Source organism: Periplaneta americana, chromosome 14 (genome assembly GCF_040183065.1).
Source record: "Periplaneta americana isolate PAMFEO1 chromosome 14, P.americana_PAMFEO1_priV1, whole genome shotgun sequence".
NCBI classification, from domain to species: Eukaryota; Metazoa; Arthropoda; class Insecta; order Blattodea; family Blattidae; genus Periplaneta; species Periplaneta americana.
The window spans coordinates 66,964,639-67,090,000 of record NC_091130.1 but is presented as its reverse complement, the minus strand read 5'-3'; the positions used below and the strand labels follow the sequence as shown (position 1 = coordinate 67,090,000).

Below are 125,362 nucleotides of genomic sequence, written 5' to 3'. Positions count from 1 at the left end.
CAAGAGCTAAGTAGGCGTAATATTTATTTTAGAAATTATTTGAAAGCTACAGAATATGAAGAATAGACCTGTAACCATAGAAATCAACTGCGAATGGTGAGTGGCCAGGTTTCATTAATAATTGAAAGCAAGTAAAAATTATTTTCTTCTTATCATCCTGTTTTCAATATTTAAATTTAAGCACCTTTCTCTTCCTTGTTATTTCGTGAGAGATTACTTCATACTATCACGTAAGTTAAATTTTTTTCTGTACAGATAATAAAAATTACATACATAAGTAGGCTACTTGAATACTGACGATACAAACTTCATATACATACCTCATCAGGTATATTCAAGAAGACATCTAATGTACTGTAACCAGCACATGATTAAAATACTGATAAGATGTCCAAAAGTTTGGCACATAGTTAATGAAAATCTTGATCAGGAAATCATTCATAAAAAAGTTAAATGTACACGTTTAAAACTTTCCTATAACATAGTGCATCCTCATTGTTACTTTTAAATTTTAGGAATGTACGCTTATAACTGTATCACAATCTGAAATAATCATAATATTTATAACACGAGGGTCCTTGTAGATAGTCAGTTCCAGTGTTCTATATGTAATTAAGAAATGGCCCAGTTTATTGCACTTTCAGCACTTTTCTATTTAGGGGCTTCTGATTAAGTTTCCTAATCACTTCGTATTTACTGGAAATATCTTTGGCAATATTGTCCAGTAGTGGCTTCACAAGTTTTCCCAAAAGAAAGAGGGACATTTCCTCATCTTTACATGTGTCGCACTTCAGTTCTTGCGAAAATCTTGGCTTCAGAAAAGAATACTACAGCGTTTACTATTACTATGCTCAATAGATTAATCAATAGGCCTATAGAAATGTTTTCACCACTGCAAGAAAAAATCGCGTAATAATTATACTTCTCAATTATTGTGACGTTCGTATTTTTTTAAAGAGAGGGAAAAGTTACGCCTTCTTGCAAATGCTTAATTATGAATTCAAGGAAATTAAAGATAATGCAGTACCTTAATTAGTTGCAATGTCTTATTTAATAACAATATTAATAATATTAGGTGAAAAGGGTAGGCTATAGTGCGTATATGTAAGATGTTAAGTTAATTTATTTCCGGAAATGTTTGGTGTATGAACTGAAGTACAGAGCAGACAGTCCCTCAGTTTATATGTAATATGTTTTAATATCAAGAATGACAGCCTTTTATTGTAATATAATTGAGGAGTAGAAGTTTGCAAATTACGTCTATTGTCCATAAAATATTGTACGAAGCATTTAATAAGCAATGGTGAGTCCTTTAAATGTCCCAAATGTCAATGTCTTTTAAGTGTTCTGCTATGAATATATAGAGCAGAACAGCGCTCCGAGCGGCGGAATTGGCATTACGAGGGAACCACTTCAGACTCGTTTTTCAAGCTCTATGCGCCAGCTTGTGTAATCTCGTAAGCAACGGTGTGTACGCACCTTAACTCGAACATCGATTGAGAGAAGGTTTCATCCTGCATAAGCTCACGAATTTGGGGTCCGTCGAAAATACCTTCTGCTATCTTAGCTTCAGTTTTCTGAGGGAACTTTGTAAGAAGAAAGTTGAAACAATCACTGTCCTTATTTAGAGCACTTACAAATTGCTTCACGACACGTTTGCCATAAACCCACTCATTTTTTCCGGCACACGAAGAACATAAGTAATGGGGAGCCCGCTGTTTATCCATATCACCAACTGCCATGCCAAAGTAAGCTTTATATGCATTTTTGTAAAAGTCTGTTATATTTCTTCTCTACTTTTTGGAGTATATGACTATCACACGTATAGCAAAACGAATCAGTTATTTATACACCGACGGCAATGGGACATTTCACGCGCAAATTCGAACTCACTGGAATTCAAAAATCAAAGCTCGACTGACTGTAGCCAGGTATGTCATTGACAAAACTAAAGCCTCATGTACACATTGTACACGGTATCACTTAGTGACGCGTAGTCTGTGAGAAATCACTGCACCGTGCAAGTCATCACTACTTGCAGATCACTAGAACAGTTTGGTTGTCTTCCGAAATCAGTGAGCAGTAATGCATCGTTTTTCCCATGATTTCATGTGTTTAATGGCTGATTGGCGCGTAAAATAATTGTGTTTTGCAGTGCTTAGAACTTGTTAAAGATGGATAGGTGGAATGGAGAAAGTACTCTGCGTTTTGTTGTGTAGTATGGAAGACAACCATGTTTGTGGGAAGTAAATAATGAAGAATATAAGAATAAATAAACCCGCGATGCTGCTCTGCAAGCAATGGTTGAAGCTGTAAATGTGAAAGGTTTCGACATCAGTGCAGCAAGGAAAAAAATCAGGACTTTTCGAAGTACGTATTGGAACGGATGTGCGAAGATACAGAAAAGTGTGAAATCTGGTAGTGGGGCTGAAAATGTTTATAAACCAAAACTAGCATGGTTTGCTGTCTTTGTATAAAGTCTACAATTATCTCGAGCAGAAAGAAAACTGATCACTCGTTATTCTTAAGTGATTATTATAACTGCAACTGTCTTCCACAATTAACTCTGTCATGAGAGTATTGGAGGCTCCCAGTACTTCTCTCCTGTTTATCCATTAGTGCACCCAACAATCTTTCTTACACTTTCTCTTTTCTCTCAATTTTATTATTTCCAAAATTACATTTGCTGCTGCCACCAGTTGAACAGACGCCATTTCTAGTTTTCGTGGATGTCACCGCTTCTGGACATGTACACACTCAATGATGCATCACTTCCAGATTGCCGTCACTCAGCTTGATGTTGCTCACTAATGACACGTCACATAGTGATGGCATGGATGAATATAAAATAGGATGCGAAACTGCGGTCAGTACCATCTGACGGAAGGGGGTTCAAATAAGATGATCAGCGGCCGACGTCGTGGGTGGTGAATATTAGAACTACGTGTTGGATAGTTTACCCAGAGTTCTCTATTTATCCATTCGTTTGAGACTGACAGACGATGGTCGAGAAGACAAGATGGCAGCCAGAAACTTGCTAATGGGAGAACATAAAGTGATAGTAAGTGTGTGTATAAGCAGTGTATATTAAACAGTGATGTTTATGGACTTTGTAAAAATAGTATTGTTGAATGTATTGTAAAGTAATATTAATATAATAAATTGCACTATCTAAGTAGTTTTTGCAGACTTTTCCATTGCGCTGTACACTAAATACCCAAAGAATACAATCCAAATTATCTAACCTTTTGCTTTATTTTCTGTCTCTGTTTGGTTTATTTTAATTGGGTAGTGTAAAATAGATCGTCTCTTTTATCTTCTTGTTGGCTCCGATAAGAATTTTCATTGGAAGATGCTATGAGGAATAAAAATGTAAATGTTTTATTTTACATTGGGTTGGGAATATCGATGAGAGTGGGAGGGAATAAATATTTTCTGCATAATTTAACATTTACGTAGACATATTTGGGCACTAGGCCTAGTATGAATCATGAGAGAATGTGATTGTTTGTTATGCTCATCTAGAACATTTAGATGGCAGTGACAAAAAAGTAGCCTGTTGTCATTTCAAAAATAATGTAAGAAAAATATTGTTTGGTACTGGCCATTAGGATGTATGACCAGGAAACTTCGATGACTGCCGCCTGATAAAATTATATGTTCATCCTTTGGTGAGTTAATTTCTTTTTCATTAAAATATCTATGGGATAATGGTTATATTTCCTTCCTCCTATTCTTTTGCCATTACAAGGATAAGGATTGGTCCAAAGAATCGTTTAGCGATTAAATATTAGGCATATACTAGTCAGTCTAATAAAAGAACTCACGGAAAATTTCTGAGTTTGTTTATGCGGATATACAATTAAATTTGCTTCTTTAGTATTTTCCGGAAGAAACTCAAAACAATAAAATTATGACTGTCACAGATGGATACTGAATCCTTTTTTTAGGACATTTGCATTCAACTGACTGAAATAAAAAAATAAATAAAGCAAATTAAGAAATGATTCATTGAAATATATACAGATACGGAATTAAAATTTGCAGCGAGTCTTGATGGGAGTCCACTTGTATGTAGGCAACAATTTCACACGACTGTTCACAAGTAGTATTATACAGTAGCTCTTGTTTACTGCACATGCTCAGTGTGTTGTAAGCGAAACTTATACAATGAGGGAGCTTCAAATTTTATTTCCGTGTCTGTACGAACTGATGGAATGTTGAATCTATAGACCAGCGATGTCAAGGTTAAGAGCACGTAGATGGATCTGTGTGCGATCAAGTGCTCACTGCTTGCAATGAATCTATTCTGCAGGCAGCAGCAGAGAATAAGAAGGGGTGAGCAAAGTGAACTCTATTGGCCTGTCACTGCAAGATAAATTACACTGTTTTTAAATAATAGATAACGTGTTACATTCATACAAGACAACAAGAAATCAGAACATGTTTTGTAGACTATACCTCTCTAATAAATGCAATGAATTAAAATATAGGATACAATGAATAATAAACATTGCTTCTCCTTAATTTATATAATTTCAGATAATAGCTAGAATATAATTAATTTTTATGTAATTATATAATAATCCAACTAGTATAAAAACACTGCTTTCCTGTTTTAAACTTACCAATACAAAAGTGAAAGAAATTACAGTACATTGTGCATACGGAAAAATGAAATAATAGGATTGCAACAAATAATAAACTTAGTATATTTTTTTATCTTAAAGGTTTTAGATAATGATGTCTACCTAATTAATTGCTCTGTAACTGTTACACACTTAATAATGTACTTATTATATGAACAGCACATTTCTAGAAACAAATTTAAATGTTACCCGACACAAACCTTCTTATGTCCGGCGAAATTATGTTTCCTGCAGCATGACGTAGCATAGCACGCTTATTATCTTCTGATAATCTTGGTATTAGTCTTGGTTTTGTGAGGTTCGTAAGTGAGGAAAATTTCTCACATACGTGCTTACTGTCAAATATAGAAATAATTTGCGCCGCAAATATTCATACTCAGCCGGCAAAGCGAACTTCCAACTTGACTCTGTTCACGCAATTCAAAGAACCTGGAGAGACCTTTTCCTCGGCTTAACCAAAGGACATCACAATGGTAAGGATCATTGTCAAACTGAAAATCTATGGACGACATATGTTCACAATTTTTTAGACAGAATTCATAACGAGTCTACGCTATTAGCATCCATACTTTTTGTACTTTATTCTGTAAACTTAAATGCAATGCAGCGAGGAAGAACCTCTACAGTACATCTAAACATATATTTATTATTATTTAATGTCAATAAAACAACAACATTTCTTAACATCATTATGTACCTCAATTAATAATTTCAGGCGTTTCACATTGCTCGTCTTCGTAACTAAATGCTTTCCATATATCAAAGAACATTTTTGCCTCTTTCACTCATAAGAAGTCAGGAGTCCAGTAGCCTAAAACTTATTGAACGACTTCTTCCTCAATGTCTATGTACAACCCATCAGTTCATCAGTGACTTTTACTTGCGTGTCGTACGTGCTCTGTACAGCGCATACGGGCGATGAGGCACGCTTTCGCTCTCGTTGACATCACTGCTATAGACTATTTTTTTGCAGAGCGTAAACCAGCTTTGAATGAAAATAATGCAAGAATACTTGGAGCTTGCAGAAGAAGCTCTTAAATTGTTATAACATTTGCAACGTCGTATTTATGCAAAATAACATCTCATCTAGGATTACCATGGCAGCGAGAAACAATTTTGAAATTGAAAGTGATCTCAGTGCGCTCGCGTGTGTATCGAATACGAAGTCGAGATTTGAGGAGCTGTTTCTGAATAACAAGCACATTTACCGCATTAATTATAATATTATTTTTTTGTAACTACTAAACATATATATATTTTTTTCATTTTCATGTTTATGTTTCTAAGTACAACATAATTGTATGTTAATATGACTTTTTTGTTTTATTTTGTAAATCATCTCGATCCGCTCAGCTCTTTACAGCTAGAGAGAAACAGGTCCAGAGATCAGGTCGTTCAGAAACTGGAAAAGATCTTACACTAGCCAACAAAGACAATTTTTTCATGCCTCCGCGATAAAAACAGGTGATTCTTAAAGAAAAAAATGCTCTGATTTTGAAAATCACCATTAAGATCCACCATAACTGTCAGGTTAAAAATATGCAAGCACATTTAGAATTTTAAGTGAACTGAAATTTACATGTACGGTTGCAGATATAATGTATGTTAAACTAGCAGTATCCGTGCATTTCGCTGCACTGTTACAAATAAAATAATATAATTGACTTACATCTATTAACTTATATATTCGAATACAGATTTGTTATTGTTTAGTGAATAATTTAGCTTATAACAAATTGTAAGTCATTTGCTTCTGAAATATTTGCAAACTTGTGTCTAAAAGCATGAATATAATTATTACTATCATGCAATACTGTATGGAGTTGTTCAATTCTAATTTTAAGCTTGGTATTATATTACACCTAACAGGCAATTGGCCAGCATCTGGAACAAAACGTATTTGTAAGATATGAGAGCTGTAAGGAGGCTTGCAATTAAATAGTAAGCCTGTCCTTGCACTTCAAATATTGGCATAAAATTGCCTTCTTGTATTTCTTTTGCATCAAACGATGCTATTTGGAATAATGTGTTAAATACTGTCTTATGTTATTTAAAATATATGTTGATAACGGAAAAGTTTGCCATTATTGTTAAATAAGATGGAAAACACGCTGCTATGTTATTTTACTTAGCATCATGTTATGAATCATTTTATAACAGTCATAGTCATGCAGGTTATTCTCTGAATCTTGCACAGCTGTGTTGTAGTGATAGTTTTGAGAATCTTGGGCTACCAAACCAGACCTCTATACATAATCGTATGTATTTTTAAAGGAAAGATTATTCTTCTTAGGCAGTTCTGTTATTCGGTAATAATTTTGTATCTACATTGTAAAGAAATAAGCATTTTAACAATGTTCCACAATCTCTTAAGATCCCACAATAATCAATAATAAGCGAGATTTTTTTTATTTGTACACAGACAAAATTTTATTATTCGTTGTTTCTTATATTTCATTCCTTTCATATATGTGGAGTGTCGTTTCAAATCGTATTAAATACATCCTTGATCGAAATTTAGTTTGAAGCGATTTCGCATAGCTGAGACGGTATTCTTTAAGACCCTGATCTCATATCGGAGCAATTCGTATTCTTTCCTGCCTTTTTTCTATGATGAAAATTCTGTGTTGAATCAAATCGTATTATGTACAACTCTCATGATATGTCGAATCAAATCGTATTATATACAAGTTCCATTAGTTAAAATCTTAAATGGACAGCGTTTGCCAGCGTGTTCTATCTTCCCGCCATTATTGAGTTTCCCGCTGTTTTACATCATTGTGATTATCAGGCTATGTGCAATAGCAAAATCTATTAAGAATGGTAAGGGAATCAGAGAGAGGAGAGGTGATGGTCGAAGGAGAGCACATTATGTAGCTAAGAAGAGGGCAGTAGTGCAATTTATCTCTAAATTAAGAGAAAGGGAATCACATTACAACAGAAGTAAAAGTCAGAGACTTTATTTGACTTCCGACTTTGCAAAGCTCTTGAAAATGCACAATGAAAGTATAATACCTGACTTAAGAGTAAAACGATGGTTTTTTCAAAACATCTTTCAGACAGAATTCAATATAGGATTTGGTACACCAGCCAATGATGAATGCACTTATTGTGCACGCATACTGTTCCAAATAAACTGCGATGATGCAGTGAAAGACTAGGCTCCTGGCCGATATAGGCGCACATAGGCTTCGTGACAAAACGTTCCATAAAATTATGAGAACAGAACCTAATGAGACGCAGCCATTTTGTTTCGACTTACAGCAAATGCAACCGCTCCCGAAACTCAGCATAGATGAAGCATATTATTCAAGACAATTAGCTTTCAATGCTCTCTGTGTAACTGATAAAGCTTTACAGAAGCCAAATTTCTTTACATGGAATGAAGCACAGGCTGGGCGGGGCGCTTTGAAGTGGCATCTTGTGTCACTACATTTCTCAGTGAATTTAATTTCGACAGTTCCACCAAATGCATTAGGCTGTTCGCCGATGGATGTGGTGGACAAAATAAGAACATGCATGTTGTACATGCTCTTGGTCTATGGCTCCAAAGAAAAGCACCTCCTCAGGTTTCTGAAATTCTGTTAGTTTTTCAGGTAAGAGGCCATTCTTTTCTACCAGCTGACAGAGTCTTTGGGGTAGTAGAAAAGTTCTCCGTAAGAAGAATGAAATTCTTAATCCTGAGGAGTATAAGGCAATAGGCTATATGAAACAATAGGGACAGTAAAATCTTTAGGCACAGATTGGCATGTCAGGGATTTCAAGCTCTTGGCTAATCAATTTCATAAGCTCAGTGGCATAAAAGAAATGAAAAGAATAATGCTAAAGAAATGTGAGAAGAATGGGAAAGTGTATATCACTTTCAAAATGGAACCTACATACCGATGTCACGATCCATCTAAATCATGTGCCCCTCTGATGAAACGTGGCATGTTTATGGACCATGTCAAAGTACCTCCGAATGTCACTACCTTGAGATCAATCAGTGATGCCAAAAAATCTGATTTGCGAAACCTACTCAGTAGTAGATTCGGAGACAATTGGAAAGAGGTTGATTCACTGAAATTGTATGATTTTGTTATTAATACAAATCATATTACTGAAAATGAAAACAATGAGAATGAAAAATGTGATTGTATGCATGAAGAACCAGGTATGGGTAAAATTTAAAATATTAATGAAATTATGTGTGCAATCTAAACCAATGATTAATACATTTTTTCAGTGTTCACACCACATTTCATAAATTTGTTACAAAGCTTACTTAAATATTGTAATACTGTATTTTAATACAAATCTTTACGACACATTTTTCATAATTTTGTTATTAAACTTACAAAAATATTGTAATACAAGTGTTCACACATTTCTTAATTTTGTTATTAAAACTTACTTAAATATTGTAGTAATTAATACAAGTGTTCACACCATATTTAATAATTTTGTTATAGAGCATAATAAAATATTGATATACAAGGATTCAAGAATAAAGTATACAGGGTGGGCACAAAGTCCCATTACTCCCTATTATTGTGTGTCATGAGAATAATGGGGACAGACTGATTCTTTAGACACTTAGGTATACATAGATAGTGTACAGTGGTTATTTTGTTTCTAGGTTTGAATTATGACCGGAATTACATCAATAGTGTGCATATTTGAGGTATTTAAGATATTTAAGGGAGCAACGGGACTTTTTACCCACTCTGTAGATGTCATAATTACTTAAAATTTATATTCAATGTGAGTTAGAGATCGACCCTAGTGGCTGCACGATCTAAAGTATGCCTCTTTAGGCAGCACGGTCAGAAGGGTTGCAGGTACGAAACTCGCCGTTCTTTATCATTATTTTCCAGCAGAAAACAATAAAAACTATTGATGTATCATCCTATCTAGTATGCTGCTGTAAAAACCACAGAAAAACTGTCTAATGACAGGGCACAATTCAACATGGTTTATAGATGCAAATCGTATTATGTGACAAAATCGCTTCAAAACGTATTAAATACACTGTGTCGGTGCAAAACGTATTAAGTGCAAACTTCAATTGACAATATCTCGCATTAGATTAAACAATCAGTGTCAGTGTTTATTACATTTGGTGTCATTTCACAATGCCTAAAAGGTGACATTGAGATATTTAAAATTTTTCCATTATCTTAGCCGTGAAATGTTTTTCACGTTTCCTGTAAAATTTGTTTTTCTGCATTTAATACGATTTGAAACGACACTCCACATATGATGTTTTGACTCGGGATTTATTTGAACGCGCGGGTAAATTGAGATGTTAGCTTCCTATAGTACCTGCTTGTGACCATGGGTTGCTGGGGGGGGGGGGAAGGAAACGGATAGATATATAAAAATAATTGAAAAATTGTTTGGGATCAAAATGGTCTTTTTATGAGTGCATAAAATAATATCTTCGGTGCATTGCTTTCCATAGTATTGTACGAGGCATGTCACAATTCCCAGCCTTGCCGGGAGATGACGTCACGAGCAGTGGGAGGTGTTTCTGGTGGCCAGTAATTCTACTCTACTTTCCTTACTCAGTACTACCTTCACTGGAGAATTGAATACGAAGCTTTTAGGAATCCTTAAAGTCAACGTCTACTTGGGCCATATTCATAGACATTCTTAGCGCGGGCTTCCGGTGGATGATCAGCGAATTAATGTCTTTCATATTCATAAACCAGTGTTAGCGATATGATGTACAAATAAATAATCAGTCGATAGTCGTGGCTAGTTTAGCACGCTCGTAGCGCGGGCTAGCGAAATGTCTATGAATAGCACCCCTTGTCTTTAAAATTCCAAAGCTTTCAGATGTTGTTAAAATTGTGAATTACAGATTTTGTCAATTAGTAATATGACAGCACAAGTAATTCCGCATTTTGTATTGATATTTGAATTAAATTTATTATGTAATATTGATATTTCTATTCAGTTGATGTATCTTTTCTCTTTAATAAAAACAGTGAAATTAATCTTCCATTTTGGAGTTAATAAACTTTTAATAATAGTGCCTGCAGTACATATAATTACAGGATACATGGTATTTGAAGTTAGTGCCAATTCTCAAGAAAAATTGTGTTATTTTCATATTGCTCCTTTATTTAAATTTGAGATGTCAGACATGCAATTATGTGCCTCTTCATTTTATTTAATGCTAGCTGAAAGCACCCGGCGTTGCCCGGGTTGTTCTTTTTCCTTCTTTTTTTAAATTAAACTGATTGTCAGACTTTTCGGAAATCTCAGAAACTCAACTATAGACAACCAAAACGAATTGTCTTTACTAAGATTTCCTCGTTCATAAATACGAATTTTTACATAGCGCCACTTACACGAATTAATGAACTCCTTAGCCAAATGCCTGCCAGGGCTTTCAAAATTTAAAACAGCTGTATTTATTTATTCTGGTATAATTAAGGCCATTATTTCTTTTCTTCCACACCGTCAGAAATACAAATGAAGTAATAGAAAATCAAACTATAAATAAAGTAAAACCGAATGAAAATATATGCAGCCTATAGTCTCACAAACTTTAAAATTCAGTTATAAAACACAGCCTGCTTACTATCTACAAGTGCATCGAAAAATTCATAATATGGTCCTGGACAGTGTAAAGATACTTGTGTTCCAGAGGGGTCTCTTCCCGCATCACGCTCGTTTGTTTTGCTGTCCGGCAGATTGCTGAGTGACGTCATGTGGTATGAAGAGCAGCGCGGAATGAATTAGATAGCCTACCCTTGCTAGCTTAGCCAAATACTCTCTAACATTAATACTGGAAAGCTTTCCTGTAGCATTGCAAGCGGCGGCGAAAAGTAACAGTGCTCCCATCTAGCGGCTTGAAACGTTCGCACACTCCGTGCGTCGTGCTGGGCTACGTGAGGAAAAGAGGAGAGGTGTGCATTTGATTTCAATAAGAAGCTGCAAAGCAATAAATAGTATACTTTAGAGTCACTTTGTTCATAACAATTTTTAATTAATAACAAATTACATTAGTTATTAGAATATAAATGAATTGATAAATTCTCATATTTTCAAATTTGATGAAATTTAGTTGTGCATGACTTTAGCAGCTTTCATACATCGCTTGTTTTATTTTTTAGCTGTATGGTTGTCCATTTTATTTTTGATGTAACAATTTGTTAACACATTGAAATATTTATCAATGAAGACATTGGCACAGTCACTGCAAATGGACATATTAACAGGGAGCACTACCATTTTAACTAGTTCTTTTTTACACCAATTCTAGTTTTACAAATAACATGATCAATTTCTTTGAAAACATCAGAACACAATTGGCTGAGCATTAGAGAAACATCATTAGGGAAAACAATTTTTGAATCTTTACAGTATTTTTTATTTGCGATGTGCGTTGTTACGTCATCGTTGGGGTTTTCTTTACAAGATAAATTTCTTCGACAAATTTCGTGATTCATTCTGCTACACACCCAACCTGCAACATAAGCCCTTGCATTTTCTTGCAACACGGTTTCTTCATTTGTATGCTGTACATTTTTGTTATCAAACAATTTAGCTGCCTCGATATCTCCTTTCTTGAGTAAGAAAGAACAAACGTCAGCTTCACAGTTGCTTGTTTCAGGAGGACTTAGGAATTGATTCGTCATGGTTGCCCGAATTGTAGCTCTAAACTTCGAGCAGTCTGGAGTTACGTTGTTTCCACCTTTAGATCGAATAATAGAAAAGAGATTTTCTATGCAGTCTTGTGTTAATCTTCTTGTTATTAAAAATTTAAATCCATAATTATAATGCAATTCTTTCCATAGCAGTTTTAAAGATTGTAAATTTTCTAGCCAGCCATTTATACATTTTGGGTTCATTTTCCTATTGTTTATTACCTGAATATTTCTAAATGTTTTTTTTTCTATTTCATTTAAAAAATTCCAATGTGTGGAATTTTCACTTAGTGGCCTATTTAAGGCTTTATTAGTTTGGAAACTAGAAGAGTTAAAACAATCAAAAGCTTTATCCATGAACAGGATGAAGTCTGCAGTAGGTTGAGCCTCCTCTGGTAACTGTTTGAATTTTATGAGTGTTGTCATAGCTTTTCCTACAGAATGACTTAATAACTGTGTAGCAAGGCACACTCGCATCGGTGTGAATGGTGGTAGATTCAAGTGATTAAGTTTGACTTTAGGGCAAAGTCGGGGATTCATATCTTTATCTATAAAATAAAGTTTTTCTAGGTATTCCCACTTAATTAATTTATCAAATAGCTTAAAATTATGTTTTAAATTGAGGAGCGTTTTTGCAAAAGTCGATAGATGCAGAAATTTTCGAAAACGAGTTATACATGGATATCGTATGTTTTTTAGCTCCAGTATCGATCTATGAACTCAGATTTAGCAAAACTTGATTCATACCGTGTGTAGAGACTACCAAAGCTTCCAGGTTTTTTCAAAACTCGATAGATGCTGTCGCTTAGTTAAAGCAAAACTCGATAGATGCTCGAGTTCTTAATTGAAATATGTGCAGGGTTAAAAAATAAAATAGTTTTCAGCATACTATTTCAGATAATTTAATTTTATTAGGTTTGCCGGCAGATTTGGAATGTTATTATTTTGTCGCCTAGCAGTAAATCGCTAAGACGGAAGCTATTTGATCTCCCTCCCTCCCCAGACTAAAGCTTCGCTGTTTAGGATTTCTCGCATAACTGTAAATTACTTAGGCGAAAACTATTTATCTATTTCTCCCACTTAACTTGACAGAGAAGTGGCGAATATGGAGTGAAATACTTTTCAAAACAGTATTCATTCACGAGTGACTTCAGACAAGCTTTAAGTAACAGCGTTTTCCAATGTTGTGATATTCTAGATAGTTTCTGTGTGTGAATAATGGATCCAGGAGATGAAATGATTATGATTCAAAAAGAAGTGGGTGGTAGGAAATCCAGAACTAAAGAGTCCTCGTACAGGGAAGCGTAAAACAAAGGAGCATGAACCGAATATAAAATGCTCTCATGGACTTGCAAACTCTTCCTCCAATCCAAAAACTAAAGGAAGTAAGCAGTGTAAAGTGGCAGAGTTAACCTTTGATGACATTAGTGCATTTCACAATAAATTTAAGATTTAATGCAAAATAAATCAAGACAAATTACTTGTTAAGTTCATGACCATCACATCACCGAAGCGTAGGGTGGTGAATACCGAGTCTTCGAAAAGAAAACAAAGTGTGTCAATTAAATACAGTATCAGGAAAACAGATGGACAGATAATCTCTGTTTGTGCGTCAAGTTTCCAAGGCATAACTAGTTTCTCGAAGGACCGATTGTCCCTTCTGGCAAAATAGATTCTACTCTACAGGACAGTGACCAAGGGAAAATAGAGGAGGAAATATTGCAGCCAAGAAGCATGAGAATCTTACAATAATAGTTAAAATGACACAAAGATGTATAAATCCAGAGAGAGCCACTATACTGTGGGAAAATCTAGTAGGAGATATCTGCCTCCAGATCTCTCTATTAAAAAAATGTGGACAAATTTCTGTGAAAAAAAAAAAAGAAAAAAAAAAACTTGGGACTACTTGAGACTTACTCACTCTCGAAGTATAAACATATATTTTACAATTATTTCAACCTGTCATTTCAAACTCCCCGTACTGATTCCTGCTCGACCTGCAAGTTAGGCCTATTCCAAATAAAGGCAGGGACAGACTTGGTAAAAAAATAAAATCAGGACCCAATATAGATTACAAAAACTCCGTGAAGACAAGTTTTACAAATTTATGAAAGATGATAATCCTGAAGTAATAAAGATAATATGTTTCGTCTTACAACAAAATCAACCCCTACCGAAATTATCGGTGGGCGAAGTGTTCTATTCAAGACAAGTATGGCTCTACAACCTCTGTGTTGTGATACATTCAAAAACACAAGAAATTAAGGATAGTTCATTCTATACTTGGTTGGAGTCCCAGTCATCAAGGGATGTACTATGTCGCATCTGCATTGCTAGAATTTTTATTTAATCTAGAAAAAAAATCCGCAACTAATGCCACGTCCACCATTCATCTGTTTTCTTATTCTTGTGCCAGTCAGAACAAGAATAGCATTGTGATGGCAACTCTCATGGCTTTTTTGAGCAAAACAATATTTTTACTCGCATTCTTCTTTCTTTCCGATACGCCATCATAGCTATATGGCTCCAGATCGTGTTTTCGGAAGAATAGAAAAAGACTATAGCAGAATGGAAAACATATTGACGCCAATGACTACCACAAGATGCTAGAAAATCATAGCACAGTCAAGAATCTCAACAAGGACTGTAAAATCATGGACTTAAAATCGAGTGCTCAAAAGGTGTTAAGATTGACACTGACATTTAAGATGGCTCTGCAGCGAGTGATCACTTACAGTAAAACTTTGGTAAAACATCGCAATATTTCTGTTACAATGCAGAACACATATACAGCGTGTCCAGTGGCAGTGTGGTTGCTAAAACCAAGAATTAAAAGATGTGGTAGTGTGTTAAACTCCCCTGCTCTTCCAGAAGTCAACATGGTGTCAAAAGTAAAAAAGAATGACGTTAAGAAACTCATGCAGTATTTCGAAGTAACAGGGGAGGCAAAGAACTTGTACACAACAGTTCTGGCAGACGTGTCCCATCAGACTTTTGTGATAAAATTGTAATTTTGTGTTGATACCAATAATTTTCTTCAATTTTATTGTGTTGTAATGAGATTCATATGAAGATAGATTGCATCTATCGACTTTTGCAAAACTTCTTATTTTTTTTTTTTTGCGCCTAAAACTGACAGGTAATAAAAAAAGTGCTTATATTTTTCAAACCTACATTCATTGTCTCAGAACAAAGAATGCTTCCTGTGAAAATTGTTGTTATAAAATAAATATTTGTATGTTTAAATTAAAAAATGTAATTTCTGTAAAATCTTGATTTCTGCATCTATCGACTTTTGCAAAAACGCTCCTCAATTATTCCTTACGCTCTTAATCAAATGTGGTGTATCATGAAACAAATACATTTTTTCACAATCGTGTTCAAAATAAGGCTGTACTTCATTACATCCAAGCAGTCTTCTCAATTTAGTGTTGTTTGATCCTTGGTCTGAAACAATCGCTTTAGGGATAAATCCCGTATCTTTTATTTTATTTATTACATCAAGCAGATGTGATTTTAAAATCTCTGCAGGCATGGCATCTTTCGATAGAAAATAACCAATGGTTTGCTTAAAATGTTTACACATTCCTCGAATCATAAAAACCATTGCTTGGTTTGGAATTGGTACCTCTGAATCTTTTACGTTAGTTGGAGATTGTTGGTTAGGGCTGTGTATACCCAATTCAATGAATCCCTCAAAAACGTCCACTTTAGCATTGTACGTTATATTTTCCTTCAAAGACATTTTATCTACAACAATTGTTACTACCTTTTCGTTTAGTGGCAGCATTCCAGACTTTACTTTTAATAATTGTAAAATGGTGGGATTTATACCGGGGCCTATACCAAATCCATGAAGCCAATTTCGGAGAGATCTGACTGTTGGCAAACACAATTTTCTCCTTAAAAATCTGTAGCCCTGAGGTGAGCAATAATGGAGTGCCAATGCAAAACTTCTATCGTAACTGGAATACCGCCTTCCCATTTTTTTTCTTTCTTTTTAAGCGCACTTGCGACATAATGAATTCATCATTAGAAACAATTTTGATTAAATCAGTATTTGAACTGGTTGTCTTCAGAGCTCTCACTTCCGCCCGAAGAGATGAAATAATTTTTTTGTGTTTAGATACCAACTTTTAAGCTGCAATCAATTTCTTAGAAAGTGTCTTTATCTGAAGATCTTGAGCCATCTCTGACCTTTTAGGATTTCTTGCATCTTAAAAAATAAACAGGGACTTAATTTAGTGAAATATTAATAACGTCTTGAAAGTCTAGGGCTAGGTAAATAATATTTTGCGAATAACTAACTGAATCAGTTTTTATGAGAAAACATGAGTTCACACACTTTCTTCACAAAATCAATAATTCGTATTTTTATGTTACGTATCACAATATGCGTCTATTTAGTTTGAAAAAGTCATGACTTTCAGTATTTTACATATATGGAGAAACTATAAAGAAATTGTGTTTGGTATGATGGAAGTAAAGTAGTTTTATGCAGTTTAATAACTGATTCACTTAGCACAGAGAACATGTTATTGCTAATGTACTATCTGATTATGAGGTACCTGGTAGAGGACTATCGTCGTTTCTGTCTGGAATCGGAGAACCTGTCGCCTCCTCGATGGAAGGTCTAATGCGTTTCTTTGGAGACCTTCGCGGTTCTTTCATCGTACTTTGACCCATATTTTCGGAAGAAGGAGCTGTTGAATTCAGTGATGAAATAGCTGTTCTCTTCAGTCTGTTATTAAAAAAAATATATTAAAAATTAACAGGTCTATGACTCATTTGAAACTTCGGTACTTTTCCAATTACTGTACACCTTATTTTTACTTACCCCTGACTTTTCGAATTAGGGTTATTGAAGTCCGATAATCTAAAGTGATCTGAACATATTCTGTGATTTTTGTACAGATACTCTGTTCCTCTAGTTTTAAACGTTTCGTCTAGGTCCTGTCTTTTACATTTATTTACTCATATGGCACATCTATAAGACAAAAACAAATAATAATAATAATAATAATAATAATAATAATAATAATAATAATAATAATAATAATAATAATATGATGATGATGATGATGATGATGATGATGATGATGATGATGATGGTGAGGACACGAGACCTGTCATGTGAATCGTGCGAGTGGGGAAAGAATGAGCTAACAGAAAGAGAGTTTGTTTCATGATTAAAATTATACGAATCTACTGACACGAAAGTTCATCTCAGACTAATTATCTTCCTTCTCCATACCCATTGGTGATAGCCACAACACATGATAAGGTCACAGAACAAGTTATCTACTGTCTCCTCTACTGTAATAATAATAATAATAATAATAATAATCATCATCATCATCATCATCCTGTGGCAGAAAAGTAATAGACTACTCGTATTTACATGACTACTCACTCACCTATCTGTATCTTTCGGAAATCTGAAGAACGATCTAGCATCTTTTTGCCAAGCTTAGTTTTTACAGAAGAACACAGAACAAACAATTCCACTTTTCCCTGACATTTTGTGGAACAACCATGAGAATAATCCTTACGACTTACACTACGTGTTGAAGTACAAAACTCTTGTTAGATGCAGTTTACCGCGCTACGTGTCACTTTATCCTCACTGTCAACATTCCCTGCCGCTAGATAACACTGAGTCATTCGCCTCTCGTGAACTTTCCACAATTATTGTTAAAGAGTATTTGGCTTAGCTTTCCTCTCTCTTCCTAATCCGCTGTTTTATCTCCCATCTGTTGACATCTTTCTCCATTCCTTTAGAATATAAACAATGGACATACACATAAACATTATTAGATTTTGGTTCCAGACGAAATATAGCTTCAATTTTCTGTGATTTTCTCAAATGTTTAGATGTCTTACTAGTTGAGAATGAGGAGTTAAAAGCCGTATTTATTGTGCTGTAGCACAGTGCCGTAATTATATCTTTAAAAGTGCCAATGTTTTGTATCACAGGTTTCCAGAAGGATTTCTCGTTGTAAGCACACTGATATGTTTCATCCAGACAATTCTCGCGTATGTTCCTAGCATTTCCTTTCTGGGGATTATGGAAGAGATTTGAAAAATGAACTTTTAGGTTTGTCTAGCAAGAAAACACTGCACCCAAATCCGGTGTCTTCGCAGGATATTAAGAACTGACACGGATACACGTTTACTGAGGGTCCTAGTACAAGCACAAGTGAAACCACACTACAGGTATTCAACCCATACTTTCATATTAATTCTCCGATAAATTATAAATGACGCTTTAAGTAATTAATATTCTCTAGAGTTTAGGCAGGGCCTAAAAGTATTTGAATATATTAGAAAACTATTAACGTTCTGGCTCGTTCTACATGTCTCTACTTAACTAGATGTATACCTAAGACATGAAGCCAGAAACGTGAGAAAATAAGCAATATCTACTCTGACTAGATTATTACCCAAGAAAAGTAAACTCTGTCAGTCAACTAGTACGGATTCAAATGTAGATAACAAAAAATAATAATAATAAAATCTAAAAAATCAAATTAAAGTATTACAAAATAAAAATGCAGTTACTTTGGCAGCAGTAAAAGAAAAATGCAGCTCTTAAACAAATTAGGGGTCCACGGTATGTCATGTCTATAAAAAAGACGACCGTCGCACAGTGATCTGGATCGCTAAAAAGCCGGATAAAGTCATTTTTCGAACTTTATATTAAAAACACAAAATTACCTCAACAATAATCCTCAATAGTCATTCTAATAAGACCAAGTGTTTTTCGAAGAATACTTCAAAGGTTCTGGTCAATACTTACGGGCAAAGTGACACAAATCTTTCCTGATTAATTCTGCATTTTTATAAGTGATTTCTGAACATTGTGTCTGCCTTAATTATGCAAAGTAAAATGTCAAGTATATTTTTTGTGAATGTGTTATGGTCTTATGTGTTAGGAACAATTACAGTTTTCAGTATTTTTTGTTTCTAAGTACTGATAATAAATCAAGTTTCTAATGCTCTTGTTTTGGGCAAAAAACAAAATTGTTTTAGTGTTTTAAAAAAATGTTCACCAGTGTACACCATGAAACTTACATAATGTATATTGATAGGCATTTATAAGTTTGTCACTGAAGGTTTCATCTGCAAAACCCTGCAACTCTGCGAATTATGACCTCTGAATCATATCTGTGCGCCTGGTCCGTCAACACGTGTCGAGCCATACGCACTTAACCGAGATTTATGTTTGATTACTTAAAAGACTGATGAGTGATTTGTTGGAAGTAAACAACAAAGGCCCTTAATTTTTTACATATTCAGAGGACCTTTGTTGATTTCAGGTCATTGTATAATGTGTGCATAATATAGTGTGTAAAATGAATTTACGTGTTAGTTGCGAAGAAATTTACGAGAAAATTAAAGAAAAGGGTAATAAGATTCTTGTGCAACATAAAGAATATGTTGTGTAATATATAAAGAATAAATTTGAATTAAATTTGGACAGTCATAGCACAAAGTCACTAGAAAGTGTAATAAGAATGTGGTTTTTTCTTCAATATTTTCAGCGTTAGAACAAAAGTAGTCACCGTAACGAAACCACGTATCTTCGTAAAAATTCAGACTGATTATAACAAGAAATTTAGTTACCATTTACAGACATTTCTTCTACTTCTTATTCTTCTGAAAAGTGTTATCAATGATAGCAAGTATAGATATTTTTCAAAATGTCAATAGGCCTACTGTATGCCACCCAAGTAGGCCTGTAATTGTGCCGGCAGCTCAGTTATTTTATCGGTTGCAGAATTATTAGAAGATGCCACTGAGTCTAGAAACTAAGACGTGACAACATTTCGAGAAAGTTTTATTCGAAGAATTTCAAAACGAGGCGACAATTTAGACCTCTTTAGCAGATTAATGTTGACTTCTGACCCATTAATTTCCAGTTTGAATAAACCACCAAACGAAAATAAAAATTAAATATATCTTCGGAAGTGCTTGGTCTTTTGGTAATATCCAAAGAAGAGAAGGGGGAAGAAGACGACGAATTTGAAACATCAGCTTGCGGGGACGAGTGACAGGCTGGAGATCTAAGTTCCTCTTGAAATTCTTTACTTTATCACGTAAGAATATTTTGTCTTTTTTTTTTTTCAAATTCGAATCACCCTTGGTGTAATAATCATGATGAAGATCTGGAACACATTCTTCTATACTGTCCATCCATAAACCACAAAAGAAATAAATTAAAATCATCAGTACCAGTTGCAGAAGACACAGTCCTGCAGTATATATTGACTACACCCCAACTTTGGCTACTAGCAACAGAAATCTACAATGAACAACGATCAAATACCCCTCATTTCTCATGAAAACAAAAACTGAAAAGACTACAGTGGACTATAGTGGACTTTATGTTGTCAGCAAACAGATGGATACATTAAGAAGATTGATTGATTGGTGTTTGAATTGCGACCTTCAAATAGTTCTGTATTTCAACTTGTCTGCATTTACAACAATGAAACTACTCAGTGCATCCAAGGCACACTTCTCAGATGCAAATGCTCAACGCCTTTGTAAGTATCAAAATGCATACTTTATTTCTGCTTAACCATAAACTTCATAACAAAATGTATAAAAATGTAGATATTCTAATATAATTTAGCACAATAATGTAATGGAATTTACAAGTGGTTATATTACCAGTAGTATTAAATGGTACGTAACATTTTGGATACACCTACAAAACTACGAAAATATTAACGGATTATTTATGTTACTAAATGTAAGAATGTACTCACCCACAAAAATACAATCCTTAATTGAATTTCGATTATAACTTATACAGGTTATATATAATTTTAAACTTGTGTATTACATAACTTATGTAACTTTTAAACCCTTATATTAGGGGTTGCTGATGAAATCGTGTACATAAAATGACTATAATTACTACATTTATCGAGTTTTGCAATAAAACAACAGCAGCGTGATAAAAATATCTAATTTGGCCCTTATTAATGAACGCATAATTATCTCACCCCTCAAGAGGGGTAGTTAATTAATTTCCAAATTACATTAAAATTTGCACACGTTAGATACATGTTATTAGTAATAAGTGTACCAAATTTCAAGTTAATATGGCCACTAGAAAAGAAGTTATTACTTTTGTCCGGGTTTTAAGCGATTCGGACCATTGTGCGTCGCCGCCTAAGGTAAAAAGAGATGATGTTAGGAAAGAAATTGATAAAGTCCTTTCGAAATGTTTCACGTCGGAGCAGTTTCGTTGTCATTTAAATGAAAATAAAAGATTCAAATGTCCTCAGAAGACAGTGCAAATGCCCTTGCATTAAGAGCGCTTTCCAAGAGGGCTTATGAATGTCTTAGAAACAGAAACTCCCCTTTGCTATTAATTTCCGCGGGAAGAGATCAGTGACTGGATCTCAATTATTATCAAAGGCGGTCTTACATGTCCCAGCGAAGGCTGGTTGGAAAAGTATGTGCAATTTGGAATAGTGGTTGGTGCATTTCATGTAGCACCTTTTCAAAAAGAAATATATATATTAAAAGTCTATTCATTAATTAAATCAAAATTCCCATAAGTTCATAACAAAATAATTTCCTTTTATGTAAGAACCAAACCAGGATATTTATTACAATAAGAAGTCTGAGTGCAAGGAGTAAGCAACAAATAGTCTAATTAAAAAAATATACAGTTAAGTAAGTTTTGGATTGATTCATCTTCAAAGACATCGTAATCAAGTTACTAGACAGATAATTTTCATGCCATACTTTTGATATAAATCCATAAGCATGTCAATTTAACATTTCTTATATTTCCCTTAGAGTAAATACTAATATTCTATTATTTGATTAGTGTTTTCCTTCATCACTAAACAAACTGCACGTCACAGCTACTCGTACATACTCTAGGGCTATATTTTTGTCCTAATGCACCAATATTGGATGAAACTCAATAGTTTATTTTGCCGTAAAATATACTTCCAAATATAACGCAATTTATACTCGCATAACTTTTGAATCTCTTTCAAGTGTTTATCGAATCAGTGTTTATTATGATGTGATTCAAAATTATGTTTTTTGTGTACCATTGTGTACTTCGAATAGAAAAAAGAGTGGAGGAACAATATCATTCCACGAATTTCCGACTGACAGGGAAAGATAATTATGTCTCGTGACCAGAATAATATACGAAATGGAAATATAAAAATTGGAGATTTATCCTTCGAACAGGTGGAAAAATTCAAATATCTTGGAGCAACAATAACAAATATAAATGATACTCGGGAAGAAATTGAACGCAGAATAAATATGGGAAATGCCTCTTATTATTCGGTTGAGAAGCTTTTGTCATCTGGTCTGCTGTCAAAAAATCGGAAATTATTATATAATTTATAAAGCAGTTATATTACCGGTTGTTCTGTATGGTTGTGAGACTTGGACTCTCACTTTGAGAGAGGAACAGAGATTAAAGGCGTTTGAGAATAAGGTTCTTACGAAAATATTTGGGGCTAAAAGAGATGAAGTTACAGGATAAAGGAGAAAGTTACACAACGCAGAACTGCACGCATTGTATTCTTCACCTGACATAATTAGGAACGTTAAATCCAGACGTTTGAGATGGGCAGGGCATGTAGCATGTATGAGCGAATCCAGAAAAGCATATAGAGTATTAGTTGGGAGGCCGGAGGGAACAAGACCTTTGGGAAGGCCGAGACGTAGATGGGAGGATAATATTAAAATGGATTTGAGGGAGGTGGGATATGACGGTAAGGACTGGATTAATCTTGCTCAGATACGGACCGATGGCGGGCTTGTGTGAGAGCGGCAATGAACCTCCGGGTTGCTTAAATACCATAAGTAAGTTAGTAAGTAAGGGAAAGATGCGAAAATGGCTTAAAGTGATTTCACGCCAAGACTTTGTTCCAAAAGCAACTCCCCATCTTCAGTCGTTTATAGTTTACAATTCAGGGAAGAAGATTATTCTAATAATGGGAAATTAAGACGATTAAAACCAAATGCTGTGCCAACAATATTCCCTCATTATTCTAGGTATAAAGTGACAGATATCAAAAGAGCATGACGAACAGTTACTAAAACTAATCTCCCTCCACCCAAGAAACGCAAATCTTTTAGTAATATTGGTTTTTCACTATTTCAACAAAATGTTCCGAGTGTCTAAGGATAAGTAGTTAATGACATTCCCTTTTTGCCAGTTGAAAATGACCATAAAGCGACGCAAACAGACGTTGTCAACTTTGACGAGCTAAAAAGAAATATTAACAGATTGCATGTGAAAATTACACAATTTGATCAGATGTTACAAGAGAAGCAAGATGAGATAACGAAAACAACCGAAAAGTAGGTACCATAAGTCGGCCGTGATACAACAGACAATAATAAAAAACAATTAACTATAGAAGATTGCATTTTAATATTATACATGAATGTTTGATTATATTTATTGCAATTTTTAAATTTTTTTATTAATTTATCGTCCATTTGCACAATTTTAATGTAGCCTATGTTTTTATCCTTGTTATGAAGGTTAAATGTGCAAACTTTGGCACATATCGGTCAAAGCCTGTAGATTTGTATAGAGAATATACACAAACATACATACATACATACATACATACATACATACATACATACATACATACATACATACATACATACATACATACATACATACATACATACATACATACATACATACATACATACATACATACATACATACATACATACATACATACATACATACATACATACATACATACATGCATACATACCCACATTCACTTTTATATATTAAGATTACATGTTTTATAATATATTTATTTATTTTACAAAGTTAACAGATATGGTGAGCATATAATTACGGTTATTCGCCACCAGAGGCGCTAGTGATGCTCAGCATGTTGTCATAGCACTATTAACACATCGTTTCCTAGCTGTATTAATACTTACACTATGCTATTTGTAGTGTATCATATCATAAAAAAAATCTCAAGGTCATTATTGATTCTGAATTTTCGAAAATAAAGTTCCGAACCTACCCGAGAATTCTCTGAGCTGATTCACGGACGGGTCAAAGGATGACGTAAGACGAGGGGAGAATTTGAGTTTCCCTTTGAGTAAATATGTCATCGTTGTTATATATGGAAATATGAAATGCTTCAGCTGTGAACAGAGTGATGTTCATTATTTGTTGAGAACGACACTTTATTTGTAAAATAACAGCTGACAAACATAACGAAAAAGTAACAGCCTGTTGGTGCTGAATATTTGTTGCTTCTTCAAAACCGTGAAATAGGAATGTTCTTTTTCAACTGAAATATGCGCGTCACCATATGATGTTATCGATGTGTATAAATTAGTCATCTGAAAGAAAAAAAAAAGAGTTTATTTATCTCGAAATATTACCCTAGTTACGAACGACATCTGATTTTAGGAGAAGTTCTTTCAGTTACTCCTTAGCAAGCCATAGTAACATCCCAGGCAATAGTCACCATCAGATAAGACATTTTATTACATGAGTAGAAAATTGTTTTGGTATAAATTCCAGAAAGTTCTAACACACAACATAAAGTGACAGACAAATGATTACCGTCAAGCGTTGTGCCTAGTGTGGAACCCTTTGGCGATCAGTTCGCCCGTCTGCTTCTTCCTTATCTCGACTTCAAAAAATGCGAGTGTTTTTCCAGCCTTCAGAGTGTTGCAGTCTATTACGACTGTATCTCCCTCCTTAGCTGGTTTCAAGTAACTGTTAAACAGAGACGATATTACGATAGTTTAGAATATATTTAAAACAATAAGCCATTAGACAATACTCCACCAATATCTCATGTAAGCTGTTAAGCATATTGTCAAGTCCAAAAGAAGAAATGACGAAGTACAATGTTCAAGAAAACTTCTAATTGTAGAAGGTTACCATTATTATTATTATTATTATTATTATTATTATTATTATTATTATTATTATTATTATTGTATTTTACGACGCAGTATCAACATTTGAGATTATTTAGCGTCTAAATGAAACGAAAGTGATAACGCTGGTGAAATGAGTCCGAGCTCCAGCACCGATAGTTACCCAGCATTTGTTCGTATTGGGTTGAGGGAAAACCCGGAAAAAACCTCAACCAGATAACTTTCCCCAACTGGAATTCGAACCCGGGCCACCTGGTTTCGCGGTCAGACGCGCTAACCGTTACTCCACAGATGTGGACGGGGTTTATTAAAGAAAACATACAGGATCTTTCTAAATTACTTACTCCAAAGAAACTGAAGTATTTCTGGAAATATTGCCTACCACAAATTCTTTTGAAAAGTTTAAAATGTAGCATAATATACCTACATTATATGTATGTATGTATGTATGTATGTATGTATGTATGTATGTATGTATGTATGTATGTATGTATGTATGTATGTATGTATGTATGTATGTATGTATGTATGTATGTATGTATGTTCAGCTGTAAAAAAAAGTGGCCGCACTCGTGAACAGCGAATATAATTTCTAAGTCCAGTTCGGGTCACGGCGATGTTACAAGATGCATGTGCTTGTAGAAGCAGTTCCGAAACAATGGAACTATTCCGTATCTGCGTCTCGTAGACCAGTGGTAGATTGCTCGCTTAATGATTCGAAGGTTGTGAGTTTGGGTCGTGTTCAAGTTCTCATTTTATTTTTTTAATCGTTCTTTAGGGATATAAATAATATTCAAATTATCATTTGTATTCTGTTGTCTTCTTTAACGACACATATAATATTCACGTTATTTATGTTCTGTTATCGTTCTTTAGCGATATAAATAATATTCAAATTATTATTTATATTCTGTTATCGTTCTTCAGCGATATAAATAACATAAATTTAATATTAGGTTTGGAACAATACAGTTGCATAACATTGGTGTTAGTTTTATCTTTTTATATTATTGCATTATACAATCTTGAAACACAATAAAATGAAAAGGAGTGATGTGGAATTGAACCTGAGACGTTGACATCTAAATTCAGACCTTCTTCCGATTGAGTGACGAGGGCACAAGTATAGACACTTGTGTGAAAAATTGGCCTTATCCCCCTCCAAGGTTTTCTGATGATTTGTAGAAGCTCGTCCAGGATGCGGGGGAAAGGCTAATTTGGATTTCCTGGTCTCTGATCGGGTCAAAAATCCTCATAGAACTAATATTTAATCCTTGCGGTGAATTTCGGTGAAGTCCGGAGGGCCCAATTAGTCAAATCCACTCTCCTCACCTCCACGTTTAGGCCCCCTGGGATCTATTAAGATGCGAAAGAGACAGTGGTGTGCGGAAAACAACGAGAAGTTACCTCATTTGTCCTTCCAAGAAAAACTGCAAACATGAGCAAAGGAATCTTTTAATAGAAAAAGGAGCATCTTCTGCGGACCTCTGGAAAAATAACTAAGGAAGAGACTAGTGAAGTGCTTTGTGTGGAATGTGGCATTGCATGGGGAAGAAACATGGACATTACGACGAAATGAAGAGAAACGAATAGAAGCATTTGAAATGTGGATGTGGAGAAGAATGGAGTGTGTGAAGTGGACAGGCAGAATAAGAAATGAAGTTGTGTTGGAAAAAGTGGGTGAAGAAAGAATGATGCAGAAACTGATTAGAAAGAGAGAAAAATAAGGAATTGCTTGGGTCACTGGTTGAGAAGAAACTGCCTACTGGAGGATGCACTGGAAGGAATGGTGAACGGGAGAAGAGTTCGGAGCAGAAGAAGATATCAAATAATAGATGACATTAAGATACGTGGATCATATGCGGAGACTAAGAGGAAGGCAGAAAATAGGAAAGATTGGAGAATGCTGGGTTTGCAGTGAAAGACCTGCCCATGGGCAGAACACTTATGTTTGTATATTCAGGATGCCTGGAATATCATGGCTGAGAACAGTTGCTATTTGAAAAGACTAGCCGATTCCATGCCCACTCGACTGAATGATGTGATGGCGATGTGAGGAAGATAGACTAAATATTGAACCGTGGCTTTTTGTTTTGTTTTTTGAAAGCTTAATTGTTTGAATATTCTAAGGAAGACGTCAGTAAGCTTGTTTTGCTTATGCCACGAAAGATATTTTTGTTGAGAAAAAATTCTCTTTCTCTTTCCATTTGCAGCCATAATGTCATAATAAATAATTATAAAGTCATAGCATAATACATTCATGAACCTGAAGTTAATTACTAAAATAATCATAAAAGGGACAGGAGCAATTATGTATATTCTCTCTCTCTCTCTTTCTTAAAAACAAAACGCAGAACCTCACGAATACCAGGCCGGAACGCTACCATTACGCTATAAGATAATAGACAAAATACTTCATTATAACTGTAGATATCAAACAACGTGGTCCAACAACATGTAACATCGCCTGTCTCCGAATTGTAGCGAAGATACCCGAAGGGAACTTTGCTTCTAGAGAGCGGCCACTTTTCTTTTGACAACTGTACAGTATGTACGTATAGTAAGGGGCGCAAGATCTGTTCTGTGACCTTATCATGTGCAGTAGCTAATGGTATGGAGGGGGAATATCTATATAATTTGAACTGTGGTGGAAAATGTATTGAAAAACTATGAATCCTGTGAGATTGCGTGATGTCTCAATCGAAAGCTAATGATATTAATATTGCGGGAAAATCTAATTTGACACTACCAGTATCGTCGTCACCATCACCAATACTATCACCAACACAATTACCATCACCATCATTATTATTATCATTATCATTATCATTATCATCATCATCATCGCCAATGTCGTCATCACCACCATCACTGTATCCGTATCGGAACGCAAACATTACAGAACGTGGTAAATGACTTACGATATATCAAGGTTGACAGTGGTCCCGATCACACCATCCTTGCGTGTCATGAATGCCGCGATAGGTAGAATATCGACCAGTGTGGCTGTTAGTCCACCGTGCAGCGTGCCTATCGGGTTGTGGTGCTCGGGCCCCAACACTAACTCAGCTTGGAGACGTCCTTCCCCCGCATTCAGTATCTTCACCTGAAACATTATCCAGAAAGTTACATCTGGCATGAAGCTAGTAGACCCAGATTTGATTCCTGGCAGGCAAGTGGAAGTTCCTCTCTACGTCACAGAAACTGCGTGAGTCCCTTGTCCCTTGTCCTGCTGACCAATTGGCCAGGGAATTTGTACATAATGTTCACGGGAATGACGACTGAACAGTCCAAAGGATGAAGCTCTTGAAAGATACGACTTTAATACATCTCTATTCTGAAATGAAATAAATAAACTTCCAACAGAGTGCTTGTAAAATTTTAAACGTGTATTTCGATATGGAAATTGTAATTCATACTTGTTATTTAGTTAGCTGTCCGAAGATAGATGGGAACCATATAAGTGAAACCAATAAGGCATCACTCATGAGGCAACTAAGTAGGAGATAATGGGGTAGGTTGGTCAGTTTCTTTCCCCCTTCATTGCATACATCGCTGACTAGTTGCATATTACATTAATCAGACTTGAGGTGTGTACAAACAATTTGTTCTTCCTCTGACACATACAGGGTTGTTTCCGACCTCTGATAACGAATTTGAATGACATCATGTGCGTCAGGAGTCACACGACAGCTGAACTGTGGCGCGAGGTAACAGACCAGTAGTGAGTGATGTCATATCAGAGTACACGGCGACTCACAGCAGAAATTCCCGAGAAATTCGAGTACATAACAAGGGAAGGGTACATAACAACTCTTTCCGATGCCAATTAAAGTTAAGTGAAAATAAAAGAATCCTGCAATCAACGAGGTTTTGTTATTTCTAAGGAAGGCATTTTCTGTGTACTTAATAAGCTTGGTAAAGCTCGAATGGAATTAATTTGTATCATTTCGTGGGGTGCGGCTACTTGTGTCTAGGGGTGGATTTGCTTGCTTTTTCTACTCTGGAATTAATCCCATCCGAGCTTTGCCAGTTTTATTAGGTTCACACAAGATGCCTTTCTTGGAAATAACGAAACCACGTTTTTTGCAGGCTCCTATGATTTTCACGTAACTGTACTTGGCATCGGAAAGAGTTGTTATTTTCCCCTCCCAAAAAGACTCGATTTTCTTGGGCATTGCTACTGTGATACACCGTGCACTCTGACTATGAAATCACTCACTACTGGTCTGTCACCTCTCGCCTCTCGTGTGATTCCTGACGCACATGGCGTCATTCAAATTCAAGTGTTATGTACTGCCTGATAACTAGATGTGAGCAGGAAATTTGCAAAACTGCCCTTTTCCACAAATTAAAAAGAAATAGTTTTCATATGATTATGTTAATGTTGGTACACATGCACCTAGAAACGGTGATAGGTATTTTGTTTCAAAAGCAACTTTACTCTTTCTTATAATATTTTTGCTGTGTAATACGATCACAGCTGCGTAAGACTCCCTCTCCAGCTCCCTGAGCACAGCAGGACCACCTTTTTCATTTACCTCTGTAATTTTGTAACCAAACTCTTCTTTTCTTGTACTTGTTATGTGCTGTTCATGTATCATTGTGTTAAACTGCCCTTTTTGTTTCCTAATAATGATTAAATTACTGTCATTATCAAAGATACAGGAGTGAATCGTTCTTCGAAATAACTACCGAGAATGCGGAAGTGCTGACACAAAACAAAGGTATTCACGTATGGAACTCTAGTGATTCAGGGTATTCGCGGCTTCTATCATACTATTATGCGAATTCGAACAAAATGGATCAAGAATGGTATAATTTCAAGCGCATTGCTCACAGCGTTTCACAGGGAACATCCCGAGCAAAAGTACTAAACAGATCCCATAAAACATCAGTAAACGAGTACTACTTACTTTAATATTAGATAAGTGCCAATACAGGTCTGTGCTAAAACCTTGTTCTTTATTTTAGGATATCCAGATGGGGTGTTCAAAACTTAATGCAACGAAAATTTAAGCACTGGAATTTTCTCCTAAAGAAAACAGGGATGGTGATAGATCCTCTAAAAATATTGAGACAAATAGAAATACAGTTAAAGAGTTCATTAAAAAACTGCACTCCGCTGAAGATCTATCATGCTAGGGATAAAACAAACCTCTGTACCTTGATTGTGGCCGAAACACTGACAAATTCTGGCGAATTTATAACGAGTCCCATGATATTGAACATGAAATAAAATATAACTCGTTCAGGCACATTTTTAATTGAATCTGTTATTTCGAAAACATAACATGTACAGTTTTGTACAAATTACTTCAGTAGCATTTATTACATTAATCAAACTAAAAGTCAGTTTCTTATTCATTTCTTTAGATGAAATATGTGACTTATTTTATGATTTTTAATAATAATATGTTATAGGAAAGAATAAAAAACATTCTGGTTGAAAAACGTAGCATGCGCAAAAATGTAACATGTTACATTTTGGAAACAACGGATTCAATTACAATTTCAATGTAAGTTGTGTCTTGCAACTTAGAATCGATGCACGTTCTACGTGCCTCCAAATTCAAAATCAGATAAGGTTGTAGTCTAAGGAACTCAAGATGGAAGCAAATTCGTTGAAAGAAGGTGAAAATGTCAAAGAAATAATATGTTAGTGCAAAGTTGTTAAATAGGTTCCATTCTTATTTACATGTTTTCTGTTCAACACTGTTAAAATCAAAGCAAATATAATTTGAAACTAATTTTTCTATTTAAAAAATATTCAAATCCGACAAATTTATTATCGAAATTGTTTTTTTTTTCCATCCGTTTCCTACAGAAATGAAATTTTCCAAAATTTAATTTCAAATAACTGTACAGTACTTCTTTTAAGAGAATATTTATGAAACGTGTAAAAACATCTCATTTCTTTGTAATCTTAAACCAGAAAAAGGTTCCTTCATTAAACATTTATTTTTCTCGTGTTACAAAATTTCCATGTTTAGTGGAAAATTATCTAAGCTGGGTAAGGATAGTGTTGCAAATCACTTTCTCATATACCTATCAGCTAGAACCTCAATCAGAGGTATATCCATACTTGTACTAACATTAAACACGTACACAGAAAGATGAACACATTTGATAAGATAAAGATGCTACTATATTGTAACACTTAAGGTTGTTTGTACGTCATAGAATATAAATCAAGCTACACTGACACTCCGCACCAAGATAGCAACACCATAAGTCACAACGCTCTTGATGAAGTCCAGACTTGAATAATGAATGAACATTAATTATTAACTATAATGGGTTTCCCCCCGGCGGCACTTACAGATAGCAATACATGACAAACAAATGTAAGAACAAAAGTGGACTACAAATCTAAAACTTTTGAGCACCGTACATGTCTACATAGTTATGTTCAATGCGTTCGAAACTGAATACTGAGAAGTCTAAATACTTATGAGGAGTGAAATTTCAGACAATGTCTCCCTATATAAATGCAAAAAAATGGTGCAATGAAAAATTAGAAAACTTTGTTATTGTGGTGTACATTTTAAGGAACAGTAATCCCAGCATTCGCCTTGTGTGACTGAGGTAGACCACGAAAATCCTTAGTGAACTGTCGGACTCGGGATTTCAAAGCCCTGACTTTCTGATTTCAAGGCACTCAGTCTCTAAGGCTATCACGCTCGATAGATTTTAATTAATATATTTATATGTTTATTCATTTATTTATTCATTATTTTATTATTTGACTTATTTTATTTACATACTCATTTATTCTATTTAATTACTCATTTATTCTATTTACTCATTTATTTGTTATTTATTTACTTATTTATTTATTTTATTTGTCTATCTGCCTGCCTGCCTGCCTGTGTGTCTGGTTGCCTATCTGTTTATTTACCAGGACATTCGAAAAGTAATGGCAGCATACAAGAGTTACTGTCTCACATTATATTTAAGTTACTTTTGGTATTATATACTTAAAATATAGTCCCCTAACATGTCAACAATACGTTGCCAATCTCTGGGAGATGACGGACTGGCGGACTCTATCTGCAGCATCATTTTTGCATGTTTCTGTCACTGATTGATCTGAAGCTCTTCGGTTGTCAGCTCTTGATTGAAAGTGAATGCCTCGTTTCCACCCATCTTGCAATAGTTCGTTGTGGCAGGACTTCTGTCCCACAAACTTCTTTTAATACCCTAAAGCACCGAGTTCCATTTTTTCCTCTTGCAACTTGGATTTTTATGGAGCATCTACTGAACATTTGTTAGGATTGTATTATGTGCTACAAATCAGAAACAGTCACTGTATTTACAAAATGTGGTTACCTCGAGACTTTCAATATTGCATATTTATGAAATAATTGCTGCTGTATTAGTTACGTACTACAAGATTTCAAAGGTCACTGCTAGAAGCATTGATTTACAGCATTGTTGCCATTATTTATCCAATATCCTAGTATTTATCAGATTTACTGTATAATATAGAGGCCGATCAGCTTATTGCCAAACCTGTACAAACTGTTCACGAAGATCATAACTAAAAGAATGACAAAGATCTTGGATGAGAATCAGCCAATGGAACAAGCAAGTTTTAGATCGGGATTCAGTACTATTGACCACCTCGAAACAACTAACCAACTCTTTGAAAAGTACAGGAATTTAATCTTAAAGTATTCATAGCGTTTGTAGACTACAGCAAGGCTTTCGATTCTGTAGAACACAAATATATCTCGCAAGCTCTCGCAAACCAGGGGATTCCAAGCATATACATCAGGCTCCTAGCAAAGCTGTACGAGGGGTGTAAAGCAAGAATAATGACGGAGAGGGAGGGCGAAAACTTTGAACTAGGCAGAGGAGTGAAACAGGGAGACCCGCTCTCTCCGAAGCTCTTCACATGCTTGCTTGAAAATCAATTCAGGAAACTGAATTGGGAAAGTAAATAAGGTATCACCATAGATGGACTGAGAATGAACCACCTCCGGTTCGCAGACGATATAATATTGATAGCGAAATCAGCAGCAGATCTAAAACAGATGCTTGAAGAATTGGACAGGACCAGCAAAGAGGCAGGCTTATCCATGAACCCAGAAAAGACGAAACTAATGACCAACACGTCTGAAGACCGGATCCACTTAAATGGCCAGCCACTAGAATATGTGGAAGATTATACCTACCTGGGCCAGAACCTGTTCTTCTCCAGCAATTCAGAGAAAGAAATAAAGAGACGAATCAGCATGGCATGGAAGAAGTTCTGGTCTCTAAAGTTCATACTTACAGACAAATTCCAGAAGCTAAGCTTAAAGTTTGAGACCCTGGAAAAATGTGTATTACCTGTACTACTGTATGGATGCCAAACCTGGACCCTAACATCAAAACAGAGGCGTATGCTTCAAACCTGCCAACGCAGTATGGAAAGAAAAATCCTGCAACTTTCTCTGAGGAATAAAGTCAGGAACGAGGAGCTACGCAACCGTACCGGCATGAAAGACGTCCTAAACACCGCAGAAAGCCTGAAGTGGAAATGGGGAGGGCACGTGGTAAGGATGGACCACAGACGATGGACGCACAGACTGACATTGTGGGATCCCAGGATCGGCAGAAGAAGAGTGGGACGCCAGACAACCACCAGATGGGCCGATTTCTTTAAGAAGAAGGGAGGACCACATTGGACGAGCAGTGCAAGAGACAGACAGCTGTGGAGAAATCTAGAAGCCACCGTCCTCAGTGTATAGTGTGGTGCGAATCTTACAAGTGCATATAGTGTTTGTGTACATAGAACACTCCTTAGGATCGGCTCACCTAACGAATGAAGTCTACTGAGCCCAAGCCCTGTCAATCAGGAGGCCCTTGCCCTTACGGGATCTAGCAGGCTAAATTTATTATTATTATTATTATTATTATTATTATTATTATTATTATTATTATTATATCCTCTATACATGCACATGTATATTTTAGCGCAGATAACCGTGCAGCATGATTTTGTATGAATTGAAACTAAATAGCGGTTCTTATCAACTTTTGTGTGCTGATTAAGAATATGTTCTTAGTTTTCCCCATCACATCAGAATATTCCACAATTCGCAATTTTATTTTTAGTTAAGGGACGCGGGGACTGAATTTTCAAACTTCCAAATTTCTTGACAGTTTTTCTTAAAATTTTTGTTGTCAATTAACAGTATTAACAGTAATATTATTAACAAATTTGAATTTAATCGGACTAATAGTTATTAAGTTATTTTTTAAATATTTATATGGAAATAATGCCACTTAATTAAACGTTCCTCACGGGTTTCTAGATATAACATTAAATATAATAATATTTCTTTTGAGTATGAATTACAGTCATAGAAATATTTTTACAGTGAGATATTTAGTGCAATTGATATTATTTAATTGTAATATTTTAGGGAGGATTGTAGACTCTATCCCCGCCATGTTAATGTTACCTTACTTACTTACTTACTTACAAATGGCTTTTAAGGAACCCGAAGGTTCATTGCCGCCCTCACATAAGACCGCCATCGGTCCCTATCCTGTGCAAGATTAATCCAGTCTCTATCATCCTACCCCACCTCCCTTAAATCCATTTTAATATTATCCTCCCATCTACGTCTCGGCCTCCCTAAAGGTCTTTTTCCCTCCGGTCTCCCAACTAACACTCTATATGCATTTCTGGATTCGCCCATACGTGATACATGCCCTGCCCATCTCAAACGTCTGGATTTTAGGTTCCTAATTATGTCAGGTGAAGAATACAATGCGTGCAGTTCTGTGTTGTGTAACTTTCTCCATTCTCCTGTAACATCATCCCGCTTAGCCCCAAATATTTTCCTAAGTACCTTATTCTCAAACACCCTTAATCTATGTTCCTCTCAGAGTGAGAGTCCAAGTTTCACAACCATACAGAAGAACCGGTAATATAACTGTTTTATAAATTCTAACTTTCAGATTTTTGGACAGCAGACTGGATGATAAGAGCTTCTCAACCGAATAATAACACGCATTTCCCATATTTATTCTGCGTTTAATTTCCTCCCGAGTGTCATTTATATTTGTTACTGTTGCTCCAAGATATTTGAATTTTTCCACCTCTTCGAAGGATAAATCTCCAATTTTTATATTTCCATTTCGTAGAATATTCTGGTCACGAGACATAATCATATACTTTGTCTTTTCGGGATTTACTTCCAAACCGATCGCTTTACTTGCTTCAAGTAAAATTTCCGTTTTCCCTAACCGTTTGTGTATTTTCTCCTAACATATTCACGTCATCCGCATAGACAAGAAGCTGATGTAACCCGTTCAATTCCAAACCCTCTGTGTTATCCTGAACTTTCCTAATTGCATATTCTAGACCGAAGTTAAAAAGTAAAGGTGATAGTGCATCTCCCTGCTTTAGCCCGCAGTGAATTGGAAAAGGATCAGATAGAAACTGACCTATACGGACTCTGCTGTATGTTTCACTGAGACACATTTTAATTAATCGAACTAGTTTCTTGGGAATACCAAATTCAATAAGAATATCATATAATACTTCCTTCTTAACCGAGTCATATGCCTTTTTGAAATCTATGAATAACTGATGTACTGTAACTACCTTATACTCCCATTTTTTCTCCACTATCTGTCGAATACAAAAAATCTGATCAATAGTCGATCTGTTACGCCGAAAACCGCACTGATGATCCCCAATAATTTCATCTACGTACGGAGTTAATCTTCTCAAAAGAATATTGGACAAAATTTTGTACGACGTCAACAAAAGTGATATTCCTCGAAAGTTACCACAGTTGATCTTGTCCCCCTTTTTAAAAATAGGTACAATTATGGACTCCTTCCATTGTTCTGGTACAATTTCCTTTTCCCAAATAGCAAGTACAAGTTTATAAATTTCGCTATATAATGCACGTCCACCCTCTTGTATTAATTCTGCTGGAATTTGATCGATACCTGGAGACTTGTACTTTTTCAGATTTTCTATCGCAATTTCGATTTCTGAGAGCGTGGGTTCGGGTATAAATGGCTCAGCAGTTTGTATTTCAATTTCGTCCCGATCATTTCTATTTTGCCTATGTACACTTAGTAGTTGCGCAAAATAGTTTTTCCATCTGTTTAGGATTGATGGAGAGTCTGCAAGCAAGTCACCATTCTCATCCTTGATCACGTTTACCCTTGGCTGATATCCGTTCTTAAATTCCTTTATACCCTTATATAAATCTCGAATGTTTTTATTCTATTTGTTTCTACCCCATTCAGTTTTTCCTTCAAGTAACCACTCTTTTTATTCCTAAGTGTACGACGTGCTTCCCGTCTTTCATTGAAATAATTATCTCTCTTCTCCTCAACTGGATCCTGTAAGAATTTCAATTTTGCCTGTTTCCTTCTTTCTACTACCATGCAACAGTCTTCATCAAACCACGGTTTCTTTAGGTAACTTACACTTTTGTCAGAAACTATCGCACAGTTATGAAACTTTGCACATTTATAGTTTCGATCTTTCTGAATCTTTGTGTATTTTAAAGTGTGTTCGTACAAAAGTACGAGGAGGTCTTGACATTAGTTTGATGGAATACGTTTATAAGCATATAATTTTGTGATATAATTAACATTCTCGGAACTAATATATTTCTATAATGGCTTCAAGAGTTAGAAAAAACGTTTATCTACCTGTGTTAGTGTTGGTATAAGGAAATTTAACATCTTCATCGGAATTTACAACAGGAATAATAGTTCTTATCAGGACTAGTTGTTTGTTTACATAGTTATCACATATTCAATTATATAAATCAAGATTTGCGTACTTATCAAGATTCTGAAAGTGAAATTTTGTAGTGTGACATGCTTTATTAATAACTTAGTTCATTAATGATATCTTAAATATATTTGTGAGCAATTTACGTTTGTTTATTACCAGCCATGTAACTTATAATAGTCAAAATACCCAACGGTGTGAATATTGTGGTAAACTCTTCAAAAGTGTAACCATTCATATAAGTAAATCGCACTCTGATGTTCATCGCAAGGTCATTATATCTAAAATATATGATATGAACAAAGCACCTAACCAGTTGAAGGGACATTCCTATGCATCTAGTCCTGGGAGAGAGGAAAATGGAAATGATCTTAGGGATACTGAGTTACAGTCTTCACACACAAGCCCACCAAATGGTAAATCTCAAGGTATTGTAGATTTTGAAAATAAGTTTACGGCTGTTAATAATAATAATAATAATAATAATAATAATAATAATAATAATAATAATAATAATAATAATAATAATGATAATAATAATTTATTTTAGCTGGAAAAGTTAAGGCCAATTTGACTTAGATGAGAGCTACATGTATACAAGAGTTATTTACGAATTAAACAACAAAATACTATGAACTATTAATTAAACACTGAAATACAAACTATGTAGCAGAATTAAGCTAAAATACATAGAGTGTTAATATATTTCAAATAATGTTATATAATAGAAAGAGATTATTATGAGACAATTTTGAAAATACAGCACTATCAGGATGCATGTCTAAAGGAAGGAGTAACAATGTAGACAGTGATAGTTTAAGTCAGTATGATTGGAGTGAAATGCTAAGAAGGTTATCTTTTAAGCTGTTTTTAAAAGTTTTTATTGTCTTGCAGCCCCTAATACTTTGTGACGTGGAAGAGTTTGAGAAAATCGTCGTTGATTTCAGTCAATATTTGGCAAATGCTATTAAGAACTTGCCAGGTCCTAGACATCCTGCAGTACGTTATTATAACAAACGTAAAGCCCATAAAGAAATAAGGCATATTTCCCACTTATCCACGAAAAATCCTGGCAGATCAGCTGCAAGAAAACGAAAACAACATAAAGAACGATATCAATATGAAGTGGCTCAGTATCAGTATTTTAATCAACGGCGTAAAGTAGTGACAAACATAATGAATAGTCAAAATAATAAAATGTGTAAAATACCTATTAGTAATATTCATGAATGTTTTACAAATAGGTTTGGTAAAACAAATAACTTAACACCACTAGAGCTTATTGATCCTATATCTTCAGAAGAGGATATTCAGATATCTGAACATGATATAAATATGGCAATCTCAAAAATTAAAGTTGACACATCTTCTGGTCCGGATCGTGTAATTATGAGAACAATCAAGGAACTAAAGACGAGTAAAGTACTTTGTTTACTTGCTAATGCTATGTTGAAGTTTAAAAGATGTCCTCATGCTCTTAAGACAGCTAGGACAATTTTACTATTTAGAGGTGGTGAAGAAGACCAGTTGACGAACTGGAGGCCGATATCAATATTTTCAGTAGTGAGAAGAATAATAGAGAAGGTTCTTGATAAATTTCTCCGTAATTTTGTTAACTTGACAAATCAGCAACGGGGGTTTGTATCTATAACTGACACTCATATAAATTCATCAGTTATCAACGGGTGTCTTCAGGATGCAAAATTGGAGAAGAAGAACTGTTGCGTAGCTTTCCTTGATATAAGTAAAGCCTGCGATAATGTAGGACATGAGCATTTAGAACGATCTCTCTACCATGTGGATACGCCAAACAATCTCAGAGACTTAATTATTAATTTAATGGAAGATAACATTATTAAAATAGAAACAGGCTTAAATAAAAGTGGTGACATACACCTTAATAAAGGAGTAGCTCAGGGTTCTCCGTTATCCCCGGTTCTCTTAAACTTGGCTATTGATAATATTCTTAATGTATTAACTGAACTTGAAATAGCCCAAGAATTCGGTTACCAGTTATCTCCTACTGTTAGCCCTGTCTCAATTCTTGCCTTCGCCGATGATTTGGCCCTCATTAGTAAGGACCTCGAGTCAGTTTCTATATTAACGGATTTGACGATTCAAAATTTATCAAAAATTGGTTTGAATATTAACCCCCAAAAATGTAGTCTCATTAACATTTAAAATGGTAATCTCAGCCAAGACACTATCACTTTGAATTGTGGAAATATAATTAATTCTATTGGACCGGGTGAAATCGTCAAATATTTGGGAATTACATTTTCTGCAGAAATTGTATTTGATCAACCAAGTATTATTCGAACTTTTGGTAAAGATATTGACAAGTTAACCACCACTAATTTACTAAAACCTGATCGAAAACTGAATATTATGAATCAGTATATATGGCCTAAGATCATTTATTCGCTCCAAAGTACACCACTGAATAAGATTCCAAAATCTTTCTTACACGATATTGATAAAATTGTCCGGACAGATGCTAAGGAAATTGTGGGTTTACCGCATGATTGTCCGAATGACATAGTATATGCTTCGAAGAATCTTCGTGGCCTTGGTTTATTTAATGCTGAATGGGAAGTACACCTCCAACACTGTAACATTGCCAGAAGTCTTTTAAAAATAAATGACGAACATCTCCATTTCTGCAGGAATCTTGAAACTGAAAAACAAGAAGCTCTTTCACAATTAAACATTCCCAACAACGCAGAAGCATATTCGATATCAGGACGAAGTTTATGATCTGAGTTACGGCGGAGGTCGTTTAATAATTGGTGTCGTCTTCCACAAAGAGGCAAAGGAGTGGTAACTTACAGTAAAGATCCAAAAAATAACTCTTGGATTAGTAACAGAAGAAGGATATCATCCTCAGAGTGGACCAATGCCATAAAGATGTCCACAAACATCGCAGCAGTACGATCGGTGCCAGGTCGTTCCTTTAAAGATCAAAACTGTCGTCATCCAGGATGCAGCGAAGTAGAAACCCTTGGGCGTATTTTGGGTTATTGCCCTAAACGAGAACTACTGAGGAACAATCGCCACCATAAAGTGAGAAGCTCCATCGCAAGCACTCTTCGGAAGGCAAAGTGGGAGGTTTACGAAGAAGTGCACTGCTTGGCTGAGAATGGGTCAACGAGAAGAGCCTTGGCTGAGAATGGGTCAACGAGAAGAGCTGACATTACAGCCATCGATCGCCGGAATCAAAGAAGTCTCATTCTTGACCCCACTGTCCGTTTTGAGAAGGATGATCAACAAGCCAATAACGTTAACGATGAAAAGAAGTCTATTTACAACCCATGTATTTCTCACTTCAGTGAGAGATACAAAATGAATATTAATTCATGGGAAGTGAAAGGACTTATTTTTGGCGCTAGGGGAACTTCATTTAAGTTAACCAAAACCATTCTCCTTTATCTTACATTTTTTATGAGGACATTAACAAAATTTGTCTAATGGTATTGAGAGATTCATTATCCATTTTACACAATCACTTGTATAATACTATGTAATTTTTTTCACTTCATTTCATTAATCTTCAATGTATTTGCATCTCATGTTTCTCCGAAATCAAATTGTACTTTATTTTTAAATTTATCACTGTTCCGTATTCTCTCCGCAATCATATTGTATTTTTCATTTAACCTCTGCTTTGTATTCTGGATCCTAGTGGTCAGCCGTAGATGTCGGCCAGATGTCCCAAATTGTGGAATTTGTTGTTTTAATTATCTTTTTGGCGATTTTAAAGTAATATCTCTGTAAGTTGTTAGGTTAATGTGGATATGAATTAAATATTCATGTTCTCACCTCTGCCGCATGCTTCGCCTGAGTTTGAGTCATATGACAATATAAAGATGATACTGCAGAAAGTGGAATATGAAAATCATATATGATCTGTTTGTAGTGATTTTAAAATTATTGGTTTATTAATGGGTCAACAAAATGGTTTTACAAAATATCCCTATTTTTTGTGTGAATGGGAACAGCAGAGATAGGACTTCCCTTTGGGAAAGGAAAGAATGGTTTAGGAGACAAACATTTACAAGAACATTATTCTGGAGCCATTATTTGACCCCACCAAAGTTTTGTTGCCACCATTACATATTAAATTAGGTATTATGAAGCAGTTTGTGAGAGCTTTTGACAAACATAGACCGTGTTTTAAATACCTGTGTGATAAATTTCCCCTGTGTGATACATTTCCCCCAGATACGTAAATTAATGTCAGACAGTTGTTTTGGCGCTTTATGTGTGATTCAGAAAAGAATACTTGGGATAGCTTGAAAATGGTTGTAAATAATTTCTTAGGCAACTATAAAGTCCCCGATTACAAAGAAATGGTTGAAAATATGTTAGATAACTTCAGAACCTTGGTCTGTAATATGAGTGTTAAAAGTTAATTTTCTACATTGGCACTCTAATTATTTTCCTGAGAACTTAGGCGCTTTTAGTGAGGAACATGGTGAAAGGTTTCATCAGGACATCAAAGACATAGAAACTAGATACCAAGGAAAGTGGAGTGTGAGTATGATAGCTGATTACTGCTGGATGCTTAAGAGAGATAATTTTTCAGAAACGCCTTCCAGGAAGTCAAGAAAACGGAAATTTCAAATGGAGCGAGATGCACTTATGTTCAAGGTAAGGTAACATGAGTGTAAATATTATGTTACTAGCTTTGTTATTCATTAATAGTCCTAATTTTGTCACAAACTCTGATTTACATGTATTTAACAAAAATGAACGCGATATATTGGCCTGTAAAAATATTGTTTTTAGATTTTTTTTTGCGATTTGTGAAATATTCTGATGTGATGGGGCTATTTGGAGGAGGCCAGTTTCGAATTCAGCACAAAGAAATTGTCAAGAATCAGTTATCATTTCAAAATCATCGGGAAAAAAGTCTTCAAATGCAGCACGGTAATCTTTCGCCACACTAATTTTACTCTCTCACCTCACTCATTGCAGTGTGGCAGAGTGCTTATGGTATTGTTCAACATGTTCAATGTTTTTCGGTATGAAAACTATCTATCATTCATACTCGTACTAACATTAAAAATGTGCATGAAAGACGAGCATATTTACAATAAGAAAGCAACGAATAATAATAATTATGAAGTTGATGATATTAATAATAATAATAATAATAATAATAATAATAATAATAATATATTGATTTATTTTATAAAATCATATGGTGCCCAATGAGGATGACTCCTAGGATCCAGAAGATTATATATACCGACAAATAGAAGTTAATTTTACACAAAAATTTAGATTCATAATATAAATATAATTAAAAGAACAAAATATTAGTTATTATTAAAATAAAGATGAAAATGCAGAATCTGCAGAGTCCTTCAAGATGTGATTTGTGATCTTCATAGTGAAGACCTTGCATCCTAGAAGTTAGATAATGATTCCTTGGCCCCAAAAAGAATTCGTTAAACTGACCAGTTATTGAGAGGGCTGATATACTTGTTGCTGAAATAAGGTAAGTAAAGTTCTTAAATTCCTCGTTTTTCCGCGTCAGTTTGGCGAGACTGCATTGCATCCCTTTCAATTCTGTTGGTTGGATCATTACTATTCTTTCATTATTTTTCTTGTTTATGGCGACGATGTCAGCCGCCAAGTAGCATCATCCTGACAGATACGGTATATTATTTTCCACATGTATTTCCCACTCCTATTGCTTTAGAACAGGGCTGGGCATCGGGAGCGGAACCAGTCTCTAAACGGGGACGCTTAATATTCATCCGTTACTGAATCAACGCTGGCGCTGTTCGGCGGGGAAGAAAGGGGATGAAGAGAAAACATATAACTCCCCGTGAGAGAGTAGAATCCGCTCTTGCTGCCCAGCCCTACTTTATAACATCGTCGAGTACAGTCCTGACCCTGTGGTGACGATTACTGCACAGTAGTTCACTCTTTCTGCAGAACACTAACACGTGTCCTAAGGTTTCAATCTCGTTGCATCCGGGTTCTCATATAATCAACATAGAAATATTTATACGGAAGATAAACACTCTGAAATATACTCGTAATTGGAATCGGGTAGCAATGATTTTGTTGTACGTAAAAGAATATTAAAAGAACTGAAAATAAAGCCAATTGGGTTACTAAGCTTTAATTTCCCTAATCTTAAATACTAACTTATTACGTTATGTATATATTATTTAGTCAAGTAGTGTTATGCAAATTAAATGTAAAATACTTGTCCAACTCTGGTACCAAGCCGTAAAGCTCAGGTCTGGCACGAACAAGTTCAGTCAATTGCTCATTCATCCTATCTATTGGTGAAATTAAATAAACTGAAATATTATAACTTTGAACTCAGGGCTGCGTGCGCAGTTCTTGCTTTATTAGGCAATTAAGTCGAAGTACGGTCAGAGTCAAACGTTAACTATATTGTACTATGTATGGTTTCACCATCGCCATTCCACTTCGCGGAAAGGAGAGCTGTAGTCGGCGATAGCACAAACGCCGCGCGCACGTTGTCTCTTCGTATACAGTGCGTCTCTAAATTAGACCATGCTTTGGGATCAGTTAAATAATCTTTTAAAACATTTCTTGTTGAGGAACAAATGGGCTCTGACGTTTCGTTTCAGTGTTAAAAGGGTTTTAAGCCTTTAATTGGGCGATATTACTTGTCTAGATTGGGATAGTCAGTTATTTAAAAATTAATTACTGAATTTAATCAACAAATCTTTAATTTTACAGGTATATACTTAACCGAAAAAATACAGAATACCAGAAAAAAAAAACAGAAATGGACAAACTCTTACCGCAGTGTTAAGTTAACAGTCTGCGCACAATACACTTCTGCCCATTTTCTGTTCCTTAACAAAAAGTGTTTTAAAAGCGATTATATGTCCGATCCCAAACTTTGTCGTTCTAATTTAGGGGCACTACATTAGCGTTGTTTTCAACCGCCGTGTAATACAATTTCAGCCTTGTGTAATGTGTAGATCTGCTGGTTCCATCAGGTAGTTTCGCTGCCACCAGGTACAGCTTGTCCAAGTCAAGTCTGCGAGTGGGGATATCGGGATGGAATGTAGAGGCAAAACACAGTTGCCACATAGATCACTTGACGCTCAGATTTCAACGTGTGCACATCGTTTAAAATACACTACGGAGCGCACGCATTTTTTGTCCTTGTCTTCAGATAAAGGCAACAGTTACGCTGCCTCCCAGCCTCCCCCCCCCCTCATACAACTTTCTCCACGCTTGCCAATCAGAACGCCAAACCTCACTGTCAAGCAGAAGTAGAAGTACAGTCTATTTCAAAGCGTCTTAAATTGTTACCGCTCTATGAACTGAAGCGCAGTAGGAAAACTTTGCTGTCATATGAGACTGTACTGGTCTCCTCTCGTTACCGCCTCCTTTCACTACAGAACTGCCTCCAACTTCCCCTCTCGGCTCGCAGACTTAACTTGGTCGAGCTGTAGTTGCTGATTCACCAATGCTTCCGCGTGATGAATGTCACCACCATTACCAAGTGATGACGTAGTTGAAGTGATGAAGGGTTGCGCGATTCCTCGGAGTGTTGAGTTCATAAATGAGCTAAGTCATTTAATTTGCAAACACAAGTAAATAGTCTTTATTGTCAGATTTTCTAAGTCCAATAACAGATGACAGAATAGTGAAAATGACGTAGTGTCAAGTACAACATAACGAGTGTAGAATACTGAGTGTCTCTGGGATTTTGGGTGTCTGCCCTTTTTAATATATTTAACTAGGTGTGGCGTTTACTCTCCTCTGGTCACATGACTTGAGGGTGCATTAATTACATCCCCCTTATGGTCACGTATCACGTGCGCGGATGAGAGGGCATATTTACTCGTAATAATATGCACTCTGAGGGTAATCTTTGTTAGGTTAACACGACATTCTTCTCGTGCTTAAGTGCGTTTCCCATCTTTCCTATCGTAGAGGAAACAAGCTTCCTCCTTCTCAGGGGCCTTAATACCAATATCCCAGAGTCTTCTTGTCTAGACTGAATACAATCCCAATTTTATGTGACATTACTAGTTATTACAAAATTATTTAATAATATACTTGGTTATTCTTTGTAGTGAATACCGTCACATATTACACTTGAATAATAGTCGAAACAGGAAACATTCAAGTTGTCAAGGAAGACTCTAATTCCACATGTTCTTTCTATTTATCCAATCGTTGACCATCTCACCCGTTCACGTTCTTTAAAATAGTGTCATGTAATTGTAAAGTTTTAAATCGTGTCTATTGTTGGATCTTTTCTTAAAATCATAACTAGGATGAGTACTCTTGTTCTTACATTAATTTCTGTACAGTTTATAACTATTATCATTGACTTGTTCTTGTACAAATAGCTTGTGCTAAATCCATTGTAAAATAAGGTCCAATGAAAATTACCTTAAATCAGTATTGTCAGTAATAACTCTGTCGAAGCCTTTACCGGAAATAGCTTTCTTGAATAAGTTTTCCGCAATCTTCAATCCATTTCCCGACATCTTCGCTTTCCAGACTCTGGCTTACTTCTGACCACTTCTCACTGCTATAAATGAAGACTACAGGGGAAAAAGTCACAATTCTCATAAAAGTTATGTCATCATCTAATTCAGTACATTACTGCAAAATTTATTGCTGTTCCTAATGAAAACGTAGGAAAGCATGACTGTACCTGTGGTTATAATTATTCTTTACCAGTTTTGATAAGATAAACACATACATTTTATTTAGGGGGTGACAGGATTTTTTCTCGTTGCCAAACTTTCAGAACGGCCCCGAGGTTCACTCAGCCTCCTATAAAATTGAGTACCGGGTCTTTCCCGGGGGTAAAAGGCGGTCAGAGCGTGGTGCCGACCACACCACCTCATTCTAGTGCCGAGGTCATGGAAAGCATGGGGCTCTACCTCCATGCCCCCCAAGTGCTTTCATGGCATGTTACGGGGATACCTTTACCTTTACCTTTACCATACATTTTATTTTGTCTACCCTGAGGGGACTTTCTCTCATATCACGAAAAAATAAAAGTTGCGTCATCTTACATTTGATGCAATAAAACAGGTTACTAATGCCTGATTCTGATATATGACAGAACTAGTTTCAATATAGAAATAATTTCAGATTGGACTTTGTGGTTCCACATTTGGTTGTACTGGAACTTTGTGTTGTTTACATTTTTCAATGAATTTCTTGTGCAGCAAACTTTGTATTGTAACAGATGTCTGAACTTACTTCAGTAAGCTAGTAAATATTTATTTTATTCTTTAATATGTCTACTTGAAACACCAATGAAAGTTACAATTATTGAGCCAACATTTTAGATTATTTTGTTGGGGTTAGGGAAAGTGAGTCGTTTCTAACAGCGATTTGGAGTGATTTTGTCTCATCTAAGTTTGCTCATGTTTTGTATTGAAAATGAATTTAGATAGTTTTGACTTGCATTTCTATCCATACCGTACATGAATATTAACAAATACTGGTACTTGCTTTTGTTTCCACATAGGTAGGCCTAGGTACGTACTAATCTATCATGCAAGTGTATGTGTCCCCAGCAGGTAGCCGGCCCTACAAAACCTACAATGAAGAAACTTTGAAGAAAGCTATAACACAATATATCTTCTTTATACTGTGGCTATAGACAATAATCTTAACTCTTAAATGTTTGAAATTCAAAAGTATTAGTGTAATACAGCACTTGTACAAAACGTTTTTCGTATACTGTGGGAAATGTCATATTACAATTTCTTACGCTTGTGGAATGTCGCCTTCTTGGGTCTATGATCTTCCATGGAGCATATTCCCTGTTTCTCTTTAATTAGAAAAACTTCATTTCTTACACTAGTTTATTAAACCGGGTCGGACTGTAAAGAAAACAACTATCGCAATGTTCATATTTTATCAAGCACTGCATATAAATGATGACAAGCGAGCTAAATATGTACCTTGTCTTCCATACCTCAGTGAAAAATATGACATTTCGCTTTACAACTGGAATGTTACAGGCTTACTATTTGGAGCGAAGGGTTGTTTACCAAAATTTACATGTATATCCTTAAATCCTTTAAAATTCCCTTTTATGAGGTTCAGAAGATTGTAATGGAAATTCTGAAGGCCTCTCTTCAAATTCTACACTATCATCTATATGTTAACACATAATTTTTTGTTTTAATGTACAAATTAAATCATTACTTTGAGGACGGATGATTTGAAATAAATCTTAGTAGCTGTACAATATTATAGTATTGTGAAATTTTAATTTTCCTACTATTGTTTTTCTATTGTTCTATTAAAATTATAGCATATAGCCTATTAACCTATTGTATCCTATAGAATACTTCTCGAATTTAAGGGTTAATGAAGCGGTTAAGGCAAAGAAAAGCGACCATAAATTATGGAATTCATATTACAACTTTGAAGAATCAAATGAAAAACAGGCACACTAAAACACCGCGGGGGGAGGGGGGCAAAAGATGTTCAGTGATAAGAGCAATCATTTGTTGACCACCTTATCAAGTTATCAGAGCTTGGATTTCCTGTGGATGAAACTGATTTTAGGATCACTGTGCAATATTATCTGGACAAGGACAATACCCCAGCCTTTGATTGGATCAAAAGATTTCTCCGCGATCACCCTGAATTAACGGTGAGATTGGCGCAAAATATTAAGAAAGTAAGAGCTGGTGTCTCAGCAATACGAATGGGAGAGCATTTTGAGGAAAACTGAACCTCCGAGACCTGTATCGGTTAGAGGAACAATATTTTTCGGTCCTAGAATTGAGTGATTACTACTGCAAATAATTCCTTTATTATTGTTTGTTTTCTAGTTTTTGTGTTTGCTTTTGTGCTCCTCAAATTACTTTAAAAATATGAAAATAAATGGAAATTTCCATGAAATTGCATTATTCGGCTAGTTTATATCCTTCATCTACTGAAAATGATGACTTTTTATACATAAAATTACCTTAGTTTATTGAGATTCATTGTTTATGATAATTAAAGGTAAGAATTTATACCACAACATGAGGATATTAGGTTAGTTGTGCTTAGACTGTCGTTGCGTGAAGCCTGAGGTATGGCCAGGTTACAACTGAAATGTGTTGTGTATCGCTGCAATTGATTGGGGTTACGTTTCTCGTGCGTAGGGTTCAGCGTTGTGCTCCAGAAATTGGTTTGTATACATTGCACTGCGATTGTTGATTTGTTAACCACATAAAGCTACAATCTCACCCTGGTTATACCACGGCAGATTTCCCTAACATGCACCTGCAGTGCTAGCTACGCTCACTCTTTTTCTTTTTTTCACCAACGAACACTCTATACATAATTAACCTTGTAGTTTCTACGGTATATTCCTATCTTTAATCATGATATATATAGGAATGACATTGCCTCACTATTTTATGTAAAGTCTTATTCAATTGTTTTTTAGATTCGAGACAAGTCACCCTACGTCGAAGTGAGATTGTCCCACTTTTTTTGGAAAAATAAAATATGGACTTAGAAAATTTCAATAACTTTGAAAAAGTCTATAAATTATTTATGCTCGACCATGCCGAAATGTAGTAATTATACACCTGGTAGCAGTCCTTTAATGCATGTCATTAAAGTTCACCTACTCATTAAAGTACAGGTTTTCAGCCAATGACAACTCAGCTTACAGGTGTTCAGCCAATCACAAGTCAGCTTTGTACCGTTATAAAACCGCAAGTATCGATTATTCTCGGATATGCAATCGAAAGAGAATTAGCGAAAAGTCACGGAGGCTGGAAATCCAATACTGTCGCAGAAGGTTATGTTCTGTTACTATAATAATTAGCGTTAATTGTAAATAATATTCAAATAAATTCAATTTATCATCTCGTTTTTCATTGTCGAATTCAATAATCAAGGTTATATCAAGTTTAACGGGATTACATCAAGGTCATTGACATTATTGTTCCTCGGAAAAAATCAATACATTCGCGTCTGCGCACATCTCACAATTCACGACCTAGAACAAGGTCACTTCCGATCTTGTCAGCTGCAAATAAAATGTATACATCTGAATAATTTCAAGTTAGAAATATGGTCGAGCATAAAAAGTCGTATGAAACTTGCCTATAACGGTAATTAAGACGCTCGTTTCATAAACATCTATACTTGCGTCTTAATTACTATCATTATAGGCTCGTTGCATAATGTACTATTATTAGATACTAAACAGTTTGAGGAAAATATTATAGAAATTTATAAAACTTCTTTTCACACAGTAAATATGTTTTAAAGAGAAAAAGGTGCTGAAAATGAAACAAAGTACCCCGGTTGACGGTAATATACTGAATTAGTTGATGACATCACACTTAAGATTGTTTTTCCCTGTACTCTTCAAATGTCTTTTATATACTTTTATGTTTAAATAATCATTGCAATAAGTGAAAGTCTCAGTATTCTTCTATGCCACATCAATAAATTTAAGAATGCAGTTATACTGTCAGACTCCAAAGCAGCTATTCTACTAATAGTCTCTAGACACACACCTTCATCTCAAACAGCAGAAATAACCAAAATGCTCTCTCAATTAATAACTCTCAATAAAAGAATTCTATTCCAATGGATACCATCCCATTGTAGAATCTTGGGAAACGAGAATGCGGATGCTTTAGGAAAGAAGACCAGCACTGCTAGGCCTACTTACAGACCTGTTAATAAATGTACGTATTACTCTGTGAAAAAATTTGTTACCTAAATCTACATACCTAGACTTCAACAAACAAAATTTGATAACACAATCTCAAGGAAAAAATGGAACTCTCTGCATCATAATCCACAGTTAATCCCCGATTTACCACGCAAATCGTCTGTAGCTGCATTTAGATCGGCAACAAACCATGACCGTTTGGCCAAGCACCTGCATAGAATTGGAATATATCAGTCCCCTAACTGCCCATTGTGCAACTCAAATTAAGAAATGGATTCAGAACACCTCAAAATTTGTGCTTCAGTGGCTGATCATGACAATATCTTTGAAAAATATTGGAGTGCAAGAGGTCAAATGACTTCATTGTCAAACGCCTGGCATTAGAAAACAACAACAACATGTTTAAATATGTAGACTACTGGCAGAGCCATCTATATAGGTGGAAAAAAAGTTTGGAGTTGAAAATCATGCTTAAATACGTTTGCTTCTCTCTGTACTGTGATGTCTCAACAAAGAGTAATTTAATAGCAAAGACCCCAGAACATTTTTACATCTTCCATAATTCACAGTCTTCTTCAGTCCGGTGGAGAGGAAGGACGTATTTTTCGCAGCGGAGAAAAGGTTTGAGCAATGGGCTGTGAGTTGGAGCTGTACCGGGCAAGGATAGGTGGCTGGGCGGCCAGGTTAAGGATGCAGCGGAGCATGAAAGGGACAGCTTTGGCAGGTCTGGCTGAGTGTCTCTTCTTTCACATAGTGATCGCGATACTACTAATTATTGGTGGTATCGAACTGAATCCAGGATCTGCAAGCGACAACGGAGTGATCAGTGTCAAGTGTGGCAGCTGTAGAAAGAACCTACGAGTAGGCGTGCTGTGCAACCAGTGCGAGAAGTGGTTCCATCTGACTTGTCAGAAGATCAAGAGGGAACAGATAGTAGAAGAAACGTGGCTGTGCAAGGACTGCGGGAACGAGGCAGGCAGCAGGGAGCTCATCGGTCTTCGGAACGAGGTGAAGAAGCTACGGGAGAATCTAGAGACGGCGGAGCAACGGATCAAGTTTCTGGAGGACGAAAATAAGTTGATGCGACGGGAAAAGGAAAATGGCGAAGAGAGGGAGGAGAAGAAGAAGCATGGTGCGGCAAGTGTTATCATCGGAGACTCCATCATTCGACACGTAGGGAATCTACAATCGGAGCTGGCGACAGAGTGTTACCCTGGGATTAGAGTGAAAGAAATGAAAAGCGTGATCGAAAATCAGGAACGAGGGGACCCGAAAAACATCGTCCTTTACGTAGGAACAAACGATTTGCGAAGAGGTGTTGATTATATCATGGCAGATGTATATGACTTGGTGATGGAAACGAAGAAGAAATATCCGGCAGCTGGGATTGTCATCAGTGGAATCGTCAGACGGAGGGATGTGAACTGGAGAAAAGTGGGTCGTGTGAATAAAGCTTTCGAGTGGGTAGCGGAGTGTCTTGGTGCGCGTTTCGTCGATCCAAATTCCTGGATAGACGACAGATGCTTCGGAAGAGACGGAATCCACCTAAATCGGAGGGGGGCTGCAGACATGGGATCCCTCTTCGCGCGGGTAGTTACTACAACATGGCGCGGCGGGATCGAGGATCCATCAGCTGGCAGCGGCACCGAAGGACCATCAGCCGACGGCGGGGGCGTGGGACTACCGGCGGTCAGCGGGGGTGTGAGTCTACCAGCGGGTGGAGGGGTCGAGGGACTACCAGCGGGCGGTGCGGTCGAAGACCTATCCGCGGGCAGCGTAGATCTGCAGTGACGGCGAGGTGCCACGGGGATTCAGAATGTTCAAGTAAGGACAGGCCTACTAAGACTACTGCAGGTTAATTGCCGAAGTATTAGAAATAAACTTATTCCGTTTTGGAACTTGGTCGATGTTTATAATCCAGATGTAATAATTGGGACGGAATCATGGCTTAGGGAAGACATAAATGACTCTGAAATTTTTAGGTCGGATTATAGAGTCTTCAGAAAGGATAGAAGTGAAAAGGGAGGGGGAGTTTTCGTTTGTACTAAGATAGAAATAAGTAGCAATCTTCTGTGGATACATGAGGAAGTTGAAATATTGAATGTTCAGATAAGAAATGGGCGGGAAACCTTAGATGTAATAGCATGTTACAGACCACCCAGTGAATTAAACAATTTAACTTTGCACAAACTAAATGAATATCTTAATACAGTATCAGAAGACCGAAACGTAGTAATTGCTGGGGATCTAAACCTCCCGAAAATTAACTGGAACGGGATTTCAGGTACAAATTCAGATGCACAGACCCTTGTTAATGAATTGATCTGGCGTAAAGATTTCAAGCAGGTAGTAAATGGTCCGACGCGTGACAATGCCCTCTTAGATGTTTACCTACTAAGACCTGTCTCTCTCTTTGTCAACTCTGAAAGTCTTCATAAAATAAGTGATCACAATAGCGTCTTATTAGAAATCTTCTGGGAAAACACAGTAAATCCGAGGTCAAGTCCACTGTCTGTCTGGAATTTTAACAAAACCGATGTCCATGAATTACAAACGTTTCTGCGACAAAAGCATGATGACTTTCTAAGGACTGAAGGAAATATGGAAAATGTGTGGCATAAATTTAAGTGTATAATTTTCGAGGCATTAGTAAAATGTGTACCTTCTAAAATAATTAAGAAAAATCCGGACCCAGAATATTACACTAATTATATTCGCTACTTAAAGAAAAAGACAAGGCGCGCATTTAGCAAACGTAAACGGAGCCATGAGCATTGGGAAAAATATATCGAATTAATTAAGAAACTTGAGTGTGAAAAAAGGTTAGCTCAGGAAAATTTTCTAAAAACTATTTTAAAAGAAGATGAAAGTAACAATTGGAGACAGTTTTATAATTATGTACGCAGGAGAAAAGGGAAAAATGAAGAGTAGTGCTTTTACGAAATCAGAACGGAGAAAGTATAACTGATGACAAAGAAAAGGCCGACTTATTAAATTCCTATTTCATTTCGGTTTTCAATAATAATAATAATAATAATAATAATAATAATAATAATAATAATAATAATAATAATAATAATAATAATCCCGCTGATAGGAGTGGTTGTGTCACAGACCGTGAATGTGAACCAAATTCGACTTTCAAAATAACTTCCAAAGGGGTTAGAGAGAGAATAACGAAATTAAAAAATCGGAAGTCTCGAGGACCAGATAGTATTGCTACAGAGATTCTTAAATTAGGTTCCGAGGCCATAATTCCATACTTAATGCGTATATTTCATGTTTCCATAAACAATGTAGCTATTCCATGTGACTGGAAATCAGCTATAGTGGTACCCATACATAAAGGTGGAAATAAATTAGATGTCGGAAACTACAGACCGATTAGCCTTACATCTGTCGTATGTAAAGTCATGGAGCATTTGATATCGGATTATATTCGTCATGTTCTAAATGCGAAAGACTCGTTTTACAACCGCCAGCATGGTTTTAGGGAAGGCTTCTCAAATGATAGTCAAATTACGTCGCTGGTTCAGGATCTAGCTGAAGAGGTAGATAGAGGCGGAACAATCGATGCAGTTGTGATTGACTTTTCGAAAGCATTTGATTTGGTGCCACATGACATATTAATAGATAAGTTAAGTAGGCTAGGAATAGATAAAAGAGTGGTGCTATGGATCCAAGAATTCTTAAAAGGTAGAACCCAGAGAGTTAGAGTAGGTCATGAAATATCGGAAATTGGAAATATAAGTTCAGGGGTGCCACAGGGCAGCGTTCTGGGTCCATTACTCTTTATAATATACGTAAATGACCTATGCCAGAATATTACATCAAATGTGAGGCTATTTGCAGACGACTGCATTATCTATAGAAAGATTAGAAATAATTCAGATGTAGAGTCTATTCAAACAGACTTGAATAACATTTACAACTGGGCGTTAAAGCATAGGATGAAAATAAATGGTTCTAAAAGTAAATCTATAACATTTTGTAAAACCCGAGAGGAGACTAGTCTTAATTACGAATTCAGTGGTGTTGTAATTCCGCAAGAACAATGTTGTAAATACCTAGGAGTGTATTTAAACTCCAAACTTTCTTGGGGAGAGCATGTTGATAATGTTACAGGCAAAGCATAGAGGGCACTTCACTTTATTATGAGAATCTTGAGAAAGGCTAGCCCCAAATCGAGGGAAATAGCATATCTAACATTAGTGCGACCGTTAATGGAATACGGAACTACGTGTTGGGATCCCTATAGAATATATCAGATAAATTCCTTAGAAAGAATCCAGTATAGGGCAGCTAAATTTGTTAAAGGTAAAAGAGAAGATGGGAACGATACGATAAAAGAACTTAAATGGGAAACTTTGGAAAACAGACGTAGGAAAACTAGAATAACATCATTGTATAGAGCACATCTAGGTCAGAAAGCATGGGTAGACATAATGGCTCGGTTAGAAAAGCCAACGTACTATGGTAGGAACGATCATGATTTTAAAATCAAATGTAGGAAACAGAAAACGGATGTAGGTAAATTCTCATTTTTAAATAGAACTATAAATGATTGGAATGACCTACCTGCAGCGGTCTTTGAGGGCTGTCCTTCCTTAAGAAGATTCAAGAATAATTTAAAGAGTTGTGTATAAAGTGAAAATTAAAATTAAGGTGACATTCAACATTTAATTTTTTAAGGTGACATGTATTTATCTAGCCTGACGAGTTTACTTCCTTGGTTTGAATTGTAAATTATTTAAAAATAGCGTGTAAGAGAGCCTTAGACTAGAAATATTTAGTTTAAATGTAGTTCTGTTTATAAGTATGCATAAGAATGCAATTATTTGACTTATTTGAACTGTTGTATCAGTGAAGCGAGGTGAGTCAGTGAAGTTATGGTTTTACAGTGCAGTGAACAGTTCCGATCAGTGATAATTTATAGCGTCAATGAAATGTGTTCTATAGTGTCAGTGAAATGTGTTACAGAGTGTCAGTGAAATGTGTGCTAAAGTGTCAGTGAAATGCGTCATAGTGCCACTACAGGGAATGAGATGAGAGTAAAGTGAAAGACTATTGAAACTTATGTAGGGCCTATACATAATTATGTAGGTTGTGTTGTAAAATTCGGTGTTTTATTTTATGTTTTATTATTATTGTGTTAAATTGTATTGTGTATTCTTATTGTATTGTGTATAAAATTGTATATGTGTTGTAAATTGTATTATGTATTGTAAATTTTATTGTGTATAGCTTATCATTTTAACTGTGTATTGTTAATATTGTATATACCACTGCCACTGGGTGCTTGCCCACTTGCAGTGTAAATACATACATACATACATACATACATACATACATACATACATACATACATACATACATAATTGCAGCGCTCATATTAGTCGTGTCGAAGCTATAGTGATTGCCTCTACTTACACCGTGGTTCTCATATTATTCAATTCTGGAACATTAAACATTAAAATTCTCGGGAATCACCAAGTTAGTATATTCTTTTATTTAAATAACGTTGATATACCAAGATGTAATAATTTTTTATAACCAGATGCCTTAATTTCAAATGAATTAAGACTTTTATGGACACAAATTATTGTGATGTATGGGTTTGTAGTCGTAAGCGACCTAAACTGAAACATGCTGAGCACTAGGGTGCTTATCTTTAGTCGTAAGCCAAGTTGATTTGTACTGGTTTTATATTTTTATTAGAACAACGATACCAGAGTTCATTGTCTTTATGAAATTCACCACAAAATAGACACTTACTGTTAGAATTATTTCTTTCTGATTGAATGTTGGATTGCAGAAAAAGAATTTGAAAGCACAAGCGCGTGTTAAAACCCCAACTGTCGCCATTACAATAGTTTAGTTGTGAATGGTCATGGAAGAAAAGTACCAGAAGATCTTTATACTCAAGTTAGCAGGTAATCAGTTGTACTTATAGGAGACATTATACAAAATCCAGATAACCCAGATACATATTACATACCTCAAACAGAATGAAGCCAAAAAAATTACTATATGAGAAAACTGCAAACAAATTGGCTGACACACTGGAAGTGCTTCCATCAACAGTACAGCGCTAACACTCGACTAGATTGACGTTACTGATGTTGCCGCTAGACTAACTCGCCGAACACTGCCATATCCTAAAACTTAGGTGCGCACCATTATCCGCTGTGTACGAAAACCCCAGCCTCACCTAGCATTAGTTTGTACATATTTTGTCAATTGCTCGTACAGCTTATAAAAGCAGTTATTTACTAGGCAGTGTTTTAGTAAATTTTCAAAGAAAAGTTTGTCTAGTTACGAGTGCTGACCGGAAGGGAATTACAAATTTTGCAACACAAGTAAAGAGGAGATGACCTCTGCGGTGTCTGAATGATCAGACCTTCAGACTGTCACACAAACGGCCCGGGTTCGATTCCAGGTCAGGTCTGGGATTTTTTCATGACACTTTTTGCGGATAAGGTCGCACTTGGGGTTTTTTCCGGGGTTCTTCCGTTTTTGTCCAAATTAGGTATTTACATCATTCCGTCACCATTTCTCCATTTCGTTACCATTCCGTAGCATTCCCCGAACGCAGGCTGGCGACGCATGGAGGGTGCTGGCCTAGGGACGATTGGGGTTGCCTGCTCGAAACCTGGACACACAGAGAACCTTAGTGTGGTCAGCCGGTGTGGGTTTGGGAATGCGTCACCAGAGGGTCAGCGCAGTAGATCTTAACAGGTCGCAGTGCTGGGCCATAGTGTCTCCCTCCCCCCGCTAAATTCAATTCAAAGAGAAGATGACTGAAAAAGTTGTGTAGCGCACTTGGAAAGTGTAATGACATTTTTACTTAAAGTATGATATGAATGGTAGTCAGAATTTCACTTGAATAAATCTTTGGGCACACTCGATAATAGTTTCAGAGGGTACTGTCAAAATTATATGTTTTTTTAACAAAGATTTACAGGAACGGCGGTGTTCTACAAAGCTATGGCAATTACAGGCTTTTTCATTCATTAACGATGATTTTTGTTACGACTTCAACTACCGGTGCCTTTGGCTAGGAAACATTCCAGCTGTGAAGCATAAGCGTGTTTGAGTGCCCTTCCTGGTTTGAAGACATATTTGGATACTGCTATGAATCATGAGAGACTAATTGTTCATGTGGTAGTTTGTTATACATACGTAGAGCAACTAGGTGGCATTGATAACAAAAAAGTTGCCTGACGTCATTTAAAAAATAACAGAAGGAAGGTACTAATAAAATTATATGGTCGTTCTTTGGTTAGTTAATTCTCTTTTCATTAAAACATCTATGGAATAATGAAAACAAAAATTGTATGGTTACATCTTTTTCTTCCTCGTCTCCTGTCATTGCAAGGATAAGGATTGGGCCAAACTAGTTTCGCGGTTGAACATTATACTAGTCGGTTCATGTCATTTTTAACGTCCAAAGTCTCATCTTCCAGATGGGAAGGCACTTCATGTAAAATCTCCTTGGCAACCGTAGTATTTACACTCGTGGAACGCCCCATTATAAAATGAGCGAAAACCATTTTTGAAGTTGATAGGCGCATGTATATCAAGATTTGATCATTAAGAAATGGCATGGTTTAGTGGAGCAATGCCAGGGTTGTCGGACCATCTATAATGTATAGATTTCTGGTTTGGTAGCCCAAGATTCTCGAAACTAACACTAAAATCCAGCTTTGCAAGATTTAGAGAATAACCTGCATGGCTATGACTGAATAATTAAAATGACCCTGAACTTGATATTTTGGGTATATTAACAATGGAGAGGGCAAAAATGGCGCACCATAGACTGCAGCATTCTAAGCTACTGAGAGTTTTTTTGAAAACAGAATCCGGTATTAAAAATCGGTAAATATACGAGACGACATACTTATGCAGACAGACTATAATGACTAATGTGACCAGAATTTTTGAAGCTCAAAACGAGGCACTAACCTTAGTAGTACTACTCTAAGTCGTGCAACAGAAATTTAATGCCAATTCCAATTTTAAAATAATGTAAACACAATACTTCACAAAATTACAGCCTACGCGCCGTGGTATTTCTGTAAGTAATTAACACTAACTTTATGACATGGCGCCTCAAGAAATCTGCTACACTGATTTGGAAAATATTTGAGGCTAAGGGGGATGAAGTTACAGGAGAATGGAGAAAGTTATACAATGCAGAACTGCACGCATAGTATTATTCACATGACATCATTAGGAATATTAAATCCAGACGTTTGAGATGGGCAGGGCATGTAGCACGTATGGGCGAATCCAGAAATGCATATAGAGCATTAGTTGGAAGACCGGAGGGAAAAATACCTTTGGGGAGGTCAAAACATAGATGAGAGGATAATATTAAAATGGATTTCAGGGAGGTGGGATATGATGATAGAGACTGGATTAATCTTGCACAGGATAGGGACTGATGGCAGGCTTATGTGGGATGAACCTGCGGGTTCCTTAAAAGCCATAAGTAAGTAAGTAACATTGGAAACAAGATGTTTCTGTACTATCTTCACATTTCCCAAATGAATAATATTGAATACGAAGCCTTTAGGAGTTCTTAAAAATCCTCAACTTTTTCTTGTCTTTAAAATTCCAAAGCCCTCAGGTGCTGTTAAAACTGTGAATTACAGATTTTATCAATTAGTAATATGACGGTACAAGTAATTCCGCATTTTGTATTGATCTTTGAATTCAGTTTATTATGTAATATTGATATTTATATTCTACTGATGTATCTTTTCTGTTCAATAAAAACAGTGACATTAATCTTCCATTTTGGAGTTAATAAATTTATAATAATAGTTCCTGCAGTACATATTACAATTACAGGATACGTGGCATTTGAAGTTAGTGCCAGTTGTCAAGAAAAATTGTGTTATTTCCATATTGATCCTTTATTTAAATTTAAGATGTCAGACATGCAATTATGTGCATCTTTGTTTTATTCAATATTACATGTTTTATAATATATTTATTTTCCAAAGTTAATATATATGTGAGCATATAGTTAGAGTTATTCACCACCAGACGCGCTAGTGATGCTCAATTAGCAGATTGCCATAGCACTATAAACACACAGTCTCCTAACTGTATTACTACTTACACTATACTACAGTATAATTCTAGTGTATCATAAATATAATAAGAAATTTCAAGGTCATTATTGATCCTGAATTTTCTAAATAAAGTTCCGAATCTACCCGAGAATTCTCTGAGTTGATTCACGGATGGATCAAAAGATGACGTAAGACGAATGGAAAATTTGAGCTTCTCTTTGAATAATTATGTCATCTTTTTTACAAATGGAAATATGAAAGGCTACAACTGTAAACAGACTGATGCATATTATTTCTTAGGAACGACAACTAGACTATTTTTTGTAAGATAGCAGTTGACAGATATAACAAAAAGTAACAGCCTATTGGTACTGAATTTTGTTGTTTCTTCAAAGTTGCCATTAGTAACCGTGAAATAGGAGTGTTCTTTTTCATCTGGAATATGCGCATCACCATGTGATGTTATCGAAATGTATAAATTAGTCATCTGAAAAGAAGAAAAAAACAGTTTATTTGTCTCTGAATATTAGTTACAAACGACATCTGATTTTTAGAAATTCTTGCAGTTACTCCTTAGCAAGTCATAGTAACATCTCAGGCAATAGTCACTATTACATAGTTACGGTACATTTTATTACGTGAGTACAATTGCTTTGGTATAAATTCCAGAAAGTTGTAACACACAACGTAAAGTGACAGACAAATGATTACCGTCAAGCGATGTACATAGTGTGGAACCCCTTGGCAATCAGTTCGCCAGTCTGCTTCTTCCTTATCTCGACTTCAAAAAATGCGAGTGCTTTTCCAGCTTTCAGTGTGTTGCAGTCTATTACGATTGTATCTCCCTCCTTAGCTGGTTTCAAGTAACTGTTAAACAGAAACGATATTACGCTAATTTAGAATTGATTTAAAACAAATAAGACATTAGATAATACTCCACCAATATCCCATACCTATAACCTATTGAGCATATGAGGGGTTCACAACCAGAATGGACAAAGTCCGTGTGGAGTATTTCTGAGATATTGAGTCTTAAAGTTCCAGGCTCACGCTTAGCAACATTAATCTTCCGTAGGAAAAGGTGCCCTCTGTGGAGTAACAAATGAGTTATGGACTTTATTTGTTGTGGCAATGAATAAAGCTAAGTTTTCTTCATCCGAAATTGTATTAATCCACAGACTGACCACTGGTGGACTTGGTCGACTGTGGTTGTGAGCCCCTCATATTGCCAAGCTCAAAAGAAGAAATGTCTAGGTGCAATGTTCAAGAAAACTTCTAATTATAGAAAGGTACTAAAGGAAATATACAGGACCTTCCTAAATTACTTACTCCAAAGAAACTTAAGTATTTCTGGAAATACTGCCTAACACAAATTCGTTTAAAGAGTTTAAACTGTAGCATAATATACCTACATTAAGTATGTATTTTATTTATTTTTTGGGTTATTTTACGACGCTGTATCAACATCTCAGGTTATTTAGCGTCTGAATGAAATGAAGGGGATAATGCCGGTGAAATGAGTCCGTGGTGCAGCAGCGAAAGTTACCCAGCATTTGCTCGTAGTGGGTTGAGGGGAAACCCCGGAAAAAACTCAACCATGTAACTTGCCCCGACCGGGATTCGAACCCGGGCCACTTGGTTTCGCAGCCAGAAGCGCTGACCGTTACTCCACAGGTGTGGACTGTATGTATGTATGTATGTATGTATGTATGTATGTATGTATGTATGTATGTATGTATGTATGTATGTATGTATGCATGTATGTTTTTTTGTGGGAAGTCTTTATTAACAGCATGTTCCATTACATCTGGAGTAACATGCAATTATTACACAGCAAATCATTACAATAAATCTTAAATCAGTACATAATGTTCTTATCAGATGGTTACATTTACTTTGTTTATATTAAATTTAGTGATGTTGCCTCAATTAGTTAAAGCGTATACATTAAGTAATAAAAAAATGCTAGTCCTCTTTTTCAATAAATTTCGACAAATGTATCCTAATTCTTTAAATTCATGGTAAACTTTGAGTATTTCTTCATTCCTTTTAATTTCATGATTTTAACGTCTTATAACACATTTTCCACTTCAATGAAAGTTGATTTTATTTGCAAACTCTCTAAAGTCTTATGTGTGTATCTCCAGTATTATCTCTACCACTACAAGTGCCATCGTCACCAGCATCAATACTATCGCCAACACAATTACCATCATTATCTTCACCATCATCATCATCATCATCATCTTCTTCTTTTTCTTCTTCTTCTGCTTCTTCTTCTTCTTCTTCATCTTTAATACTGCCATCGCCACTCTTATCATTACACCACACTAGTACCACCGCCTTTATTTTCGTAGTCGTCGTCATCATCATCATCGCCAATGTCGTCATCACCACCACTATCGTCATGACCAGCATTAACATAATCGAACCACAACTATTACAGTATTTGGTAAATGACTTACGATATATCAAGGTTGACAGTGGTCCCGATCACACCATTCTGGCGTGTCATGAATGCCGCGGTAGGTAGAATATCGACCAGTGTGGCTGTTAGTCCACCATGCAGCGTGCCTTTCGTGTTCTGGTGCTCGGGCCCCAACACTAACTCAGCCTGGAGACGTCCTTCTCCCGCATTCAGTATCTTCACCTGGAACAATAGGCAGAAAGTTACATCTGGCATGAAGCTAGTAGACCCAGGTTTGATTCCTGGCAGGCAAGTGGAAGTTCCTCTCTGTCTCACAGAAACTGCGTGAGTCCCTTGTCCTGTGTTCTGCTGACCAATTGGCCAGGAAATTTGTTCATAATGTGTACGGGAATGACGACTGATCAGTCCAAAAGATGAAGCTCTTGAAAGATACAACTTTAATACATCTCTTTTTGAAATGAAATAAATAAACTTCCAACAGAGTGCTTGTAGCATTTTCAACGTGTATTTCGACATGGAAATTGTTATTCATGTTTGTTTAGTCAGCTGTTAGAAGATAGATATGAGCCACACAAGTGCCACCAATACGATATCACTCATGAGGCAACTAAGCAGGAGATAATAGGGTAGGGTGGTCAATTTCTTTTCCCCCCTATTACATACATCGCTAACTAGTTATATATTACATTAATCAGACTTCAGACGTATACAAACAATTGTCCTTCCTTTGACTCATATCGTCAAGTGTAATATACTGCCTGATAATAAATGTGAGCAAGTGATTTGCAAAACTGTCCTTTTCCACAAATTAAAAAAAAAATAGTTTTCATGTGATTATGTTAGTGTTGGTACACATAGACTTAAAAACAGTGATATTTTGTTTCAAAAGCAACTTTACTTTTTCTTATAATATTTTGTTGTGAAATACCAGCGCTACTGCATAACTCACCCTCTCCAAGTCCCTGAGCACAGCAGGATCACCTTTTTCATTACCTATGTAATTTTGTAACCAAACGCTTCTTTTCTTGTACTTGTTATGTGTTATTCATGTATATCTTTGTGACAAACTGTCCTTTTCCTTCCTAACTAATTGTAATTAAATTGCTGTCATTATCAAAGGTACAGAATTGAATCAATCTTCGAAATCACTACCGAGAATGCGACAGTGCGTACACAAACAAAGATATTCAGAATATTCAGTTTATTGCTTTCGCGTGTTAAAAGTTATGTAGAGTAATCAAGATGTAGGCCTATAAAGATATTCACTTATGGGATTCTAGTGATGCAGGATAGCCTATTCGGCTTCTATCATACGTTTTTGCGAATTCGAACAAAATGAATCAGAATTGTTATATTTTGAAGTACAGTCCTCACAGCGTTCCACAAAGAACATTTCCAGCAATAGCGCTGAACAGATCCCATAAAACATCAATAAACGAGTGCTACCTACGTCGACACAGGTCTGTGCTAAAACCTTCTTCTTTATTTTGGGCATGGGTGGGCAACTCGTGCTCTCGAAGTGTGAACACAACCTCAGTGCAGGTAGAACTGACTCTGTACTGTAGTGTCTGTATGCAAGTTTGCTCGCGTCTGCAGTAAGTGGCGGCTCGTTTTAAGTGAAAAACAATATAATCCCCAGATCATTACACTTTAGTGATGAATCGAAAGAGAAAGATTTTTTTTATTATGAAGGGAGGTAAAGCTTTTATTATGTTCTATTACACTTTCTCACGCATGACATTTTGTTACAAATAAACACAGTGAAGGTTTTAGTAAAGAAATACTGTCTAGATCTGCTTGAGAACAGCTAAAGGTAAAAATTAAATATCAACAAGGTAAGACTGATATCAAATATCGTTAGCACGTTGTGCGTGCGAGTTACAGAATTGCAAGACATATGATCGACTAGCTAAGAGTATTTATGGATAAATTTGAAATGTGGCACTTTGGCAGTATCAGGTAGAACATAGACAACTTCACTTTCTTTGACTATAAACTATCTTGAAGGGTGATAAGAAAATTTTCTTGTCAAATTATGAGACCCTATTTCAAGACGTACAGCAGAATTCACTGGAGAAACAGCGACAATTGACAAAGAATCGAGATTTTTCTGAAATCCTTTTGGTTTACAGCCGATAGAAAATCCTGAAAGTTTATAGCTTGAATTTCAGAACAGCACGCCACTTAGATTCCAGCGAAATCAGCAATCGAACTGTTCGTAATGCTGCCTAAGTCAGAATTTCCAAATATACTCTTTGCTTCTATATATGCAGTATGTGCTTGAGTCAAGTTTAATACAAGAAAGAAGTGTAAAAGCGCTCAACATACAGAAAAAGCTTAGAAATAAGTTTATTTCATCTGCCATGACATGTAAAAAATACTTCCTTGAATTTGTGATTGTTTGCGAATACAGACTATTACCTTTCTGAGAACAGAGAAATACTCTTTAATGTATAAAGACTTGTAAATTCTCGCGTTCTATGTTTCAAATAAGACATATAATAAGAAATAATAACAAATAATGTAATAACAAATAACTGTTGCCGCTATGTTTTGTATCTTGAAAAGATAGTATTCTGTTTGTGTTTCCAGTACTAAACTAATTTACAAAGCTAGGATAATTTTGTTATGTGTGCTTGGGTACAGTCTGTCTAAAATTACTATAATTATTGTACTACGCGTCATTCTGAAATTCAAATCATGGAGTAGATATCACTACCACCTGCATGAGCCGCCAGAGCGCACCGTGGACGAATACGGAGGGGGTGGTTACTAGCATCCTGACTGCCACATGTCCCTTGCATTGACTCCACGTAAGATAGGGCCGGGTAAACAGAACTGTTGTACTAGTAACAGTGGCGGCTGGTACTGTGCATATACTTTGCACCTCTATTTTGGTATATACTTATTACTGGAATAATTTCCTCATCATCCTCGTCTTCCTCAGTAGGCCTACTGGTCCATAAAATGTAGCCTATACAGGGTGATTCACGAAAAGTTACCGCCACTTACGGGGCTTACTTCTGGAGACATTCTGAGCAAAAACTGCTACATAAACAGGTATCCTATTCCCAATATTTTCAGTTACACTAATTTTAAGTTGTTAAAATACTTTTTTCTTTAGTTTTAAGGGTGAAAGGATATTACAAAAGCTGAAGCTAAAAATGTATTCTTCCTTAGTTGTTTTGTACAGAATTTTTTTTTCAATCTTTAACTAAAGTTACATTATTCTTACACGCTTATCACAACAATAAAATTGTTACAGATCACACGGCTTCTAGCAACTTGATTATTTACAGTTCAATTTTGCATCCTAATGTACGGGTCTTAAAGAGTGCACAAAATGACGTGATTTATAATAATTGTTGTGATAAATGCGTAAGAAAAATGTAATTTTGTAGTTAAAGCTGAACAAAATTTCTGTATGAAGCAAGTATGGAATTCACAACACATTTTTAGCTTCAGAATACTAGCCAATTAAAGAAAGTATACTTCTGAATAGTTTCTGAATATCTTCGGGAATATGCTCCGTAAGTGGCGGTAACGTCTCGTGAATCACCCTGTATACATTTTACGGACCAATAGGTCTACTGAGAAAGACGAGGATGATGATAATGTTATTACAGTAATAAGTATATACCAAAATAGGGGTGCAAAGTATATGCACAATATAAGCCGCCAGTGTTACTAGTACAACAACTCTACGTTCACGCACCATGCCCTACCTTACGTTGAGTCAACTCAAGAGACATGAAGCAGTCAGCAGACTAGTAACCACCCCATCCGTATTCGTTCGCGTCTTGGGAGCACGAGTTTGACAGGCATGTGATAGATCCTCTAAAAATTTTGAGACAAGTATAAATGCAGTTTTATTTTGTTGTCGTTGGTTAGCGATATAAATAATATTCAAGTTGTCATTTGTATTCTGTTATGGTTCTTTAACAATATAAATAATATTCAAGTTATGATTTATATTTTGTTGTCGTTATTTAACGATATAAATAATATTAAAATTGTCATTTATATTCTGTTATTGTTTTAGCGATATAAATAATATTCAAGTTATCATCTGTATTCTGTTTTGGTTCTTTAACAATATAAATAATATTCAAGTTATGATTTAAATTTTGTTGTTGTTATTTAACGTTATAAATAATATTCAAGTTGTCATTTATATTCTGCTATCGTTTTTAGCGATATGAATAATATTCAAGTTACCATTTATATTCTGTTATCGTTCTTTAGCGATATAAATAATATAAATTTAATATTAGGTTTGAAACAATAGTTTTGTCTTCATATATTATAACTATACTATCCTGTAACACAATAAAATGAAAAGGAGTGACGAGGATCTGAACTTGAGACGTTGACATCTAAATTCCGACTTTCTTGCGACTGAGCTACGGCACTTACTTGATACTAATGTAATGCAACGCATTTTCAGAAACACTATAACATTACAAGTTGAAACACCAAGCTGACTATAAAGGATTAGATGGAGAACGAGTTGCTCTAGTAAAATGTCTAAAAGTGAATATTTGTGATGTAAGTAGTTCACTGACACTGATGTATATTACAATTATTTGTCTACCAAGTTAAATGCTATTTACCGTAGTTGCACAGTTTTAAAGATCATGAAATTTACTGATAGTACATGTACACCTATTTACTGTTTTACAATCCCAAGAGGAAACTAAAAATCTGTTTCATAGAATCATAGTTCATCATCATCATCATCATCCTTCACGAATTAGGCCTCTGTAGACCTGTTTCGGCCCCATCTATCAGTCTTCTTAAAGGTCTTCCTGGTCGACGATGTCCTCTAGGTTTATACTGCATCATAATTTTTGGGATTCTTGAATTTTCCATTCTTCTTACATGATCTAGCCAATTGAATTTGTATCTGCTGATTTTTTCTTCTACTGACTCTACTTCTAATTGTTCTAAAATTTCTTCATTCCTTTTTCGGTCTAAAAGAGTATATCCTGCTGTCCTCCTCAAAAATTTCATTTCCGTTGCTTTGATTCTGTTCACGTCTTTTTTCTTTAATGACCAAATCTCGCTTCCGTATAAAAGGGTGGGTAATGCTAGTGTATTATATATTTTTATTCTTGTAGATTTTTGTACTAATTTAGCTTTTAATGCATTGTTTATTATTCCTAGAATTTGTGTAAATTTGGTAATTTTCTTGTTCACATCTTTTTCATTTTGATAAGATATTTCACAACCCAGATAATTGAAATTTTGCACTTGTTCGAGGCATTGGTTGTTGTGTATTATCTTACTTCTGACTGGGTCTTGTCCTAAAAATGCCATTACTTTTGATTTTTGTGCTGAAATTTCCATCCCAAAATCTTTTAATATTTTATTTAATGTATACAATCCTCTTTGTAAATTATCCCCTAATTGGAAATTATGACTTGATCATCGGCATAGAGTAAGGTATTTAATGTTAGAGCACTGGTTATTTTGATTCCTGATGTGTAGATTTGGTTCCATTTTAAAATAATTTCATTTATATAAATATTAAATAAAGTTGGTGATAGTGGACAACCTTGTCGAAATCCATTATTAACTAATTTTCTTTCGGATATACAGTTATTTATTTTGACACTTATTTTGCTGTCTGTGTAGATTTCTATTATATTTTGCAATAGCAAATTTGGAATATTTTTTTCTTGTAATATGTCGAATAAAAGGTCTCTTCGGACTTTATCAAAAGCTTTCACAAAATCAATAAAAGCTATATGGGTTTCTAAATTAAATTCTCTTCTTTTTTTCTAACAATAGTTTCATACTAAATAATGGATCTACACATGATCTTCCTTTTCTAAAGCCATTTTGACACTCTAGAAGGAAAGTTTCAGCATGTTTTTTTAATTTTTCATTTAAAATAGTTAAAATCTGAAAATAAGTCGTACCAGTAACATTAATGACCGGATCTGCACTCCGATGACCCGAGGAAATATAAAACTGATCATTGAATTTATAATGGAGTTTGGAGGAAATTATCACATATTTAAAGAGCGTGATATAAATAAACATTAATTATTCCGTAAGGTACACACTCTTTATTACAATCATGTATGCTATTAATGTTTATTATTAGGCTTGTAATGTTGGAGACCGATTACAGAAGTTGACTGCAGCATGGTACATAGGCCGGAGACGTGAGCTAGTACGAGGACATTGACTTGGTTCTGCGATCGATTAGGGGAATAACAAGATGCACATAAACAAATTTGGACAGCTCTAAAAGTAAATATAGGCTACATAGCATTACAAAGATGTATGTGCAGAAGAATTATCATAGAATTATTCCTGGGTTTCAGTTTCCTCCTTTCTTTCCTTGTGCTACATGTCTCTGTACATAATATCGCTTGTCAGCAGGACACTGGTTATGCATGTTACGGTAGTGACTGGCGAACGGAGTATTCAGCAGGTACACTGTTTATACATGCTACAGTAGTGACTGGCGAATGGAGTATTCAGCAGGTACACTGTTTATGCATGTTACGGTAGTGACTGGCGAATGAAGTATTCAGCAGGTACACTGTTTATGCATGTTACGGTAGTGATTGGGGAACGGAGTATTCAGCAGGTACACTGTTTATGCATGTTACGGTAGTGACTGGCGAATGGAGTATTCAGCAGTTACACTGTTTATGCATGCTACGGTAGTGATTGGGGAACGGAGTATTCAGCAGGTACACCGTTTATGCATGTTACGGTAGTGACTGGAGAACGGAGTATTCAGCAGGTACACTGTTTATGCATGCTACGGTAGTGACTGGCGAACGGAGTATTCATCAGGTACACTGTTTATGCATGCTACGGTAGTAACTGGCGAACGGAGTATTCAGCAGGTACACTGTTTATGCATGCTACAGTAGTGACTGGCGAATGGAGTATTCAGCAGGTACACTGTTTATGCATGCTACGGTAGTGATTGGGGAACGGAGTATTCAGCAGGTACACTGTTTATGCATGTTACGGTAGTGACTGGCGAACGGAGTATTCAGCAGGTACACTGTTTATGCATGCTACAGTAGTGACTGGCGAATGGAGTATTCAGCAGGTACACTGTTTATGCATGCTACGGTAGTGATTGGGGAACGGAGTATTCAGCAGGTACACTGTTTATGCATGCTACAGTAGTGACTGGCGAACGGAGTATTCAGCAGGTACACTGTTTATGCATGCTACAGTAGTGACTGGCGAATGGAGTATTCAGCAGGTACACTGATTATGCATGGTACGGTAGTGACTGGCGAACGGAGTATTCAGCAGGTACACTGTTTATGCATGCTACGGTAGTGAATGGGGAACGGAGTATTCAGCAGGTACACTGTTTATGCATGTTACGGTAGTGACTGGAGAACGGAGTATTCAGCAGGTACACTGTTTATGCATGCTACGGTAGTGACTGGCGAACGGAGTATTCAGCAGGTACACTGTTTATGCATGCTACGGTAGTGACTGGCGAACGGAGTATTCAGCAGGTACACTGTTTATGCATGCTACGGTAGTGACTGGCGAATGGAGTATTCAGCAGGTACAGTGTTTATGCATGCTACGGTAGTGACTAGCGAACGGAGTATTCAGCAGGTACAGTGTTTACGCATGTTACGGTAGTGACTGGCGAATGGAGTATTCAGCAGGTACACTGTTTATGCATGTTACGGTAGTGACTGGCGAACGGAGTATTCAGCAGGTACACTGTTTATGCATGTTACGGTAGTGACTGGCGAACGGAGTGTTCAGCAGGTACACTGTTTATGCATGCTACGGTAGTGACTGGCGAACGGAGTGTTCAGCAGGTACACTGTTTATGCATGCTACGGTAGTGACTGGGGAACGGAGTATTCAGCAGGTACACTGTTTATGCATGCTACGGTAGTGACTGGCGAACGGAGTATTCAGCAGGTACACTGTTTATGCATGTTACGGTAGTGACTAGAGAACGGAGTATTCAGCAGGTACACTGTTTATGCATGCTACGGTGGTGACTGGCGAACGGAGTATTCAGCAGGTACACTGTTTATGCATGCTACGGTAGTGACTGGCGAACGGAGTATTCAGCAGGTACACTCTTTATGCATGCTACGGTAGTGACTGGGGAACGGAGTATTCAGCAGGTACACTGTTCATGCATGCTACGGCAGTGACTGGCGAACGGAGTATTCAGCAGGTACACTGTTTATGCATGTTACGGTAGTGACTGGCGAACGGAGTGTTCAGCAGGTACAGTGTTTACGCATGTTACGGTAGTGACTGGCGAACGGAGTATTCAGCAGGTACACTGTTTACGCATACTAGAGTACTGACTGGTGAACGGATAGTCAATTTGAAACCACAGTAACGCATCCTATCGGACCCCAACATTACAAGCCTATTTATTATACATCCCTCCCCCTATATAGCTTATTTTCCGGGCATAAGACGCACTGTTTTCTTTGAAAATAGGTCTGAAAAGCATGGTGCCTCTTATGCGTCGATAGTACTAACTTTGTGAATGAGTGAAAGCTTCATGCGATTCTGTGAAAAATGAGGCAATAATCTGTCGGTTAGCTCACTGTTCTTAAAGTGTTTTTATATTATATATATATATGTATTCATACAACATGGAGGTGTATAGTGTTGATGCTGAGAGAGCAAGTTATGAACTAGCGCGCATGACATGGAACTTACTCAGACGAACAATTTATTAAGGACTGCATTTAACAACAGCAAAGGATGTATGTCCTAATAAACCTTTGAAGTTCGAGTCCATAAGCTTGTCGCTATATAATGTAGCTAATCGTGCATAAGAAATTTCCATGGTCTTACATTCGCAAACGGCAATGTGATCGGTCACAGAACACTGAATGCAGGCACCCTACGATTAAGTTGTCGTCTGGTACTGTGCTCTGTGTAGGTTTATGGTGGCATTGAGTTTGACATCACTGAGTTAAATAACGTTTTAAAACACTTTTTGTCAAGAAAGAAATGGGTTGCGACGTTTCATTTCAGTGTTAAGAGACTTTAAGTCATGGCGATATTACAGAACGAGATTGGGGTAATCAGTTGTTTGAAAACTAATTACTGAATTTAATACATACATGTTTAATATTACAGGTATTCATTTAACCCAAAAATACAAAATACCACAATTAAACCAAACAAAAAAAAAAAAAAAAGGAAAATCTCTTGTATTAAATTAACAGTCTGTACCCAATACATTTCTACCCATTGACAACGAGGAGTTTAATACGTAAAATGTTGAATGACTTCAAGGAAATGGGATGCAACAAGGTCCACATGTTACATTCGCACTTGGAATATTTCCCTCAGACGCTTAGGAACTACAGTGAAGAACAGGGAAAAGAAATCCACCAAGATCTTAAGGAATGAATTTGAAATAAGATACCAAGTCAGGTAGAACAGCAGAATGGTACTGTTGGATGCTGAAGAGAGAAATTTTAAGAAAAGAAAGACACTCAAAAGAAACTTCATATCCAAGAAATAAAATACAAATGAGATCACATTGGCCAGGCTGGCTGTTGTGTGAAGTTGATTTGTGTATATTCCTTATCAGAGTGTAATATTCCTTGTATTTATTTTATACATTTCCACAAGTGACAACTGCCATTAGTGCTGCTCATCGCAGTGACTACTACCGCGGAGGAATCGGAGATTACGAATAAAGCTCTCCACCAGTGATCTCCGGTACTATCGTAGGTGGAACAGGGGACATACGGAGGGATGCGGTGGTTCGGAGCGAAACGAAGTTGGAGAACATAGAGCTCAAGGACGACCGGCGCGTACGAACTGAGGGTAGTTGTGAGTGGAATAAAATGGCACCAAGGCGGATATCCGTCGCATGGAAATTCTTTAATTTAGTTGATAATAATAAAGTCGCACGTTGTGAACTTTGTGGGCGAATTAACTCTAAGGGTGGTGGTACTTCGAATTTGTTATACCATTTGAAGCGATAGCACAATCGCGAACTTGAAGAAAGTAAGTAAATTTAACTGTTCAAAACACTTCTGAACTCTTTTAAAAAGCGTGTTTACTTTGATTTATATATAAAAGTTCTAATAAATAATTTCGTGGTTGTGTGTGCAGACAGAGTAACATTGCGAATGAAAAACTGAAAAGCAGAAGAATTTCAGCAAAAAAGGACCCTCTAAGATTGATCCAGCATATTGTTACGAGATGAAACTCCAAACTTCAGTGATAAACCGCTTATTTGAAATGAAATATGAGTTGGTGATTGTGTTGCCAGAAAAACCAAACGCTCCTAGGACTCTAACAGATCCGTATTTGGAAATCTCTATGGCGTGGACCAGGTTAGATAGATTCTCTGAGTAGGTCTACATTTTAAAATGTAGGTATGCAAGTGTTTAGGCTAACATTAAGAGCCGCGGTTGAGGTACTCGTACTTGCTGGCAAAAATAAATTATTACCATTCAGATACACATTGACGGTTAATTAGTGATAGCCCTATCATCGTTTTCGTAGTTTTAAAATTACGCAAAACATTTTCTTACGATTTTTTTAACTGCTTTAGTGCTATTATACCAAAGGTCCACAGTCTAAAAAAAAAAAAAAAAAAAAAAAAAAAAAAAAAAAAAAAAAAAAAAAAAAAAAAGTCTTGAAATTTCTATAAAACGTAACTTTCGAGGCAATAAAAATCATACATAACTTATATGGAATATTTAAAAGGCAACTTGAGTTATTAGATTAAAATATTGAGTTTCATTATGAAACTAAAGACACGTGTGGTAATAATATAATTACAATTATCCTTAAGTTGATATCCGCTTATATTTTTGATTACAGAGGTAGAGTGACGCGTTTTAGAAGAGACAGTTCAAATACTGACACCCTTTAACACAATGGTCACAATCCTGTCTGGTGAAGAATTTTAATAAATTATTTTGGACAGTAAACTTTAACCCAATGATACCACACGTTTCTTTTGTTCCATTCTGAAACTCCCTTAATATATTTAACGTTAAACTAAATCGATTAAAATAATAATTGACAAAAACTGTTTGTGAATAAACGAGTGTTTCCAGGAAAATTATAAATGTTTACATTAGCTACTGAAAAGCTTTACTTCTGCGTTAGTTTTCAGTTAATTTTAATGTTATTAATTTGATCAATGACATAAAACTAATACGCCTTTCCACATATACTATCAATTTCAAAACTAGAAAAAAAATCTGTCAGCTAACATAGTACTTCAAGCAAAACAAGAAAAAAAGAAGAGCCGAAGAAAGAGAGAGATAGAGGTAAATAAAAAAGAGAAAATAAACAACAAAAAATTCCACACTTATTTTAAAAGATACGGGGACGTCAGCGGACTCCAATCACTACCTGATCCGATTAAAGGAATGCTCAGCGGAAAATTTATGTCTGCGCCATAGCACATATACAACCTGCGCGGCATCAATCGGAGGTAACCGGAGGTCTCCGATTGAAAGCGCACAAACAATCGCTCCGGAAAAAAACCTAATCATAAGCAGCACTAACTGCCATCAGCTTTTCACAGGCATATTACGTCACATGTAGCCTAAGCTAGTTTGTTTCTGTTTCTTTGAACAAGTATGATATTTATCCCTTTCTATCACTTTGTACACTTTTTGGCCACGAAATTTGTGTTCACTTTTTAAGTTTATGTGTGTCGTGGCAGGTGATCTGAGAAAATTTTCGGACGGATTGATTCCTAAATGTGATGGTGAGATTTCCATGATTTTTCAATTTCTTAATTATATTAATTTTTATTATAATCTCATGACTTAGATAAGATACCAAAAATTGTGACTGTACAGGATTGTTTCCGATCTCTGATAACGAATTTCAATGATGTCATGTGCGTCAGGAATCGCACAGACAGCTGAATTGCGGCGAGAGGTGACGGACCAGTAGTGAGTGATTTCATAATCAGAGTGCACGGTGTATCACAGTAGCAATGCCCAAGAAAATCGAACCTTTTTGGGAGGGGTACATAACAACCCTTTCCGATGCCAAGTACAGTTACGTGAAAATCATGGGAGCCTACAAAAAACGTGGTTTCGTTATTTCCAAGAGAGGCATCTTGTGTGTACCTAATAAGACTGGCAAAGCTAGGATGGGATTAGAGTGGAAAAAGCAAGCAAATCCACCGCATGTCACAAGTCGCCGCACCCCACGAGATGATACAAATTAATTTCATTCGAGCTTTACCAATCTTATTAGCTAAGTACATTGAAGATGCCTTTCCTGGAAATAACGAAATCTCGTTTATTGCAGGCTTCTTTTAATTTCACTTAACTGTACTTGGCATCGGAAAGGGTTGTTATGTACTCCTCCCAAAAAGGCTCGATTTTCTTGGGAATTTCTGCTATGAGTCGCCGTGCACTCTGACTATGAGATCACTCACTACTGGTCTGTCACCTCGCGCCATATTTCAGCTGTCGTGTGACTCCTGACGCATATGACGTCATTCAAATTCGTTATCAGAGATCGACAACAACCCTGTATTACTTCTTCAGTTACTTAGGATAGTGAATGCATAATAATTATTTTGCATGTTGAAAGAAACTGAAATAAGTAAAGTTAGCCTATATCACAAAATTGGTAAATTCGACTGTTGAGTATTACTTTAATCTCCACTTTGCAAAAATCTTGATGTGATACAGAAGAACCGATTACAGATATGGCTTCAGCACATCTGAAATATATTATATCACATCTCAAAGTTCGTGCAAAGATTAGAAAGTCAAAATTTGTTGCCCAGTATTATCTATCCGATCTCAAACTTTGTCGTTCTAATTTACCCAGTAGACACATCCTATATTAGCGTTGTTTCCAAACGCCGTGTAAGTTAATACAATTTCAGCCTTGAATAATAATAGAAACACAAAAAATTCAAATTCTCAAGGAAAACTGTAATTCCATATGTTCTTTGTATTTATCAGGGGCGAAGCTGAAGGGTAATCTGTGAGCTTTAGAATACCCATGGGATTTTCAAGAAATAAGCGCATTTTCATTTTCCTGTTTCCATTGGTATAAGTAAATGAAATCTCTAGTTTTCGGTATTATGCTCTCTAGTTACGGAAGGATTGACGCTAGCTCCTCGGCGCGGGACCAGCGCACAACTACATTATGGCTACTCACCAATGAGTTATACACTCACTGAATGAGACGACTGCTTCAAATAAGGCTCGCTGCAGCTGATAGAGAAAGCATATGCGCATGCGCCAAGCGGAGTGCTTGCATACGTCACTAATGCTAAACCGTGTGCTGTGAAGTCTGGAAAGAGCCTAGACTCTGGACATGCTCCGGACGTGTCATTCAGCGTTACCAACCTTAATACTAGTGAGTCTGCTACAAAGGTCCGAAATCCAGCTACAAATACCAAAATGAAGCAACACACATTCACAGAGTAATAACCAGAATCTATGACCTATGCTATAGTTACAATGTTCGAAGGCGGATGTGTTGGAAATGTCATTCATTAATTTAGGGCCAGTTCATTTTTGTTGCACAGTCGACTCCCAATAAAGACACTGTCAGGTGTCGGCGAATTCACGAATCAGGAATTGACCATTAAACAATGGGCGCAATTCACATAACAGGAAAAGAAAACTGAAAATAATAAAGTTTTCCTTGCCATAAATAATGGTCGCAGTGTCCGGAATTCAGTCCTAACTTAAATTTTCTATTATGTTTTCGTAATTTTTTTGAGGAAGAGAGAAACTTCTTATGGTTATTAGAGTGCGAGAAAATAAAATTTGACAGAAGAACGTGTTTACAAATAAAATCGAGTATTCACAAATGGTCATTCGATCGAATCTCATTCGGCTACACTTTGCCATTCGACTACGACCATTCTGCTAAAAGCTACGTTTAGCCGAATTCGGCCACGGTTGGCAAAGCTGCAGTCTGTCAGTGTGTGAGAAATTATGGTATAAAAAAAGTATCGCAGATCTTTTTGGCCCCTGAAATTTTAAATGTTAAACAAAGAAGCGAGTCACTGTCCAATTTGTATGTCTCCCAACCAGCAGCAACCCCCTACAGACACCATCCTGCCAAACACCGTGACAGTAGAAGTACATTCAGAACTCGTGTAAATAGTCCTATAATGCCAATAAGTTAAGAAAACCAAATCTAATAAAACGTTTCAGACTGTGAGTTTATTGTTATTGTTAGAAATTTTTCCACAACACTATCACTACTGCTTTCATTGTATTTTGTTATTATTATGATCTCCATTTGTCAAAGTCGTCAATATCAATAGCGGTCTTTTGCATTGACGTTTCTTCCCTGATTCACTCATTGATAATCCTTCAGCTTCATGTTATTTTTGTTCAGGCAAAATCCTCTTCACCTTTGTTTTTCTTATTTTTAAGTAGATTATTTTACAACGCTTTATCAACATCTTAGGTTATTTAGCGTCTGAATGAGATGGTGATAATGCCGGTGAAATGAGTCCAGAGTCGAGCACCGAAAGTTACCCAGCATTTGCTCATATTGGGTTAAGGGAAAACCCCGGAAAAAACCTCAGCCAAGTAATTTGCCCCGATCGGGAATCGAACCCGGGCCACCAGGTTTCGCGGCCAGACGCGCTACTCCACAGGTGTGGCCTTCACATTTGTTAGACATCTTGTTTGCATCTGCTACTTATTTTTTACTATTCTGGTTATTTCCTCATAAAATTTTATACATTAAGAACGATCTCTCTTGTTCGTCCTCTTTTAGTAGACCTACTGTATTTTAGTTTAAAAGTAATGGAGGCGTCTCGCCTACAGGTCGATTTCTTCTAAGCAACTGAGTATACTTTCCTTGGTGTCAATGCTTCTCCCTTCTACCCGAGTCCCTTTGCTTGACCCAATCCTGCACAGGACCATCACCATAAAGGCTCGCTTGCTAACTTCCTCTTTCCTCACAAGTGACAAAAAGATCTGCGATACTTATACTAGAGGACAGTATTCATTTTTCGTCGGTCTGTTTCCGTAAAGTGCAGTTGTGTTCATTATTATCGTGTATCATCCATTATTCACTTTTCGTTTTTATTCAGTCAACTGTGGGTGCGGTATTTCGGTACTACGAATACACTTATAGTAGCCTATAGAATTCGAATTAGATTAGCTACTGAAACGAACGTGAAAATTGAAAATACATTTAACGGTTGGTAAAGAATATTTCGTGAAAACGAACTTTTTCTAATGACACTTTTCGACGCAGGAGCATGACTGTATTGGTTAGCAGCAGCGTCTTTAAATAACCACGCGATGAAGTGAAATGAGAGCGGCATTTCAGTTCATGTTTGTTTGTGAGTTTAAAAACATGGATTAGTATAGTGATCTAATAGTGTATCTGAAATCAAGACCATTTTCTTCGTTGTCCTATGAAGAGAAATGTGCAGTGAAAGAGAGAAGACCAAAACCTCATCTTAACATTGTACAGCGTGATAAACATCAGTCACGTAAGTTTCAGTCTCAGTGGTATGAGCAATATGAATGGTTAACAGCAAGTGTAACGACCGGCATGATGCATTGTTACGTTTGTCTTCTGTTTGGTGGTGAAGGCGATAATAAAGAATGGAGTGAAACTGGGATTGCATGTATAAAAAACTTCCATCGTAGAGCACGAAAACATCAAATTACTAAGAAACATATTCTTAATTGGGAACGATATCATCTTCTGGGACAACCAGAATAGAGCATGCTCTATCAGAAGCGGCTCGGCTCTCGAGTCTCAAGCACAACGAAATGGTGAGTCGCAATAGACGATATCTTGGCAGACTGATTCAAGTCATCTGCTTCTTAGGAAAGCAAGAGCTCTCATTTCGTGGACACGATGAGAGCGATCAGTCAGAAAATAAAGGCAATTACCTAGAAATATTGGACATGCTTGCGCAAGAAGAGCAGTTTGTTAGAGAAAAGTTGGAATCCATATCGGGCTTTAAAGGGACTTCAAGTGAAATCAAAAATGAATTAATTGAATGTGCAACATTAGTAGTCAAGGAAACAATTCAGAAGGAATTAGACTTGGCGGAATTCGTGTCAGTTCAAGCAGATGAAACACTAGATGTGTCTTGTAAATCACAGATGAGTGTTATATTTCGTTATTGTGTGAACGATTCAGTACAAGAACGGTTTTTAGGATTCTTTGATGTATCAAAAGACAAAACCGCCTAAGGTTTATCAACTGTTATCTTGAATGTGATGAAAGACAGCAAAGTTTAAAATAAGCTCATCTGTCAAACTTATGATGGTGCTTCAGTGATGTCAGGCTCTCGTGGTGGGGTTAATGCGATAATTAAGCAGCAGTGCCCTAATGTAATGTTCATTCATTATTACGCTCACAGACTTAATCTGGTACTTTTGTATGGTGCCAAAACGATTAAGAAAGTTCGTCTCTTTGTTTATGATTTGACAGCCTTTCACACATTTTTCAGTAAATCTTCAAAAAGATCTATGCTTTTAAGAGAGGCAGGTTTCAAACTCCCTCAAGTAAGAACTACGCGCTGGAATTATCACTCTAGAGCTACAGCAACTATAACTGCTCACTTTCAGGAACTAAGAAGAGCGATGTCTCATATTATTGACAATGACGAAGACTGGGATGAAGATTCCTATAATGGCGCTGTTGGTTTGTTAAGAAGATTAGAAGATCCAACCTTCATTTTCTTGTTGTGTTTTTATCATAAAATATTTGTTTACATTGACCACTTATACAGTGTGTTGCAAATAAAGTGTACATCAAATATCAGCATTTGCAATCATGAAGTAAAACTTGCTATAACGAATGTAAAATCTCTTAGAAATCAGGAAACTGTTGAGGAGTGCATCAAAGATGCTAAGGTGCTGAACAATGAGACAGGATCAGGATCATTTATGACACTACAAGTCCTAGCTTTTGAAATAATTGATACCATAGTGACACAGATGGAATCGAGATTTGAAGATCTTAAAAACTTTAATTTTGTTGAATTATTCGATGAAAAACAGTTTCCTGCTTATAGATCAGTGTTTCCGTCACTTAAGTTGAGTGCATTGGTAAAAAAGTATCCATACTTTGACAGTGAACAGCTTCAAAATGAACTCACAAACGTTTATTCTGACCAAACAAAGCATTTGCCTGCAGGTTTGTTGCTGAAATATTTTTTGAACAATGGCTTAGAAAAAATCTATCAAGAAACAGTGCGGCTCATAAGACTGATTCTCACCTTCCCTGTATATACTGCGTCGAGTGAACGAAGTATGAGTGCATTGAAGAGAGTTTAGACATTTTTAAGGAACTCCATGTCAGATTCTAGACTGAGCAATTTGAGTACTCTGGCCATTGAAAAGGGTTTGTTAAACAGTCTTTCCAGGGACGACATCTTCAAAGAACACATCATCGACAACTTTGCAGAGCGAAAAACACGCCGACTGGAGTTTATCTACAAAAAAATATAAGGTATGAATTTTAGAATACCCAGTTGCATGAATGTAGCTTCGCCACTGGTATTTATCTAATCGTTGAGCACATCAACCGTTCACATTATTTAAGCGTTGTGTACGTAATAACTAATTGCAAATTTGTCTTGTAAACCTGTCAAGTGTTGGTTCTTAATGATAATGAAGTAACAATAAAAAGCTGAGAAAAGTACTCTTGTTCTCATATTAGTTACCGTACAGTTTATAATTATTATCATTGACTTGTTCTTGTACAAGTAGCTTGTGCTAAATCTATTCTAAAATAAAGACAAATGAAAATTACCTTAGATCAGTACTGTCAATAATCGTCTTACCTTTTCCATAACTCTCTCGAAGCCTTTACTGGAAACAAATTTCTTGAATAAGTTTTCCGCGATCTTAAATCCATTTCCCGACATCTTCGCTTTCTAGACTCTGGCCTACTTCTAACCACTTCGCACTGCTAAAAATTAAGAGTACCTACAACGGAAAAAAATCCAAGCCACAGTTCTCTTAAGAGTTATGTCATCTTCTACTTCAGTATTTACTGCAAAATTTATTGCTGTTTCTAATGACGAAGTAGGACGGAAAGAATGAGTGTTTCTGTGGTGATAATTCACCTTTATCAGTTTTGATAAGAAAAGCACATAAATTTTACAGTAATATACTGAATTAGATTATTTATTTATTTATTTATTTATTTATTTATTTATTTATTTATTTATTTATTTATTTATTTATTTATTTATTTATTTATTTATTTATTTATTTATTTATTTATTTATTCTAGTGTAGTTAAGGCCATCAGGCCTTCTCTTCCACAGAACCAGAAATACAAATACAATAATAGAAATAAAAATAAAAAATCACACTATGAACAAAGTAAAGCCACACAAAAATATACAAAGGTTGCAGTCACACAAACTTTAGATGAGTGATTAAGTATCGTAATTAATTATATCCTAACTAATTAACTAACACAAACAAGAAACTTGCAATTTTAATCTAGAGTAAAAAAACACAAATCAACATTTCTATCAATATCTAAAGGCAGTAAATAAGACAAAATTTTCCAATTTAATTTTGAATTACGATCATTAGGTAACGAATTCCAGAGGCGAGGTATTTCTACAGTGTAGGAGAATGAGTATAAAGACGTTCTGTGTTGAGGGATAGAAAGAAGTGCTTGATGTCGGTTTCGAAGAGTTGTAAGAAATTGAAAGCGCGATAACAGATAATTCGGAGTAGAAGTATGCATGATTCTAAATAGAAGAGACAGTGAATGTATTGTTCTTCGTTCCTTCAGACGCACCCATGAAAGTAACTGGAGGGAAGGTGTTATACGGTCAAATTTACGAGTATTGCAGATGAATCGTATGCACACATTATGAACACGTTGCAGTCTCTCAGTTAAGAGTGAACTTACATTAGTTAGCAAGGAATCGCAACAATCAAAATCGGGCATTACAAGCGTCTGAATACGATTCTTTTTTAGACTAAATGGTAGAAGTTCTTTCATATGAAACAAGGAGTGAAGTTGAGAAAGTATTTTTCTGCAAGTGTGTGTTACTTGAGTGTTCCAGTTTAGATCGTTATCCATAAAAATGCCAAGATTTTTAACTGTTTCACTGTATTTAACAATAATCCCATTCAATATTATATGTGGTGTAGTACTACCATCAAGAGTACTACGTAGATGATTATGTTCCATTACGATTGCTTGCGATTTTTCTGGATTGAATCTTAATCCAAATTTGTGTGCCCACAGTGAAATCGAATTCAAGTCTTCGTTTATTTTATTTACTGCGTCACTAGTCTCGTCAGGGTGGAAATTCAAATAAATTTGCAAGTCGTCAGCATACATATGGTATCTGCAGTGCTTTATCATTTTAGTCACGTCGTTAGTATAGTTAATGAAGAGTAAAGGTCCGAGAACTGATCCTTGTTGAATTCCAGATTTCATGACACACCATTTTGTAGAATAATGCTTGCAGTGACACATTTTTGACGTTCGCGAAGGTAGGATTCAAACCAAGTAACGTAACTTTCAGAAAGATTCAGTAGTCTTAATTTACAATATTGTGACAGCGACGTGAGATTCGAACTCACGACCAGCGTCCCGCATGAAAGCAGATCGCACAGGCTCCACGGAACATTGAGTGACGTCGCGCGGTGGAGAGAAGAGAGAGGGTGTATTACGTCAACGCGACGAGTTTGCGCGCGCATCTGGTGCTGGTAGAGAGGAGAGGGCTCTGGATTTCTCTGGAATGCCATCTCTAGAGACGCGTGGAACCTTCGAGGTTACGTCGCTGTGGTTATAAATTACGGTCGCGAAGGAACGACAGCAGTTTTAGAGTTTTCAGTTATTCCGTCAGTGAGTAAGCCAGAGCAAGCAAGCCAGACTTGTGTGCCGGAGTTCGACTCGAGTGTGCGTCCGCATCTGCGTCAGCATCCGAAGGCCTGAGTTCGAGTGCAGTGGACCGCAGTTGGAGGGACCTGAGTTCGAGTGCAGTGGACCACAGTTGGAGGGACCCGAGTTCGAGTACAGTGAACTGTCTCTGAAGGTCTGTGGTTCGAGATACTGTGAACTCGAGTGACTGAGATAGAAGAACTGTGAACTGAGAACCGATAGTTCTGATTTGTAAATAGTGCTTTGTAAATATTAGTTAAGATTAACAGTTCATTGTTGTGCGTAATAGTCCAAGTAAATTGTCATTGTCGTCGGTGGAGTGCTATAACGAATACTGTGTTGAGTGAAAATCCAATTGTTGTCGAGGGCGTTTAAGGCGAATTGTAGAAAGGAATTATTGTTGTGACGAATAAATTACATTGTTGTAACTAATAAAATTCACAATATTTACATAATAGAAGGTCCGTGTCTACTGTATCAAATGCCTTACTGAAATTAATGACTTCCCCCTTAAGAGAATTGTGACTTGATTGTTTTTCCCCTGTCCTCTTCAAATGTATTTTATATACCTTTTATGTACCTGTTCTGTTTAAATATATAGGACTACTTGCAGAGCCACCTAAATACTGGAGATGGCTCTAGTACTGGAAAACACTGGAGTTGAAAATCATGCTTAAAATGTTTTCTTCCCTCTGTACTGTGATGTCTCGACAAAGAGTAATTTAATGGCAAGGAACCCAGCACATTTCTGCATCTTCTATAACTACAGCGCACATATTGGTCGTCTGAAAATTATCTAAGATAGTGCTTGTCTCTATATCAGCGGTTCTCAAACTATTTATTCTGGAATATTAAACATTAAAACTCTCGGGACCCACAAAGTTAGTACATTGTTTTATTTAAATAACGTTGTGATAAGCGCCCACTTACTGTAGGGACATAATTGGTATGATTATAATTGGTATGATTATAATTAGTATGATTGTAATTGGTATGATTATAATTGGTATGATTGTAATTTATGTTTGAAGTGGCATTATTAATGATTAATCGTACAGCGTCCTACCGGCAGGACAGGATGTCCTCATCGTCTTACAAAGTTCAAGTGATTATATAGGATTTCCTGTCCTGCCGAGAGAATGTTCACCTAGAACACTGACAAGAGCGTTTCTTACCCTATTAGCGCAAAAAAAAAGTTGTTACGACATATTTTTGCTGAGATATGGCGGATTCTTTCCGTGACGGTGCGCGAGTTTTCGCTAAAGCAATTCTCTTTGATGAAGATGAAAATAACACTTGGAGCAAGTCTGTTTTCGGTGATACATGGTCTGAAAGTGTTTGTGAAGGAACTATATTGAAGGTACGTGGGAAACTTGTTAAAATAAAATGAAATATTGATAACAGAATAACGTGGATTCGTGCCTCAGACATAACTAACATAGCACTTCTTCTAACGCCAATAATTTCTCAAAGTCTGACAAGAAACAATAAGAATCCAGAGAAAATATATTTTTTGCTCCAGAATCAAGAAGATACAACAAAAAGCTAGTTACTTTTGTGTTGCTTGTGGCCCAAGAGCAATTATGTGTAGTCCTCAAACTAAACGTGACTGTTTTGCATTTCACATTCAGAATGGAATTCCTGCGTAATTCATGAAAGTTAGTATTCATTGGACTTAGTCAAATCATATAAATGATATTTTAAAATTATTTACTTACAAATTTATTTGAATAATCTCGAGTAATATCCGGCATTGTATTCTGTTTCACAACCAAGTATTAAAAACAATATGTTAAAAAAAAAATGAAATAAAATAAGAAAATATTATGATTCACACATGTATGTATATTATTTATTTTCCTGATATGTATTGAACAAAATTTTATTTATTCAGTTATCATCCTAACGTTACAAATAAAACTAATGTATATTATATTGAAAATAATATATAAAATTATTAATTTACTGCTTTTCTCTTTCTATTTTCAAAGTCAATAAAACTAATTTAAATTGTATTGAAAATAATAAATAAACAAAGTGAATAAAACTAATGTAGATTGTATTGAAAATAATAAGTAAAATTATTAATTTACTACTTTTCTTTTTTATTTACAAAGTGAATAAAAGTAAATGTAAATTGTATTGAAAATAATAAATAAAATTAATTTACTACTTTTCTCTTTCTATTTACAAAGTGAATAAAACTAATGTAGATTGCATTGAAAATAATAAATAAAATTATTAACTTACTACTTTTCTTTTTTTATTTACAAAGTCAATAAAACTAAAGTAAATTGTATTGAAAATAATAAATAAAATTATTAATTTACTACTTTTCTCTTTCTATTTACAAAGTCAATAAAACTAATGTAAACTGTATTGAAAATAATAAATAAACAATACAAAATATATAATACATCCTTCTGGCAGGACAACAGGGTACTACCGGCAGGACCCATAACTTGCGTACTGCCGGTAGAACGTTACAGAAAAACGTCCTGCTAGAAGAATAGCGTATGGAAAATATTGTTTAAGAATCTGTCCTACTGAAAGAAAAACTTTCTATGTACAAAAGTCCTTCTGGAAGCGCTTCAGGAAGAACATGACTCTGTATGATTAATCATTAATAGACTACTGTAAATCTAAAATGCATTTCATCCTCATATCTCGTGCAGACTTTACCTAAAATTTATAGTTTGAGTCATGTATATACTAGGGTTAATAACTAAAGGATTATCTGTCAAAATCCAAAGGCAGGTCATCGCACTGGCCACAGCGTGGGTACGCCATCGTGTAGACGCGAATCACGCGGACTTCAAAGGTCACCGTAGCATCACTGGCGCGAGCCGATAAAACGGCGGAGCGATCGTTGGAGAAGCATCATTATCATTATTATAATAGCTCTGCAGTCAGCAGAAGTGTTGGGGAGGGCGACGAGTGGCTCACGTGGCAACGAATAATCATCATCATCTTCATTTCATAATTTCAAGATTGATTAATAAACTTAAGTATTGGCAGCCCTAGGTTGTTTAAACGACTTAGGTCTTTTACTAACCCACCTACAAGCGCACTCCAATAGAAGTTATCCCAACAAACTTCATCACAACGTTGATAAACAATAATTTAATAAGTTTGTATAACCAAATGCCATAATTTCAAATAAATTTAGACATTTTATGTACTTTTTTCCATTTGTATTAGAACAACGATACCAGAGTTCATTGTCTTTACGAGTTCGCCACAAAACTGGCACTTACTGTTAGAATCCTTTCTTTCTGATGGAATGTTGGAACGCAGGAACAGAAATGGAAGAATAAGCGCGTGCGAATATCCCAACTATCGCCATTAGAATAGTTTAGCTCTAAATGGTCATGGAAGCAAAGTAATTGAAGATCGTTATATTCCAGTTAGCAGGTAATTAGTTGTACTTTTAGTACACATTAAATGAAATCCAGATCACCCAGATACATACTCGTATTACTTACCTCAAACAGAATGAAGCCACAAAATTATAAGAAAACTGCAAACAAATCGACTGACACACTGGAAGTGCTTGAATAAACATTACAGCGAATACTCGACTATTGACGTTATCGATGTTGCCGCTAGACTAACTCACCGAACACGGCCATAGAGCGCTGCCACATCCTAAAACTTAGGTACGTACTATTATCCGCTGCGTAGGAAAACCCCACTCTCCTCTAGCATTAGTTCGTACATCTTTTGTCAAGTATTCGTCCAGCTTATAATTGCAGTTATTTACTAGATGGTGTTTTGGTGAATCTCGAAACAAAAATTTTGATGACTAGTTGCGAATGTTGACCGGAATAGAATTAAAAATTTCGGAACACAAGTAAAGAGGAGGTGACTCAAGAAGTTACATAGTGTATTGGAAGAGAGTAATGGCTAGATGCCGGATGTTTAGGCATTTATTTTGGTTAAAATAGGCAGGCATATAGGCACTAAAAATAGTAAAAATAGGCAGTGAAATAGGCATTTATTTTGGTTAAAATAGGTAGGCATATAGACACCAAAATAGTAAAAGTAGGCAGTGAAATAGGCATTTACTATTCATGGAAACAGACAAAAAATATACAAATACTTAATAACCTATCCTACACGGTACTCACTTTCCTTGGTTATATGTCACAGCAAGATGCTTTTTTTAAGTTATCAACAGTCATAGTGTCAGAGAGAACGTTTTTTATGGTGGAAAAAGATCTTTCTACTTCTACTGAAGTGAGTGGAGCAAACTTAAAACAACTTATTTCAGAAAATCTTTGTTAAGTGACATAAAAGATGGAATCGGAAGGGGAGAAAAGTTTACGACTTCTTGGAAACATATGTATTGCTGGAGAATAAAATTCTCAGCAAATATTTTTGTGAGGTGAATACATATTTTTAATTTCTACAACCATTCTTTTTTGTTTTTTGATATAATTTATGTGCGGTTTATTTTAAATGCATTAAAAATATAGAAAATGTGCAATAACGACGTAAAAAGGCTAAAAAAAAGGCATTTAATCTTAAAATAGGCAACGGGATCTAAAACAGGCAAAATAAAAATTGGGTCTATCGTCCCCGAATATGTAGAAACTTGTTTATCTCTAATAGGTCTTTCATAAATACACTCAGTTTAAAAAGGTATTTTGCCTAACTTCCGGGCTCTAGTAATGGCATTTTTGCTTAGGATAAGGTAATGAATGGTAGTCAGAATTTTATTTGAATAAATCTTTATAATTATATACACACTGGTTCTGGACACACTCTATAATAGTTATGGAGAGAACTGAAAATTATTTGTTCTTTGAACAAAGTTTTACAAGAGCCGCGGTGTTCTACAAGGTTATGGCAAGTACAGGCTTTTTCATTCATTAACGATGATTTTTGTTACGGCTTCAACTACTGGTGCCTTTGGCTAGGAAACATTCAAGCTGTGAAGCATAAAGGTGTTTGAGTGCCCTTCCGGGTTTGAAAACATATTTGGATAATGCTATGAATCATGAGCCTAATTATTCATATGATAATTTGTTATTCACGCCAAGAGCAATTAGGTGGCTGCCTACTGTCGTTTCAAAAATAACAGAAGGAAGGTACTGTTTGGTATTGGTCATTAGGATATATGAACTAGAAACTTCGATGTCTGCCGCCTGATGAAATTATATGGTCGTCCTTTGATTAGTTAATTCCTTTTTCATATTATCTTCCTATTGGCATATTACCTGCAGAATGTAAAATTTTTCAAAATGTAAAGAACAAACCACTCTGGTTTAAAGAAAAGTTTTGGATTATTTTTCTTTGTAGGCCTATGCATAAAGAATTAAAGTTCATGCAAACACATGAACTTTTTTATTTAGAGAATATCACATTATTATTATTATTATTATTATTATTATTATTATTATTATTATTATTATTATTATTATTATTATTCATGTGCTAAAAAGGATAAATGTTCATCTTCCCTCTTGCTTAAAAAGAGCCCCTTGTGCAGACGCTTGTATTTCCCTATTTTGAATATGCTGACATTTTATTGACTGACCTTTCCAGCGACAACAAAACGAAACTTCAACGTGCTCATAACTTGTGTGTACGTTTTGTAAGCAATGTTCGTAAATATGATCATATTTCCCCATCCCTGGAAACAATAGGTTGGCTTAAACTAGATAAGAAAAGAAATTTACATTCACTTCTCCTTCTCTTCGAAATCTTGAACTCTTCTATTCCTTCGTACCTGTCGTCTCGCTTCACTTACCTTTCTTCCCCCCATAATCTGAACACACGCTCTCGCCATGAAACAATACTAACAATACCATCCCATCGCACCTCCTCATATTCATCCTCTTTCACAATAGCCCTGCCAAGACTCTGGAATTCGTTACCTGCTAGCATCAGGGACTGTCGAAATAAAATTGAATTCAAACGCAAACTTACTAGGCACTTGGCCAGTAATTGAGACTCGTTCAGATATGGTTTCTTGTAAATAGTTCTCTTAATCTATCACAAAATATGTCAATATCCGGTCATTTCATTACTGTAGATTTTTGTTATTGTAGGTTTAATTTGTAATTCAGTAAATACAAAAATATTCTTTGTTCTTAACTTCTATGATAAAATGTCTAGCTCTCATTAATCAGGTAATCTTGTCGTACTTTAATTTTTATTGTAATTGTAAATTTAATGTTAATAGTAATTTTATTGTTCATATTATAGTTATAATACCCTGGTAGAGGGGCAGAGAAGGCCTAACGGCCTTATCTCTACCAGGTTAAATAAATAAATACTACAGGGACATCATTTTATTTTTACTAACATTTTTAATATTAACCTGGCTATATCCTTGGATTAAGGTCTACAACCGGAAACACCGCTTGCTCCCCTTTCCACGACTGGAGTTCGATGATACTGGCGTAAAATACAAATAACTCTACTAGGTATAGGAGGGAAGAAAAGTAGTTCATCCATTTACGTAAACTAGGAAGTATCGCGATTTTGAGTTTGATAATTTTCATTAGGTTTTTGTTTAATCAAAATACAGTACTTTATTAACACTTAGTGTTTTTACTCACGAATTGAGCTATCCATTCGGACGTATTCATTATGCAGTGTATATTATACTGTCTACAGCACATTAGCGTACAATATAGAGAATGAAGTTAAATTGAAAAATAATCATAATATGGATAGTTAAACACGTTTTTGAAAATGGTGGCCGTTCATTTCGATACAGGCTTCAGTTCTTTTGTGCATATTATCGTACTAGGCCTATAGACTATTGTACCTAATTCCAATTACCAGTTTCGTCCTTCGTACTAGTAACTCATGTTGAAATAATTCTGTACCTACTCTATAAAAGAGTACCTTACGTACTGTAAATTCAATCTTCACTTCTGCCCGATTCGAAAAGAAAAAATTACTCAGACATGCTATCTAATGTCCGTCCAAGTGGTTATGTCGCAGGATCGTAGAAAGGAGGGGTAATCACGTGACAGTTAATTACTTAACGCGGCCCTTCTATTTAAGTTATTTTAAACAGTTGTATAATATTACGTAGACGTCCAATTCCTAACAGAAATTAATGTTTTCATAAAAGAGCTAAGACAGCCGAGCTACTAGACTTTACAGAGGGGCGAACAGAAGCAGGTGGGGGAAACCGGGATGCGACGTAGGCAAACGGACGACAATACCTGTGCGGAAATATGATTCAATATTGAAAACTCTTTCGTCACTGGAAAACGCGAACATATTTCTGGAACGTACTATACTCAGTAACTCAGTACTGCACACGCGTCCTCTGTTCTGTGTGGAGAACCATTGGAAGTTTACTAGTAGAGGGGGTGGGAGTGAAGTACATTCAAAAATTCAGATACAATAAAAATTGAAGTAAAAATAAAATGATGTCCCTGTACTACTAATACTACAGTCATGAAAAAATTAATTCAAATTAAGGTGACCATATTACTTCAGGCGCCTTATTAACTTACTGTTACTCACAAAACACTACCAGCTGTGTAAGGCAATATATTAGGCTTATATTGTAAACACGTGTTTGCCTTGATGTGGACGAGAAACAAACAGTTATTATTTATCTGCTTCATCTCGCATAATATACAGCTGTAAAATAAAATCATGTACGTAATGTTTAGTTTAAAATATAAGTAGACCTACCATGCATTAGCGTATTACCACAGCTGTAGTATGAAATAAACGTCATGCAATGGAACTCGACTCTAGTGTACACAACAACATCTTACCTATTGATTCATTAATATTATTATTATTATTATTATTATTATTATTATTATTATTATTAGTATTAGTATTAGTATTAGTATTATTATCATCAAGATTGAATTCGTTAAATGTCGTCTTACAACTTTTTTTATGTAAAGTCGTATTCTACCGGTAACTTTAGGCTGTGCGATGACATCTGCTCTTTATGTAAATTTTTATTTCAGTTGGTTGTTTAACGACGCTATATCAACTACTTGGTTATTTAGCATCGATGGTATTGATGATATCGAGATGTATTTGGCGAGATGACGCCGAGGATTCGCCACAGATTACCTTACGGTTGAGAATATCAGAATAAACCCAACCAGGTAATCAGCCCAAGCGGGAATCGAACCCGCACTCGAGCGCAACTCCGGATCGGCAAGCCTTAGTCGATTGACAAGCAAACATTCTGATGGGGGAGATAAAAAAAATGTTAATTCTTTTTCTTCCACCATGTTAATAACGTCAAAAGAAATGCTTACACAAATTTTGGCCACTCGAGCGTAATCACGAGGCCGTCCAGAAAGTGATTTTTCCTGGGGCCGTTTACAGAAAAAAGCACAGTTGCTTGGAAAGATTTATTGAAACAGATGCAGCAATTTTTGTGCTGTATGTCTACATATCCCACTGAAATTCAGACATTTTGTCATACAATGGGATCAATTTTTGTATCCTTGTGTCGTAGAAGTCAACCGCTTGGGATCGGAACCAGCGTTTGACAGTCGTCAATTTCTTTTATTTTAATAGATTATTTTACGATGCTTTATCATCATCTTAGATTACCTAGCGTCTGAATGAGATTGAGGTGATAATGCCGGTGAAATGATTCCATGGTTCATCACTGAAAGTTACCCAGCATTTGCTCATATTGAGTTGAGGGAAAACTCGGAAAAAAACCTCAGCCAGGTAACTTGCCCCGACCGAGAATCGAATCCGGGCCACCTGGTTTCGCGGCCAGGCGCGCTAACCGTTACTCCACAGGTGTGGACAACAGCCGTCAATCTCATGATATATCGAGCTCATGATATGACAAATGTTACAGTTCCGTTGGGGAATATGTTGAAAATAGCTCAACAATTGCTATATCTGTTTTAATAAATCTTTCCAATGAAAATGTGTTTTTTCTATTAACGGCCTGTGGGTAACTTACTTTTTACGCCCCTTGCGGTCGAGTGGCCAAAATTGGTATAAGCACTTCTTTTGACATTATTAACATGGTGAAAAAAGACTTTTATCTACCCCCATCAGAATGTCTGCTTGTGAGCTACGCCGGTAGCTCTTTAAGTACTGTTATGATCAGTTTAACAAGTTTAAAATGTTATTCTCGGAGGAATCTAGGGACTCATTTTCTAAAATACGTTCCCATAGTTGTGGAAAGATTACAGAAGTGTTCAACTGTTGGATCACATTGTTTTTCACACGATATAAGAGAGATCTTTGGGTGGTAATAAGCCATTGTTCTCTCTCAATATCTGTATAATCGCTCTTTCACTTAAGCGGCATATGTTTATTATCTCAGACGATTGTACGACAAAACTCTCATTATCGTTTCGTTAGAAAGAGAAAAGAGATTTTGTTCACTGCTGGTACCATAAATTGAGTCCTCAGATTTATTACACCCTATTTTCTTAATGATTTAACAACAAGGCCAGCAGCAATGCATACAATCACATTTTCAGAATATTCTGTCATTGAGAATGATGTAAGAATGAAGGGGCTGTAATGATTGTCTACAGTTGAGAATTCTAAAGAGTCATATCGTCTCTGATTCTCAAAACACTGAGGATTATTCTTACAGTGCGTTAGGAGTTTGGAAAATACCATTGGGTATATAGGTATCTTCTTAGCCTACATCCTCCTCTTTGTAATATAACTTATTATTTACTTATTTTCAAGTAAAAATACCCCTTGTATTCGGTCATTGGAAATAGAAATAAACATATATATGGGCTCAGGCGCGGATACAAGGGGAGGGGTCTGGGGGGCTATAGACCCCCCTATCAATTCAAAGACTTTTTTGTATTTAAAATGTACAAAGCATTATTTTTTCATTCATATAACTTATATGATTTCTTCACTCTCTAAACTTCATATTATTTTGCTAGAATAGATCAGGTAAGTGGTCGCCATGGATAAATATATATATATATATATATATATATCTCCATGTGGTCGCATTCCTTAGGGCTCGTTACCATGGGGTTTAACAATAGCTCGGACTTCGGAACGGAAATCTAACGGTAACCATCCCTACCACACTGTAGCTACGCCGCTACCAATACCTTTGTTATCGTACTTTACAATAGCCACTACATTCGACTTCTGAATTGAGACGAGAAGTGATCAGTCCGTACAGGTGAATTATTTAGTGTAACAGTTATAAGAAATTATAAAATGTCGAAACGTAAGTTTCAAACAAATATCTTACAATTCATCAAGAAGCCGTGTGGTGAAGTGAAAGAAAAGTGCAGTACGGATGACGATACAACTGATAAAGAAAAGTGTATGCCTGTTAATACCGTAACAGTGGAATCGGTCATGCGCGGTGAAAGTGATGACGCTAGTTCGACGACTCATAATGTATTAGATATTGGTTGCTTAGTGGAAAAAGAAATATGCAGTGACAAGATAAAATACAAAGCTCTAACAAATCCGTGGGTTCCAGATGAAAAATATCCATTTCCGAAGACACTAGAATCGGGACAGTCTAGACAATTTCAGCGTGCGTGGCTTAAAAGATTTCCATGGCTCTCTTACAGTAAGAAGGATGAAGGTGTGTTCTGTCACGTGTGCGTTTTATTCGGACCTAAAGAGGGAGGGCGAAGCAAAGTCACGTTACAGAATTTAGTTACGAAACCTCTAAGAAAATTAAAAAAGGCCTCTGAAATATTCAGGAGACATTCAGAGAACAGTTATCACAAAACTGCTCTCTTAAAATGTGACAACTTTAAACGAGTGTTTGAAGGTAAGGTAGAGAACGTTCTGGTTCAATTGAATAATGAAGTGTTACAAACAGTGCGCGAAAACAGGATGAAACTTGTCCCAATTGTAAATACAATTATTTTGTGCAGCCGACAAAATATTCCATTAAGAGGACACAGGGATGATGGTGCGATTGACTTGGAAAGCGAAAATCAAAACGAAGGTAATTTCAGGGAGCTTCTAAAATATCGCGTTGATGCCGGTGATCAGATTCTGCATAGTCATCTTAAAAATGCCCCCAAAAACTCATCTCTAACAAGTAAAACAACGCAAAACGATCTCATAAACTGTTGTGGCACCATTATTGAAAAGAAAATTGTTGAAGAGGTTAACCAAAGTAAATATTTTTCTATCTTAGTAGATGAAACAACCGACATCAGTTCCAATGAGCAACTATCATTATGTGTGCGATTCGTAGACCGAGAAAAGTGTTACTTGTATGAGGAATTTTTGAGATTCGTAGTGGTGCAAGATCTAAGTGGAGAGGCATTGTCAAAAGTTGTTTTAAGTGAACTGTGGGACTTAGGTCTAGACATTCCGAATCTTCGAGGACAGGGTTATGACGGCGGTGCTAATATGTCGGGGAAGTTTCGCGGTGTCCAAGCGCGAATTTTAAAAGAGCAGCCTCTCGCATACTATATGCACTGTGCCTCACATTGCCTAAATTTGTCACTTTCAAAATCGTGCTCTGTTCCCAGTGTTAGACAAACTGTAGACACAGTAGCTGAAATAGCAAAATATGTTAGGGAGTCTAGCAAGCGGTCAATCATGATGAAAGAAAAAATTAGTCAAATATGCCCTGAACACAAGAAAACGAAACTAAAGACCTTGTGTGAAACAAGATGGATTGAACGGCATGACGCAGTGTTACAATTTTTAGACATTTTCTCCGCAGTTATATCATTCCTGGAAGATTTTGGATCCTATGGTACAAAGGCACATTTGATGCTTAACTCAATTCTAAAATTCGAATTCATAATTTCATTGCATATTTTAGCAGAAATATTTGGAATAACACTGTGTGTTTCGCGGAAGCTACAGAGCCCAAATCTCGAACTAAGTCAGTGCTACCATATGGTTGAATGTGTCATGAATACTCTTTAGACCTGCCGAGATGATAACACTTATAATTTTCTTTTTGAGAAAGCTGTTACATTGGCGCAATCTGTAGATGTAGAAGTAAATGTACCTCGAGTTGCATCCAGACAAATTCATCGCAATAATGTTGCGTCTAAGTCTCCTAAAGATTATTACCGCCTCAATGTATTTCTTCCTTTTCTTGATCACCTTCTAAGCGACTTGTCAGTACGATTTTCGCCTGCTAGGTACAGTCATGTAATTAAACTCCAATCTTTGATTCCTAACTTTTTACACGATCCTGATAAAAATATCGATGTCATTCTACAAGCTGCAACGATTTATGAACAGGATCTGCCAGGAGCTATTCCAGAGCTTAGAGGAGAGCTACATTTGTGGTTTCAATTTTGGAAGGAGCAACAACAAAAAACCCAGACACGGCTATAGAAGCTTTCCTGCATACTAGGAATAATTTCTACCCCAATATAAGAGAGCTGCTCACCATATTATGTGTCATGCCAGTGACAACTTGCACCGCGGAACGGTCATTCTCAACACTTAGACGTGTGAAAACCTACCTCAGATCGACGATGAACCAGGACAAACTGAATGGTTTGGTATTGCTCAACATTCATCGTAACATTGACGTAAGTCCGGACGAAGTCATAGAACTTTTCGCAAGAAAACATCCCAGACGACTTCAGCTTTGTTAAACTGTAAGTAACATTTAATCGACTTTCCATTCCAGTCACCATTTCCTTTAGAATTAGAACTAACTGAAGACTTAGAACCTAAGAGTGACAATACTGTTGTGGTTTATTTATTTGTTTTTAATTCCATTGTTCTGTGTTATGATTATACTACTGTATTCATATGTTAATTGAAGGGTTGGGTGCAAGAAAGGCACTTCTCTCAAATGCAAGTTTTGAGAAAATTGATGTTGAAAATTCAAACCGTAATAATGTTATCTATGCACGCCTTTACATTTTGGGTACCGGTACTCCTGACCTCTATGATCACAGTATTGAATTACAACTTTGTGATCATATGCATAACAGATCAGAGAACACAATAAAGCGTTTTACTCAAAAAGGGCACATCCTCTAAAATGCCCTTCTTGCACCCAGCCCCTAAATTATTATTAGCCCCCCCCCCTATTATTAAATTCTAGATCCGCGCCTGTATGGGCTGTTCCATATGAAATCGATCAGTAAAAAACCTCGCATTTTTATACTTTAATTTTTTCCCTATTTATACAAGGTGCTGAGGAGAGTGCATTTTCAAAAATATGCTATCGAAAGTCAAACGGTTTTCGTATTATTGAGCGACAAATTTAGCGTATTTTATGAAAACAAGCCTCTTTCAGCGCTCAGAGCTCTGGACCCATTTACTGCAGAAAATTGAACGAGAGCTTATTTTGAAGCTGACATTTGGTAGGTCATGTTGAGAAGTAATCCTTATTTTATTATACACAGAGAGACAGGTAATCTGATTTACTTACTTTTAGGCTTTTTGCCAATTTGTAAAAATGTAAAAAAAAAAAAAATATTGAGAAAAAAACCTTGCATTATTAAGAGGGATTCGGCATTGTTTACTTAGTGGTACGGCAATAAGTTTCGAGGGTATTAAATAGATTATTTTCACACTCCTAGACTTGAACGGCGCAGTACCGCACGCACTGGCCGAGAGCTGAAGATAAGCGAGCGTTGGGCGTCATTTTACTCCTGTGTTTATGAAAACCTGTGATAAAGATAGCACAGCCATGCGCTGCTAGACGACACATCACGTGTTATGTCTCCTGGCCTTGCTTGACTTGGCTAGCTCCCGCCTCACAGTCAGCTGGTTAGTTCACGCGCGTACTATTAATTTCTTTATTTGATATTTTCAATACTTTCTTATCAACGTGCCATCAGTAAAAAAATATGTGTTTATTTGTACTTTCAATGCGGAATCTAACTATATATTTTTAAAATATTGTTTCCTTGGCAAAGGCGTCTTAATGAGGAAAAATCTAAATTTCTCCATTTCCATAAAAAGTAAGAAAATCTGTTTATATGTCAATATAAACTTTAATATCTCAGTATCAAAATAAACCATGATTTTGATCATTGAGTGAAAGGGTTTTGGAGCTACAACAATTTAAAATTGCTAATTTTATGAAAATACGATAAATTTAAATATTTTTAATTTAAACACTATGAAGTTCTGATGCCTCAAACTTTGCACAAAGGATTGTATCACAGTTCTCTACGTACAAAAAAAAAAAGTTTTATTATATTTAGAAATTGTAAGATCAATTTTCTCTATATTTCGGTCGATTTGAGATAGAATGGCTCACATATATGTAAAGCAGTGCTTAGTTACAGTATTTAGATTTACTTGTATGTTAGAATTTATGTAAATAAGTTTAGTTATATTATAGTGAAGGGGGATGTCCGCCAAGAAGACGCCTATATAGGCCTACCCAATGGTATTTTCTAAACTCCGAATGCTTTATAACATACCTGCACAAGGTTTACGCTCTCCGAGTCGGCTCAGAGCTTGCTAGCGGAATGCAGATATTTAGCTGCACTCTATATAAAGGTGGACTGGAAGAAGGGGTGATCTCGTACAAAATATACACAAAAGGAAGTAGGCCTACTAGTACGAGTGTTCATGAAATGAATTCCCGTTAAGTGTTTACGAGACCATCTTGGACTATTATTAATTAATAAAGAAATATTTATTTTACAGAAATAATATAAATTCTATAGCTGCTTAAATATACAATATCATTTTATTATATTTATATTTATCAGTACATCAAAACCGGGTTCTATGCTGTTGTCAGCTGAAAGGAACAGTAGCCTACTGATCGTAATGAAACATCAGTTACAGATGTTCGATGCCTGCCTTTATTAAAGTTGATTATAGGAAACGGTCACAAATATAAAAGTTGAGCCAAACATAGCAATCATTTTCACAACCAGCCTGTGTAGTCGTGGATATTATTGCTGAGGTTTAGTCTTCTAAAACTCAACCAGGCTAGTAGTATTATTCAAACGATCTTTAGCCCTTAGGTCACATTGAAGATCAATAAGTTCAAGCTGTAAATCGTTAAATGTTAAATGTTATATTTTATTTAACGACGCTCGCAACTGCCGAGGTTATATCAGCGTCGCCGGTGTGCCGGAATTTTGTCTCGCAGGAGTTCTTTTACATGCCAGTAAATCTACTGACATGAGCCTATCGCATTTAAGCACACTTAGAGCAGGTCTACGTCATTCCGACGTACCTTTCCGGCGAGCTGTTAGACGACTCTCCCGCTCCCAAGGAGCGGGCGCGCTCAATGAGCGCCGTTTGCACAGGCTTGCTTTATAGAAACAACCATTTGTGCTCCCAAAACATGGCGTCATGCGAACCTGCACGAGTGTATTCAAATTTGTACAGAACACCTGTACAAAATTGTTAGGTATGGGGAGCAGGTAGTTATAGTTATTCGGCACCAGAGGCGCTAGTTATGCTCAGCTAGCAGGTTGTCATAGCACTATTAACACACAGATTCCTAGCTGTATTAATACTTACACTGTGCTGCAATTACGTGTACCATCTAATAAATAATTTCGAGGTCATTATTGATCCTTAATTTTCGAAAATAAAGTTCCGAATCTACCCGAGAATTCTCTGAGGAGATTCACGGACGGATCAAAGGATGGTATAAGTCGAAGGGAAAATTTGAGTATTCCTTTGAGTAAATTAGTGAATTAATTGATAAGTTGAATTGTGACCTAGCCACTGCTTCCTCTTGGGCAGCCAATTGCGGACTCGCACTTAATCCAAGTAAGACTCATGCTATAATTATTGGACATAAACCTTTGCTTAACTCTCTTAATAACAGTAATCTTCCAATTGTTACACTAATCCCTTATTCATCTATCGTAAAAAAATCTTGGTTTCCTTCTGGATAATAATCTAAATTGCAATTTTCAAGTTAAAGAAACAATAAAAAAATCTGTTCCTCCATTCACTGTTTGAGTCGCTTAAGAAACTTCTTGCCCTAGCAACTAAAACTTACCCTAGTACATATCCTAGTAATACCGCACTTTGATTATTGTAGGGTTGCTATGAGAAGAAATTCTATAGGAGGACATGGAATCTAAAATAAGAGGACATTGCTGAAAAAGGAGGACTTTTTAAAAATTGGTATAAACAAAATTAAAGATAAAAAGAATGGCTCACCTTAGTCAGTTTTCTCACTAGTTGCTGGATCAGTATTACATCTGTACCCTACTTATCGGTGGAGCCCACTTTGTGCACAAGACCCTGAACAGACTAACTTATATCTTGTAACAAATAACTGTGGAACTGTTCACAGAACATGTCCTTGAAATTATATTTCACCATGATTATGGGTGGACAACTCGTACTCATGAGGCGCTAAAAACCTTGGCACAAAAAAGCACACACTGAGGCAGCAGCTGCAGTTACAAGCTGTGTGTAGTTTCGTTACAGAAGCAGTTCACTGCCATGGTGCGCTGTGGCGGCTTGTGCAGGTGATCGTGATATCTAGGCCTACTCCATGACTTGTATTTCAAAATGACATATGGTACAATAATTACAGTAACTAAATACTCAAAACTAAAGAGGCTTACTCCATGATTTGTATTTCAAAATTATGCATGGTACAATAAATAAGGCCTACAGTAATTTTAGACACGTTATAACTAAATACACAAAACTAGAATTCCATTATTGCCAAGGTTTGTAAATTATAATACGTTATTATTTAGTGCTGAAAACATAAATTAAATACAAGCTTCTCAAGATACAACAAATATACTTGCAGCACTTATTATACTCTTTGTTAATCTTAGTTATTATTTGTCTTCATTTAAACATAGAAAGTAATCAGAGTTTACAAGTGTTTATAGATTAAAGAGATTTCAAAAAGGTATTACATTCCTAAACAATCACAACATCAAGGAAGTAGTTATATACATAGGCCCTATAACAAAAAATTAAATAAACTTACTCCTGAACTCCTTCTGTGCGTTTAGATGTTTGACACCTTTTTTTAAGTTGTCGTCTGTGACTCTGGATAACCAAACAGTTTTGTTGTTGGTCATCGTAGTGAAAAACTCCTCGCACACATATGTGGAACCAAACATGGCTGCTAGGCGGGAAGCAAATAAGCGTAGATTTGGAAATTCTGACTTAGGCAGCATTGCGAACAGTTTGATTCCTGATTTCGCCGAAACTCTGAGTGGCGTGCTGTTCTACAGATTTATCAATTCAAGCTCTAAATTTTCAGGAGCTTCTATCAGCTGAAACCCAAAGGGATTGCAGAATAATCTCCATTCCCAGAGCCTTCTTTAGTTACAAGCCGGGGCATGGGTAGGTTTGGCAACGCAGAGTGGAGGCGGGAGATTTTAGAGTGATATTGTGTTTGCTCATTGCTTTCGTTATACGTAACGCGTATTTTTTCAATATTACTTCATGCACAAAGGTAAGATCAAGATTCAGAGTAGTGATGTAAATTATTACGGGTTCGAAAATAGTGTTTTATTGCAATCAATTAGCTGTACTTCAGAATACGCCGTAAGTAGGCTACTTACATACAAAGGCTGCCACTTAAAGTAATTACAAAAAACATGTTTTTATTGATAGTACGAAGGTAAATAAATAAATAAAAAAGATACTGTATTCCTTGCACCGAAAATAATAAAATCAATAATGCAATAAAGACGTATGTTCCTACGCAGTATTCTTAAGTTCCATTCAGTTAACAAATTTGTGGCTAGCAAATTGACAATGTTTTGCGACTTAATGGTGTTTCATCTGTGAAAGGTTTAGGATGTATTTTAATATTATCTTCTGCGATTATCTATCGTGTTTTTCTACAAATATTTCAGATGCCTAGAAAGTGCTGTGTGCCTATGTGTCGTAGCAACTACACTTATAATTTAAAAAAAATAAAAACATACTTGTTTTTTTATTGATGGTACAAGGGAAAATAAATAAATACTTAAAGAAATGTTACTTGTACCAAAAATAAATAAAATAATGACGTACTTTCGCAATACCCTATTCCAATCAATTAACCATTATGTGGCTAGTAAATTGACAATGTTTTGCCGCTTAATGTTGTTTCACCTCTGACATGAAAGGTGTAGGATATCATATGCATTTTAATTTCATGTGATTATGTCGTGCTTTTCTATAAATATTTCAGATGTCCAGGAAGCCAGTTTTAGTTTGAACCTGGCCAGTCACCATAACAATACTGTTATCCTAAATTATTTGTTATAAACTTTTTAAAATATAATTTTAAATAAATATAACTACAGAAAACAAGCTAAGAATGTGAATTATGCAAATAGGCCTAAAATAAAATGTAAACAGAAGAAACTATTGACATTCCTATTATAATAAAAGTATGAGGATGTAAATACAGTTAAGCCAAGTAAAACAATCTATGAAAAAATGAAAACACATCCCTTCAACATAATACGTAACAAAACGCAACATTATCTATTAAGTACATATATGTATCAATTAGCGTAAACTCAGTGGACTTTAAATCCTGTAAATACCAAGTGGGTGAATGTAGAGTATCCAACGCCCACTGAACGAATATTTCACTTTTATCACTGCCAATGTTGCGCTATAATCGTATATACAAGGTAGGCTATAACAAAAACCTAAACTAACCAAACCTAACCTGTCAAAGAAGCAACAAGTTATACTAAATATGTGTAAAATTGGCCTATGTCTCTATAGTGGGCGGGACATAAGTAACATTGACCAAACCAACAAAGTGATTATATGCATGTACAAATTATAGATAGTTCTGACGTATAGCAGGCATTCCGAATCTTCAACAAAACTGCAACATTTATGGGATCACAAAACAGCTGTTTACAATGACTTTGAAAACCAACGGCGTAACTTTATTGATATAGCAGGCGAGACCCAACAATTTGACTAGAATTCTGATACACACAAATCACAAATAAGAATATAAAAATGTGGTTATACAATATTTAATAGAATAGTCAATTACTTTGTCATCCATAACCGTAAAAATTCCCAAAGACTGCAACCATTTTATTTTCATTTATTGTCTTGTTTTTATCACCAACACGCATTTAGTTTATAATACATCAACAATTAACGTTTGGTACGACCGCAAACATAATTCCATCGACACACACTTATATTGTAACATTAATTTACATTGGAAATCGGCATTAGCACAAACACGTGTACTGTACGGTCAGCCTCCGGGTGACAGATAATTACAGTGTTGTCGACGTATGGCCCCGGCTTGTAACTAAAGAAGGCTCTGCCATTCCTCGTCCATTGTTGCTATCTCTCCAAATCTACCAATGAATTCTGTTGTGAGGTTTTGAAGAAGGGTTTTATATTTGATAACCTGGCTTTCTTCATCGCTCTTGAAAACAGTTTATAATGAACGAAAGTGGTAAATGTTGTTTATTTTTTACAAGATACTGCCACATTATTAATTTACTTACAAATTCTCTCAGCTGGTCGATCATATTTATGATCAAGTTGTCTTTTCCTTTTAATGAACGTTCAGATCATTAAGGTGTGTAAAATGCCCGTAAAAAAAGCAAGATCAGAAATCCATGCTGGGTCTGTTTGTTGTGGCATTTCTATACCTTCGCTTTTCGTAAAAATATCTGTTTCTTTCTCGAGCATGAAAAACTGTGTAACATGGCAACCCTGCTAAGCCATCTTACTTTAGTGTAATGAATGAGATCATGATAATCACTGTTAATGTCCTTAAGAAATTTGTGACGCGTAAGAAAGTGTAGAACAGGGATGTCAAGGTCAGAGCACGTGAAAGACTTTACGTGCTACCAGGCGCGCACAGTTGCAATGAATCTATTCTGCAGGCAGTAGCGGTGAAAAAGAAGGGATGAACTCTATTGGCCTACCACTGCAAGATGAATTAAACTTCTATTCAGTAATGGATCATGTGTTCCACTCATACAAGAAAACGAGAAATAAAAGCATGTTTTGCAACGTATACCTCTGTAATAAATGAAATTAATTATAAAATATAACAAACAATAAAGATAACTTCTCTTTAACGTAAGCAGTTTTACATAATGAGGCCTATAATTAGCCTAATTATTATTAACCGTTACATAATCATATACTACTTATATGAGCACCATCACACTTCTAGAAACAAATTTAAATTCCTGACTTCTCGCGTAATTCAGAAGTGCTTTTTTTATTTTTGCCGACCCCAGCCTTCTTATGTCAGGGAAAATGTTTCCTACAGCAAAATAATTTCTAATGGAAGACCTGAATTGGCTAACATTTCAAGTCCATTGAAATAAATGTTTCAGGGCCGCAAAGAAACTATATAGGCTTGCATTATGAGTATTGAAATAAATATTTGTATGATCCAAAAGCACAGGCTTAGAGTCGGACTTAGGATGTTCTTTTTTACAGAATGATAGCCTATGTAAAAACACAACTTGTTAGGTAAAAAGTCGAATTCGGTATATTTTGGACTTGGAATGTTTGTCAATTTAGGTATATTTTCTGGGTTTGATGAGTAAGGATCACAAAGCAAATCCAACTTGGGCTGGAATAGGTCAGTATCTTGAAATCGTCTATGGAACTCTTCCCAGAGATTTTATAAAACATTGCAGTATTTTACACTGTTGAACAGGAGTTCAGTGGCTGAAGGCGTTGTAATTATAAAAATTGTGCTGTGAGATCCGTGGCATCCAGAATGAAATCTTCATCTGAAAGCTTTTAGCAATACCTGTTGACACAAATTAATTAATTCTTTCCTTGCGATCTCCAATTCAAAACGTTTAGATGCTCGAATATATTCTTGAGAAAGTTAAGTTCCTCGATCCATGTAGAATCAACTAGTTCTGGGCTGTCTCTATTTTTCTATGATTAATTCTGATAAATGTCCATCCAATGCAAAATACCTGGACAGAATTTTTTCTTGGCTAAACCAAAAGATATCGTAATGGTAAGAATCATCGTCAAACTGAGAATTTATGTACGAAAATCTGGACAATTTATAGACACAACTCGTAACTAACATGTAACGAGTCTACGCCATTAGGAGCATGCACTTTTGTTTGTACTTTATTCTGTAAACATAAATACAATGCTGTGAGGAAGAAGCTCTACAATACATCTTCACATACATTTACTACTATTTAATGTCAATAAAACAAACTAATCTGAATATTATATCAATCTGTATGAACTAATAATTTCAGGCATTCGACACTGCTTGTCTTTGTAAATAAATAATTTCCACAAACCAACAAAGAGCATCGCCTCATCTTTCACTTACACAGGAAGTCAAGAGTCTAGTCAGCCTGAAACTTACTGAACGACTTCTTCGTCAATGTGTAATGTACCGTACAATCCTTGTGACTTGTACCTGCTCTGATATAATAATAATAATAATAATAATAATAATAATAATAATAATAATAATAATAATAATAATAATAATAATAATAATTTATTTTAGCTGGCAGAGTTAAGGCCGTAAGGCCTTCTCTTCCACTCAACCAGCAAAAAGTGTATATACATATGCATGAACTTACAAAGAATTCAACAATTTTATTTAGATGAGAGGTACATGTATATAAGAGTTATTTACGAATTAAACAACAAAATACTATGAACTATTAATTAAACACTGAAATAAACTGTGTAGCAGAATTAAGCTAAAATACATAGAATGTTAATATATTTCAAATTATATTAGATAATAGAAAGAGATTATTATGAGACAGTTTTGAAAATATAGCACAATCAGGATGATGTCTAAAGAAAAAAGTAACAATGTAGTCAGTGATAGTTTAAATCAGTACGATTGGAGTGAAATGCTAATAAGGTTATCTTTTAACTGTTCTTGAAAGTGTTTGTTGTCTTGCAGCCCCTAATACTTTGTGACAAGGAATTCCATTGACGCGAGGTGGATACTGTAAAAGATGATGAATAACAAGATGTTCTATGAAGAGGTATACTTAGCGAGCCACAGATAAGTGATCTGGTATTTACGTCGTGGTTAGAGTATAGATAAGAGAAACGAGACGAAAGGTAATTTGGTGTTGAGGTGTGCAGAATTCGAAAGAGTAAAGACAAAGAGTGTAAAGTTCTGCGGGCTATGAGCATGTTTGCGCTCTCGTTGACATCACTGGTGTAGAAGAACATATAAGACACACAGCTTAACCTTCCTTTTTAATAAAAGAGTTTTCCCATTCGTCACTAAAGGGAAAAGATTTGAACGGATTATACTTTGATTCACTCATGACGAGCCGTCACTCACTGTAGACGCGAACGAACTCTCTCTAAACACAACCACCCGTCTTGCAAGGTCCACATAAACTACAGCTATAATCTTTTCGCTGTAAGAAAAATCCTAATATAAACAATAGCACGTGACTGAAGTGAGTCTTCATTGGCTGCTGTTTGGCGCCATAGATTCTCAGTACATGTCCCCGCCCACTGTTGTACATTCTGTTTCATGTTAAACATTTCCTGTTACTCGTCAAGTAGGCCTAACCTCACTACTATGCATTCATTTGCTTAGGAAACATTTACTTCATAATTACTCTAATTAAAACTCACATAACTTATTATATACATTTAAGACTATTTGTTTTTCTCCGCTTTTGAGAGGATTTCCACTCTTATGTTTGATAATCACTCACACCGAGGATGCAGAAGTCATACTTCGTTACCACGTGCTTACGTGAAGAACTACGAGCTCAAGTGACGCCAGCTTGTTACAAAAACAGACTACCTCGGTATTACTGTTTGTATTCATCCGCGTTCATAGTACATAACAAAATATAAAAGTACATTTTCTTTTACATATCATTTTACATATGAGTGAAGTTATATGTTTCATCGTATTTAACAACTAGAATTCAATTTTTTATTTTCAAATAATACAAGATGATAGTTTCCAAATACGGACTATATTTTCCTGCGTCGTGTGAGTGTTTCGACTGGGAGCCAATCACGGGTATGACAGCCACGTGCTTGTGTTTACATTAGGATTTTTCTTACAGCGAAAACAGTATAGCACAGAGTTTTTTTTTCTACATCCGGCCAGAGGCCATTTTCCGAAATATTTCTGTTTTTCAGGTTTTCAGTTTTCTGTTTCTGTTTACTAACTAACACTAACACAACACCCATGCCCGAGGCGGGACTCGAACCCACAACCCTTCGGACCAAGCCGTAGAGTCATTGGTGCCTCTACGGCTTGCGCCACCCGGGTCGGCATAGTTCGTTCTACCTGACTGAGTTTGTTCACAGTTTGAGAGCACGGGTTGCCCACCCATGACCATGATGATACTCTGTCTCAGCATGCGATTTCGTTCTTTTGTCCATTGAGCAGATATTAAAGAAAACACTCTCTCAGCTTTTCTATTGTGACTTAGGATAAATATATAGAATTGACATATTTTTAAGAGTTCTGAGAAAGTTTCAGTGCCCGCAGAACTATTGGAATTGAAGAATTTGCACCATTGTTTATCTCAACTTAAAATCTTTGTCCAAATTAACTTGATTGGCATATCTTTGTACATTGCAGAATAAAATTGATAAAATAGCTTAGAATCATGACTAGTGACATTTTTAGTGTGTAAGAATTCAATGCATGTCAATAGGTCGTCACATTTCATGCTTTTTTATGTACTCCAGCTTCAACCATTCAAAGCAGTTAAATTCTTTCATAGGTTTCCACCATTTATTTAGATATTCTATGCATAATATCGAACATTATTCAATATTCATATTAATTCTAGTTGAAATGCGAAATGCCGGACATTTAATTTTTTTTAATGCCTGCCAGACAGGATAAAATGATTAAAAAAGAGGACATGTCCTTCTTTTGCCGGACGGATGGTAACCCTAGATTATTGTGACGTCCTGTTAAGTGACCTAAGTTCTGAACTGTCAGTCAAGTCGCAGCGAGTTCAGAATTTATGCATCAGATACGTATGCAGCATCCGACGATATGATCACATATCACCTTCCTTCGCAAGTCTTTCATGGCTCCGACTCAAAGAACGTAGAACTTTACACTCTTTGTCTTTACGCTTTCGAATTCTGCACACCTCAACACCAAATTACCTTTCGTCTCTTTTCTTTTATCTATACTCTAACCACGATGTAAATACCAGATCACTTATCTGTGGCACGCTAAGTGTACCTCTTCATAGAACATCTTGTTATTCATCATCTTTTACAGTATCCACCTCGCGACAATGGAATTCTTTGTCACAAAGTATGGGGGTTGCAAGACAATAAACATTTTTAAAAATAACTTAAAGGATACCCTTCTTAGCAATTCACTCTAATTATACTGACTATATGGAACTTCTTTCTTTAAACATGCATTCCTGATAGCGCTATTTTCAAAATTGTCTCTCAGTAATCTCTTCCTATTATCTAACATTATTTGAAATATATTAACATTCTTTGTATTTTAGTTTAATTCTGATACACAGTTTGTATTTATTTATTTAATTAATAGTTCATAGTATTTTACTGTTTAATTCATAAGTAACTCTTGTATACACGTAACTTTTATCTAAATCAAATTGTTGTATTCTTTGTGGCTTGTAAGTTCAAAGATATGTAGCCTATGTATACTTTTTGCTGGTTGAGTGGAAGAGAGGGCCCTACGGCCTTAACACTGCCAGCTAAAATAAAGTATTATTATTATTATTATTATTATTATTATTATTATTATTATTATTCTAGTGCCGAGGTCATGGAAAGCCTGGGGCTCTACCTCCATGCCCCCCAAGTGCCTTCATGGTATGTTACGGGGATACCTTTACCTTTTTTACCTTTATTATTATTATTATTATTATTATTATTATTATTATTATTATTATTATTATAAATACGCCACAGTTTTTAATGTTTGGAAATATGAAAGGCAACAGCTGTAAACAGAGTGATTCTTATAATTTGTTGGGAATCACATCTAAATTTGCTGTAAAATATCATCGGGCAGTCATAAAAAACTGTCTGTTGGAGGTGAATATTTGTTGTTTCTTCAAGGTTGCAATTCGAACCGTGAACTAGGAGTGATATTTTCTACCCGAAATATACGCGTCACCATGTGACGTTATCGAAATGTATAAATTAGTCATCTGAAAAGAAAAAAAAGAAGAGTTTATTTATCTCGAGATATTAGTTATGAATGACATCTGATTTTTTAGAAGTTCATACAATTACTCCTTAGCATGCCATAGTAACATCCCAGGCAATAGTCACTACCAGACCAGATGTCTTTTATTACTTAAGTACAAGATGCTTTGGTATGCATTCCAGAAAATTCTAACACACAACATACAGTAACAAATGACTACCGTCAATCGATGTACTTGGTGTGGAAACCCTTGGCGATCAGTTCGCCAGTCTGCTTCTTCCTTATCTCGACTTCAAAAAATGCGAGTGCTTTTCCAGCTTTCAGAGTGTTGCTGTCTATTACGATTGTATCTCCCTCCTTAGCTGTTTTCATGTAACTGTTAAACAGAGACGATATTACGCTAATTTAGAATTTATTTGAAACAATAAGGCATTAGACAATACTCCATATCTCATATAAGTTGTTGACATACTGCCAAGCCCAAAAGAAAAAAATGACAAAGTACAATGTTTAAGAAAACTACTAAATGTAGAAGGGTACTAAAGGAAATATACAGGACCTTTCTAAATTACTTATCCTAAAAAAGTACGTATTTCTGGAAATATAATATACCACAAATTCTTTTAAAGAGTTAAACGCTGTAACACAACATCCTAACATCATGTATGTATGTATGTATGTATGTATGTATGTATGTATGTATGTATGTATGTATGTATGTATGTATGTATGTATGTATGTATGTATGTATGTATGTATGTATGTATGTATGTATGTATGTATGTAATGTACGTATTTTTTGTATTTATTAAAAACGGCATGTTCCATTACACTGAGTAATACTACATGCACAGAGCTTTCTTACAATATTACAATTATTTATTCAAATCTAATTTGAAGATTAGGTGATTTTGTGTTTACCATTCACTTATATCTCTCGAAATATATGCTGCATTTATATTGACTTTCTGCAATTTGAAATTTATAATCTGATTTGGATTATTTTGTTTCCACAATTTTCTCTTTTTTTTTCTCTATAAAAATGTTCTAAGGTCACAATTAATTATAGCTATCTACCGTTTATAGTTTACAATCTACTGTTAGACTGTAATGTTACTGAAGACTGTAAAATTATTGTTTTCTTATGATATTCTAGTTTTACAGTTATTTACAAATTCTACAATTTATAATTTACATCCTTATTTATAATTCTATGTTCTTTTGTTTTTTTTTTTCCTACAACTGGCTAATTTTCTCAAAAGGTAAGTTATACTATTTATAGTGCTGCTTATGATTAGGTTTTCTCTGGAGCAGTTGTTTGCGCACTTTCAATCGGAGACCTCCGGATTAACTCCGATTGATGCCGCGCAGGCTGTATATGTGCTGTGGCACAGACATACACTTTTCGCTGAGCATTCCTTTAATCGGATCAGGTAGTGACTCGAGTCCGCTGACGTCCGCGTATCTTTTAAAATAAGTTGTAATTTGTTGTTGTTTATTGCCTATTTTATGTTAATCTCTCTCTCTTTCTTCGGCTCTTTTTTTCTTGTTTTGCTTGAAGTGCTACGTTAGCTGACAGATTTTTTTCTAGTTTTGAAATTCATAGTATATGTGGAAAGGCGTATTAGTTTCATGTCATTGATAAAATTAATAACATTCAATCTAACTGCAAAACTAACGCAGAAGTAAAGCTTTTTAGTAGCTAATGAAAACATTTATACTGTAATTCTCTAGAAACTCTCTTTTAATCGCAAACATTGTTTGTCAATTATTATTCTAATCGGTTTAGTTTAACATAAAATATATTTAGGGAGCTTCAGAATGGTACAAAAGGAACGTGGGCTATCAATGGGTTAAAGTTTACTGTCGAACATAATTTATTCAGATTCTTTACCGGACAGGATTGTGATTATTGTGTTAAAGGGTGTCAGTATTTGAACTGCCTCTTCTAAAACGCGCCACTCTTTCTCTGTAATAAAAATATAAGCGGATATCAACTTAAGGATAATTGTAATTATATTATTAGCACATGTTTCTTTAGTTTCATTCAGAAACTCAATATTTTAATCCAAACAGTAAAATATAACCCACGTTGTCTAAACAGTAAAATATAACTCAAGTCGTCTAAACAGTAAAATATAGCAAGTTGTCTAAACAGTAAAATATAACTCAAGTCGTCTAAACGGTAAAATATAACTCAAGTCGTCTAAACGGTAAAATATAACTCAAGTCGTCTAAACAGTAAAATATAACTCAAGTCGTCTAAACAGTAAAATATTGTTTTCATCAAGTTCGCGATTGTGCAATCGCTTCAAATGGTCTAACAAATTCGAAGCTCCACCACCCTTAGAGTAAATTCGCTCACAAAGTTTATAGTGTGCGACTTTATTATTACCTTCAACTAAATTAAAGAATTTCCATGCGACGGATTTCCGATTTGGTGCATTATATTCCACTCACAACTACCGTTCAGTCCGTACGCGCCGGTCGGCCTTGAACTGTCGCTTCGCTCCGAACCCCCGCATCCCTCCGTATGACCCTGTTCCACCTACGGTAGTACCGGAGATCACCGGTGGAGAGCTTTATTCGTAATCTCCGATTCCTCCGCGGTAGTAGTCACTCCGATGAGCAGCACTGATTATTTACAAATTGTATAAATTTCTTAGTATATTTTTTTTATGAGGTCGTCTTTGTTAGGTGGCCAGTTTTCGGTTCTTAATACAGCCGCGATTAAAGTATCTCTTTCCTGATCTAATAGTTTACAATCGAACAATAAGTGGTCTACCGCTTGGTGGCTAATTTGATATGGGCATGTTGGATTGTTTATAATTTTAAATATGTAGGTATGCTCTGGTTTTGCCGTGTCCTGTTAACATTGCTGTTAGGTTAGGGGTTACACTAAATTTCAGTTTGAGTCTGTCTGCAATATTTGAAAAGAATGATTTTGTGATTGCACCTTTCTCAGTTACATTCCAGTCACTTTGCCATTTGGTTTCACTTAGTTCACAGAGTTCACTTAGTACACCACTTCTGGGCATCCTCTTATAGCACTCGTCGAGGTCCTTCCTTGTCGCCGCCTCCTTTGCAAGTTGGTCTGCCATCTCGTTAACCTGGTTCCCTACGTGTGCCTTAACCCAGTAGAATTGTATCCTCCAGTCTTGTTCCTCCATTGTCACGACCTTGTTCCTTATTTATTCTATGGGATAAGTGTGATTTTTCCTATTTTTAAGCGCTTCGAGTGTTATCCGGCTATCCGTATATATTGCAATTGTTCTTCCATGTATGTATGTATGCATTTTTTTTTTGTATACCAGCATTCTCCATTACATTGGAGTAATACTACATGCTTTACATAAAATATTACAATAATTAGTTACATAATTTATGACATGAGAACAAGATATTTACAATTTTGATTGAGATCTTGAAATTCTTATAGATACAAGAGTTGCCTAATTGTACTTCTTCTATTTTAGGTTACCATCATTGTTTATATTATTTCTAATTTCAATTACTGTTACATTTTGCCAAATTCTATGGACTTTATAAATTTTCTGAAGCTTCTGAGGTATGTTGTTGTGAACTGATGAAAAGGTGGAGGCCAGGTTTGACCTGTGCGTATTATATTAGCTCGTAGAATTCTTCTTTCTTTTATCAGTGTGGCACATCTTAATATTATATGGTTGACTGTCTGTTCTTCTTTTAGTCTGCAAGGGCACGTTGGTATTGGAATAATCTTGAATCTGTGAAGGTACGATCTTGTGAAGCCATGACCTGTCACAATAGAAGTAAATTCTGCCCCGACAGGTAAATTTATCTTCAATCTGTTTTTAATTGAAGGGAAGAATGATTTCGTTATTGTGCCTTTAGTTGAGATAACCCACTGCTCTTGCCATTTTCTTAAGGTCTTTTCTCTCTCTTCTGTTAATATGGTACAGCCCAGTTACTTTATGGTAACAGCTCGTCGACGCGAGAGAGGAGAAGGTTCGACTGTGGGAGGGAGACCGACCCGAGACGGAGCGAATGGAGGGATGGAAATACAGTCATATTAGAAATGAAGTCTCACGTTGCAGCGTCTGCATAATTTTGAGCTCCTGTCACTGTGTTCACTTCATACTCCGGAACAATAGTCACTAATAAACACTAAAGAAGTAAACTAACATGGAAATACAATGAGCAGCAGTTCAGAACAATAATAAACACTAAAGAAGTAAACTAACGTGGAAATACAATGAGCAACAGTTCGGAACAATAGTCACTAATAAACAATAAAGTAGTAAACTAATGGAAATACAATGAGCAGGAGTTCGGAGCAATAATAAACACTAAAGAAGTAAACTAATGTGGAAATACAATGAGCAGCAGTTCGGAACAATAGTCACTAATAAACACTAAAGTAGTAAACTAATGGAAATACAATGCGCAGGAGTTCGGAACAATAATAAACACTAAAGAAGTGAACTAATGTTGAAATACAATGAGCAGCAGTTTGGAACAATAATCACTAATAAACACTAATGTGGAAATACACTGAGCAGCAATCGAATCACTGTATTTAACAGTTAATCACTAATTAACAATGAAATATACACATGCGGAAATATCTGTAATGTTCATTAGTGCTTCACTGTTACCTTTCCCACCACCACCATCATCATCATCATCATCATCATCATCATCATCATCATCATCATGTAAAAGATGGAGCGGCCTTCTTCTCTGTACTTCTTTATTTTCCTCAAATACTGCAAACTTTTGGCCCCAATGCTGTGATGCTCGACCAGAATTTGGCGATTATTTTGTACTTTTTTTTTTCAATGAAATCCTAATTTCAAAATAACTTTCCTCAAAGACGAGATACCTCCCTGAAAGTCGACAGTCTTTCAATTTCAATAATATATATATATATATATATATATATATATATATATATATATATTTTTTTTAAGTGTGGGCCGCTATTTCTGTGAAATATAGAACTCGTGCTGTGGTTCGTCTTATGACAGCTTCATTAAAGTTGTCCACAGTTGATTTTGGCGCCGATTATCAATGTCTTTAGTCTCCCTTATTATTTGGCTGACACAGCTCTCAGACACAGCGGTAAACTGTGCTACAAGTTTTCCAACATTTGTTACGTTTTTTCTTCCGACGCAATCTTCATAAAGCGCTACACGTTGCTCACGACTTCTCGCGACTGCGAATGCAATACCCGACCTTTCAGTTTGCTTCTAACAGGCAGCATTTTCACAAACAGAAAATAGCAGTGAATCTAGACAATAAATACTACAAACTAAATAATACAAAACAGAAGCACTACAACTATTTAAGTCAACTAAATGAAATGTACGTAACAAACACACTAAATTGCAATATACAAGACAGTGGTGGTGTAGTACGTCCTTAGCGCGACTGTACGCCCACACTAACGTTCCGAGATGTGACCGCTAGCGCAGCCAGGGGAAGACTAAAAGGAACACCCCTTCGAACAAACAGTGAACTCGCCCAAACCACTGCGTCGCCAGCCCAGAGCTGTCACCATGAAGTAACTGCCCTGTATCTCTCGGTATTTTGTTATAAGCTATTTCCCCTTCATCTTCTATGGCGGCTTGTTTATGTATGTATGTATGTATGTATGTATGTATGTATGTATGTATGTATGTATGTATGTATGTATGTATGTATGTATGTATGTATGTATGTATGTATGTATGTATGTATGTATGTATGTATGTATGTATACATATTTTTGGGGGGCTTTATTAATAGCATGTTCCATTATATTTGGAGTAATGTTACAAGCAATTTATTACGTATTAAATCATCACAATAAATCTTAAATCAGTTCATAATATTATTATCAAATGGTTACATTTACTTTATATACCTATATATATATATATATCAAATTAAGTGATGTTCCCTTAATTAGCTATAGTACATGTTAAATAATCTAAAAATGAGAATGATCTTATTCAATTCATTTTAACAAATTTATCCTAATTCATTGAATTTAAAATTTAAATTTAAATTATGGTTTATTTAACGACGCTTACAATTGCAGAGGTTATATCAGCGTCGCTAATGTGCCGGAATTTTGCCGCGCAGGAGTTCTTTTACATGCCAGTAAATCTACTTACTTGAGCCTGTCGCATTTAAACTCAACCTCGAGCACAGAAGGCTAGTGCTATACCGACTACGCTACCCGGGCCGACTCGTTGAATTTATGGTGAAGTTTGAATATTTCTTCATTCCCTTTAATTCACGATTTTAACATCTTATAATATATTTTCTACTTTAATATGTTAGTTTAAACATATTCCTACGTAGGCCTACATGTACGCATTACCTGATATAGTATGTAAACTTATCACAATTCTTATACCTATATGTTATAGTCAGAACGCGAAATAGCCTACGTCAAAACCCGAAGTTTCTAGGAAATTCTAGCTCTGACAAAGCTCTTTAGGAAATTCAAGTTTTTACTTACGTAATTCAGTTACATCTATAAATAACTGTGGCTCTTTAGGAAATTCTAGTTTTGGCTAATATAATTAAGTTAGATCTAAAAATAACTGCTTGTTAATAGTAAAATCCCGTTGTAACGATTTCAGAACGCGAAATCCAACAAAACCCGAGGAAATTATAGATTTTCACTTACGTAATTCAGTTACACCTAGAAATTAATAATTACTAACAATACTTTAGGAAATTGGTACTTGCACATGAACATTATTATTACTATTATCGTTGTTGTTGTTGTTGTTGTTGTTGTTGTTGTTGTTGTTGTTGTTGTTGAAACACAAAGTAGTTTCATTACACAAATAATTACTTTATGGGATGCTTAAACATTATTCAATTACGAATAATTACTTTATAGAACTCAATATTATTTTTTTGTTGTCTCATAAGTCACTTGTTGCGACAAGACATGCTATTGTGACATTCAGAGTTGCAGAAAAGTTTCTTTTTCACACACAAGCACCACTTCGAATCACAATTTTTTTTGCGAGCACAAAGGGCGAACTTTTGTCCTTTTTCGATGGCTTTTTTCTTTGCTGCAGTCCCCAGCGAAATTTCTGCATCTGGAACCTGTTCTCGTGTCCAGAAAATTTGAGAACATAGATCAAATTCGAATCTACAGAAAGAAAGTGTTATGCACCGGGTATTGATGAAATCAACTACACTATCAGTTTTTAAAGTTCAGTGAACCTACCTGCAATACAGTTTATTCAAAATTCCATGCTTTGTTCCAATTCTGTACAAGTCGTCATTTCTCTCAAGCACGACTCCTATGAGGTTTCACAAGTCGGCCTTTCCCCTGTCGACATCCGGAATGCGTATTATGATGCTACCTCTGGATGCATTGCATCGGAAATCAGCTTCATTCTTATCGCCTGTTTCTTTAAACTTTCTTGGGCTTCCTTTCTGGCTAGGGAGGTGTTTGACGATGTACCAGCTAGCATCATAATATCTTATTCTTATTTTTATCCTTCTCCCTCTTGTGCTTTTCCTTCTTCCAGCTCTGCATTCATCTGTCCAATTATTGTTTCAAATTCATCCCCTTCATATACATTTTTAATAACATACTGTACCTGTTTATTACAGTATTCGCTCTCCATTACTGGTGAGACCTGGTATATGCTCGATCCATTGCTGTATCACCGTATTTTTCCATCACTTAACCTTTGATATTTTCATAGTTTATATTTATACAAACACATATAAACATATTATATGTGAGCCGTTTGTAAAAATTGAACTAAAAGGATGTCGAAGTAGGCGGTCACACAAACACAAAGAAATAACTGGTGTACACGTGAACGTCGAAACGATTTGGTAGCGACTGATACTGATTTACCATAAACGAAAAATCTAATATGCAACAGGCATATTGTAAGAGATTGCTTCTGATTGGATAATATTAACATGCTATACCTCAGTCTTACCATAATTTCTGTGAGTTTATTTGTTGAAATTAATTTGTAGGTAGAGGTAGATTTTTCCCATAACCTCTCAAGACGTAAAAATTCAGATCTTCAAAAATAATATATAAACACGTTCTAAAGTCGTTATAACGGGTTTTTACTAATAACGATCACTTATTTCTAGATCTAACTTAATTATACTAGTCAAAACTAGAATTTTTAAAAGAGTCATAGTTATTTCTAGATGTAACTGAATTATGTAAGTGAAAACTAGAATTTTCTAAAGAGCTTTGTTAGAACTAGAATTTCCGAAGAACTTCGAGTTTTCACGGATTTCGGGTTCTGACATATACATGTAGTAAGAAAGCTTATCGCTATTCTTATATACACGTATTTACTAATATAGGCCTAGTAAGAAACTTACCGCTATTCCTATGTACATGTATTTACTACTATAGTATGCCCAATATTCATGTATTTACTACCATAGTATGAGAGCTTATAGCTATTTCTGTATAGATTAGGGTGGCCCTTAGTTATATGTGATTTTCTGAAGTTATGTATTTCTTTTATCTCCCAACCCCAAAATTCGTTCCAATCCATGAAAAATTACTCCGCCTAAAATTTCATATCAATCACATAATTTTAAAACAACTTCCAAAAGCTATAAAGTTTCAGATTTTTTATTTTCTGTGCAAGTTTTTGTAACTGTCTTTCATCATCATCATTATTATTATTATTATTATTATTATTATTATTATTATTATTATTATTATTATTATTATTAGTAGTAGTAGTAGTAGTAGTAGTAGTAGTAGTAGTAGTATTATTATTATTATTATTATTATTATTATTATTATTATTATTATTATTATTTTATTATTATTATAGTCTCCCTCATCATCATCATCATCATTACAGATGGAATGTGTGCTGAATCTGCTAAGGAATGCGTGCTGAAACTGTATGTTACACCTACTTCGTCAGTTTGTCGTTAGAGCTGCATTCGATGAATGTTTGATAGTGATTTACTTTACCTTCCATGCCGACATCACATCTTTGAATTAGTCTTACGAAGTTGTTTTGATGCAGTAATGGGTCCAACATCCGGCCCAGATATGAACTTGTTCAAAAGATTTAAAGAAACTTGGTCGACGATGGACATTAAGAAATAATAATAATAATAATAATAATAATAATAATAATAATAATAATAATAATAATAATAATAATGATTTATTTAACCGGGCAGAGTTAAGGCTATACGGCCTTCTCTAACACTCAACTCAAATATCGTACTGGAATAGAAGATATCCCTGAAGATGACCATGACAGTATGCTGGAATTTCTTAAAGTACAGTTAAGTCAGAGACAAGTTAGAGATGATTACCGCGAATTATTAGAATTGATCAGGAACTTCCTCGGTGGTACTCTCCTAAAAGGGGTTTCATTTCGCGTTCCTGGAGCTATGAGCCATGCCCGGTGGATGTCAAAGGCTATTTATGCATTAAAAACTTATTTCTTTCAAGATCAGTGTAAACTTAGAAAAAAAAAAAAAGAGGACTCAATCAGAAGAATATGCATTTTTCTCAACAGACTCTATTTACGAGCCTGGTTTCTAGCACCACTGGCTGTGAAAGTTCCTTATCTGGATTATAATCTTTTACTGAAATTAATACAGTATAAGAAAGTAGATCCAGAAATTAGTAGCGCTGCAGTACAATAATTTAGGAACCACTTATGGTACTTATCTCCAGAGAGTGCATCATTTGCCTGTTTGATGATAAAGTTCCAGTATACATTTAAAAAAATGGCAAATATAATCATGACTTCAGAAGACAGTGATACAGAAAATCAAGTAAAAACTACATATTTAGTAGTGGAGACCTGAATTCCGTAAAAAAAAAAAAAACACTTCTATGATTTTATTTCCTCTGAATCGAAGAATCTCTTCTCAAGATTTTCAATAAATACAAGTTTCCTAAAAGACTGCCTATCAACATGGAAAGCTAATGTCAACTTCCAACGTGGGTTTCAAAATTTGAAAAGTATTATACGAGTAGTTGTCAGTGACGTGGCTAAGAGAGGAGTGAAGCTTATTCGAGAATACCAGAACATTCTGTCAAAGGATGAAACAAAAAAGCAATACATTTTGCAGATTGTTAATTAACATCGAAAAAAATTCCCACATGCTACCAAAACTGGTCTAATGAAGGATTAAAATCTGCATATGTTAATTTTTTATTCTTATTGTTTTAATTTCTTTCATTAAGTGATTTTAATTTAAGTTTGTGAATTTGTGTTTTTCTTTGTTTTCAAATTTTGCTCCATATTTAGACTCATATTATCTCCAACAATATTATGTATACAATCCCTCTTCAGCACGAGATTTCATCTATTCAAAGGAACCTAGGTTGTATTTAATATATAAGTTAATGATTGTTGATTACATTTGCTAAATATTTTGTCCTCTAGCAAATAAACAAATTAGAATAAAATAAAATTATACAAAGTTTAAGGATCGCATTAAAACAGGTCGATTGAGGTGAAATTTTGCAAGGGGCTGTATTTTATGCATTGGAACAAGATTAGGGTTTGGGAGCAAAGAATTTCCGATGTTTAAAAATAAGGGCCACCCTAATATACATGTATTTACTATTATAGTATTAAAGCTTATCGCTATTCCTATATACATTTATTTACTACTATAGTATGAAAGCTTATCGCTATTCCTATATACATTTATTTACTACTATAGTATGAAAGGTTATCGCTATTCCTATATACTGTATAATGTATATACTACTATAGTATGAAAGCTTATAGTTATTCCAATATACATGTATTTGCAATTGAAGCTTATCGCTATTCCTATATTCATGTAGTCAGGACTATAATATGTAAGCTTGTCGCTATTCTAAATAAATGTATTTACGACTAGTATGAAAATTTATTCTTATTCCCATATACACGCATACGCTCGTATACTACTATAGTATGAAAGTTTTTCGTTATTCCTATTATACGTACAAAATACTTGCTACTATAGTATGAAAGCTTTTCGTCATTCCTATATACATGTACTTATTACAGTAGTATGAAAGCTTATTGCTATTCCTATATACGTGTCTTTTCTACTCTAATATTAAAGCTTATCACTATTCCTGTATGCATATATTTAACTACTATAGTTTGAAAGTTTATCGCTATTCCAATATGTATTTACAACTATAGTATGAAAGGTTATCGTTATTCCTAATTACATATATTTACTGCTGTAGTATGAGAGTTTAACGCTGTTCATAAATACATCTATTTACGACTATAGTGTGAAAGTTTATTCCTATTCCTATATACATGTATATAATTGTGTATACTACTATAGTATGAAAGCTTATCGCTATTCCTATATGCACATATTTAATACTATAGTATGAAAACTTATGCCTATTTGCCTATACAAATAGGCCTATTTACATCAGAATAAAATTAAAATTGATTTTATTTGGAAACTCTGAAAGTCTTATATACTGTATCTAGTCACTACCACTACCAGTATTATCGCCACCAGCTCCACTACCATCCCCAACATAATTAAGTACTATCATTCTCATCATCACTACCACTTCCATAGTCACCTTCATTGCACCGTAACCAGTACCACCACCTTTTTCGTCGTCGTCGTCGTCGTCATCATCGCCAATGTCGTCATCACCACCACTATCGTCATGACTACCATTAACACAAAACACAACCGTTACAGAACGTGGTAAATGACTTACGATATATTTAGATTGACAGTGGGGCCCATCACACCGCCCTGGTGTGTCATGAATGACAAGGTAGGTAGAGCATCGACCAGTGTGGCTGTTAGTCCGCCATGCAGCGTGCCCATCGGGTTGTGGTGCTCGGACCCCAACACTAACTCAGCGTGGAGACGTCCTTCCCCCGCATTCAGTATCTTCACCTAAAACATTATCCAGAAAGTTACATCTGGCATGAAGCTAGTAGACCCAGGTTTGATTCCTGACAGACAAGTGGAAGTTCATGTCTATCCCACAGAAACTGCGTGAGTCCTTTATCCTGTGTTCTGCTGACCAATTGGCCAGGGAGTCCCACTGCTTGCGATGACTGGCATTTATTTATAATGTTCACGGAAATGACAACTGAAAAGTCCAAATGATGAAACCACAGTCTACTATATACAGTCACGAAACTTGAGTTTTGAGGGTGCTAGAAACAATATACTGTGGCGGTACTATTTTGTATTGCCTGTAATGAGGTAATATTAGCGATCCTAGTGGTGAGCACCTATCTAATGTTTGCATATTTACTATGTATTGAGCTTCGCGACTGTATATACTAGACTGTGATGAAACTCTTCAAAGATAATACAGCTTTAATATATCTCTGTTCCGAAATGAAAATAATAAACTTCCAACATTTTCGAATGAGACAGAGTACTTGTAGCATTTTCAACGTGACAGTATGTCGACATGGAAATTACTATTCATGGTTGCACTAACATTAAAGACGAACATAATTCATAAGGTTAAGATGCAACTATCTTGTAACACTTGAGGTTGTTTTTTTTTTACACCATATCAAGCAAAATAAAAAAGAAAGGCAAATAAATTAAATAAAAAAAGTAGGCTACAAATGTAAACAGTTATGAATACCATACCGTGGGGGGCTACTTATGAATACAAGTCTTAATTCCTTATGAGCAATGAAATTTCGGCCAATATCTATATTAATTTCAGAATATGATGCAATGAAAAAGTAGAAAACTTTGCTTCGTGGCCTATATTTTAAGGAGCAACAATCCCAGCGTTCGCCCGGTGTGACTGAGGGAGGCCACGAAAATTCTCAGGATTTCGAACCCCTAACCTTCTGATTTCAAGGCACTCTGTCTGCAAGGTTATAACGCTCGATAGATCTTAATTTATATATATATATATATATATATATATATATATACACACATTCATACATGCACAGATAATCTTTCCCACACTCATTTTACTCTCTCACCTGAGTCATTGCAGTAATGGCAGAGTGCTTATGGCACATTCAATATGTCCAGTATTTCGCCATGAAAACTCTACATTATTCATACTCGTACTTACATTTAAAACGTGCATAAAAAGACATTTGATAAAATAAAGGATACAATAAAATAATAATAATAATAATAATAATAATAATAATAATAATAATAATAATAATAATAATAATGATAATAATATGATGTATTCATAAAATCATCTGCCCTCCAATGATGATGAGTCTTAGGATCCAGAAGAATATATAACCATAACATAAATATAATTAAAGGGACAAATATTAATTAATATTGAAATAAATATGGAAATGTAGAATCTGCAGAGTCTCTCAAGATGCGCATTGTGATCTTCTTCATAGTGAAGATGTTGCATCCCAAAAGTTTTAGCTGGTCATGGGTGTATTTAGATAATGGTACCCGGGCTCCAAAAATAACTCCTTGAACTGACCAGTTGTTGAAGAGGATGATATACTTGTTGCTGAAATAATGCTACGTTTACACGGCGGCGGCGACAGTTTAGAGCTAGTGAAGGTCCCCGAAGTATCAGGAGAGTATCTAACAGGGTGTTTACACAGTGACAGAATACAGCTTGTCTAAACTCATTAGAGAGCTCTCATTAGAATTATATAATTCTAGACTGTGTTACTCTCCGGACCGTTTACATTGTGTAGACAGTTTAGACTGAGAGAGAGAGCATTTAGAGAAGAACAGGCTGGTCAGTGCGTTGAGGATTGGATAACTGGATCATGCGACTCGATAATTGTTGAGTCCGTAGGTGAAGAATTGAAGTACGAACTATCTATCGCGCGGCGTTTCTGCTATCGTCTGGCGCGGCGCTCGCATTCTTTGACGTTTGCGAGTATCATAGAGTGGAGATGGATTAATTTTAATCTATGTTTTATTTAGCGACGCTCGCAACTGACGAGGTTATATCAGCGTCGTCGGTGTGCCGGAATTTTTTCCCGCAGGATTTCTTTTACATGCCAGTAAATCTACTGACATGAGCCCGTCGCATTTAAGCACGCTTAACGAGATGAGTCGCCTGTAGTAGACTAGATGACAAAAGCTTCTCAACCGAATAATAACAAGCATTTCCCACATTTACTCTGCGTTTAATTTCCTCCCGAGTGTCATTTATATTTGTTACTGTTGCTCCAAGATATTTGGATTTGTCCACCTCTTCGAAGAATAAATCTCCAATTTTTATATTTCCACTTCGTACAATATTCTGGTCACGAGACATATTCATATACTTTGTCTTTTCGGGGTTTACTTTCAAATCTATCGCTTTAGGCCTACTTGCTTCAAGTAAAATTTCCGTGCTTTCCCTAATCGTTTGTGGATTTTCTCCTAACATATTCAAGTCAACCGCATAGACAAGAAGCTGATGTAACCCGTTCAATTCGACACTCTCTTTGTTATCCTGAACTTTCCTAATGGCATACTCTAGAGCGAAGTTAAAAAGTAAAGATGATAGTGCAGCTCCTTGCTTTAGCCCGCAGTGAATTGGAAAAGCATCAGATAGAAACTGGCCTATACGGACTCTGCTGTAAATTACACTGAGACATATTTTAATTAATCCAACTAGTTTCTTGGGAATACCAAATTCAATAAGAATATTATATAAAGCTTCTCTCTTAACCGAGTCATTTTCCTTTTTTAAATCTATGAATAACTGATGTACAGCTGTCAAAAAAAAAAAGTGGCCGCACTCGTGAACAGCGAATATTTTCAAAGTCCACTTCGGGTCGCGGCGATGTTACACGATTCATGTGCTTGTACAAGCAGTTCCGGAACTATGAAAGTGTTCCATATCTGCTCCTCGCAGACCAGCGGTAGAGTGCTTGTTTAATGATTCAAAGGTTCTGGGTTCGCGCCTTCTTCAAGTTTTCATTTTATTTTTTAATCGTTCTTTAGCGATGTAAATGATATTCAAATTATCATTTATATCCAGTTATCGTTCTTCATGGATATCACGTTATTTATATTTTGTTATCGTTCTTTAGAGATATGAATAAAATTCAAGTCATCATTTGTATTCTGTTATCGTTTTATAACGATATGAATAATAATTATTACTATTGTAGCTACAGTATCTCCAATGGGGGTTAGCCCTATTTTACATATGTATGTTAGGGCTATAGTTTTATACACAAAAAAGATACGCATAAAGAGAAATGGAAAAGAAAATTAAATTAGCTTACGCGATGTAAACAAAACATAAACAATCCGTAAATTAGGCATTGCGATTGCAAAACAAATATCAGTTATCAATTTGAAACATACAAAAATATTAACAACACACATACGTAACACTTCTATAACACAAATATGCAGTTTTCCGTACCATACATCATAAATTAATACACAATAGTCACACAAACACAATCAAACTATAATTACGACATTGCGACGACATCAAGCATCCCATAACTGACTCACATACATAACAAATCAAGCATCCGTTGCAACACATACACTTCAACATAGTAACCACACTTTTAAAAGTTACAAATTTGGCTCCAAGAAGAATAAATAGGACACTGTTACTAATTACTATTCTTCTACAATTTCTTAAATACATCTGTAATAAATCTGTGAAATTCCGATATGAATAATATTCACGTTTTTTATATTGTTATCGTTCTTTAGCGATATAAATAATATTCAAGTTATCATTTATAATGTTTTCCTTCATTAGCATTATAAAATAATATTCAAGTTATTTATATTGTTATTGTTCTTTCGCAATATAAATAATCTGTATTTTATGTAGGTAATTATTATAACACAAATAAACATCTTTCTTTGTAAAATAGGTTATTTTATTTAGATAATTAAATACGTATTATATATCTTATATTAATTAAACAAACCGATATTTATCATTTATATTGTGTTATCGTTCTTTAGTGATACTGTATAAATAATATTCAAGATATTTATATTGTAATCGTTCTTTAGCGATATAAATAACATAAATTTAATATTAGGTTTGGAAAAATCCAGTTGCATAATACTGCTATTAGTTTTTCTTTTTGTATTATTACATTATACTATCTTGAACCACAATAAAATGAAAAGGAGTAACGAGGAATTGAACCTGAGACGTTGACATCTAAATTCCAACGTTCGTCCGCTGAGCTACGAGGGCAAAAGTGTGGAAACATTTTCGGAAAAATTGGCCCAATCACACTCTAAGATTTTCTGATGATTCGTAGAAGCTAGTCCAGGATGCGGGGGGCAAAGGCTAATTGAGATTTCCCGATCTCTGATAGGGTCATACATCCTGATGGAATTAATATTTAACCCTTGCCGTGACTTTCGGTGAAGTCCGGAGGGCCCAATTAGTCAAAACCACTCTCCTCATCTCCACGCTTGGGCCCCCTGGAATTTAATAAGATGCGAAAGAGATAGTGGTATGCGGAAAGCAACGGGATGTTACCGCATTTAGGCCTATCCTTCCCAAGAAAAACTGCAAACATGAACAAAGGAAGCTTTAAATAGAAGGAGAAGGATCTTCTGCGGACCTCTGGAAAAAGAACTAAAGAAGAGACTAGTGAAGTGCTTTGTGTGGAGTGTGGCATTGTATGGGAAAGGAACATGGACATTACGACGAAATGAAGAGAAACGAATTGAAGCATTTGAAATGTGGATGTGGAGAAGAACGGTGCGTGTGAAGTGGACAGATAGAATAAGAAATAAAATTGTGTTTTAAAAAGTGAGTGAAGAAAGAATGATGCTGAAACTGATTAGAAAGATAAAAAGTAACTGGCTGGGTCTCTGGTTGAAGAGAATAATAGACGACATTAGGATATGTGGATCATATGCGGAGACTAAGAGGAAGGCAGAAAATAGGAAAGATTGGAGATTGCTGGGTATGCAATGAAAGACCTGCCCATGGACAGAACACTTATGTATGTATGTTCAGAATGCCTGGAATATCGTGTCTAAAAACAGTCGCTATTTGCATAGACTAGTCAATTCCATGCCCACTCGACTGCAAGATGATCGAGATTAGAGGAAGATAGACTAAATATTGAATTGTGGCTTTTTGTTTTGTTTTTTGAACGCTTAATTGTTTGAATGTTTTAAGGCCGACGCCAGTAAATTTGTTTTGTTTATGCCATGAAAGATATTTTTATTGAGAATAAAATCTTTTTTTCTTTCCATTTGCACCCACAATATCATAATGATAAAGTCATGGCATAATATATTAATGAACCTGATGTTAATTACTAAAATAATCGAAAAAGAGAAAGGAGCCATTATGTATAGTTTGTCTCTCTCAAAAACAGAACAAAAAAGAACATAAAAAGCACGTGGTTGTAGTCGAACGCAGAACCTCATGAATAAGAGGCCTGAACGCTACCATTATGCTATCGATAACACACAGAATACTTCAATTATAACTGTAGATATCAGGCAACGTGGTCCAACAACATGTAACATCGCCTGTCTCCGAATTGTAGCGAAGATACCCGAAGGGAACTTTGTTCCAGGAGAGCGGCCACTTTTTCTTTTGACAGCTGTACTGTACCCTTATACTCCCATTTTTTCTCCAATATCTGTTGGATACAAAAAAAAAATCTGATCAGTAGTCGATCTATTATGCCTAAAACCGCACTGATGGTCCCCAATAATTTCATCTACTTTCGGAGTTAATCTTGTCAAAAGAATATTGGACAGAATTTTGTACGACGTCAGCAAAAGGGATATTCCTCGAAAGTTACCACATTTAGTCTTGTCCCCCTTCATAAAAAATAGGTGCAATTATGGACTCCTACCATTATTCTGGTACAATTTCCTTTTCCCAAATAGCAAGTACAAGTTTATAAATTTCGCTAGATAATGCGCTTCCACCCCCTTGTATTAACTGTACTAAATCTATTCTAAAATAAAGTAAAATGAAAATTACCTTAAATCAGTATTGTCAATAATCTTCTCACCTTTTCCAAAACTCTGTCGAAACCTTTAGTAGAAACAGTTTTTTTTAATAACTTTTCCACAATTTTGAATCCATTTCCCGACATATTCGCTTTTGTGACTCTGGCCTACTTCTGACCACTTCGCACTACTGCAAATGTCATGCATATTCCTTGGCAGAGTCACCTGTATAGATGACTCTAGTAGTGGAAAGAACATAGTTCCCTCCCCCTCTGTAATGTGACGTTTTAACGAAAATTAATCACTGATTAACTTCACAACTTCTTTACTGTGTTACCTGGCTGACTGGTTTCGAAGGTTATTCTTCATTGTCCAAAGCCTTTGGCCTTAGACTCTGGACAATGAAGAATATCACTTCGAAACTAGTCAGCTAGGTAATTTCCTAAAAAGTTAACATAGTAAAGAAATTGTGAAGTTAATCAGTAATTACAAAAGTGTTAAAAGTGTATATAGAACAATAAAACAAGTATTCTTTGATTACTTCACAATTTCATAGCAAAGAGTCGAGCACATTTAGACCTTCTACAACCGCTTTCATATTGGTCATCTGTAAGCTTCGTAAGACAGTGATTGATTCTATACCAGTGGTTCTCAAACTCTTCACTTCTGGGACATAAAACTTTAAAACCCACGGGACCACGAAGTTAGTACCGGCATATTTTTTTTTTTATTTAGATAACGTTGGTATACCAAGAACTAATAATTTTATATTGCCAAACGCTGTAATTTCAAATAAATTCAGATATTTTATGACCAAATTATTGTGATGGATCGGTTTGCTGTCCTAGGCGACTTAAGTTAATATAGGCTACGCTAAGCTTTAGGGTGGTTATCTTTAGTCGTAAATCTCAACGTATGTCAAGTCGATTTATGTACTTGTTTTCCACTTATGCTAGAGTGAAAAATTCCTTTCACACAAATATGAAGTGCAAAATGATACGAGCGTTTTACTGCTCCATCCATGAGTTCAGGATATCTATCTCTTGGTGATATCCAGAAAGTTATTAAATTTTAATTTAGTAATATACGCTCTACAATAAAATCACAACTCATTTCAATCAATTGTTCTCTTGGTTTTATTGATAGTGTAGTTGAATTCTGAAAGTATAGAAATTGATCACAATCCTAACCGGTTCTGTACATTTCTGGAAAGGAACTTCGTAACTGATTCTTGAGGCTGAAGAAATTGGATTAATATACGATGATTTACCGTCACTTACGGAGCATATTTCCGAAGTCATTCTGAGCAAAAAATGTCATATAAACATGTGTCCTAATCGCAATATCTTCAGAGTTACATTAATTTGATGATGTTTGTAAAATATCATTATTCTTTAGTTTTAAGGGTAAAAGAATATTACGGGAAAGTAATGAACTGTTCAGGAGTATCATTTCTTTAATTTTCTA

The 125,362-nt window shown here is 35.6% G+C and overlaps 3 protein-coding genes across 4 annotated transcripts; 1 reads left to right on the top strand and 2 right to left on the bottom strand.

Moving 5' to 3' along the window:
- Window positions 1–58,544: 58,544 nt before the first annotated feature.
- LOC138713993 (acyl-coenzyme A thioesterase 13-like) lies at window positions 58,545–79,097 on the bottom strand. The gene is made up of 4 exons (XM_069846566.1): window positions 78,941–79,097; window positions 61,205–61,389; window positions 59,451–59,606; window positions 58,545–59,226 (listed from the first exon to the last, which is right to left on the bottom strand). The coding sequence occupies exons 1-3, from the start codon at window positions 79,022–79,024 to the stop codon at window positions 59,453–59,455; spliced, it is 423 nt and encodes a 140-aa protein (XP_069702667.1). The 5' UTR covers window positions 79,025–79,097; the 3' UTR covers window positions 58,545–59,226; window positions 59,451–59,452.
- An 11,391-nt stretch (window positions 79,098–90,488) lies between these two features.
- LOC138713005 (52 kDa repressor of the inhibitor of the protein kinase-like) lies at window positions 90,489–93,563 on the top strand. The gene is made up of 4 exons (XM_069844686.1): window positions 90,489–90,493; window positions 91,863–92,868; window positions 92,917–93,098; window positions 93,317–93,563. Exons 1-4 carry the CDS (start codon window positions 90,489–90,491, stop codon window positions 93,561–93,563), a joined length of 1,440 nt encoding a protein of 479 aa, XP_069700787.1.
- Window positions 93,564–105,119: 11,556 nt separating this feature from the next.
- On the bottom strand, window positions 105,120–124,144 carry LOC138713403 (acyl-coenzyme A thioesterase 13-like). Of its 2 annotated transcripts, XM_069845481.1 has the most exons (4): window positions 123,958–124,144; window positions 117,726–117,910; window positions 106,239–106,394; window positions 105,120–106,019 (listed from the first exon to the last, which is right to left on the bottom strand). In XM_069845481.1, exons 1-3 carry the CDS (start codon window positions 124,039–124,041, stop codon window positions 106,241–106,243), a joined length of 423 nt encoding a protein of 140 aa, XP_069701582.1. In that variant the 5' UTR covers window positions 124,042–124,144; the 3' UTR covers window positions 105,120–106,019; window positions 106,239–106,240. The 2 variants fall into 2 exon arrangements, with proteins under 2 accessions (XP_069701582.1, XP_069701581.1); XM_069845480.1 differs by lacking the exon at window positions 105,120–106,019 and having other exon boundaries at window positions 106,021–106,394.
- Between the last annotated feature and the right edge of the window lie 1,218 nt (window positions 124,145–125,362).

Excerpts from the sequence above, each read along its gene's own strand:
- LOC138713993 (XM_069846566.1), bottom strand. The coding sequence starts at position 79,024 with ATGTCGGGAAATGGATTTAAGATCGCGGAAAACTTATTCAAGAAATTT. Across the intron at positions 61,390-78,940 it reads TCGAGAGAGTTATGGAAAAG|GTGAAGATACTGAATGCGGG; the intron begins GTAAGACGATTA and ends CTATTGTTCCAG. Across the intron at positions 59,607-61,204 it reads ACTGTCAACCTTGATATATC|TTACTTGAAACCAGCTAAGG; the intron begins GTAAGTCATTTA and ends TCTGTTTAACAG.
- LOC138713005 (XM_069844686.1), top strand. Across the intron at positions 92,869-92,916 it reads TGGTTGAATGTGTCATGAAT|AAAGCTGTTACATTGGCGCA; the intron begins ACTCTTTAGACC and ends TTTCTTTTTGAG. Across the intron at positions 93,099-93,316 it reads GTACGATTTTCGCCTGCTAG|GAATAATTTCTACCCCAATA; the intron begins GTACAGTCATGT and ends CCTGCATACTAG.
- LOC138713403 (XM_069845481.1), bottom strand. The coding sequence starts at position 124,041 with ATGTCGGGAAATGGATTCAAAATTGTGGAAAAGTTATTAAAAAAAACT. Across the intron at positions 117,911-123,957 it reads TCGACAGAGTTTTGGAAAAG|GTGAAGATACTGAATGCGGG; the intron begins GTGAGAAGATTA and ends ATAATGTTTTAG. Across the intron at positions 106,395-117,725 it reads ACTGTCAATCTAAATATATC|TTACATGAAAACAGCTAAGG; the intron begins GTAAGTCATTTA and ends TCTGTTTAACAG.